General features: G+C 40.6%; 13 protein-coding genes across 18 annotated transcripts; 8 read left to right on the forward strand and 5 right to left on the reverse strand.

The window, feature by feature from the left end:
• The first annotated feature begins 354 nt into the window (after positions 1 to 354).
• Positions 355 to 27,064, forward strand: LOC121596755 (insulin gene enhancer protein isl-1). Of its 2 annotated transcripts, XM_041921959.1 has the most exons (9): positions 355 to 441; positions 615 to 1,186; positions 19,479 to 19,668; positions 19,753 to 19,883; positions 19,956 to 20,174; positions 23,192 to 23,312; positions 24,473 to 24,635; positions 24,738 to 24,950; positions 25,787 to 27,063. In XM_041921959.1, exons 2-9 carry the CDS (start codon positions 1,042 to 1,044, stop codon positions 25,985 to 25,987), a joined length of 1,383 nt encoding a protein of 460 aa, XP_041777893.1. In that variant the 5' UTR covers positions 355 to 441; positions 615 to 1,041; the 3' UTR covers positions 25,988 to 27,063. The 2 variants fall into 2 exon arrangements, with proteins under 2 accessions (XP_041777893.1, XP_041777894.1); XM_041921960.1 differs by lacking the exons at positions 355 to 441; positions 615 to 1,186 and adding an exon at positions 19,070 to 19,150 and having other exon boundaries at positions 25,787 to 27,064.
• Positions 27,065 to 29,884: 2,820 nt separating this feature from the next.
• On the forward strand, positions 29,885 to 31,069 carry LOC121597299 (mitochondrial import inner membrane translocase subunit Tim23). The gene is made up of 3 exons (XM_041922947.1): positions 29,885 to 30,074; positions 30,154 to 30,403; positions 30,487 to 31,069. Exons 1-3 carry the CDS (start codon positions 30,020 to 30,022, stop codon positions 30,779 to 30,781), a joined length of 600 nt encoding a protein of 199 aa, XP_041778881.1. The 5' UTR covers positions 29,885 to 30,019; the 3' UTR covers positions 30,782 to 31,069.
• Positions 31,070 to 31,147: 78 nt separating this feature from the next.
• Positions 31,148 to 33,206, forward strand: LOC121597298. Its single transcript, XM_041922946.1, has 3 exons — positions 31,148 to 31,448; positions 31,692 to 32,034; positions 32,435 to 33,206. The coding sequence occupies exons 2-3, from the start codon at positions 31,706 to 31,708 to the stop codon at positions 32,862 to 32,864; spliced, it is 759 nt and encodes a 252-aa protein (XP_041778880.1). The 5' UTR covers positions 31,148 to 31,448; positions 31,692 to 31,705; the 3' UTR covers positions 32,865 to 33,206.
• Positions 33,207 to 33,627: 421 nt separating this feature from the next.
• Positions 33,628 to 34,244, forward strand: LOC121596770 (prefoldin subunit 1). The gene is made up of 2 exons (XM_041921988.1): positions 33,628 to 33,663; positions 33,741 to 34,244. Exons 1-2 carry the CDS (start codon positions 33,643 to 33,645, stop codon positions 34,104 to 34,106), a joined length of 387 nt encoding a protein of 128 aa, XP_041777922.1. The 5' UTR covers positions 33,628 to 33,642; the 3' UTR covers positions 34,107 to 34,244.
• On the reverse strand, positions 34,148 to 35,677 carry LOC121596769 (protein-lysine N-methyltransferase CG9154). 2 transcript variants are annotated; one of them, XM_041921987.1, is made up of 4 exons: positions 35,586 to 35,677; positions 34,832 to 35,054; positions 34,602 to 34,755; positions 34,148 to 34,520 (listed from the first exon to the last, which is right to left on the reverse strand). In XM_041921987.1, exons 2-4 carry the CDS (start codon positions 35,027 to 35,029, stop codon positions 34,156 to 34,158), a joined length of 717 nt encoding a protein of 238 aa, XP_041777921.1. In that variant the 5' UTR covers positions 35,030 to 35,054; positions 35,586 to 35,677; the 3' UTR covers positions 34,148 to 34,155. The 2 variants fall into 2 exon arrangements, with proteins under 2 accessions (XP_041777921.1, XP_041777920.1); XM_041921986.1 differs by lacking the exon at positions 35,586 to 35,677 and adding an exon at positions 35,194 to 35,351.
• On the forward strand, positions 35,388 to 39,477 carry LOC121596768 (Krueppel homolog 2). Of its 2 annotated transcripts, none has more exons than XM_041921984.1 (5): positions 35,388 to 35,501; positions 36,866 to 37,027; positions 38,201 to 38,450; positions 38,530 to 38,663; positions 38,734 to 39,477. In XM_041921984.1, exons 2-5 carry the CDS (start codon positions 36,867 to 36,869, stop codon positions 38,969 to 38,971), a joined length of 783 nt encoding a protein of 260 aa, XP_041777918.1. In that variant the 5' UTR covers positions 35,388 to 35,501; position 36,866; the 3' UTR covers positions 38,972 to 39,477. The 2 variants fall into 2 exon arrangements, with proteins under 2 accessions (XP_041777918.1, XP_041777919.1); XM_041921985.1 differs by lacking the exon at positions 35,388 to 35,501 and adding an exon at positions 35,524 to 35,648.
• A 982-nt stretch (positions 39,478 to 40,459) lies between these two features.
• Positions 40,460 to 41,642, reverse strand: LOC121596193 (transmembrane protein 138). Its single transcript, XM_041920916.1, has 3 exons — positions 41,449 to 41,642; positions 41,120 to 41,367; positions 40,460 to 41,052 (listed from the first exon to the last, which is right to left on the reverse strand). The coding sequence occupies exons 1-3, from the start codon at positions 41,580 to 41,582 to the stop codon at positions 40,946 to 40,948; spliced, it is 489 nt and encodes a 162-aa protein (XP_041776850.1). The 5' UTR covers positions 41,583 to 41,642; the 3' UTR covers positions 40,460 to 40,945.
• A 279-nt stretch (positions 41,643 to 41,921) lies between these two features.
• LOC121595878 (60S ribosomal protein L24) lies at positions 41,922 to 42,992 on the forward strand. The gene is made up of 4 exons (XM_041920216.1): positions 41,922 to 42,037; positions 42,114 to 42,189; positions 42,290 to 42,537; positions 42,683 to 42,992. Exons 1-4 carry the CDS (start codon positions 42,033 to 42,035, stop codon positions 42,816 to 42,818), a joined length of 465 nt encoding a protein of 154 aa, XP_041776150.1. The 5' UTR covers positions 41,922 to 42,032; the 3' UTR covers positions 42,819 to 42,992.
• A 127-nt stretch (positions 42,993 to 43,119) lies between these two features.
• On the reverse strand, positions 43,120 to 45,915 carry LOC121595877 (protein disulfide-isomerase A5). The gene is made up of 6 exons (XM_041920215.1): positions 45,763 to 45,915; positions 45,210 to 45,644; positions 44,923 to 45,143; positions 44,416 to 44,854; positions 44,203 to 44,344; positions 43,120 to 44,064 (listed from the first exon to the last, which is right to left on the reverse strand). Exons 1-6 carry the CDS (start codon positions 45,793 to 45,795, stop codon positions 43,424 to 43,426), a joined length of 1,911 nt encoding a protein of 636 aa, XP_041776149.1. The 5' UTR covers positions 45,796 to 45,915; the 3' UTR covers positions 43,120 to 43,423.
• A 117-nt stretch (positions 45,916 to 46,032) lies between these two features.
• On the forward strand, positions 46,033 to 52,510 carry LOC121595876. Of its 3 annotated transcripts, none has more exons than XM_041920213.1 (13): positions 46,033 to 46,427; positions 46,495 to 46,722; positions 46,852 to 47,913; positions 47,982 to 48,119; positions 48,206 to 48,694; positions 48,767 to 48,881; positions 48,977 to 49,242; positions 49,308 to 49,535; positions 49,936 to 49,977; positions 50,450 to 50,645; positions 50,708 to 51,556; positions 51,623 to 51,798; positions 51,873 to 52,510. In XM_041920213.1, exons 2-13 carry the CDS (start codon positions 46,593 to 46,595, stop codon positions 52,412 to 52,414), a joined length of 4,233 nt encoding a protein of 1,410 aa, XP_041776147.1. In that variant the 5' UTR covers positions 46,033 to 46,427; positions 46,495 to 46,592; the 3' UTR covers positions 52,415 to 52,510. The 3 variants fall into 3 exon arrangements, with proteins under 3 accessions (XP_041776147.1, XP_041776145.1, XP_041776148.1); XM_041920211.1 differs by having other exon boundaries at positions 46,033 to 46,302; XM_041920214.1 differs by lacking the exon at positions 49,936 to 49,977 and having other exon boundaries at positions 46,033 to 46,302.
• Positions 52,511 to 60,950: 8,440 nt separating this feature from the next.
• On the reverse strand, positions 60,951 to 78,973 carry LOC121597278 (short neuropeptide F). The gene is made up of 6 exons (XM_041922914.1): positions 78,686 to 78,973; positions 64,595 to 64,685; positions 63,323 to 63,480; positions 63,061 to 63,246; positions 62,738 to 62,956; positions 60,951 to 62,194 (listed from the first exon to the last, which is right to left on the reverse strand). The coding sequence occupies exons 2-6, from the start codon at positions 64,680 to 64,682 to the stop codon at positions 62,141 to 62,143; spliced, it is 705 nt and encodes a 234-aa protein (XP_041778848.1). The 5' UTR covers positions 64,683 to 64,685; positions 78,686 to 78,973; the 3' UTR covers positions 60,951 to 62,140.
• Positions 78,974 to 108,987: 30,014 nt separating this feature from the next.
• On the forward strand, positions 108,988 to 111,978 carry LOC121597377 (DNA replication licensing factor Mcm6). The gene is made up of 4 exons (XM_041923102.1): positions 108,988 to 109,200; positions 109,266 to 110,299; positions 110,382 to 111,586; positions 111,678 to 111,978. The coding sequence occupies exons 1-4, from the start codon at positions 109,109 to 109,111 to the stop codon at positions 111,789 to 111,791; spliced, it is 2,445 nt and encodes an 814-aa protein (XP_041779036.1). The 5' UTR covers positions 108,988 to 109,108; the 3' UTR covers positions 111,792 to 111,978.
• Positions 111,979 to 112,966: 988 nt separating this feature from the next.
• LOC121596175 (proliferating cell nuclear antigen) lies at positions 112,967 to 114,109 on the reverse strand. The gene is made up of 3 exons (XM_041920886.1): positions 113,953 to 114,109; positions 113,360 to 113,862; positions 112,967 to 113,292 (listed from the first exon to the last, which is right to left on the reverse strand). Exons 2-3 carry the CDS (start codon positions 113,853 to 113,855, stop codon positions 113,006 to 113,008), a joined length of 783 nt encoding a protein of 260 aa, XP_041776820.1. The 5' UTR covers positions 113,856 to 113,862; positions 113,953 to 114,109; the 3' UTR covers positions 112,967 to 113,005.
• Positions 114,110 to 142,033: the final 27,924 nt, after the last annotated feature.

Below are 142,033 nucleotides of genomic sequence, written 5' to 3' on the forward strand. Positions count from 1 at the left end.
ATACGCGTTAAGTTTTATAATTATAAAAAATATGTTTATTTATTAATCAACAACTTCGGTCAAACAAAGAATGTACGCATAATTACGCTCATATTTTTTTATGTTTTTTTTTCGTTTTGTATTATGGAAATCTCTGTTACAAGTTGTAATAATATATGCAGAGTTATTTTTTAAATCATTTATTATACGATCCACTAAATTATCTAATCGGTCGGAATGATTGAAACTATTAATACTCGAATAAGATCTCAATTTCTGATTTGTGTCCTTTTTCGCCTAGTGTGCGTACATAAGCTGCGTACATATAGGTGCGTAGATACATGCTTTGTAAATATCGTTTCAGTTCTAGTTCAGCTCTCGTGCGTGCGTGTTCTCCGCGTACGTACCGCAGTTTTTTTCGGCATCGTAGTTTTTCCGAATTTTCGACCTCCGAGGATTTATGTGCGTTAAGCATTGTCGGAAAACTAATACGTCAAACAAAATCGTCGAAAAGCATTAAGCTTTTCGCAATCCGAAACCAGTGCTGTGACCTTAGTGACAATTAATTATAATAAGTTAATTTATTTGAGTTTCTTTGTTTTGTATTTGTTTTGCATGTCGCGCGTGTTCCACAGTGGAAGTGTTATCAAAAGCAATCCGAAATTATTTTTTAAGTAATACGGGAGCAAATCTTCGCAATCCTCATCCTCATACTGAAATGCTGTGCGACTAACGGGCAATTATGCTGGATTGTGTAGTTTTCTGTGCTAGTGCTCTGGAATAAATTGTTGTAAGCAGTTGGCGAATAGTAAACAGTGTATCCGATAGTAGTGCTGCAATTCGTAGAAAATGCAACAGCCTCAAAAGCATCAAGCAGGCGTCCAATAGAAACCATCGCACATTTCCAAACATCGGAAACCCTCCTCAAAAAAGCATTCAGTGTGTGCCTTAGAGAAAAATAGTGCTGATATCCAGCGATCGGAGCAGAAACCAGCGGTTCCTTTATAGGCATCGCAGTACTACAAGTCCTGATCAACATCTTTCCCACCAAAATCATCCTATATGGTAATGGCAGAGATCGGTGGCCCATTGGCACACCAACTACCCTTACACAATCATAGAGGTGGACTGGTGCAACCGTCGCTGGTAATGAACCATCATCTGGATTCTTTGGACAGCAGTTGCCATGGACCAAACATTCATCCAAGTAAGTGACAGTTCTAGATTGGACAATCTTACGTCTAATACGTTTGCAATACTGTAGTGGGACTAGAGTTGTATATTTTTCGTTGATAACGATACCTTTGTAATAAATAAACAACGTGCACAGAGGCTGGCATAAGCGTGTTAGGCATTATAAAGCATAAATAATGGTCTAAGCAAGAAACAAAAGTGCATTAACTCTGTTAATTGATCAGTTTTTAGACTTGCTTGAACTATTTTAACTTTTGGTGCCAAGCTAAACTCAAATAAGAAAATAAAACCTGGTTTCAAATAAGTCTGGTCGGTACATCATCCAGTGTCCCATTGTTTGCATATGTTTTTGTTGTAAAATTACGCACGCAAATGGCTTGTAAAATATTTCCCAACAATGACACCTTAAAGTGGGAAAATCCAACACATGCCGGTTTACAGTTTTCATAACCAGTTGTTCCTTAACCGGTAGCACGGAATTCCCACACTTTCTACATAATTTTCAAGCCTGCTTTGAACAATACCATAACTGCTTCAAACCAGTTACTTGTTTAGCATTGCAATCATCGTTTTCGTTGCAGATGTAAATTTGCCCAATATGCTTACAGCAATGCATAGAGAATTATTACTTTAGAGGTAGCTTTAGCTGATCCGAATCACATTTCCACTCATCTGCTTTTCACTATGGCTTTTAAGATAACATCCTTACCTCTAATTCAGATGGCTCAGATGGCTTTAAATAGCTTTAGCTGATCCGAATCACATTTCCACTCATCTGCTTTTCACTATGGCTTTTAAGATAACATCCTTACCTCTAATTCAGATGGCTCAGATGGCTAGCAGAGAACAAATTTAGTGTATAATTCAAACCTACTGCTATGTGCGTGATTAGTAGGAGCCGAAAGCCATGTTTCGATGTTTATGCTTTAATGTTTCCATTGATCGACCACCAACGAGCTATTTTTCAGTATGTGAGAAACTGTCACTAAATAGCTTTAGCTGATCCGAATCACATTTCCACTCATCTGCTTTTCACTATGGCTTTTAAGATAACATCCTTACCTCTCGTTACCACTGCCATTGCCAACTTCCTGATCCCCGTCGATGGAACAGCTGGTGTGGATCTTCAATAAACACATTACGCATTAGGCGCACAAAAGTGTCAATCTTTGCTGCATCGTAGACGACTCGTCAAAACATCGCTCGAGAGCAAAGGTTTCACACTCCTCCCCCAGAGGTCTGTTATACAATTCCACGCGTCATCCATCATCGAGCAAGAAGCAAGTGTTTTATTGACGATCGAAGCGATTTTGGGTTCACCCGTCTCCATTAGCCGGCATGGCACTGCTTGCGTGGTAATGGAATAGTTTGGTGGCGACGGGGAGAGCCAACTTGGAATAGTTCACTTCCCAGTTTAATGTCTCTGGGTGCAGACTCGGCGGGATAGCCCGATTCGATCTCAATCCAAAGCAGCGCTGCACGGTGACTACAACAGCATGCACTTCAGTTTCAAAACGCCCGAATGGTGGAAACATCATTTTTTCCAGCAGTTATTTTTCAAAGCGAAGTAAAAAGGAACAAAAACTAACCTCTTGAAGGAAAATTATGTTTTTGTTGTTGTTGGTGTTGTTGTATGCTGCACGCTTTATTCTGTGAAGCCGTCGGAAAATGGGTATGAGGGAATGCTGCGACTCGATGCAGTTGAAAAGTAAAACATGTGTATTTGCGTGTGCAGGAGTCGAACCTTTTTGCCTTTATAAATATACACCACGAGCCGGCACTGACTGAAAATGGAATATTGGCCATTTACTCCATCTGTCTGTCTAGATTGTTTGTGCATGTCAATCACGCGGATCGGGTGTATATTTTTTTTATATCGCGGCAGTTGCACAGCCGAGTGCACATAGAAAATCGATTGGCAAAGCATGCATTTAGAGTTGAAAGCATTGTCATTCGGACGTGGTGTGAAGTAATAACGCATTAAACTCCCTCGACCGACGGTGTTTGAGGTGTATGCTGTTTTTTTAATTGTTTCCAAAAGGACTATCTGTTTGGAGCATTTTGCTGGTTAATACATAACTAAACGTACTTCATGCATATACAAGTAGGGAAAAATATAAGCTCTCGTTATAGTATTTTTTACTCTAATTAATTTGTGTTACAGCCTTCGCTCTGGTGAGTGCTTACAACAGTGCTTCCCTTTTGGTTTTGTTAGTACCACCATCCAACATGTTACATCATAATTGGACTGACGAAGACATTGGAAATGGAAGGTTCATCAAGGTCCAACAGCTTTATGCTCGAGTGCCCACTGGCGCAGTGAAAAAAGTCATACCCAAACGCTACTCCCAGGTCCCCCAAACAGTTTTGGAGAGTCCAATCTGGCCAATCTTACCTGACCATACGGTGAAACAAACACTGAAAATAAAAACACACAGCTGACCTCGCACTACAGCTGAGGTGACCACAAAGTAAAGGTATTTGCCGTACGGTTTGTCTGTCGGCATTGCGGCGTCATAGAAGAAATGGACACCTTAAACAGGAACCTCCATAAAACCGATAAACGACCAGATAATTTAAGGAGAATATAAAGTTCACACTATTTTACGATCGACCACGGACCACAACCATCTTTCTCTCTCTTTCTCAATTCTTGTGTTCCGTGCTATCTGTTGCTTGGCTTTCATGGCAGCCTCCAGCGAGATGTCGTTTCGGGATAGTTCTCTGATGACCGTTACAAGAGAAGGAAAAAAGGAACTGACTCTAGGAAAATCCGACTGAACCTTGTGTAACCAGGCCAGAATCTGCCAAACGTTGTCTGATCCTGATGTGCGCGATGTTGAACGCTTGGGTTTTAACGCTTTTTGCGCGTCATCACATCGTGGTAAAGCCATTAAAAGGCACGATTTGCTGTTTGTGGCGATAGGATAGTGAAAATTATTTAATTACCGAGAAGATGCCTTCTCGTTGCCCCACCATCGGAACCATTGCAAGAGTAACCTCAATCCCACCTACAGCAAAAATACTGTAGTCGAAATGGCAGATCACGTAATGTGCAGTTTGGTTTTTTGTTTGCATTTTGCTCAACCTAAACCGACTACAGGCATCAGGTTGTCTTGCCTTGAGGGAATCAGATAAAGGTTTCTGAGGAATGTAATAAAACTGTAGCACACCTTGAAAGCAGCTTTTGCGCCTCATATTACTGTCATGTTCACGGTTTCTTCCTGCGAACCATATGCATACGGACACCCTACGTAAAAGAGATGAATTTCCGCAGAATTCTTTTGGAAATTTGTTCGTTCTGTACGATCTACTGTTTGTCGTAACGGTGCCCTATCTAGCTCTTTACTTGCCACCACGAAATATTGGTCAAGAAACTTGAACGTTGCTATGAACCGGCTCCGGCAACGGCATAAAGGGCGAAGGATAATGGGCAACGGCACAAAACGTGTACGAATTATTCATACGCATGATTAATAAACAGTAAAATGTAGAATTAGCTAGCGATATGAATATGGATTATCATAAATAATGCTTATAGTTCCTTTGCATAGCTAAGCGATTATGACGATTAGTTTGCTTGAAGAGAAAAAAAAACATCCATTTTCAACGAAATGACGAAGACCATTTTCCAGAACCACAACCATTTGCTGAGCCTCCGAAGATGGAGGTTTTATGCTTAGTGCACCCACGTCGTGGATGTTGGACATTCATTCACTGTATCTATTTTCCACTCAAATGCACCTCACACTCATCCTCATTATGTGTTTCATTACCAACAGTAGCAACAGTTGCTCAGATGATGATGATCGTCTTCGTAAACTTCCATGTTTCAATTCACTGGACTTTTGTTTTACCTTTATCTAGATCAGCACCCTGGCCCTGGTGAATGTGGTTGCCGGTTGGACTCTCTGAGGACAGACCAAGACTTGCTACAAATCTGTTAAGATATTATGTGAATTTTGCAGCCACGACACCATCCTTTATTTTGTATAATTGGAAGAATGGATTAAAACTGGAACAATGATGAAGCGTGATCCGCTCGGAATTGAATCGTTTTCTTGCACATCGTTTTCACATACTCTCAGTTCGGCTAATTGAATTCAATAATTGCTACATTCCATAAACATTCCTCCACGTTCCCACACGCACAGTAATGCGACGGATCCGTTTCGTTTGGTCTCGTTTTGCACTTGCTTCAGTATTGCATGTTACAATACGCATCACAAGTATTGCAGCTGGCACAGAAACCTTCCAAGCCACACAATGTTCCAGCCCAATCATATTCCAATTATTTCCAACATCTGTTTCACCACTCCGATGTTCACCACCGGCCGGCAACACTTTGAACCAGCGTTTAGCAGTCGATCGCAAGCAAGTCTCTCGGTTGTTTATTCAATTACAATTCGTGTAGAAATTATTCATCTAAGCACAGCCAAGCCAAACCACCCAAGCCGGTCTGCGGCCTGGTGTTGTCCCAAACTGACCCATAGCAAAAATTGAAAGAAAGTTCCCAACGGTGGTCGAATGGTTGAATCGATCGCGCAGCATTCCCATTCGGGGTGGGTCCCGCGGGACCTCGCATGATAAACATCATGTTGACGGATGCCCCGCACGATCGACAAAACGGTCGTTTTGGTGTTTTCCACCGACGAAGTGTAAACAAACAAAATTGCCCGTATTGGGTGCGGGAGATGCTGGTGGGTTTGTTTCTGAATGTGGGAACATATCATTGTCCCTTACTAATTGAACTCATTTCAATACTGCAAACAGTGGATGGCATCAGGATGGACTACATCCGCACAAAATTGGAAATAATCTGAATCAAATTGATTACATTTTCCATTCCGATTTTCCAACATCGAATGAATGCAACGAATATTGATTATTTTTCAGGATTACCTCCAGCAGTCTCATCGGTCTCGAGAGTTCTTCCTTCCTGGTCGAGGAAGTTGTTCCGGTAAAATTCCCCAAGTTTACACGCCGGACATCGAAATGATGAAATGCTGCAGGTGTATTCAATGGACCAATTCACTAATGGACGGATGAGCGGGTATTTTATTTACAACACGAGAATCAAACTAAGAACGAAAATGGAATTTGATATTCATATCGGAAAATGTGCATTGGATACTTGAGAACCGGAACAAATAGCATTTTTGTTTCAGGGCTGTTGTTTACTCTACTGCATCCAGAGGCTGTCAGATTTTATGTGGCTTGGGAACTCGTTATAGATTGCCTTTCCACAGCCGCTTCCGTTTCCTATTTGCTTTTTAATGCAAGCTGTAGGGTATTCAAGGTGGAAATAAAACACGGTTCAAAAATTTTACTACAACTGTTGAAAAAAATTAAATAACAAAACTGTCGTGAAATGCTACTTTTCTTTCGTGTACCAGCGGTATGAAAGATGCGACATGCAACCCGACAGCACATGGACTTCGGTAATTGGATAGCATTAAATGTTTGCTACCGGTTGCGTGAATCTTTCCAAATCTCCGGCCCGGCGCAAAACAGAGATCAAGCTCAACATCTCGATCGCCAGTGACAGATCCCATCAACTAACCGTCAAACATGCTGTGCTTGCCGGTCGACACGGCAACACGTGATTCAAGAAATGAACACTCATATAAAATCTGTCCCACAACCGTCGGACTATGAAACATTGGGCATTAGTAGCGATTTTAGAAGAATTAATCAGCTGGTCAATCTGACGTGACGTGAATCCGATCGACGTTGGGTTCCGATCCGATTCTCTATCCTGTAGCCGACACGGCAGCACTTGCGGGTGAGCTTTCGGATTTATCTCATTTGCCCGCGCGATGACGGACTGCCCATATTAGTGGCCACGTTGGCGTTGTTGTGTAACAGTAGCCTTAATCTCGATCGATTCACTTTCCATAATTATACACACACACACACACACACACACACACACACACACACACACACACACACACACACACACACACACACACACACACACACACACACACACACACACACACACACACACACACACACACACACACACACACACACACACACACACACACACACACACACACACACACACACACACACACACACACACACACACACACACACACACACGCACACACACACACACACACACACACACACACACACATACAACCGAAACCTACCCCAGTGCTAGATCGGGAAGATCGATCGAAAAGTCAAAATAAAGCACACACAAAAAATGCTCTCAACCTTCCCCTCTCAGAAAGAATGCCAGCCAAACTAAAAGGCACCTTCGCGCCGTAGGATCAACGGCGGTCAACCTTTGCTAACAAGTGAGATGTGAGAAGCCGAAGCCGGTCGGCACTTTTCCTCTGGCGGCGAGCTTAGTTCTTTATCCATTTGCCAGCTTATGGCACTGCAAAAATCAACACCACACGCCGCCTCACTACACCGTAGAATAATAAAACAAAATAAATTTACAAAATTCCTCTATTAACTTCAAAATAAATTTGCTAAATAATTTATTAAAAACCAATACACTCTGCGTGCGAGCAGCTTTCAAATGCCAGCGCAGGAACAGCAGCGGGTTAGCGTAGAGGAGAATCCGTACTTCATGACGACACCACCACGATTTTATGCAAATTTGATTACCATTTCGTTCGGTTCCGTTCTTTCGGTTATGCGGTCTCTACCTTGACCACGCTGGTCTGCCAGTCTCTCGGCACTTATAAGTCACAGCAAAGATTGGCTTGGCCTCGCGTATTGGGTTATTTTATTAAGGCAAAAAATATAAACGAACCTGCCTGGAGGGCTGGCACAGTCGTGCAGCATGCGGTGTGGCCAGTTTAGTTGCGCGGGATTGTTTGTCGGGCGGTATTCCTGTGCAAAAGAAAGAGAATGTAACAACATCACGAAACGATATCAACAGGCAGACGATGGCGAATACCTTGTATCCTTTACCAGCCCTTTTACAGCACATAAGGGCAAAAAAAAAACATAACAAAAAGTTCCATGCTTTAGCGCGGTGAGGCAGCATCACATCCGAGCCGAATTTTTGACACCATTTTATTTATATTAGTTTTTTTCAAATGCATCTACCATATTTTTCATATTGCATTTCCTGTCAAATTACTGGTAAAAATACAGAAAAACTAAGGTTTTTACTTAAAGTACTGTCCTGCGTCACACAATCCAAACAGATTGGTGCTCCAAAACGACAAGATTCCCCGACCTCAAGGCTCTGTTGTATATGATTTTTTCTTATACCCATGTGTAACCTTTCCACAGCGAATGTACACCATATGTGTCTGGTGTGTTTTGTTTTTTACTGTTCCTGTGCAACGCTGTTTTTTGCTTCAGATCATTGCCGACAACTTTAGCCATCACGAAAACCACAATCATTCGCGATCCTACCGCGCAAAGGAATTGCCGCCATGTTAATGCAAATTAAGCACCACCAAACGGCGGCGACGGAAAGCAGAAAATCTTAGCAGGAGCAAAGAAAAATTGACGATGAAAAGAACAACGCGGATTGGGCTCCACGAGTTACCTTCGAGATAAGAGCCCATGCCAGAATCGATTGCAGAATCGTTTGTTCTGTGCGTTTGTCTGATATTACCGCCGAACGGTGGAGATGATTTTTTCGAAGGGCACGCAAATGAATTGGAATCGGAAATCTGTCAATCGGAAATGCGATAAGCAGTTTGCGATAACACATTTTTGGCGGTCCCTACTTAGCTGCGGTTTTTTTTTCACTACATTACTACCCAGACCGTTGGAAGTGTATGAGTACTTTCGCATATTATACAATTCCGGTCCAAATGTGTCACTATTCGTTTAACCGCATATCCTCCTGTATATGTAAGAATGACAAAGGTAATAATTTACAATAGGTACGTTTAGAAATCATGATTCCTTGATGACTAAAGTTTCCCGTAATAAACTGTCTAAAAAGGATGTTAAATTATTTACAACTGTGGATACAGAATTCGTAACTCATTTGTATATACAGATGTTTTTTTCTGTTTTGTAAACATAATTATCTTACAAAATAATATTACCGTACAAGCAGGGATTCCAACATAAATACATATAATTTCGTTGCATTTGCACCGTTGCACCAAAAGTTTATTTGCAACGATTCGTGCCATTCACCAACCGGTTGATTCCTTGAGCTGTCCGATAAATATTCGCCAAATTCTCTCTCGTTATTTCTTTCCTAAACATACCTATTCGTAACTTTTTATGCCACCTTCCGAATTTAGTGCAATAAATCTTTGCTAGATAGGTTCTTCGTTTCAATACCATGCAACCGCCGCACGATCGCATATGCGTGTGACTTTTTGACGCCTTGATCTCAGCTTCCGACCGAATGTCAAGTCAGAGTCCACAACGTTTGCCCAGTGTTGATGAAGAAGTCGTTGAACGGAACGATTCAGAAGACGTTGACGACGACCACGACGACGATGACGATGACCACAACGACGACGATGGTAACGAACATCAAAAGTGATGACCATAAGATCTCGTATCTTCAAACGACACGAGAGGAAATTCAACAAGTGCCACACCACGCCACGTTGTGTGTGGTCGGTTTTATAGATTTATAAACAAATTATGTATGTTTTTCTTATTAGAGTCACATTTTTCATAAATTAGCATGTCCAAGTGTGAAAGCAGTATAAAGCGCAGTGAGCAAACGATGAAACAAAACCTTCCATATCCAATGCACGACCTTTCGGAACACGAATAGGTTTTCTGCGATGTGCTATGTGTTGTTAAGGCTGCTGCTAAAGATCGTTTGTAATCTACGACCAAACGATATCAACATCGTCTTGGATGGCAGCTTGTGCTCAACTCTATTCGAAATTTCCAGCCAAAAGCACAGATCACGTGCTTTGCTAACAAGACATCGTATGTACACTCTACTTTCACACTTCCGTTAAAATAATATTGATCGACTCAAACAAATGCTACTGTAGTTACGTCAGACGATTTGGAAGCAATTGAAGATTGGAAGCTTACCGATGATTGAAAGTAGAAACCTTTGACTTAACCCTGCATATAAACAGGAGTTACGGCGAATTTTGTTGTTACTGTTCAAGGATTGAGAAGCTGTGAAATGGTTACATACTGTGCTAATGTTTAATATGTAGATCGTACTTGCTCATGACAAAAAATAGTGCTAGAAATGTTTGTTTTTCCCAATAACTCTTTGACTATCTAAAATATCCGCCTGTCAATCCCGTTGTTGTATGATGTTGTTGATGTATCACCAAACTGTCCCTGTTCTCTGTTTTCTGATCTGTCCAGTACCGAAACGAGAAGATTTATTTCCACGCGGTAACCGGGCCTTTACTATATACAGTTTCAAACCAAATGATGTTTTTGTCACCGTTTCCAAACATCATTCCTCCAGCAAGGAAAATCGACAACCCCGCTACATTCCCCCGCAACAGCGATCCGTGGCCGGGTGTGTCGGTCGGTTTTGGTAAGGTTGTTGGTACTTCATCAGTTTCCTCCCGCGTGCTTGCAGCTTACAGCTCGCGCCGGTACTAGAATGATGGAAGACATTATTCATGCCGTTCTTTACTCCGCTTTTCATCATCGCCGTTTTCTTTTTGTCGAATTCGTTCGATTTCTTTTTATACGCGCTTCCAACGAATCCGCCCAGCTATCCCGAATGCCGCAAAATCCTCTGAGGAAACATCAAAGACGCTTTTCGGTTTAGTTCGTCCTGTTATATGCCTGCTTATCAGTCGTGGTTGTTCGGTTGCCCTTCCTCCACAGTTTGCTACCTGTTTCTTCCCCACAAACACGAGTTCTTCGCTGCTTTGCATTTCGAGCTCTGTGATGGGCCCACAAACGCGATAAATAAAACTAGTCAGCAGCTCCGAGCCTGGGATGTAGCGTGCAGCATGCCAGCAACCTTCGAGCAGCGATACCGCGCGGCAAGAACGTAACACCAAAACGAAACCAAAAAATAAACGCTCCAGTCTTACGGTGAGCAAAAGCTGTTGAAGTTTGGCTGCCGTTGCCGCTTCTGCTCTTAAATAAGCCCGGGGCTGGTGCCGACTTATGGCTTTGGGCACGACATAGCAGAGCAAAGAACTGCGGCTCGCACTGGTGACGAAAGAGCTTGCGCGGGAAGACCGCGACACGATCACCCGACACGGCGATATTCGCTAATTTATCTTCGCTACCTATGCCCCGTCAGTGACCGATCAAGACTGCTGGCCTGGGTTGGAACACTTGGTCCTACTTGCCACGACCGAACGTAAGGGCTCACAGGTGCATGGCGGTAGATAGTTTGGATTCGGTAATGATCGCACGTGCTAATTGGCCCTCCACACATGGCTAATACCTGCTAATCGCAAAAGCAAACATTAATCGGCACTTCGGCCGGAGAGGAAGGGTCTTAGTGACATACTTGCGAGTGTCTGGATGCTGCCATTCGGGAGTGTCATGGGATCCCAAGGCCACTACAGCCTTGCGCATCAAGTTAGGCGACGGTGGTGGTAATTTAAATAAAACGCATCTCGAACCGGTGTAAAGAAACATTGACGAGTAGCGGATTTTTCGATTGTCTGAAACCGAGCAAACCAAATACAATCGAATTCATTCATCATTCACCAACGATGAACTTTTGGTCAACATGAGGTGAAACGTTCACACTAACAGTTCTTGAGCAAAACTCCGTCGGACTCGCTAGGTAGAATCGTCTAATAGGAAATGGACACGGCTGTTATAAATCTTAAAATTTTACAACATAGCAAGGTGTGAAGAAATAAAACAACTCCAACACAAACAAAGGTCAGATCTCTCGTAGTAAGATTCTTGTTGATACCGAACCAGACAAAAGATTGATCCAACGCCCATGCTAAACATTGCTTCATCGCCGCGCTCGGTGCATTGTCCTGCCTCGTGGACGGATAAGTTGATTGGCGGTTGAACAAAGAACGTTAAGAAAAACAACAACCTATTTGTTCTTCGATACAGCACAAAATCTCTATCTCGTTGGTCGTATAAAAAAAAACATGGCAAAGATCGATCCATGATCGGTAACGACACTCCCTTGCGAGAAAATGAATCCACCATCTCGCCAAACTCGCTTTAATAACTAAGCCAGATATGTACGCGGTGCACTCTTACTACTTGTATCGGGCCACAACACTTCAGCCCCTGTTTCATATGATGTGCCCCTCTCGAAGTTGAACAATATTTTAACGCCAACTTACGATCGATTCTCATTGCCACTCGGCGATGCGCTTTGATGATCGTTGAAGTGTACCACGGCTGGAAATATACATTTGTCTCGGTTCATTCAAGAGGCCAGAAGAGACGGCGGTTGATTACGACAAGAACGCACTTTTTCACTATAAATGTTGCAAATGAATTGCACTGAAAAATGGCCGACTTCAAGGGCATTCTAACATGGTCACGCTAAGGTCAGTTTGCCACCCGATTGCATCTTGCAAATTGTACATCTGCCTTTTTTATCTTGTAACAGTGCTCGTACACGATGTATGGGGAATGTTTCGTATACTTTATAAAATACTGATATTGTTATTAATCTGTATATTCAACTAACGCGTGTATCGACGAATTGTTTATGGAACAACAATTTCAAGAGAAAAACATCAAAATAATGCTTTTACGAGAAAGAATTCTTATACGCAAAAAAAAACAATAAATCATACCTAATAAGCTACCCATGCCCAACACACACTAGATTTGTTGATTCTTGTTTTCGTAGAATGTATACTACTATCCGTCTCATACCCCGAAGTGCTTCCGAAAATTCGCTGAGCGTTTATACTATTTCAACTCGAAAGCTTTACGAGATGACTCTTATGATTTATGGATGGTCATAAAACTGAACCATGGGTCCGGCAAATCAGCATAATTTATAACAAATTATTAATCCATTAAACGAGAATTATTACCAGCCCGGTCGCGTAGTTCAGTGGTCGAATAGACGTTCTCGTTTCTAAAATCGACGGATGTTTAGCTTTCTCCTTCGAGAAGCATTTTACCCCCTTAAGCTTGTTTAAATCTTTCGATTGTTTTGCTAGCCTTACCAACGATCCCAACCTCACCTTACCCTGTTCTTTCCAAGTAGATATTTTTACTCACAGAAGGACTATCTTCTCACTTTAGGACCGATGGCGCCGTTCGGATTGTTGGGATGATTGTTTACAACTTTAATCATTTACCTTTGGGTTGGTTAATTTTTCCTCCATTCAACACTGGTGGAGTGTTCTCGGAGTGCTAGGAATGAGGATAATTGATTGAACGATGGGAAGGAAACAAGCACAGTGCTTTCGTCATTCCACCCCATCCACTTGCTGACAGACATTCATTTTCAATGTGTCACCATTCTTGTGGTTGATTGGATCATTAAGTTCGATTACTCATTCGTTTCGAGAATTTGCTAGCATCCTAACGCATGCTCTGCTTTGACTGGTGGAGTAAACACGCTATGTGGTGATCATGCTTCATGTTGCTCTTAGTTGTTTTTTTGTGTGCCACATAGTTTCGGAAAAAACAAGGCAAGTTATCTTTCCAATTTTCCAATTTTCAAACAAATCTTGCGACTAAATGATTTTCAACGGAATGGAAAGTGTAATAAATGTCTCACGACTTATAATTTCACGACATATTAAGATCGTTAGGCGATTTTTTTTCTGTTTCGTCAACCCTTTATCCGTTTCGTCATAACGCGGTTATGTGTAATAGCTAATAACGATTTGTTCCGATGCGCATAATTGTACGCACTTTTGCGTCGATAGTATTATTATCAATGAAATCGCTATCATCAAACCATACTCGTATCCTAGACATCAAACGCGGCTGGCAGCTTTAAGATTCACAATACTTTGAACAACACCGAATCAACACGAACAAACCAAAGATGGGAATGAAAGATAACCATATTCAAATCAATTCCAACCCATAAGCGACCCTCTAAGGTGACACATTTTGTAGGTATTCGGTGTCATTAATGTAATCGATCGTCTTCATCATCATCATTAGCATCTAAACGCAGCATAGCAACGGTCCTGCTGTAGTTTCGTGAAGAATAGGGTCCTCGAAAGGGGGTATAGAAACAGTGAATGAACAAAACCAAAAAAACACACACAACCACACATACCAGCATAGAAAATAAAGGCACCGATGCATAGCCAACTGGGAGGTGCAGTCACAGCTAGTTATCGATGACCATGACGGCGCCTGGGCTGGAAGCCAAACCAAACAACATATTTATGGTAGCTTGGGCACCAACGATCATCCAGACCGGCAGCACCTTCTCGTTGACCCTTGGTGCAGAGCGGTCGGGATGCTGTGTTCGGTTTTATCGTTACAAGAGAGAGAGAGATTTTGTTTTGGGTTCTTGCTTCAGCCAAGGACAAAACCGCGTGATTACTTAGCGCGATCCGTCGACGGACAGGCGTCCGTAATAAACTAGGTAAACACTACTGTCTCACCGGAATCGTCGGTCTTGGGCCCGGCAGAAAGACAGACTCTGATCAGGACAGTGACTCTGTCGTCTGTAACGGTTTCCAGTCGGTGAACTGCGATCCGTTTATCTCGTACCAATCCATCGCATTACTGCTTGACTTGGTTATCGTGCCGCAGCTCTCTCGTTTTGTTTTGTTTTTTAATTATTTTGTCCCACACACGTCCGTGCCCCGGTTCCAACATGCCAGTTTTACATCATCACTTGACGTTTGGACGTCAGTCTGACGAGACGATGATGATCTGTCTGGCTGTCTGGCTGTCAGGCCGGCAAAAAGCCAACAGCTGGATGGTATTGGCTTGCGAGTTACTAGCAGTTAAACTACAAAATACCCCGGCTAGTGCGCTCCGTAAACTCGGCATATATGAAAGGAAAGAGTTTTGGAGGTGATAGAAGATACAACAACTAGAGAGAGAAAAAAAAATCCCGCACACGCGCGATCATCACACCGAGACTCTCATTTGCAGCAACACGCATCTAAACCTATAAAAAAGTGATCATAAAGGTGTAATAAAAACGAGACAACCACGACGACGACGATGACGGCGGCGACGATGGTTACGGCAAGAGAAAAAGATCAACGAGACCTTTTGGAAACGATGCAAACGATTCATCAAGGATCAAGGTATACGGCACGAATGTTGCTTAGGCAGTTTTTGGGTGGAACAGCAAAGCACGGCGAAATTAAAAACAATAAAACAATACACCAAACCAACAACACCGACCGAGAGTAACAAAACACTCTCAAATTAACCTAACAAGATACCTGTTTTGGAGTTTATCTTCCTGCCTGTGGATGCTTTTCTGTTTATCTCCCTTGGCAACCGATAGAGCAGGCATTTCCGTGTGGTGCAACACAAAAGAGCTTTCCAGTGAAGCCATTTGCGACGGACTAGTGCCACGGACTAGTCGATCGCGTGCAAGTTCTTGACCCACGTTCCGCTTGCCATTTGGTGTTTCGTTCTTTGTTCGGAATGTGTATATGTGTAAGCTTTATAAATCGTTTAGTCGAAATTTGTACATTATTTTATTTGTTTAGAATTTAATTTACATTTCACTATTTATAAAATGTTCTCGCTTTCTTATTCCTATTATAAGTGACACACGCTTTGGCATTGTTGATACACACTCGCTCAGATTGCTTTTCCTGGCTTGCTTGAAAACTGAGGGGAGCCGAACATAAAATTAATCACCATAAAACCTTTCTGCCATGAAAATCGGGCGCGTGCGGTAACTGTACGATTAGAAGCGAAACAAACTAGAGTAAAAGGAATGGAAAACAAAACTGACTGATTTTTTTTATCAGTCGTTAGGCTGTCTCATTTTGTAAACGTTCATGATATGACTTTTTGGTTTTGATGTATTTTATTTGATAGTTTTAGTAGCACGATGTGCAACGATTAGTAAAAATTCAGTTGCAGTTGCAAATTGCCTTTTCACTGGATGGAAGTGAAAACCCCATTTGGATTATAAATTAGGCCAAAATGTATCACTTCTGAAAAATACAGCACAATTTTACATGATACCACGATATAAACTTGAAAAAGCAAAAAAAAGCAAACGAAATATGCTGGACTTTACAGACGCACACGCCCCGCGAGTACAAGAGCCAATTGAAGAATGCTTATTTAAAATGTATGTTTTCGGTGGACGTGTTTATACTGAGTCCACAGGCCTACAACAGGTTCCCGTTGTCGGCAAACTTTGAAGTCAACAAAAGCGGATTGCAAAGTACGCTAGGTCGGAATTGAGGTTGATGCAGAAACCGGTATAAAGATGGCTGTTGATGCTTTCCCGGATGAGTCCTGGGTGCTGTCAGCACTCAAAGCACTCCCCATCGTTCGGTAGCGAACTGGAGATCGTTAACACCGGAATCCTGTTTTGCTCGTTCTATCTATATGCGTGGTTCTTCCGTTTTCGTTCGTTCGTCACACCAATTGTAGGACTTTGTTTGATTGAATAATTTATTTGTGTAAAGTCGTGGAAATTCATTTGAATTTTTTGTTTGTTTTTTTCCTTTTTTATGAAATTATCCCCCGGACAGCCCGTGATCATTTCATGCTCAATTTCAATAGAATCTTGCGTTTGTAAAATTTGCATCCAATACAAAAAAATGGAACTCAATGTCAATTGCTAAGAATGTAGGTAATTTAATTCTAGCAAATGCCAAACAAAACTCAAAAAACGAAAACTCAGCAACACATATAAAAGCATTCGTTTATCCTTCGTACGATAGTACATGTGTTCAGAAGGCACTTTTTGTGGTGTCAGTTTAACGCTGCCACTAATTGAACGAATAATTTGAACGTATTAAGTTGTTAATGTGACCGAGTGTCATGATAATTAAAATGTTTGTAGCTGTAGATAGGTGCTTCAATTTCACCAGACATTTTTTGTTTAATTTTTCAACTATGTGCCACACTCGAATAGAACTTCTAATGTGCAGACCTAACTGCTGATTAATTTAACTGAGAGGACATTCTTATGAAAATTATGTTTGTTGCTGTTTATGTTTAAACTTGAACTAATCAAGAACGAACGACTTTGAAAGAAGGATAAAAAATTATAATTGATAAAAAAGGTTGTGTTTGTTGTAGATCACTATGTACTTAAAGTGTTGAGTAATATGTTAAACTTTGCAGCTTTAATTGAAATTGAACAAGATGAGAAAAAACATCCATTCCCTGCAAGGTTTGGCCGCAGTGCTATATCTTTTTTGTTGAGTCAGATACACGTTACGGGAGTTTTCAAGAAATTGTCAACATAAAATTTGCTCGAAACAGCCTTTAGTTGAATAATCCATTTTAATTAGAATACTATCCTTGATTCGGATTCTGACCGCCAAGAACTTGCTACGAAATTTAATAAAATTATATAAATTTAACAACCTCGGGGCTACTTAAACATTACTGCAACGCTCAAAGTTCATCTTTTACTTGCACTTTTTATAAATTTATTTTTATATATATTTTTTTTTGAAAATTATCCACTGTTTTGTGTTTCACATTTTAACTATACATGAGCTATTTTTTATGTCGTATCACATTTCACACCGTTTTATATACCTTACAATTTTGCTAAACTAATCATACATATTTTTTTCAAAAAGTTTAAAATGAACCTTCATTGCCGCTCAAACAAAGCCGCTTAGAAGAGCTCTTCGATTATGTCGCTTTGGGTACCTTAGGTTGGGGAACAATCGAATGGTTCTACAAAGAATATGAAAAAAAAACTTCCCTTTCCACTTGAAAAACCGCAGCAATAAATGGAACCCAGTGGTTCGGAGACTGATGGAAAGATTTGCTTTTCCACTAGTATGTGTTTAAGGTAGTAGGGGAAAACAATCTCCCAGCGGATTGAAGACTCAGAGCGTATTGAATGTACATGGAATGGCGGATGGCTGACGAGTGAGTTTGAGTTTTGAGCGCAGGCCCCTCAGTTAGTCCTTGCTGGCTTAAGTGTTTTCCGCCATAAAGATAAAAGGGAAAAACGACTAAGGGAGTTATCGTTCGAACCTTGGAAAATTTTGGAAATGTACATCGAACGATGCAAACGTCCATAATCATACACTCCAGAACCAGTATTTTACTGTCGTAGCCGAGAAAACAGCTCCGAGGAGTACACTTTCGTCGATTATTAGCAGTAGTCGCGTATATTTGTGATTTCGTGAAATCACAAATGCTGTTATACCGTATGCTATCGTAGCGTTCCGTCAACAGCAAGCTTTAACGCTCGCAAGGTTTCGTGCATTCGCATCGCATGACAGAAATTAGCATGTTTTCTGTACGGTGTACGAAGTGGTGTATGAAGAAAATGTGCAATTGAGTTTTCTCTTTTCGCGTGACAATGGCAGACGGAATCTCAAATAGTAGCGTCGATAATGCGTCCTGTAAATGGTATGCTTCAGCGCAATTGCTATCATATTTCGTTTTTGAAGCATTGCGTGGCAGGAACCAACCATATCGTGTTCATATTCTCGGACTAAAAAAATGGAAAATTTTAAGCTAAAAGAACGGTATTTTTCATATTTTTGAGGATTTGTTTTCTTTTAATAAATATCGAGAAAATATGAATTGTTAAAAAAACTGAAGCTTTACAATTTACAATAGTTTCAAATCACGAAGTACTCGATTGTATATAGTAGAATGTACATAGAACGACGTGGTTAGTGTGTGTGACTTCGCGTGTATAAGACGTATTTGTGTGCGTGATATGTACCGCGCAAGCTCCGCCTACAAAGTAAGCACGTCGTATCCAAGCGCGCTATATATCACAACATAGGGTGAAGAATCTTTAACGCTAGAATTCGTTCAAAACCTTCGCTTGGAATTGATTTGATACTAGCCCAGTGTTCGTAGTAACTAATCTATTGTGCTATTCACCATTAAATTTTGACATTTTAATCAATGTGAAAATAAAGATAAAGTTTTAAAACTAAGACATACATTTGTTCAGCTTTTATGCTTACATTTGTTGGTTTGTTTTAATAGTTCGACGTGAAATCTGCAATCGAATCACATTTTGGTGAATTGATTGGGATTTTTTGTGTTTTAATCAAATTTAATTAATTTAATTATTTGGGTACATGTGTTTGGAGTTCTCTATCACAAACAATCAGAAAGTTAACATTGACATATAATGACAATTACAAATAAAATGTTACATGTTGGAAAAAGTGTAGTTTTACTGCTATCATTTACTATCATTCGATTTTTTTTCAATATTTTTTGTATTTTTTTTTCCTTTATTCTAAAAAAACTATGGACCACTAAACAAAAATATAATTTTAACTTTTGTTTTACAGAAAAAGAACGCTTATCCCTGTGCGTTGGGTGCGGCGGTCAAATACATGACCAATACATCCTGCGTGTCGCACCAGACCTCGAGTGGCATGCGGCCTGCCTAAAGTGCCAGGAATGTCGTCAATTTCTGGACGAGAGCTGTACCTGTTTCGTGCGTGACGGCAAAACCTATTGCAAGCGAGATTATGTGAGGTTAGTGTCTTACTGTCTTCAATGCATCCGAATTGAATTGAGAATGCTTAAAAAATACCCCCTCCCCCCCTAACTCCCAAACAGATTATTCGGTACCAAATGTGATAAGTGCGGGAGCTCTTTTAGCAAAAACGACTTCGTGATGCGGGCCAAAACGAAAATCTACCACATAGAATGCTTCCGATGTTCGGCCTGCGCTCGGCAACTAATACCAGGTAAATGTTCATTAAATGTTAAAAGTTTTTCGTAGCTTTTTTTTAAAATTGAACATTTAAACAACCCTATAGGTGACGAGTTTGCGCTCCGGGATGGTGGTTCGCTGTACTGTAAGGAGGACCATGATCATTTGGAGAAATCGTCCCAAAATGGCCTCATACAGGGTGTAGAGCCCAACAACAACATCAGCGGCAATGCCAACAACAACAACAACAACAACAACAGTACCAATAACAACAATAATAGTTTAAGCAATAATAATCACTCGAGTGAACTTGGCTCCATGTCAGGTAAGTCTGAATATCTGTTTGACTAGGTCTGATGTCTCATCTTCCATAAATTATTGTACGACATTGTGTGTCGTAAATAAGAATGTTTATTGAAACATTTTTTTCGTGCCAGTCAGCAACAACGTTGTACTATGCCTCATTGACAGTTTAATCTTCCATTTCGAACAATCTTAATTCACTCATCTTTTCGTATGTTGTCAATCGATCGATTGAATAGCTAATCAGTTCTTATCGACGCCATCGCTTATCAAATATACATTCACACCTGCCCCGCTCGCGCATAACTATTCCGTCCACGGCAGATGGTAGCGGTGATAGAAAAGTATAAGCAAAAACACACACCCGACACATCAACCTGCGCCAACGAGGCGGCATAAGTCACTCATGAGTCCAGTCGGCTTTAAAGTACCTCAAACGCGTAACAATGATCGGCATCGCTTTAGGCTTATGGTCAAGTGCTTCATGGACAAATATTGTCTGATAGCTGGTTCCCTCTTCTGCCGCCACCCCTATCGATGATATTGTCGTATGGCAACTTACGTCCGGGTTGATGACGGCGATCTAGTGACGATCCACTTGAGGCCGTTGATGATGCTCATTCCTTCCCATTTTACCAGAATGATGGTGATGGTACTGATGATGGTAATGACGATGAGTAGTTGTGCCGTTCCTTCACACTCCACCAGCCTGCGTATGTCCTTCGTGTCCCTGAGTTACCCCCACTCCCACATGCTACACCACAAAATGTCCGGTTTCGGTATTTATTTTGTTCCTTCACGTTTGCCCTGCCGCCTTGAATCTCGATCAGCTTGTACCCACTTATGTTCGGTTGTGTAAATACTCCAGGCACACGGTCTACATCGGCCGAACTTGTCACACTGCAGCCCCCCGTTGCACGACGGTGTTCCGGCACGTTTGGTCGAACATGCGAAAAAGGGTAACGAGGCGGAGGCGAGCTCGATCGGAATCTTTTTCGGGTTTGTCTTCTGTTGATAGTGGCGGGAAAACTTCAAAAGACACTTTTTTGTTGTTTTGTTCTCTAGCATCTGCCCGAATGCATTTATATGGTGTTTCTTTTTGTTCCTTTATATTTTGATTTTGTTCGTTTGCTTGTTTGTCTGTTTATTTGTTTAATGTTTCCCATTTCTACAGAATTTATGCCAAATACATATGATGCAGGCAGGCAACGTACATATATTGCATAAACTGCATAGCATTTCATCCACTCAACAAATATCGTATTTGACATACATGCTATACTGTGGCTATATGTGGCTTTTACAACCGCTTAGGCTCGGGTCTATGAAAATGTTGGGGGAACATTTGTTGCCAAATCGTCAAATTCATGTTGCGGGAACATTTTTGTTTCAAATCGATTTGTTTCATATTTATTTGTAATAGAAAGATTGTCGAACAGTTTGCATACCAAATCAGATACTAAAATTTCAACTTAATTTTTAAGCCATTTTTATCGTCAAAACGTGCACAGTTTTTGAAATGAATAGGAAAATTTTGAAATATTGCCTTCGAACAAATGTTGCCTCAACATTTTCATAGGACACGGGCCTTAGTCCAACTCTTTTAAACATCGTTAATAGCGCTATTTTTGAGCTTCTGCGCTTGCTAATAATTACCATGGAGACGGCAATCGTCAAACGACAATCGCGTACATCACATGCCTCGAAGAGTGCTGTACAAGTGGTAGAAGCGGAGCAACAACACCAAACATACAGCATAAGGTCGAAGCATAAAGCAGTCCTACATACAGTACAAATGTTCCAATTTTAGGCCAACAAGTTTACTTCTCCCCGATCCCCTCCGAACCCACACCCTGCCACTGACCCTGCCAAACTGCTCACCCACACCACTGATTCGACAGCATCGCGTCTTGTATGTATGTCCCGCGATGCCTTTGCTCTTTCTCCTACGCCGGGCATGTTTTTGTACCGCGGCCGGCACCTCATAGGTATCGCAGTACCGATAATTGCAATCGCGATCACTGTACCGTAGTACTTAATATCGTTGAAAATGTTGCAGAGAAAATGCGTTCCCTCGACCGCACGTTTCCTGCGCTGTCTTTTCCTGCCTTTAAGCCTGCCGCCCTGGCAGCCAAGCCTGGGCAAGCATTCGTGGCTCGGGTTTCCGATTTCGGTAACGATTTTCCCGCCCGTAATTAGACGTGTATTGATAATTATCGGTACTGATCGCGGATCTCTACTATTCTGCCGAATTTGGCGGTACCGTGTTTGTACCTGTGTTTTTCTTTGCTCTTGCCTGGGTTTGCTTGCTTGTGTATTGACGTGGTACAGCCCGGCACCGTAGCATACTGTTGTGTTGTGCGAGCTTCTTTTTTTGTCTTATACCTCCTATCTTGTTTAACCCTACACCTTCACCCCTTTTTACCGTGTGCCGTGGCCTTTTCCCGAGTACCAGACCTTCTAGCCGTCTAGTACAGTCTTACAACCAAATAATTGACTCACTTCGGGAGTCGATAGTGTGCTCCTTCCTTTTCGTTCCCAGTTGCCTTTCGGTACAATTCAATACCGGACTTTGTGGTGCGGCGGCAAATCAACAAAACACGAGAAATAATAATAATAGATGTAATCGCGGCTGGCCGCACGGTTGATATACAGATACCAGACCGCGAAACCGCGGTCGGTAGACTGGCAAGAAAGAAAGAAAGAAGAATACAAAAAAATAAACAAACAAAAGGCAATCTTCACCGTGCAACGCAAATGTAGTTCATGTGAACCAAAGTTTGACATGAATTTTATCATTGCGGATACTCTTCTTTTCCCGTGCACGATGCGTTCTTGCAATTTTGGTGCCGTTCGGTGCCGTTTGCCTGACAAAATGTACCTAAAAGAAGCGGCTGAAAAGTTTTCCTTAATAAGATCATTCAGGATTTTATCCTCGATCGATAATATTTAAGTGCAACTGATAATGCATGATCTAAGCTTAAGCATAGCTTTATAGACGACACAATTAACCGAACGTGTTTTTCTTTTCTTCCACAGATTCTGGCAGCGAATCGGGATCTCATAAAAGCTTGCGAGGCAAAGGACCCTCCGGACCTTCGGACGGTAAACCGACGCGAGTGCGGACGGTTTTAAACGAGAAGCAGCTGCACACACTACGGTAAGTATCTACTCTGTAGTTGCAACATTTGATGGGTCCCTTTGGATGATTGGGCAAATTATTTACCGAAGCGGTGTGATGTATATTCACGCATTTTGGCGCTTCAATGGGCAGCAACCTAAAATTACCTAAAATTTTGATTGGTAAAATTAGGAATGCTTATGCGTATACATTTCATCACATTTGATCGATACAATTTCTATAGATGATGATGATGATGATGATGATGATGATGATGATAGTAGCATTCAATCAATGATTTCTAAAACGTTATTAGCTACTGTGGTGCCAAATAATGTACTAGACTGAGATTAAAAATGTTTAATGGAATGTTCTCATGTATGCGTCTTTCATCGTCACAAGAAGCATATTTTGTTATTACATTATTTCCCGATTATTTTGCACGCAGCAGAGACACTACTTTCTCAGATACTTTCAGTGAACAAAAGCAAGACAATAAAATGTGGACTAAACAATTCATCTGCAAAACGCAATTTTATGCGAAAAATGGTGTTTGATCTCTCTTGTGTGCCAAACACAAACAGCAATTTCACACAATTGCACCGACATTTTTAAGGCGTTATCTTGCCGTTATCCAAATGCAGGTGAGGGGGTCAGGGAGCGAGAGAGTGAGGAACTGATTCTGATGAATATCTTCAGCCAACAGCAAACCGGTAGTCGGTCATGCTGCATGAGCGCCACCACGTCTTGACAGTCACTTGGAGACACACTTGCAGTCACTCAACTCCGTAACGCGCAAACCGTGTGCGACCTACCGAACTTCCAGTCGCCTGTGAATTATCTCTAATTAGAAGCGCATATATGCATGCGATCGCCCGGCGCACACATGCGTCGAATGGCGTTGCCCATCATTAATATTGATTGCTAAGCGAAATACAAATTGTGCAAATTATTACCATAATGCCGCGTCGCTCGGTTGCGGAATGGCAAAGCGTATGCGTCAGCCCCGCGCAAAGCACGCGTATGCCGCGGTAATCTGGGTAAACCGTGCAGGCACAGTGTTTGCACAGCGCTTCACAGCAAACCAACCCATAATGCACATGTGCAATTTGAGATGCGTCTACTATCGAGCTTGCAACACCGCCAAGCATGTTCTTTATGTTTGATTTTACCTTTCATTTCATTTCTCCACCCCGCAGTACGTGCTACAATGCAAACCCCCGCCCCGACGCACTGATGAAGGAGCAGCTAGTGGAGATGACCGGTCTGTCACCGCGAGTCATACGGGTTTGGTTCCAGAACAAGCGCTGCAAGGATAAGAAAAAAACCATCCAAATGAAACTGCAGATGCAGCAGGAGAAAGTAAGCATGGTAGCATTGCACTATCTATTCGCCGGCCGATGGGCAGGGAGGAGTGTCAGTGAGTAACGTTTGCCCTACCTTTTTAATTCGATTGCTCCACAGGAAGGTCGAAAGTTGGGCTACGGAATGCAGGGTATACCGATGGTGGCCAGCTCGCCCGTTAGACACGACTCGCCGCTCAATCTGCACGGCCTAGAGGTAACGGCGTATCAGCCACCGTGGAAGGCACTGTCCGATTTTGCACTCCACTCTGATCTCGATAGCAACGGGTCGATCAATACGCACACACCCGCGTTCCAGCATTTAGTCAATCAGGTAAGTTAAAGTAGCAATGATCGCTGGTATTATGATCGTAAAATGTCAACGAACGCAACTGGTTCTGTTCGCGTAGAACGCAACTGTTTTGTTGTTGGTTGAATGATTGTGCTTTTTCCCGTGCAAACTATTGCTGGTTTACGACAAGTATCATATACAGTGCAGTAGGTTGTAAAATTGTTAACACTTCATAAGGCCTGTCATGAAAATTGTCTCTATTGTATGGAATTTAAAACCTCTATACGAAGCCTACAAACTTGCAAACTCAACATTTGCGTTTTTTTTTTATTAACGTTAAACAACTGTGCAGCTGCTATGCAAAACGATGAACCTACAAAATGGCAGTTTTGTTAGCACAATGGTACGAACAAAAGAGGTAGATAGGAGATGAAAATTGCAAAAAAGCTAAAGGAAACAGAACGCAACACAAATCCCGTCTTGGAGGTTGCCGCCATTAATACGCTGATTAAGCCGGAAGACGACGGCAAAAAGGATTCGCCGCGATACAAAAAATGCAAACCTAAGCCAATCAAGTAAAACCAGCAAAACGATGCACCATCCTCTACCACTGCAACGTAGCTATAACAATCCATGAAATATGCGTTAAAGCTCTTTGCATTGGTTAGTTTTTGGATGTGTCTGTTTTTTTTCTCTCGTTTTCCGTTCGTCATGGCTGACGTTCGTTATGGATATTGGATATGTGCTGTTATTTGCTCTGCGTGTTCAGCTTTATTTTAAATAAGTTTATTGAAGCGCTCACATAAACACAAATGTCCGAAACCTGTTTAATGTGTGCTGTATGGTACTTAATTTTGTACTCTTTTGTCTATTTCTAGATGCATGGCTACGACGTCGGTAATGGTGGTGGTGGCGGTCCTGGAGGTGGCCCCGGCGGAATGCCACCCATGCCGGGCCAGGGAGGCCAGGTTCCTCCAATCGGTTCGCACATGGATCTTAGTGGGCACCATCATCCGGATAGTACGGACTCGTACGTAACGTATCTCGAAAGCGACGACAGCATGCAGGGCAGCCCGTAATTTGTTTGCTCACACAGAAAACACAAACCAGCATAATAGCCCGCCGAGGTACGGGAGTAAGCAATCGAAAGGCAATATTTGGCAGCATAGCTTTTATTGAAGCAACACAAAAATGCCCCTTCAACTGAAACGCACCAGAAAATGATATTTGAAAACAATGCCAGGAATGCTTTTCATAGCCTCGTCATTGTAGGAGTAGGACAATTTGTTACAATTTGTCGCTAAGTTATTCTTCAACAGTATGGTTTTCATGCAACGCCGTCGATCGTCGAATGCTCGCTTTAAGTAGCATTGCGGAGGTTGTCTGTTCATGTATTTTAAATTTGGTTAGCATTATTATTTTATTTAATAAAAAAAATAACAATAATGGAATAAACGGGGAAAGCCAAATGAACATGCAAGAGGGTTGACGTTCTCAAAGTTGATTTACAATAGATTGGTTAACACAATAGAAAACCTAACTCGGACGTAATAGCGTAAAGTAAGCAGGTAGGGCAATCATACGGCCCGTTGTAAAAATTGTAAAATAATATCCTTTAGCAAACGTCCACTAGAACACTTCTACCTACCGAATCATCCACTCAAACGCAAAAACACACTTGCCTCTGGTTCTAGAAATGGTAAGCGGGATGGTAGTTATTGGAAGGCATTTTAAAACCGGGAACAGTATAATCCGAGTTCGAATCAAACACGGAAATTGATACGATTAGCAAAACTATTGTTTAGATGTAAAACTAAAATGGCAACTGTGACAACACGCAAAGGAAACCGCTAAAAAAACTAGCAGACCGAACTAGCATTGGGCGAAAGATGTTCAGAGTAATGGAAGAATGAGTAAAATATGTTTCTCGTCTCACTTGTAGCCGGCTGGCCGCATCATTTAAGATCAATTGACGGAGAAAACTAACCTGCTTTTTTGTGCGTAAATGAGGCCATCGAGTGAATCAAGTTCAGGAAGATAGATAGTGGTCTGATGAAGAAGATGTAGGTTTAAATAATCTAATCATACAAACAATATCGGTATTTAAAGAAAACTTTGAAAAAATAAGCATAAAAAAAAAAAACAGAAAATAAAAGTAAAATTCAAACATAGCTTTTGGGGTGTTTGTTCAAATTTCTTTGGAAGGTTGTGTATGAAGGAACCAGTAAATCGAGCAGGTTCGCTTGTTGTTCTGTCACATTGGAGTAAATGGTCAAAAGGAGCTTTGTTGTAAGTATTGAAAACTAATGCATCTACATCAGTGGCCAGTGGGTGGATTCAGGAGCACAGAAATTAAGCGGCTCCAGGGGGGTTCCGACGAGGGAGCCCTGAGAAAAGGAACCTACCACCCGCTCACAAGTAAATTTACTTCTCAGCCTTTCCCGGGTTCCGAATTTACACTTACAACTTCTCACTCGACTCTTCAGGAAGACCTACATTCGTGTGTCTGATTAGGGCCTCCGCTCGTGTTATTCCGCCAGTGACAATGGCAGCTTTAACAATACGTTGATTAAACAGATATGGGAGGCTTCGTCGATGCGAGAGCTCCAAAGATTGTAAGAGTGTCATATCAGTCCCATATATTTTAGTAACAGAGAGGCCATGTCTTTGCTACCGCTTAGAGCCTAGAGCATCCTATATCTGCTACTGATTACGCCAAGGATATTTTGTCTGTCTACTGTATTTATTTGATTTTTTTCATTTTTCCTTACTTTCCTCAGAATACATTAAACGTGCATTTTTTACAAAACTTTAAACCATGTGCTTTTAAAAATCATTTAAAAAAATCTGAAAGTCTAGGATGATTCTGGTATGCAAAGCGCCACAAATTGGTATTCAAAGCGCCACAAATTGATATTAAACGACTGGGAAATTTAAAAATGATACTTCCGTCCATCTCAAACCATAACTTACCCGTGTTGGGGTAAGGCATGGTGCTTATCATCATCATCATCATATCATCATGGGTACATTCCACAAAACCCCGGTTAGAAAAGACTCCGCCCGAATCGTTTCGTCGCTTCGAAAGGTAGGTACAAAACTCAAATCGGAACCATCCGGAACCGTTCCGAACTGCTAGTCAGCAACCAGAGCTGTCGGAACGTTCCGGAGTCGTATGAGGCCGTCCGCAGTCAGAATCGTCGGATCCTTCAGAGTCATCCGGAGTCGTCCGGAGCCGTCCGGCACCGTCGGAAGCGTCGGAATGGTTGGAATAGTCAGAGCCGTCGCAGCCGTTCAAAGTCGGCTCCGTCTACCGACTGGTGGTTCCGGACGGCTCCGGACGGCTACGACGTTTCCGAACGGCTCCGGACGGCTCCGATCGGAACAATCTGTTTGATATAGCCGGAATTGTTTGAGAGCGTTTGAGAGCCGATGGTGCTTTTCCGGGAGTCCATCACTAGTTTAAACGATACAAATCTCAGTCTAAATGGAAGAGAGAGGATTTAAACTCTATGAGAATTGTTTGGTGGCGTTGGGAGATAGACAGCCAGTAAAGCTTTCCTCGCTTTGATCCTTTTTGCATTCCGTCTGCATTGTTGCAGAGTTTCGCATTAAAGTTAAGTATAGCTAGAGCTAGAACGGCGGTGCTATTTATCTAAATATTTAACTCTAATTACAAATCTACTTCATATCAGTACAAGCGGTCCCCGAGATACACGGTACCTCTTATACGCGGATTCGGAGATACGCGGTTTTCCAATTTGACAGTTCTTTGAGCAAATTTTACTGATTTGACACATCCATTGTGAAATACCTAATAATTTCCGTATTGATCGAATGTGAAATACCATTTCAAAAGGTTAAAAACTGTTCAATTCAGTAGAAACATATCAAATAATTAATTTGGTAGCTAAAACAACCCCCTACTTGCAAAATTGCACGAAAATTAGTGATATTTTGGCTGGAAATCACGAAAGTGATCAAATCAGATTCGACTTACGCGGAAATTCGAGATACGCGGTATTTTGCGGCCGTTTTCGGTCCCCATTAACCGTGTATCTCGGGGACCGCCTGTACAGTCTGTTTTCGAGTTAGGCTGGAAATAGACGAACCGAGATCGTCGCGGTACCGCGAAAATCGCGTATGACTTGAGCTGTCAATTCTGTTATAAAATGTGACAGATAGGCGAGATAATCGCGGTTCGTGTATGGAACCATTCGAGGTCTGGTGACGATTGAATGTGCCAGGAAGCAATATTATTTATCAATTTGCGAATCAAATTATTTATTTTACATAATTCATGCAAAATAAAGAACAAAATTCGTTTCTCGACACGAGTATTCACACAAATCCACCAGAAAAAGTAAAAATAATCTGTTCGCGCTACCGCGAAAATCTCAGCAATACCGAAGTTGGGTATCCCTGCGAAACAGCAGGCGCGATTGGAGGCGCGGAAGATTTGACAGCTCAACTGTTCTACAACTGTTATAAACAAGGCGCGAATTTCGCGGTACCGCGACGATCTCGGTTCGTCTATTTCCAGCCTTACATAGTTCTCGACTTAGGCGGATTCGGAGATACGCGGTTTTCTAAATTTTACAGATTAAATGTCAAATGGGTACAATTTGCTTCAAGTTCGTTATAAATTGCATTTTGGCTAACAAATTGAAACCGCTTAAAAGCCAGAAATATTAGAATTTTCTGTACGAATCATATCAAATAAATGATAAAGTGTATAATAGTGCTAAATAAAATAAAAAATCCGAGTAATCAATAGTATTTTAGTCAAAAAACGTGAAATTCGACTTACGCTGATATTCGAGTTACGCGGATTCGTCGGGAGCGTAAAAACCGCGTAACTCGGGAGCAGACTGTATTGATAATGTATTCTTGCTCCAAATTGTAAAGAGGTGGTGTGAATGTTACTGTAAATATAATTATTTCGCTTAAATGCCAATGTGAGTGACCGTGTGGCTTTCACAGTGATTAATCGGCTGTCATAACTGTCAGTTGAAAAAATTATCATAACAACACCTCCTCCGTGTTGCGCACATTTTCATCGTACTTTTACTGATTGATATTTGGAAAATTATACCATTCCTCAGCACAAAATGAGCGACGACTTCTTAAGTAAACCTCTATCCTTTGGAGCTCCACAATCTTCCGGTATGTATTTGGTTCGCAGACTCGAAAACTCAATTACGCAACATTCGACTAAGCATCGTGGTGCTCCTTCTGTCAACAGGAATCGCCGCAAGTCCCCAACTGCAGCCTTTGTCGCCGTACTTGAACTACGATACTCGGTACCTGCAAACGCAACCCGAGTTTATTTTTCCCGAAGGAGCATCCAAACAGCGAGGGCGGTTCGAACTCGCTTTCTCACAGATTGGTTCCTCAGCTATGATTGGTGCGTGCATTGGTGGCGCTGGTGGACTGTACAATGGAATGAATGCAACGAGACTTGCAAACCAAACAGGAAAACTGCGTCGAACACAGTACGTATCGTAGAATGTATTGCAAATGACTGCGATGAAAATGACTCATGGAAATTTATCCATATTAATTCATTAATTCATAGATTGCTAAACCATGTAATGAAACAAGGCGCAGCGACCGCCAACACGTTCGGTACGATAGCGGTCATGTATTCGGCGTTTGGTGTCCTACTACAGTATGCTAGAGGCGAAGACGATGAGATTAATACAATTGCAGCTGGTGGTGCTACTGGTCTACTGTACAAATCCACAGCAGGGCTTCGGAAATGTGCCATCGGTGGTGGCATTGGATTAGCGCTAACATCAATGTATGTGCTATGGAGTGTGGCTGGTGGAGGCACAAAAAAACTGAGTGATCTCAAGTCACAATTCTTGTAAATGAAAGTAACTGGTTTGGGTATAGAATCTACTGTTAATTTGTTAATTTAAAAAACAAAATCCTTAATGTGAACAATTCACCATGAACTGCATGAAACCGAGTTCATGATCACGTTCAAAACAATCGCGAGAAGATGTGATTTAACTATGAGCATTCAACTAAGTGTTAATTACTATAGGCTCATTTACGTTTAAATCTTTCTCTCGAAATGTAGGAACATCGCGTGAAGCTGGTGCAACTACTTGAAACCATACCATAATCGGGCAATAAACTCGTAATCGACAGAACAGTCCAGTCTAAAATTGTAAACAGTTTCTTACTGTTTGTTCTTGGTTCACCAAAACATCTATGTGGTTTGTCTTCTCTCCGAGTCATCTTTGATTAATTGTTCATTGTTCTTTATCGAAATTGTTTTTAGTTCTGTAAACTTTCAGCGGAGTGATTTGAAAAATGCATAATTTGTGGAGCAATTATTCACACTGAGCTTCTTGACCATTTGAACGCTTTGACAACAAAACATCGTTTGACAACCTTTGAGTGTAACCACTACGTATCCACGCATGTAAACGTCAAATTAATGGCTTGCTGTTTACATTGAATTGTGTGTTTGTTTGCAGTCGCTACGGTTCATTTGGAAAAAATATTCGTAAATTTGGAAATAATCTGGTGAGTAGCATTAGTCACTTAAACATTATCATAAAGATGATATGCATGTGGTGTGCTTTACATTTGAAAATCTTCAAGCAAATTAACTTCATACCGAGGACACAAAAGGAAAGTGACAAGATGGAACGCTAAGTTCATTGGCACGATTCCCACGCCCAGTTTTCACTTTTGTCGGTAGTCACCACTATGCATTGAACCAATTAAGTATTTTAATATTACCCGACTAAATCTTTTCTTTTGCAGTGTGAAACCTAAACATGAATCAGTATCGAAGCGAGAAGCAGCTCGCTTATCTGTATCCGATTATTGCAACCTTATCTTTCGTGTGCTGCATATCGACAACCGTAGCATGGCAGCACTGGCGATATGTGTTAGATACTTGTGTTGAAACTAACTGCGGATGTATTTTGCATGGCCGGTCTACTGCTACGTTTTTCACCGGAGGCCATGTCGCCTACTGTCACTGGGCAGCGTACGGATTGGTGTTACCCATAATATTCTGCTTTATCTTTGGAATATTCCATGTCTTCCGGGTATGCTTCGGACGCCGTCGTCGCTATCCGGGCACAGCCACCGTTAGGCAAAGGTAATTGTTCCGGGAAAGAAATCTATGGACAATATTAGTTGCCTAAGGATTAGTCTGCTGTAAAACTGTAAAATGAAACACAGTCTGAACTCACTGGTTGAACTCTGATTCCCTGCCAACTATTGAATATTTGCTTTTTAGTTGACACATTTTCATACAAAAAAAATCTGAATTTTTTCGCGGTAGGCCATGAGATTTTTGTAAATTTTTCAAAACCCAACTTTTTCATACCCTTTTTAATTGAACTGTTAGCCAAGTATCGAGCGACAAACTAAAAGCGTTCAACTATTGAATTCTGACTGTAATTGCAAATCTTTTACAATTAGACAAATTCAAGCAAAACTAATTGTGCTATGTGAACACCATTTTTACATGAATGTGTGTGATTATTGTTCCACAGATCTGGAGATGTAATTTTAATGACGACCAAAACTGATGTGGAAGAGGACGACATAAGTCCTTACTACTGGATACCGGCTAGCGTCATTGGAAGTTTGATGGCGGTTCTTACGCTTGTACATGCTGCGATGTATTTGGACGGATTCTTGACTACTTGCAAGCAGCAACGCAATGAACTTATCAAGTATATGCAGGCAAACGGCAGCTTAGTACCCATCATTCAGAGCCGCATTTCATGTTCATCGGTATTTGATTTTATGGATTATTTACATTTAGACGTTTCGTTCGACAGACACCGAGAGGGAAGAATTAATACAGCAGCTGCATTGATCATAGGTTTAGTTTGTTCGTGGATTTGTGTTGGTTTGTGGATTTGGACGGTGGTAATCAATGCTAAACGAGCACGCGCCAGTAAAGACTTGCGCATTTAATGCTGTTACGAGGGCATTCACGATCGTTTAAACTGATAGTATTAGGCAGCTTTTAAGATGCATTCCTTACATGCCATGCATACCGATTGTGCCTTCATTTTAAAGAATGTAAGATCTACACATTTTTACAAATTTTCATATTTTATCAAGCACACGAGTAGACTAGACATTCCGAAGAAAAGAGAAAAAACTACGATTTGCACGAATCGGTGTTTTACCACCGTATTTTTTTAAATAAAACTTAAATGAATGGTACTAAATCTTACATACCATATGTACAACTTAAAACAGTTTTATTGTGATACGGGAATCAATTTCGCAATTGCTCGCGTGATCAGCTGTGGCCGAAACACGAGTTTCATTTAAATGATACATATCTAGCTGAATTTACGATCAATATTTTTTCACATACAGTCGAAATCTTTTTGGAAACGTCCGAAAAATCATTTCTGTATGAACTTTTTTTTTACAGTTTAATACAGCGTAATAGCAATAAAAATGCTGATGTCTTGTAATTTTCTGTTCAGATTTACGAAGAGTTGAAATTTAAACCCACAGTATGCACACAAGGGTTCTTGTGATGACCGAGGGCATTCCACTGTTCATCGAGAAAGGACGGCATATTTGACAGCAAAGATTGCTTGTCAGTCAAATTGGTTTCCCAAATTTCGCTCAATCGTGTTCGTCTTGCACATGCAAAAACAAATTGTGAAAAAGCGGTAAATAATCCTTTCCACCTACGAAAACCACTAACTGCCGCTATTACCAACTCGTAAATATGGATCTGGAGCTCAAAAAGGTAGCATATAATCAAATTATGCCGTGAACGCAGCCATTTCTATTCATAGGTTTGTCGGCTTTCGCATCCATTTTTAGGCATTTACTGAAATGCAGGTGAACAAGATCGAGTCAACAAAGAAGATCCGGCTGCTTGATATGAAAATGGACAGTCTGAAGCTTTCGAAGCAACGCATTGAAGTAACGAATCGACACATCTCCAACCTTGATCCAGAAACTAGAGTGTACGCGTCGGTGGGGCGTATGTACGTGCTGAACGATGTTCCGACACTAACCGAACAGCTGAAAACGACCCATGCTTCCTACGAAGAAATAATTACTCAGTGTGAAAAGAACAAAGACTTCTTGATAAAAAATCTCAAGGAGCAGGAAGAGAGCCTTCGTGAGCTGGTGCAGCAGAAAAAGTCAGAGACAACCGAAACGAATGGAAAACCGGCGGAATAAACGCAATGCGTTGTGATTTACGTTAACAAGAACTACACTGCTTGCAAAATCACTGTTCTTTATTCAAGATGCTGTCCAAATCGAAATTAGCGTACGATCGAAACTCATTGCCTAAGTTACGTTCATGCTCTGGCCGAAATTCGCACATGCTAACACCGAAATGTTTCTTTGCCCAATAGTGCACTACGGCCCCAGAGCAAAGAACAATTTTGCCCTCCTGCTTGGTAATCTTTTTCACTATCACCCCCATCTTTTCAATACACTCTTCAGACAGGAACGGTGGGTCGGCGATTACCAGGTTGAATTGATGGGCATATGCGTCCATGTAGCCCGCATCAAATGCTTTATTATAGTCATATTGCTGAAAGTTCTCTCCATAAGAAGCAAATCGTTCGTCAAATTCAAATAGCATTGCTGAAATCGAAATAGAAAGTCTGTGCATCAAGTGGTCATAATACTCCTACGCGAGCTGAACATGAACCGACAAAAGTTTACCGTTCTTATTTTCCTTCACCACGTGCTTAAACGCAGAAGGTGCAGATAAAAGCGCTACTTGAAACGTATCGGAATCATTATTTTCTTGCAAATGTTTCACGATTAGTGCAAGTTTCTGTTTCGTTTCTTCGTTGTACCAAAATTGGCTTAGTTGCTGTAGGGAAAGAGAATATGCGCGTTTTTTATGATGGTGGCTCACCCTGTTGTTTCCTTATGGATTGTTTTCTTACCCAATTTTCTTCAAAGCATCCTGCCGGCTCAGTTCCGGCTTCTTCAGAGCGCTCTTTTAAAGCCTTCTCTTGTAGGAACTGTTGCAAGATGAGCATCGTGTCTGCTGGTAAAACGCAGCCCTCATCATCACTGGTATCTTCCGCAGGAGCAGATATTTTCGATTCAGGCAGAGCCATGTGAGGATCGATTGTAAACATAAATAATTATGAACAGGCCCGCATCCTGTGAAGAGTTATTCAAACACACAGGCGATAACACAATGCCATCTGTATCACTATACTTTTCCACCAAAGGAACCACACATCGACCACGATAAATGAGGCTTAATTTGAAATTATTTAGCTCAATGATTTTAACTTACATTTAATGAACAAAAAACATGAGAAGATAGATAAAAATATGTTTTCTTGGAAAAACTAAAAATTATTCAATTGGTATGGCGAGTGAAAAGCATGTTTGGCTCAACCTTGCAGCGCTAGATGTTACGATGACATTACGCTGCTTACTCTTCGCTCAAACGTCAAACATAGATAAAGTCAAAGGAAAGTGCGTGGAATCTAATCGGATCTCACTTTGATAAATCAGTCGCACTTTAATTTAGCTGTAAACCTGACCAAACTAGCATAGCATCTTGTGTTGAGATTCATTTGCTATTATTCTATAGAACAGGTAACGTAAGATTTACATTAAAAAGCGTGTTTTTGATACATGTGTGCGTGCTTGTGTATGTGTTGTGGCTGAAACAATAATTACCTGTCTCGGATCGATTGAGTGACCAGGGTGTGCGCTCACACAGGTGAAATCGTGCGTAGATAGGTGTGTGTAATGCGATAAAAATGGGGACAGCAACGAGCGCTACGCGGCTCGGCCAAAGTGGATTCCCTATTAACACATTTCACATGATCTTGAAAAACAAGTTTATCAGATGCATCCTAATTGTAGAATACTTTTACCTCCGTCTATTGCCAGCAAAACTTCCGAAACAATGGTTTGGCTCATGTGTCGTGTATAGGACGTTAATTTTACTAGTTTTGTTTCGTACATAATTGTCTATTATTCAAATCAACACAATGCAATCGTGCTGTGTCATTGTTAACGGTTTGATATAGAATCTCTACTTTCTTTGCCACCCGATATAGTTTATTTTTAGCCAACCTATAGTGCTGCGTTTTGCTAGCGTGTTTGCAAGAATATTATATTATTTCAAAGCGGTAGGGAGAATCGTGTATCAAAATGACGATGACGGTTAAAACGCGCCCTCTCTAGTCTCTAGGAGCATCTGGAGCTGGATCTCTGTAGCTGGCGTATTGATGTGTACAACCCATCATGACTCCCATTAGTTTATCAGTTTATCTCTCATTTTATCTCTAATCGCATACTACTGGTAGGCGGAGGAAATAAACGTGATCCATGTTTCATAGCGTTCATGGTACCGAAGCTCCGTTTTCGAGTAGTGTGCTGCCACACTTCGTGCGGTAAAACTACGGATGCTTACCCAATTGCAACACCCGTTACGGCAACTTTCTTTTCTCCCTTTTGCTTTTGCTTCATTTTCTGCATCGGGGTATTAACATTATTTGCTAGCATTTTAGGCAAAGTAAGATGCACGGTAAATTCGATTTCTACTCTGGTTGATAGCATCGATGTAGCAGCGATTGCCGTCTTGTTGGCGGTTATCGCAGTTTGAGTCTCTTGTAGATAAATCTCAGTGTATTGAGGTTTGCCTCTGATTAAACTCAAGACCATTTTCTTACGGGACGGGGAGGGCCAGTACTCTTACACTGCACGTACCATGATTCGAACGCACATAGACACCCAATAAGCTTTGGAATAGCTAACTGATAATAGTGATAAAAGCTGGAATTCTACACCCTGTCAATATCAAAAGAGTTAACGCTTATCAGCCCTCGTTTCGCGCATGTGAAACAGCCAGCTTAGCTGTTTGAATGTACATTTTATGGACGCGTTTGTGAACCTTAAGCCATTTGTTAAATAAACACATCTCTTCTTGCCTTAACCCACATACCTTGCAGGATGAGCGATCAACAGCGAGATCAACAATCGCAACAGAGGCAAACTGGTTTTGCCGCACTGAAGGAGCATGTTTTGGCAAACAAACTGGAAACGACGCAATGGGTGTCCCGCGTGTTAACCATCTACTTTGCGCTAGGATATGTCTTACCGTTCCTGTACGGGTAAGTAAGCACTAGGCGGATATCATTACACCTCGTCAAATAGCTTACGAGCGCGTCTGACCTCATCGCTCACCACGATGACCGCCATAGATGGTGCAAGCTAAGAAAAACCAAATAATGTATGAAAGAGAGGGAGAACGGAGTACAAAAAATCAACCACAGCACGCTTTGTGCCTTCGCGGTAAAAGTGCTCATGTAATGAAGAGATATCTTTGCGAGCGGAGCGGTCAGTAAGCGGCAAGTAAGATGCATGCAACTGTACAAAAAAGTTCAGCACTAGCGGCAGACACAGTGTTAGCCCAGGATCGTTTAAACGATTTGCGCGTTTTCACATCACACATCGAATGCTCGCAACATTTACACCCGCAAAACCCACACTTACATGCCAAGCTTGCGATGACGGCTCCACTTTTCTTACGTAATGTAACGTTCAAGACGGGAGGGGGGGGGGGGGGGGTGTTGGCGTTACGAGTTCCAGCCTTTGCCCCTTTCGGATTTCCCCTTGGCCCCCACCAACCCCATCTGTCGTTGAAATATGCTGCGCGGGGAAAGCGAGCCGTTCAAGCTTTTGCGAACGCTGAATCGCCAAACGGATCAATTGTTTTGAATACACGAAACACAATTGTTACAATAATGCGTGTTACGACGATTATCAGCTCTATAGGTGCATGTTAACATGAGCAGTACAACACCTACATCCTAATTGTAAGAATAATACACAGAATAGAAGATAGATCGATTGCTTTCTCTGTCAAGTTTAATGATAGTCCGTAACGTAAAACTTTGAGTTAGAATAACTTTTCGAATAATGATACAGTCCATAACTTCCTATGACGGTGTTCAACCTGGGAAGCAAAGTACGGCTTGCGAAATCAACTTTCACCTATTGCATCCTAACTATTATGTTTACCTGTGTATGAAATTTTGCTTAAATTTTACACTTTTTTATCAACATAAAATACCGAAAAATATGTTTCGATTGCACAACACAAACAATATCCAAATATAAGGACTATAGAGCAATTGATATGTGAATCTCTTTCAAAAGCGAAATTTGAATTGCTTCCTTTTTTTAGGTTAACTGTAAATGAATCACAACCAAAGCTAGACATTTAAAGTAATACCACCATAGTGCTAAATATTTTAATTCCAATTAAACTAATCCTATTTCAGTAACTCCGTTAATGCCTACTACAAAGTGCTGATGGCAAATGCAGCTACCAGTGCGATACGGTTACACCAACGTTTACCTCCATTTACGCTGTCCCGTGCCTATCTGCAGCAAACGATGCTAGAGGACTCGTTTCACTATCTGCTGTTTTCTTTGATATTCCTCTACGTATACCCGTTATTAGTGATCATCCTGCCCGTCATCCTTTTCTCGCTGCTTCATTCCACGAGCTATTCCTTGACTCTACTCGACGTAAGTGTGCATGCGTAAAATGGTTCGCCCACTGGGTCCTTCATTATCGCACTAATTCCGTTGATTTGTTGTTTTACAGACACTGGGGCAAAATTCTTGGTGGGGAGCCCGTTTGTTGATTTCAGTGGTTGAGTTCCAGACGCGCAACATTCTTAGGCTTGCCGCCTGCAGTGAGATTTTGATTATGCCAATAACTGTGCTGCTGGTGTTTTTGTAAGTATATAGAGAACGACTGCAATGACTGTAAGCGTGAGCTAATTATTGCATACAATATACATTTTAGTGGCAAAGCCGGCATCATGACACCGCTGGTGTACTATCAATTTTTGGTAATGCGCTATTCGTCCCGGCGCAATCCCTACACGCGAAACATGTTCTACGAGTTCCGATTGGTGGCGGAGAATTTTGCCAATGGCGCAAGCACACCACCGGTTTTACGTAAAGGCCTGCACGCTGCGATCGGTTTCATCAGCCGGTTAGCACCACCTACGGTAGTGCAGCCGCAACAACAGGGACAGTAATCGTAGGAACAAAGCATGATTATTCATTTTTTGTATGTTGTTTTGCACGTACCACCACCACCACCCACCCATACACCCCGCCACCCGTCGTATAGATACATTTGCACGCACGCATACCGAACAATCGTACCGTTACGCTCATGGATGGATTTATGTTCTTTTCAGGGAAAGCTGCCACTCTATGCTTTCCCCTTTGGGCAACAAATAGTGTGTACTGGGGTTGTTTTGCTGCCCTAACATGATTCCAGGGTTTTTACATTCACGTGTACCACCTTCAGGACTACGCGTTAGTTATTAATGGTGTTAAAGCGTCTATAAAATCAGTCATCTACATCCCTACGTGTTGCGCTTTGGTTCATTTTATTTTATGTCCCCCTCCCCCCACACATTTTACTATATGTTTGTATACTATCAGATTGCCGTTTGTTAATTAATATGTTGAGGGTGAATGAATGCGTAAATGCTGCGGAAATGGAAATAAAATTCGTCTCAAAATGAGGGTAAAAGCTTCGTTTTCCTAATTGTCTTACGAGAACATGAACTTTAAGAGAAAATTTGATCTGGTGTGTACAGTCTGTTCCCGAGTTACACGATTCTCGACTTACGCGGATTCGGAGATACGCGGTTTTCTAAATTTGACAGATTAAATGTCAAATCAGTACAATTTGCTTCAAGTTAGGAATAAATGGCATTTTTGCTAACAAATTGAAACCGCTTAAAAGCCAGAAATATTAGAATTTTCTGCACGAATTATCTCAAATAAATGATAAAGTGTATAAAAGTACTAAATTAAATCAAAAACTCCGAGTAATCAATAGTATTTTAGTCAAAAAACGTGAAATTCGACATACGCGGATATTCGAGTTACGCGAATTCGTCGGGAACGCAGAAACCGCGTAACTCGGGAACAGACTGTAATTCGCTTAAGCAAATTTAAGCAGCTGAAAGAAAAAAATGGTGAGCTTTTGAGTAATTTTACAAACAGAGTAATGCTTTTTGCTCTAATTTATTGCATGTCATATCTCTACCATGGCCAAACGTTTTTTTTTCTTCATCTTTACACTCTGCGTTAGTCAATAAACGGAAGATCAAGCGTTGAGTTTTTATTCAGAAAGAATGGCCAGAGCGTATTACTTAGGATGTCGGGTTCATTATAAAAGAGAAAGACAAACATCTAATGGCCAAGTTTGCACTGGAGGGAAGTCATTAAGCTTAATGCATTATTTTAATTAATTTGGAATTTACACTTTTAGAGCTCGTATAATAGCTGTAGATGATGTAATAACGCGGCCTGATGTAATAACGCGAAGGCATACATGGAACATGGTTTTAAATACATACACATGTTTCGGTGCTTATGGTTAGCATGCTCTTGGAAATGACACTTTTTAAATTGAATTTATCGCATGGTTGCCTCAACGATTTGCTCTATTACAGCACTCTTCATCAGAATGAACTATCGAGATTTAAAACATTCAAACACTTTTATAACGTTTTCAGCTGTTTATTGATTGAACTGTTTGATATGTGTAATAAATTAGACATTCATATATTTATACACTACATTGATGGTTAAATTATCTGAACGAAGAAGTTATATGACTAGTAATCTGAACTATAGACTAGGAATGTAAATCGATAAAATTAAGTTGTCACTGTTGTAGCCTCGAATTAAGTCTACGCTGTTCCCCCTTTAAAAGAGTAGAACAAGTATTGAGATACTGAAGTTCTTTCATTTGTGCTTTGATAAGCTTGTTTACGAATAGGTAAAACGGTGTGAAAATTAGCGTACTTATTCGTGGAAACTCAGTCTTATAAGAGTAGCAACAAAAGAATTGTTACAGTCTATGTCATATAAACGAATCGTCAGAAGAATTCTAGCTACGCTTTCTTACGCAGTTAGTGTACATACACGGTTTAACATAGCATATGCAGTGCAACTCTTCGTAGAATGGTTTCATGCACTTTGACGACTTACTTAATCGACAGCTGCGAAGCAATCCAATCCAGATTTTCATAGAATCGAGGATCACTCATCTTTAGCGCTGATTTCTTGTAGAGATAGTAATAGATGGGCGAAACTGAAGCGAGTGATAAATGTTATCAATTACAGCAGAATTCACATTTTCCTTCCTACGTTCCACTTACACAGTCGGTGTATTATAAATAAAGCGGTCAATGCTTTGGGCCATTGGAATTGATACGGTTCATTGGAGTGGCCTAATACCTGCCAGAGGTGAAGGGCGATGCTGAGGAAAAAGTACGTCATGCTTATGAGGAGCGGCGTACGGAACTTCTCGTACAGCAGGTTGGCCATTCCTGCTTGGTACACGTAAGTGGAGTACAGACTGAACACGAACGCCGTGAACGATAACATTAAGCAGACATCCTGCGCGCTGTAATGATACACAATGAGATTGAACACATATATCGGGTGCACCAACAATACCGCTGCATTTAGACGAGGTGTAACGTACATGAACAGAAAAATCACTGCAGAATGATGACCACGGGCAAGATATGAAAAACTGTTTATTCCCAAATCCACCACGAGAAAGAGCATTTGGAAGAATAAAACTGAGGCAAATCGTTTTAGCGATAGCTTCAGCATTGTGCAATGTTTTGATGTGTACAACTTTTGCGTTCGATTTTTTTCAAATAAAAACACTGAAATGACGTTTCTGTAGAATGACAATCGGTCAACCAATCATTTCCGGTACGGACAGATTATGGCAACAGAGGAACGCGCCACTTCCGATTATTCGGGGATATTTAATTTTTACGGCATTCGAATAAAGATTCATTTAACTCTTTGTGCTTCATGCAAATTATCATATAATTTATTTATTTTTTTCCCAACAAAAGATCTGTATTGAGATAAATATTTTCAGTAATCTAGAAATGATTCAAAACGGGAAGCGTTTCTGAAGCGTTTCGCAGAGTTTACGTTTGCTATGTTGGCAGCATTTTGACAGCACTGTCAAGCGCAAGTTCTTTTCTGCACACGTTTTCCAAGGGAAACAAGCAGCTTGTGAAACTGAGTTAGTTTTCGGCTTTTAAAATGAAGTAATTATTGTCCTTTAGCGAATTGTGTTGCTGGGCCGTGTTCGCTGTTGTATTAATTTGCGTTTTTGTTCCACAGGATCGGACTGTGTGCATTCAGCGGGTTCAAAATCTACCCGGCCAGCGGCAAGACCCTTGTCAAAGCCGATGGAAAGGTGAGTGTGATGACCGCCTCAAGAAGAAGGAGGATGTATAGTCGCATGTTTGTTGCGGATATGGATGTGGCGTTGAATACTGATTGTTCTTTGGTTTCAGACGTTCACTTTCCTGAACAAAAAATGTGAGCGTTCGTTCCTGATGAAGCGCAACCCGCGCAAGGTGAAATGGACGGTGCTGTACCGCCGCAAGCACAAGAAGGGTATTGTGGAGGAAGCCGCCAAGAAGCGTACACGCCGCACGCAGAAATTCCAGCGTGCCATCGTCGGAGCATCGCTCTCGGACATCATGGCTAAGCGCAACATGAAGCCCGAAGTCCGCAAGGCCCAGCGCGAGCAGGCAATCAAGTAAGTATCGTAGAGTCTCTGAAGAATCGGAATTCGGGATTATTGAGCACCGAGCACTTTATCCGAACCGGACCGGTGCAGGGATAATAGTAGCTGATTATGATAGGAATAGGGTAATTGATGCACTTCTTTAATGTTCTCGCAGGGCTGCCAAGGAAGCCAAGAAGGCTAAGCAGACCGACAAGAAGCCGAAAGCTGCCCAGCCCAACCCGAAGCAGCAGAAAACGAAGGCCGCCAAGGTCGCCCAGAAGGCTGCACCGCGCGTAGGAGGCAAGCGATAAGAAGCTTGAATCACTTTTACATTCATACTTGTTTCTTACCACAAGCCGCCAATGTGTTTGGTGTTTTCGTGTCGGTTATAAGCTGGTACCATCTGGGCTTTGTCAGGCCGAAAATGTAATATTGGAGAGTATAAAATAAGAAAACAACCACACTACCAGTGGATGTAAAATTTTCGTGTTGCATGTAGTTGATATTTAGTTCGCAAGTATATAGAACTGAAGAAAGAACTCGCATAGCCAGTACGTTTCGCCACCAGTACCCAGGATTGGTTTCTTTCAACCAAGAGAGAACAAATCTGTATAGAAAGTGATGAAGTTAGTCTTTATTTTGTTTACAAAGTAACGGTTGTACAGCAATACGGACGAATTCCGCTATACGTGACACAAAGACGACATAATATTTACATCTAGTAAACAGAGGACATTGAGAATTTTACGATAAGAGGTAGACATATGTTGCCCATCATTCAATAATAGACAAAACTGAGTGAGTACATGCACACAATGGCGTCTAGCGCTTTGGCGCTGCTACCTGGACGTGAGTAAAGAAAATTTGATCGTTCAAAGTGGCATAAAGAGTACCGATATAGAAAGAAGCATTCATTTTACAGCTCATCTTTGGCCACTGCACCATCAGTCCGCAGGAACTGAAGCATATCTTGCGCAGTGCGCTTGCCTTCGTAGTTTCGCCGGAATTGCCCGTTGGCGAAGAGCTTCAGCGTCGGATAGCCCCGTATTTGGAACTTTTCGGCCGTTTTCATATGTACCGTGCAATCGAGGGCAGCCACCTTGGCCGAGACTTTCTCGGTTGCCAAAAGCTGAGCTACCTTGGCAAAGTCGGGCTTCATGTGCTTGCAATGGCCACACCACGGAGCGTAGAACATAACTAGCAGATTCGGTTCCCGTTTGGACACCTCTTCGAAGTTGACGTCAGTTAAAATAAGTATCTTATCAGAACCGGGAAAATCTCCAAACGGCTCGGCTACTTTGTCAGTCTTCAAGGGTGTTGCGCTGGGATCCTTCAGGTAGGCAATAAAATCAGTCTCAGTCCGTCCACCATTGTAGTCGCGTACGGTTTTTAGGTAGCTGAAATACTTAATTGTAGGATATCCGCGTACTTCGTAAGACGAACAAACGGCACTGTGACGGGTACAGTCGACCGCTGCCAGCTCCGTTTTTGGATCCTCTTTGAAATGTTCGGCCGCTCGTGCGAATTCCGGCTTTGCTCGCTTACAATGCCCGCACCCTGTTTGTTTGCGAGATAGAAAGAGAGAGAGAGAAAGAGAGAGAGAGAGAGAGAGAGAGAGAGAGAGAGAGAGAGAGAGAGAGAGGGATAACATTAATTTTCATTTGTTTTAACCCACCGATACCTTTTCATACATACATGGCGCATAAAACATCACTAGTACGTGCTTCTTTTTCTTCAGGAATGGTTTAAACGTTTCCTCATTCAAATGTACCACCTCCGACGGTTCGTCTTCCCATGGCGTTTCTGGCGCAGGAGGAGGTGGCGGCTCTGTTGGATTCTGAAACAAGACAAAGGCTCATGGGAAAAATGTAAAAACATTCAAATTCGAAAACAAGGAGTGAGCCGTACCTCCATAAACTTTACGATCTTATCCGCCTCTCGAACATTCACATCGAATTTAAATTCACCATTGCTAAAATACTTGACCGTCGGATAGCCTTTCACGCCATACTGCTGGCCTACAGATGCTTCCTTTGTTGCATCGAGCGCTGCAAGAACTCCGGGAATGTTTTTGGCTTTCATAATTTCGGCCGCTTTTTCGTACTCAGGTTTCATCTTTTTGCAGTGACCACACCACGGTGCGTAAAACATTACTAGCACCGATTTTTCGTCCTTCAAGGCAGGTTCAAAGCTTCCCGCCGTCAAATGCACAATTTCGGATGAGCTTTCTGAAGCCCAATCCGCTTCCTTTGGCTTGGTCGGTGTTGGGGCGGCCGGATTTTTCATAAATGCCACAATTCCTGCTTTGTTATTTTCTCCCTCGAATGTGTACTTCATCCGACCGTTCCTGAAAGGAAAGTAACGAAAGCAATTGATCGAATTCTGCCTTCCATTTATGCTCGCGAGCATATTTACTCGTAATATAGTAATGTAGGAAACCCGGTAATGTTGTATTGCTTGCGAATGATCGAGTTTTCGGGACGATTTACGTCAATTGCTGCCAGCACATATCGTCCTTTCAGTTCCGTTGCAGCAGCAGAAAATTCGGGCTTGAGCGTCTTACAGAAACCACACCACGGAGCGTAAAACATCACCAGTGTTGGCTTCACTTCTTTTTTCAAAAATTTACCCAATGTCTTAAACAAAAAGGAAAAGAGGTTTAACCGAAATGCTTGAGCTGCACGAAACGATAGCAAACATACCACGGCATCGGGAACGTGTACCACGTCGGCACCGATTGGATCCTCTTCCCAAGGCAGATCTCCGGTTGGATCGCGCATAAAATTAACCATGCTGGTTGTCGTTAGCTGCCGATCGTAATCCTTATGGAAGTCGCCGTCTTTGAAATGCTTCAGTGCAAAGGGTGCTGGTGTGGCCTTGAGCTTTTTGCAAATTTTCTTCACCTCAGAATTGTTGCAATCGAACAGCACCATCGTGCCCTGGCCTTTTACAGCATGCGCTGCATCTCTGAAGGACGCCAGCAGTGCATTGTTTTCCTTCATTCCTGCCACGAACAGTATCAGAACATTTGTTTTTGTGCGAAACAGTTTCTTCAGTTCTTTCATGTCCGTTATATTGTCGATAACGGGACTTTTTTGCGTTTTCGCGTAGGCTGAAGCAATGCCAAGAGCGGCAATCTGAAAAAGATAGCAATAATTTGATGAGCTTTGGCAACTGTGGACAGCGATATCGTAGGCGTCAGCTTTTATCGACAGTAAACACTTTCCCTTGGAGGGTGGAATATTTGCCACTTACAATAAATAATACAACAGAGAGCTTCATTTTCATGCCGCTTTCCCACCGAACTAAACAAAGAAGCTGCCACCTGTGTTTTTCCAGCCAATCTTAACCTAGAGAAACAATTACCCTGATAAAACTACACAGCCGGTTTTGCTGTTGTTGCTCGACGACAAACGTCAGAGTCGGCCATCTTTCGTCGCTAACGTCAAACCTGGCGGAATTATTTGACACGGAGGTTTCCTTCCAAAGCGACAGCTGACCGCAATCGTGAAACGAATGTGAATGTGTGTGTGTAGTTTTGTTTTGGAATCATCGTCCATATTTTCTCTCGTTGTCTATTTTTAATGTAGCATAAACATCTAATTACTACTAGTCCTTGCACATTTTTCTTCAACTTTTTGCTGTGCTAGGACGAATCTATAGAACTCGAGACAACATTAGTGTGTGAAATAGCGTTTGTTGTTTGTATTACTGTTGTGTGTGTTGCACTTAGTGGCGTTCTTTGTTTTGCAACACGATCGAAGGTTGAATTTGCGAAGTGAAAATATTCAGAGAGTGAGTTTTGGTTTCTGTTCGTCAATTGAAGGCGCAGTTTTCTTCTATAGAATTTGTATACCAATTGCTAGGCATATAATTTGTTTCATTGTGAGAAATTTACTTTGGCAGCAGCAATAACATACGTATGAATTATATAAAAGCCATAATGAATGATTCATCTACAAAACGTATCTCTCTTCTCTTCAACAGTTTACATATTTATTCGTGCACTTAGGAGTCATATAAAACATTGATGTGGTGAATGAATCATACCGCAACAAAGTTGAACTACCGTACTACGTCTATGAATGAACAACTTCAGGAGGGTCCGAGATCAGAAGTCAAAAATGGATCCTACGCAAATCACGGCGCTGGCAAAGCTTTTAAAGGAAAGCGGTGATAAAGTGTTGAACTCTCAGTTCAAACTAACTCTATCAGGTAGGCAGGGCTGTGCGAACGATTTGAATCAGATTGATAAGAAGATCGACTGATTGATCATTGTGGAATGTGTGTGTGGGTGTGTGTGTTTTTTTAAATTTTCCGCTTCATTTCACATTCTCTTTGCAGGATCGCTGCTTAGGGCGTTGAATGACTCATTTAGCTTGATAGTGGACAAAAATGAGATGCTCCCGCCCCAAAGTTTTCAAGTAGTGAAACCAAATAATGCGAAATCGGACGTGTTTCGTGATTTGCAGTTCGTTTATGATTTCGTCCAGAAAACGGTCATACTAAGCCTTAACCAATTTGTCAACGACGACCCGTACGAATTTGCCGTAGACATTAGCAAGTTTCGTAGTCTACGCACGCTCGAAGTGCAAAAAATTCCCATCAATCAAATCGTAGGATTGCTCTATCTAAGGGATCAGCTACACGATTTAACCTGCATGAGGAGCATCTCCGAAGTAACAGATGTGCTGTTCGGTTGCGGCGGCGACAAGGTGGCAGATGGAAAGTCGTGGCGCTCGCTCAAAAGCCTAAACATTTCTTACAACATGCTTGATTATTTAGATAGTTCGATGGAGTATACGCCTTGGCTTGAGGAGTTAAACTTGAGCCACAATCAGCTTGTCAATGTGTCCGCGTTACGAAGTCTTCCAAACTTGCGGGTGCTCAATATTAGCTACAATCGACTCAACAAAATCCCTACCTTCCACGTTGATGCAATGCGTAAGATGAAAGTTTTACTCCTATCGAACAACTTTCTGGAGGATCTTGAAGGATTGGCCTGCTTATCTTGTTGTTTGAATGAGCTAGACCTGTCTGGAAACTTCATCGTAGATCACGGCACATTATTACCATTGAGTACGCTGGTCGCCCTACGTAGCGTCAATCTGCTGGATAATCCTCTTGCCTGTCATCCAAAGCACCGACACGCTACAGCACGATATCTAAACAAAACTACTTCGGAGACAAAATTTGTACTAGATAACGAACCACTCTCACGGTATGAAAAAACGCTCACCGGTAATTACGATAGCTACAAAGCAATATTGGTACCGAATGCAATAGCGGGCTCTACTTTGAATCTGAGCGGTCGCAATACACCAGCGTCTAACGCTACTACCATAGCCCTTGACGGAGACTATGATCCTCCAGGCGGCAGTTATAAGAGCGCTTATGATGAGAAAGGTAAGATATTAACAGAAAAAACAAATGCAAATCAGAATACTTTATAATTAAACATATTTTTCAATTAGATCAAATGAACGAGTCCGTTGTTAGTCAAAAGAAACTGCGAGTTCGGCGAGCTGTTATATCGGAAAGCGATAATGTGGATACAACGACAAGACAATTTTCGGTAGATGCTAGTAAAGCGATAAACTCTTTGAAGATAGGTTAGTTATTATATTGATATAAGTCGAGCGATCTCATTGGTTTGTCTGGACATGAGTGTGACAGCGAATTTTATACACATTTTTAGAGAGTAGCCGTGAACATCTGGAGACGAAGAAAACGCTAGAAGAGCTTCGAAACCAATACGGAAGCGAATGGCTTCAAAGTCAAGCTGGTCACATGGTGAAAAACGTTATCGGGTATGATCCTGGACTGGACAAGGAGTATGAGAGTGTTGTACATTATCAACGAACGAATATAACATCCAACAAGCAACAGACAACTCCAATAGCACATACTGCTGAAGTGCATATAGAAAATCAACACGTTGAGGAAGTTCAACGCACCAGCACGCCGATTGGAGACGAACGAAGCATGGTGCAAATGCAACCCTTAAGAGAATCGCCCGTGGGAAAGGATTTCATGTCAGAAAGTAGAACTACCAGCTCTGAATATAAAAGCGTTGCTAGTAACATCGGTGATACAAAATACGAATCAGCGGATCAGGAAACAATCAGCACAAAAGGATCGTTGAATTTAACCGATATTTATAGAAATCAAGAGGAGGCAGATGAAGGTAAGAAACAAAAGGAATACATATATTTGTGATTGTATTTTGTAGCTTATAATATGTTTTCTATTGTCCCAGAGTCTGAAGTTGAAGACAATGAAGTACTATACCAGGTATCTTCACATGACAATGGATCGGATTTTTCAATCGTTGTCTCTGACAAAAGCATCAAAGAGAAGGACGTCGTTGGAAAGTAAGCAAGACAAAACAGAGCAGAGATGTGACTGTACTCATTTGATGTTATATTTTTCGTTGAATACTTGTTTTTTTCTTACTATTTTTTTGTAGAACTAAAACTCGCTGGGGTATCAAAACATTAGAAGCGTGCGAAAGATCCACTTCGTCGCGGATAACTTTAACGTTTGATACGATGAAGCGCGACAAAAGGGAACGCGTGTATCAGATGGATGCGCACGATTGCCAATTATTAGAGAATCGATTGCGTGATATGCTGTCTCAAAGACCGCTGTCTGAAATGAATCAGCGCTTGTACAAATGCGTAGTGTGCAATGCCAAGTTCTCGCGAGAAGTCAATACTAAACGTCTGTTTGATGGTATGCTATCGATGTGAGTTTATATCTTTGCCATAGATTTGCTAATTTGTTTTACTGTATTATAGATTTGCAATGCCCGGAATGTTTCGGGGGTTATTGTATTGAAATAAAAGAGACGCAGCTGGAGAAGGAAACAGTTCCTGCAGTATCGGGCACTGGTGATAGCAGCAAAATACCAGTCAAACAAAGGGTAGGGTCTAATAGTGACGTTTCAAATACTGTACCCGGTCCTTCTGGTACACATATCATGGATTCTGATATGATTCATAACAGTTCATCTAAAAATAGCTTGGGTATGTATGGATTTATTATTGTAAACAATAATTATTAGCATTTGGTTACCTTTTATGTCACTAAATTGATTGTTGAAAATAATAGGTTAAGTATGAACTTGATTAGTTATATTTTATTTCCCTTAAATTAAGTTTAACTCCGGATCTTTAAACATGGTTTTTGATTTGAGATGGTATAATTATTGTTAATGTACAAATTAGCAATCGAGGTGAAAAAGGTATCTAATGTATGATTTGTATTGTTTTTATTTTTTAATCGCACGACTTGATCAACAACTTTCAACACTAAAACATACGGAACTTGGTTGAAATTAACAACAATAACACCATTGTTATGTGCTGTTCAATAATACATACTGAACATGGTATGCGATGCTTGTGCTTGTGTATGCAAATTTAGTGCACCCGGAAGTATGGAAATCGCCGGTGAAAAATGACCAAAGTAAGCACACTATTCATAAATGATATCATTTCACTATTGAACGATTTGCTGTGGCTCTGGAATGTGATTATTGTTGCTGTAACATGCTAAAAATGGATAAACAGTATTTTGTTTCATTTGTCGTATCATAGTTACAAATCATGCATAAAAAAACAACATTTGAATAAATGATTATAATATTTCCAATATTTTATACAAAACTACCTAATATCTCAACTTTTTTATTGCATTACTTTTGTCTGCGGAACTAAATATATACATCATCGATGGTATTCTAATACATTGATCTAGTACAGTTTTGTAACAGTATGTAAAGACAATAGATAATTTTTTAATGAACTATGTAGATGTAGATTTGCCAAACAATTGAACAGATCGAATAATCGTATCATTCTACTAGTTGGGTAATACTCAGACCTGTAAGGAGTTGTGAATAACCTTTATCTATTTGACCGTGTCTTTTTCTGTCTAGAATCCAGCGAATCTTTTAATGATTCTTCGTCTGTTTCGCGAATATCTCAGCCGGGAAGCTCTTGTGATTCGAATCAAAGTGTTGCCGGAAGTACAAACTCAGAACGAGACCGTGATACCGATTTACTGGGTAACGAGAGCGACATAGAAGTGTTGAGTAATCCCAGCCAAAGCAGTATTGAGGTGCTTGACCGAGGGTAATACAAAATTTAACATGTTTCGTCGTAATGGTTTTCTAAATGAGTTTTGCAATTTACAGGTATCATCCCAGCCGAAAGGCCTCGGAAGAGCGGCGAAGTTCTGGTCTCGAACCTATTACCGACAGTAGTGTGGATTCCGTCAAAAAAGATCCATTGCTGAGTGTAAATTTGCAACAGGAAGATCTGAGTGTCACTAAACAAAGTATGTTGAATGACAGTATAGATGAAACGCTTAAACACACTCTGGAAAGCTCGGTTCAAGAAAGTGCCAAGGATCATGCGTTGGCAGCAGCAAGTTCTAGTGCTGCAAAGCAGCATACGACACATTCACATAAAAAAGCGTTTCTTACAAATGTTAATTTGACCGAAAGCTCTAGCTCCGGCTCCGTCACAGATAGTGTTTGCACCGCATACGAATCCATCCAAGGAGTATCGACGGAAGGATCGGCTCTGAAACATGCTGCCAAAGGATCAGCGATCGTAACGGTAGAACAAAACGCATCGCATGATGTGACTGGAGAAGAACGCAAAGAACAAAATGAAAGTATGACTGCAAATATAGCATCCAAGGCAGATAGTTCTGTGCTCACCAGTGTGCTGGGAGGATTGTTTCAGTCCACCAATATGCTGATGGCAAAGAATCCAAAAGGAAAATCGGATGGAAGTTTACTGAAAAAATTTTACGAGCCGATTCGATACAGTTACAACGATTTCGCGAACGTCGATCATCGCTTGAAGCTATACCTGTATCAGAATTTGTTCGAAGATGCTCAAGAATCATTGAAATGGCTGGTGTCTTGTGTAATATTTGACGATAATCGCGTCGAAGAGTGGCCATCTGGTTTCGATGGATTATTCATCATGTCTACTACGAAGTTCTACATAATGAAGAAAGTGGCTGCTGAAAAGTAAACGCACGTTGCTGTAAAGTTTGTAAATTGCATGTGCTTAATGTTTATTTAATTCTTCCACAGCGACGATCCCTCCACTTGGCTGAAGAAACACCTGTCCGGGACCATCGATCGCGTAGGAATAGCTCAATCACTGCCGTGGAAGATAGGAATAAAATTCATTATAAGTGCGATTGGTGGAGTACACGTTATACTACAGGATATTTTGCGAACGGATAAATTAATGTTATTTTTCAATGGTGAGTAATAGTGACAAATAGCTAGTAATGTTATTTAGCATTTTAATAACTATCGTTGATCGTTTTTTGCTCAGAAAACCCACTACCGCTATATTGTACTGTGGATTATCAACCATCAGAAATTTTAAATGGAAAGTTGAAGAAAGCAGCAAAGTGTGAGCCGGTTAAAATGGTGATGATAATAAATTTTTGTGATGTGCTATTGAATGATGAATTGGAGAGTGTACAATTGTCAACGCTGGTGGTAACGGAAAGCAATTTGATGCTAACACCAGACATTAGATGGCTCAATGAAAGCTCGGCATATCCGGTTGAGCCCAAATATTCTCAACTTATGACGAACATTGTCGAGCTGGAGGATGTGAACGAGTTGTCATGCCGGTTGAACTATATGGACGAACAAGAGGACAAGTATGAAACGTGGCGACTCGATTTTGCTACAACAACCGCGAAAGATAGCACCGTTAGTACCATCTGCCACTTGTGGGAAAACATCTTTGGTGTGCCTTTGGTAAATGAATCTACGCCGGCAGGCAATAGTGCAGATAATAACAATGACAAAAACAATAGCAATATGAAAAACAACAGTGTCAAAAACAATAGTAATATTCGTTAGATATGCGTAACGATGGTATATTGAATGAGTGTATGATGTGTATAGTAAAATAAAAGTGATATTTACTTGGCCAACTAAAAGCTCTTTTACTGACATTATTTTTTCCAATTTTCCCTATTTCTTTCTATTTCATTGGTAATCATCATTACGACTGTCCCTAATGGAGCGGTGGTGGCGATCACATACCATTTATCGAATTTTTCAGCAAACTAGAATTCGAGCTCGATCTAAAAAACATAGACCAAACTAGAAATACTTTATTGCGACAAACTAAGGAAATTACATACATTTCGATATCTCACGTTTTCTGAGAGGTTGAATCCCAAACGAAAGACATCGAGAGTGTCACCTAAATAATAGTACCTAGACGGCAAACCTAGTAGCTTTCGTCTGACTTAATTCAATGCGTTTACTCCACTGATCAGTAGAAGGTTGTCACTTAAAATACTCAATTCAATCAATTGATTTAATCTTAATTGGGTATCAAAACCCTATCAAAGAATGAACATTCCAGCCTAGTAGTTGATGTTCCATTGATACATCGTTTTCAGAGTATCAATCTCGAAGCGTATCTATACTCTTGGTGTACATATTGTCTAGCTAATATTTGAAGCTGATGCGAGAGCGAGTTTTATGCGACGGACATAACACGGCACTTTGTATAGAAGCACCATTCCTTTAGCGTTGCACTATGGAGTAAACCAGTGCTCTCCAACCTTTTTTGTATCGCGGACCACTTGGCTTTGAAAATACATTTGCCGCGGCCCACATCCGTTGAGAGCTTACATTTTGTTACCTTTAAGTTAGTTAATATTTTTGATGAAAAGTATAATCTTATTCTAGACATGCATGTTGAAAATTAGTCTTGATTGTGAGGGAAAAATGTACCACATGTATAGTAATAAGCTTTTCTTTTTCAAAAATAAATCTTTCGCAGGCCACGTCTGTAAATGCCACGGACCACACGTTGGAAACCACTGGTGTCAACTAATTCAGTGCGTGTTGAAGATGTCTGCAGTCCTCAACAGTTTGTCGTAGTCATTTAACTTCTGAGTTTAATTAACTATAGGCCGATATGATTTCTGAAGAACACGAATAGAACAGGGTTCAGATTGCTACCTGTATTCCAGATTTAGACCTGTCCAGATTGCTACAGATTGCTACCTGTGTACACTCTCGAGGTGCCTTGAACGTGTCCAGAAATATTATCATTAGCCTTGATTTGGTATAAATGGCCAGGTAATAGTATAGCCATTGATAATAGTACAGCCGACGAAGTACGGCGTGTCTGGCTTGTTTGAGATAGTTGGTTAGTTGGTATCGGATGCTGGTGATTATTTCTGTTCTATTCTATTCTTTTCGAATCTATTCACTTACTCATTCGTTCTCTTCCACATTACCATCTACACACATCATTCCACATTACACATTTCCACTGAACATTACATCGTATTTCAAAACAGATTGAAAATATGGACAATATAGAGAGTTTATGGTCATTGGGTAACGAAATCCTCGAGTTGACCGAATGAGCCTAGCTAGAAGTTGATGCTCGCTGGATGCTCTATATTATCACTTTAATTTAAACTAATAAACTAATTAACTGACAAACTAAACAGAACAGGAGTTGTTGCAAACGCAACACCTTTATTTAGCGAATTTCATTTCATTCAATTTCTCTTTACGAGCAATCGTCACGAAGTTCATATTGTTTAAACTTAACGGATAGTATTTTCGAATTGAAAATGAGCGAACCGCTCAAAATGCGTGTGATCTTTTTCAAGCGTACAGCCCTGGCAAACAAACGTGCATGGGCGCGATGAACAGCATAAGTCTTGGAATATGACACGCATCCAGTAAGGTCATCTGGTTCTTTTTGACTTGCAGGTTTTTCCAGAAGTAAACTGTGTTATGTGAGCATTACGCCGATATCATTTATGCATATTACGAACAACTGCAGAGCCAAGTTATTAGATAGATGCTAGATAGATTTTATTTTATTCTCAGTAGCATGACCGGGTCGTTCCATCTAAATAAAAAAAAACAGTTAATTTCTGCATTTTGCCTTTGCCACACCCATGCGCGAAATATTGTGAAGGTATCCGCGAGGTCTTTTTCGTGAGCATCAATTTGCCCAAAATAGACAAATATGCCAACATTTTGTCGCTGTCAATGTGGCATTTACATATGAATATGTACGATTCAGATAAAAGTAGCAGCACCTTGGCCACCTGGCAGTCAGTTACCACCTTATGAAACGCGACTCGGCTTGCAACCGCTCCGCATCAGACGCCGTACTGCGCAACAACTGTTTGTGGCTGGTTTACTGAAAAGTAACATCGTCTGTCCATGCCTGCTCCAGCAGTTGATCTTTTACGCGCCCGCAGTTTAGCTTCGTTCTCGTCCGTTAATTGCCCTGAACCGTAGTCGAACTGGATATGGCTCTAGAGACCCCATCAACTCCATAATTCGGGTGTTTAATGAAGTTCGTCATTTGTTTGATTTTGGAACCTCAGTGCAATCCTTTAAAAACCTTTTTCGAATCGAGTTATTAAGTCGATCTATTTATTTATGTTAAACTAAGATTAGACTTAGGAACTTTCTCACGGATCACTGTTATCCATTATCTATTGAACGAGAAATAAACAATTAAACATTTACTGGCGACACAGTACTGCTGGGCTGTTATTGTTGCTGGCGGTAAAAAGTGGTGTAATCTAGATTACTAGGTCGTCATAGCCATTCGTTCGATCGAACGATCGAAACGGTTTGTCTGTGTTGCAAATTAATCACACACAATGCCGCGTGCTCGATCAGTGGATGATCGGAATGTTGACGACGCAGCGTTGTTAGCTACTAAGAACAACAAAACTATGTATGAATTACGTATAAAAGAATTAAACGTATGAGTATAAAATCAGTGTCAAAACAAAACACTTCAATCTACCTCTAGCTACTCCGAATAGCGCGATGATCGCGGGCTATGTCCGCAATGTCTGTGATGAAGTGTTGACACATAGTTGAGCTTCAAAAAGCTCGGTGATCGTTATTTTAGCTTCAAACGACTATTATGAAGCATCGTCGAGCCTAAAAAATTTCCAAAACAAATTATCACATGTAGTGTGTGCATATGTATATAGCTATTGTCGCTGAGAGAGGAAGAGATGCTTTCGATAGCTTTTAATCTGTGCACTCTTTCTCGTGCTCTGTGGATTGAATAGTGCCTTCTATTTTACACATATCATATCTTAATACAAAATGGGTATTCAGATAAATTGATTCTATTTATCACATTCATATCTATACCAGTATTTAATGGTTAATTCAATCTAAGGGTTTCATGATAAATATCTTCTGTTTGACCTTTTAAAATAACCGTTATGTTGGCTAACGATCGAACACTATCTTATCGATAACAATGCCAATTATCTTTCTATATCTCTCTCTCTATCTCTCTCTCTCTCTCTCTCTCTCTCTCTCTATCTCTATCTCTCTCTGTCTTTTCCACTGGATCTAGATCTTTCATAAAAATTATATACAGGCGGTCCCTGAGATACCCCGTCCCTTCTTAAACGCGAATTCGGAGACACACGGATTTCTAAATTTGACAACTCTGTGAGCAAATTGTACTGACTCATCAATTGTAAATTGCAAAATAATTTCCGTTTTGATTGAATATTAAAAACTGTTTCAAAAGCTTTGAAACTGTTACATTCAGTCAGAATTATATCAAATAAATCATAAAGTGACTAAAACTGCTTCCTACTTACAAAATTACACGAAAATTAGTGATATTTTAGCTGGAATTCGACTTCCGCGGAAATTCGAGATACGCGGTATTTTGCGACCGTTTTTGGTCCCCATTAACCGTGTATCTCGGGGACCGCTTGTATTTATTATCGTGTTAGCTAATACGTTAAAAGTGAAAACAAATAAATTAAACGTTATTATTTAGAATGAGTTATACCAAACACCAAGAAAAAGGTCACCTGAAAGACGAGAATAGTTAATGTGGAGTACCAGGCCCCTCCATGTAACTTTTATTCAACTACTGGGAGCCTCCATTAATCATCATGGAACATTGTTTCACACACATTCATGATGAATCAATTCAGCAGTTTTTAAAGATAATAAAAAGAGGCGTTCCACTACTGTAAGTGTATTTTCTTCTTCTTGATTATCATAGCAGGATAGTCAGTCCTACTTATGGAGGCAAGGTCCATTCGGGGCTTGAACCCATGACGGGCATGTTGTGAAGTCGTACGACCTTTGTACCTCGAGCCCGGCGTAAGAGTATCTAAATTTAAAAATTCGAATATTCGAAATGGTTTGAATGGTTTATCACCCAAATCAAATGTGAACCATTGGCCTGCCGGAAATTACAATCGCCAGTCTTCTGAATCGCTATGTATCGTGAGTGTAGCTGGTGGTGGTGCGTCTATACTACACGCAATGTTTCTACTGAAACGTGTGTAGTGATACCGTCCGGCGCTATTTAACTAACGTAAACGTGTCGTCCTTTCGGTGCACTACTTTCCTCAAAAAGCATGTTTCAGAAAACGTATCAGAAGTTCAAATTACCACTTGCAATAGCATGCTGACTGGTTTGATTGGCGATGCCATGTCCGATGAGAAATGGAACTCGTCTATCATGTACCATGCACCGGAAGTAGTGTGTTTCGATCCTGCAACCGATTGGAGTAGAAAGCGATTCTGCGAGGGTAATGAAGGTTGCTGTCAACATTTGAAATCAACAAGGAATGTTCAAACTGTCCTTGTGAGTCGCTTATCGAAAAATCAAATAATCTAACCGATAATAATCGATAAATAGTTGCGTACATAAGTTTTAGAAAAAAAGACATTTTCCTTGGTTTGCGAATAAGTTTAGGGTATTGTTTATAATCTTTTATTTGATTTGATACTAAATGCCAAAGATAATGATATTAAACACATGTATGTTACATGTATTTGAACTAAGTTTGATGGGATTTAATAGGTATAAATGCTGAGCTTATAGTGCTACGTGAAATAAGTTGTGCTAATAATTAGATTTTAAATAGCAATTAAAAGTGTACGGTGATAGCTGCGAGAAGTAGTGTGGTGGAATGCACCCACTTTCTGACCGTATGCTGCTAGGGATTATACTGCAAACGGTGTGGATTAATGTAGTTTCTGGCACAGTCACCTTTACTTCCGGTGCTGAAATGCCGAAGGGAAATGAGAAGATGTGTTATTTAGCCGCAGTTTCTCGGTGTAAACGAAAGACAGACCATCTGAGGCGAGTGTAAAACGATCGGCTCCAGAAAAAGTGGGGTTACACTACAACAAGGTAACTTACTATGCAAGGGGCATGTACAACACAGGCTGCATGCGTACGTTGCGTTTAGCTTAAGCACCGATGAAGATGAGGATACGGGCAACCACCAGTTATGGTACTGTAGTGTCACATTGGCCACATCATCGCAGGAAGCGCTCGGGCATAATAAAATAATAAACAGTATCGTTCACATGCAGGACGATTTGGTCCGTTTCAGCCCATGGCGAAAGGTACACGATTCCCTAAAGTGTAGTACACTAGACGACCGACCACATTCCGATGATAGCTGGTGGCAAATGGTCACTATTAATCCAGCAAGGATAGAGGTAGTCAGTGTGTCATTTGGTGAAGCAAAAAACTGTAAACTGAGTGGAGGCATTGTTTCAGACATACGGAGCAGAGGCAATTAAATATAAGATGAGTTTAGCAAAGCTGAAAAGCTAAGACAATTCATAGAAAGCGTTTTTCTGTCATCTGAGATGTATGTATATGTGATTGGATATCTTGCACGAATCGTTCATTGAGATAACTGTAGAAAGCTTTTTATTTATTAACTCCACTTTAAAGTGGTTACAGTTTCATAACAATTGAGTGCAAATTATATGAATAGTATAGGAATTGTTATCTCATTATTTGGTTCGATCATATTGGAAGCATAAATGTGAATGCCAAGTGTTTGAATGATTTTTTCTGCTTCCCATGCTATTTACTTCGAGGAATTGCTAGCGACTGGCCATGACAAGGTAATTATTTACTTCTTGAAGATAGGAATGGATAATTTACCTTTATTGTGAGAGTTGGTTCTGGTGATAGAAAAGATTGAAATGAAATATACATGGCACCCAGAGGGACAGTTCTATCTCATTTATAGAGTGCCGTGGGGTGTATGCTGCAACGAACTTGAGATTATATTTGGTGAACTTCGTTTGACTTTTCCGATTTGTAAAAGGACAATCACCAAAGGAATTGTATAAAAATAAAACATTTCCATTATAAGCAACATATTTTTAGTTCATTATTATGCAGTTGTGGGAGGGGGGGGGAGGAGGGGGAGTGCCGAATACAACAAGGCTGTTTGAGATTAATTTCAACTGCGATCGTCCTCTCGTAGCAAGCACTTATTGTGAGGTTGGGGGTGCCTACAAGTATATTCAGTCTGTACTGGCCAAAATAATATCCACGTGTTTAAATGAATAAGTATGAAGGAGTTTTATTAAGTTCAAATTGTATATATTAAGATAAAATTACAATAAATTAGGATATTACAATTCGTATATACGTTCTTCATATATTAATTTATTTTGATATTGAATGTTGTTATATGATGTGTTTTGAGTGGCATAAAATTACTTTGTTCATTCGCCAAACATGTTTTATAAAGATTTCTGATGATCTGCTGGAAGTAAATGGAAATATAAAAGAAAAAATGTTTTTGGCAACAGTAAAAAATCAATAAAATTTCCGTTACAACTTAACATTAGGCGCGCTTGAACGCCGAACATGCTTTCCTTTTTACGATAACAAAACTACATTGTATGGTATACGCTTGTAACAGAAGACATTTTACTGCTATATGTAATAAAAGGCAAGTGGGATGAAATACGTAATAAAGATGGGATGGTTAAACATGAAAAATGTATTTATTTTTCATAATAAATATGCTTAACACACAAATTACATTTTTTTCTAGAATCGAAATCTACAACTGCGGTTAAACTTTTGGGACTTTAGTATCTGAGTTTTTTAACGCATCTAAATAGCATAGCATAGAAATAGCATAGAAATGTAAAAGAAGCATAGCCTAATCTTATTATAATACTGCATGAATTATCTTACGAGTAAAGTTTGCTTTCGACCTTGCGCGAACGTGAACGTGAAATTTAACAACCTCCAGTTGTTAATTTAACTGCTCGTGTGATATTGAACTTGATTTTTTTTGTTTGTTCTGCAATATTTCATTAAATATTTATCAGAATATGACTTATTCCATACCCAAATAAAGGATATTAAATTCTCCAACTATCTAGATTATAAAACATATTCAAATCATAGTTTAGATGCATTTCCTTGAGGATTTCCTCCCAATGACCATCATTTTTTCACCGTGAACAAACGGGAAATTACAAGTAAAGCATTTAGTTTCTTATTTTAATATGTGTTATAGTCTAAATAGTTATGTAATTAAATATATTTTCTTTTGGTGTACAAAAGGCCATATTCCGAAAAATATTTAATGAATTATTGAAAAAACAAGCAAAATTTCATGTTCAATTTCACTGAAGCTGTATCCCGGGCTTAATTTGGTTTTTCGACTGCCACGTTTTCTGGTTTGTGTTTATGAGCACCAAACACGCGATTGATTCTATATAGAAATGTAATCATAGCTCGTATAACAATTAGGAAATTGCGACATTGTAACCTATAGTAATCTTCTGATACTGATATAGTAATCTTCTGATGAATATAGTAATAGTTCTGATCTCGGAAAATAAAGTAAAAAGTTCACATTTTTATCTAGAAATTGGTTAGTTTATGTATAACTACACCAATGGTGTCAAATGTCATCATACTACTAATGAAAAATAAACAACATCATCTACTAATAAGCGAGAAAATATTAGTAGTTTACTACACTTCTTTGCCACTCTTATTCATCCATTTTCTTAGAATAAACTACCTGATCATCGATAGTTTTGGTCTTTCTTTTAATAATATTCCGAAAATTATAATTTCCATTGTTTCGTAAAATGCATTTGCTCTTTCCAAGCTTATTTCTGATGATGCTTGCGGATATGTGAGGAAACAGTTTGAAACTATTTGAAGGATGATAAGTTTTTTTTACAAGTTTTGGTACAAAAAAGTTTGTATGCGCATTAATGTAAGATTAGTGCTTTTTCTGCATTTTGCTAGAGTAGATGCAAGAATGACTATCGTAGGAAGCATCCCAGAGGTTTAAAAATTACAATAAAGAGCAGAATAAAAATGAATCAGCAGCAACTTGCTAATGACATATTAGAATGTGATATCTAATAAAATTTAATAAAATGGATTTTTTTTTATTTAATGAATTGCTTAAAAAACTCTTTACCTGATTTATGATGACATGACATATGATATGACATACATGACTCTGAGCTTAAAATTTACGGGGCATTGTAATGGTAAAATGGTTATCTTAAATGTCATCATTTGAAAGGACTCGTTCCACCGCCGAACAGGTTGTTATTTGTATCCGCTAGGTAATATTTTATTTGTTTATAAATATATTTACATACACATCATTATTGTAAGTTTTGTCTTTTCACGGTCGGTTGGAGATGCATTAAAAATATGTAGTACACTGCTTTATTAATATGCTCAGCTAAGTTTTCACAGAATGCATTCATGAATGCTACCATTAATTTTATGTGTAAATACTGCTAAAATATCGCATTGTATACGATTAGGATTGGCTTGTGGATGAATCGTAACAGCAGCGCATGGTTTAGAGTGCAGAATATTTGTTTCCATCGCTTCTAACGCGTCTTTCCGTAACGAGTGTACGTGTATGATAACGCACGCATGTTCATTCAACTTTTGCATTAACGATTAACCACAATTTCATGAAGCAAAATAGCTTGCAAAAACTGAAGTTCACTCTTTGTTGCTTTATGTCCTGTTGCTGTGGGATGTTTATATGTGCGATTATCTAACGTTTTCTTGAACGTAACCTGTTACTTGTATCTCGGTGTTATAGACAGGCGCTCTCGAACAAACTTTTACCGTAAGAGCCGTAAGGTAATCATCCGTTAAAGGTGGTTGTTTTATGCAGTTTTGTTTGTGTATGCTCTGCTGTGTTTCTTTTTTCTATGTTGGCTGGGTAGGATAATGAAATCTGTTGGAACTCTGTTGCATTTTCGCTGAGAAAAGAATAAAGTTCCAACAGATTAGCATTTTCAATGGTTCGCAAATGGAAAGAGGAGTAAAGACAATCGTCTGTGTGCAACAATCTTTGCCAGAACGATTTAACAGCGCTAGCTATTTGTCCGCTGTAGCCAACGACATTGTTAAGGTATATTTGCTATTAGTAATATGTAATTGTTCGATGAAAATGTGCTATTCTGTTCTGATGTGTTGTGCGACGATCGCGGCGCAAGGATCGTCCGGGTCGTCTCGATCGAAATAAATGCTTTAGATCATGATAAAACAAACAACAACCGTCCAGACACATTCTTGGTGTATTGCAGACAACAGTGTATTCTTTTAATAAGGAGTCTGGCATAAACAGTCCATAACAGTAGTAAAAGGTTTCGTGTCGCATACGTCGCTTCTTTTTTTTCATGCTGAAGTACGTTTATTAGGAGAGTTCCGGTACGAGCGTGTGCAAATGACGACGACTGGATGGGGTTTCAGGTAGTTACCGTGCATGTTTACTTGTCATCAGCGTTGGTGTTTTCACTTTCCTCCACATCTAGCGCTTTGTCCTGGGAAGGATGTGGCATTTACAGTGATTTCATTAGTTTTGGGTGCCGTAAAGCGATGTCCGAGGAAGCATAAATGAAGTTTGGAAAGAAAATCATGAATTACGTACACAAATGTACACACATGCATGACCAATACAACGTTGGTATAAAGAAAATAGCTCCTGCTCTTTTTACTTCATATGATGTATTTATGAGATGTTACATATATCATGTTTACTTAAACTTTGGTTTTAGGTTGAGCACGATGAATTTGAATCGTTGTATTTATGTCAGCACGTTTGCATATAAATCAAATCTTCTTCCCTTTAGCACCATAACACAATCGGAAAAAGTGTGTATTTTTTTTTATAAAATCAAAGCTAGAATAATACAGACAGCTGGGTATAAGATATTCCTCACAATGCGCACAAGAAACATGTGACTTTTAGGTGGTATTCGTTTTGAATTAGAAATCTATCTTTACACCCGTCGCTTTTGAATTCGATTGTTAAATGAGAAAACGAGCTAGAACTTCTAACGAAATGGTCAACATGCGGGACATACCTCCGAGGAGTCTTTCGCTAGTGCTGGATCGGAACGGCCCCATCGAAGCCTCTGCGTTGGCGCACGTTTTTCACTTGCCTCATTGACCGGCTGTGCTTGCTGACCAGTAGTAAGCTGATGTTCATTGTACATGGCCCAGGATGGATCGGTTCTGCCGAAGCGTAGTCTTAGCTGCGGTGCCCGTATCGCCTTTTGCTGCATAACGTCGTCCTGCTGGAACTGGGGGATGAAATGGACACGAAATGGATATGGTTTTGTGTGTTATAAATGTTGATAGTGGCCGTTTCTATCCTATTATTCGATTGGTTGAATTTAAATCGCACCTGATTGACCAGATTTCCGAACAGGTTCGAACGGCCCCATCGCAGTCTTTGGGATGGCGCTCGCTTTTCAAAGTTTTCTTCGAGCAAAGCATTTTCGTTAAATGATGTCCAGAGCGGGTCATTTCTACCGAACCTCAAGCGTAGCTGCGGTGCACGGATTGCTTTTTGGTCGATCAGCTCATCCTCCTAGGCGTTGGTGGTGCAAATCGTTGTTAGTGAGTAATAAAGAAACTAATAACGATGATGGGCCCCGTTTGCTTACCTCTGGGCGTAACGGTACGCTCGGGTCACTTCGCCTTCCAAACCGTAGCCTCAGCGAAGGAGATCGAACTGCTTTTCTTTTAATTTGGTGATCGGCATATGATACCGGTGCTGCGTATTCCCTTTGCAAAAGATATTCGTACAAATCTTTGATGGCCCCTGCAATGAAACGGTTTGTGTAATGTGGATGTAACGTCAGAAAGCCAATTTGAATGGCAGTTTCTTATCATGCAAGATGAAATTATCATCCTAATACGAAATGGTTCCTACCATTGTTTGTCGAATCAACAAAACAATTCCCAACAATTGGAAATGCTATCTGTATCGCTAGCAAACGGCAATTTGGTCACAGTTCACCTGTACTGAGAAAAGTTTGCAAAGGTGACAACAATATCGTTCAGATTATGCTCTTTTTGTTTCTCTTTCTCTCTCGCGCTCTCTCTTTCTCTACACTTGTTAAAAAGCGTGTGTATGACTTTGGAGCGGACGAAATCCATTTGGTGTTTATTTGCAAATCTAACCGTATTTCCCACCCAATAGCTTCACTATTTGACGCCAGCTTGAGGGTAGCATCGCTCAAGGGTGGACAGAAGTGTGCGGCAAAGATGTAAATACTTAACTTGGGTGACACCGTAAAGTTTGGGGTTAAATTCGCGCAACATTTGTAATTCAAAGACGGTGCAAAAGTCAAACAAAAAGATCCTTTCTTCCGCCCTTGGCTCAGGATCCGGCCTGATTCCATTTCACTCGCGGCAACCTGAGACAACGTTCCGCCCGTACGCGGGATATCATGGCAGTGAGTGGTGGATCGTAGCCACCTTGCCGCTTCTTTCCGGCTCTCACGTGCTCCATCATTTCATGCGGTCACTGTTGGGTATGGGGTTGTGATGCTGTTCCATCCCTTGCGGCATCGTAAACGATGCAAGGAAGGAGTTAAAATCTGGAAGCAACAAACTCCAACCCTGGTAGCTGGTACCAAAGGTAGCATGAAAGTAGCAGATGGTGAAATGAGGTGGGAGGGGGAGACCTTAAAGACCTAATCTGCTTTTCGCCTTCTCGAGTTTGAAGTTGCCGTTAGAAAATGGTTTCGACACCGTTGTCCGTGCGAATGAGAAAGGGGTGTTTGACGTGTTTGCTTCGATGATTGGCAGTATTTTTTTACGGTTTATGACTCATAAATGGCGGGTACAAGGAAATGTTCCCCCTTGGTGTTGTCCGGTTACCAAAAAATGCTTTAATCTTGATGAAATAAAAATTGTCATTGTTTTCTTACCGTCTGACGGATGCAGTGACTCCGACATCATGCTTCCTACCGCGAGGACTAACAGCAATGTGAACGTGGTCAGATTTATTCGATACATGGTCTGTGAATGAAGAGAGACAGAAAACAAAACAAAAATTATAAAAATAAAATGCCTTATTGTGTGCTTTCCAAGCGCTTTAATATGAGTTAAAAATTGCTCAATTTGCAAGCTGGGAAGCACTAAAAAAAATATAGAAGCAAAAATATAAGGCACCAATGCCCTGGAATGTGGATTAATGTCGATCTCCAGAGGTGAACCATTATATTGTCACCTTGCTGTAACGGTTGCCGTTTGTTTTAGACGAAACCCATTTCAACCTCCACTTAAGCTGTAAAGCAGGAGCAAAACGTCTTTCGGAATAAATCGTCCAGGTATAAAGAATGGAAAAAAACTGCATTGCATTCGTGTTTCTTGTCATAAGACGTAGAATCGTTTGCCATTAAACGTTTAGGAGAGCTGAATTGTTTTGTCGATGTTTTTACGCAGGTTGCAACGATCTACTTGTAAAGATGGTGCAATATCCGGCACATCCTACACAGTAACGGTGGGCTGAGATGGGCGAGAGGGCTGAGTTACGATGCGGAACCGGCAAAGTTATGTACACCGGGTTGAGGATTTGTTTTCCTTTCCAGCTGTGATGCTGGTGCAATCATCATTTGTAGCATTTTTCGCGGACGGCACGTATCCGTCGTTAACAAAAGGCATTCGTCGCGCGAATGATAGTGGAAGTGCAGTAGATTACACGGTATTTTGTACTTTTTAGAATTGCTCCGCAAGCAAGTGCTTTAGACACTGTTTGTGCCATTGTTTAGTGTTTGTGTTGCGGATGTTGCTGTGTATATGTGTATTTTTATTAGTAACATTTTGCGCCAATCTGGTCGATCAATTGTTTCTTTCGGGCTTCTTCGCGTTTTAGCGATCTAGCCGACACTATACATGCTGAACACGAACCAATCGCTCTGATATGGCAAAATATACGCACACCCACACACAGTAATACACACTTGGCCAATTGAAAGCAGTGCAAGAACGGACCAGGGGGAAAAGGAAAACAGTTAAACATGCTTTTAGGTCGATCCGGGTGGATATAAAATCAACAGGTATCTTTCTTCTGTCATCGTTTTCCGGAGAGCTCCCGGGAAAGTTGGCCATCTCCTTTCGTACGGTGTACCTTGCCTACGATGTACCTGCTCTCGCCTATCACCTGAATGCAGCAGAGCGTCACATTCTTTGCCATTGGGCTGGCTGGATCAGGCGCGCATATGGACATCAGGCGCAACCTTAGTCCCCGATAACATCAGTATCAGGAATGTGGAAATGATGTAAAATCAATAAAATATTAATAACCCCTAGCGTGCATTAAATGCTATGGCAAACAACCTGAACTGTTTTGGCGACTGGTATAGACGATTTTTGTAATCGTTTCTAATTTATGTCTTCAAAACTGTTGCAGTTCAGTTTTTAAGTGATAATGTTTTTATCAGACAGCACTTAAATTTTGGTTTGTATGAGGATTGTCTCAATCGTTTATAAACTATTTGAAATGTTTGGTACATTGTAAAATTCAACTGAATTTCGAAATAAATTTTCGAAAAAATATATTACAAACAATGTGGCCATACAAGAGACCAGCTAAACACATTTTCAATTTGAGTATTACATATTCTTCTTCTACTATTTGGCGGAACATACGGGGCTTTAATCTACGATGGGCCTGTTGTTAGCAAATGTTACTGGACGACTGCACCACAGGACCGGTACCAATATTGTGTACTTTTGGTAATTTAAAATAAATACTTTATGTACTTACTGCTTGTGCAAAAAAGCCTTCTTTTTAAAAGATGTATACAAGTTACATGATTTGATTATCTTGATGATTATGGAGCTCGTTAAAGTGAAATAAAATCAATTCAAAAACAATATCGGCTACCACCACCGTGGATGCAATCGTGCAAGCAAATTGTTAAATTATCGTTCACACCGTCGATGATTCATTCGTTTGGACTCTAGCTAGATGTATATTGGCAATGTAGAGCTGTAGCAAGCCAAGGGAGCTGATGTTATTTCATAAACTTTGATCAAGCTCCCGCAGCGTCCGGGTTGAGCTAACGAAGATGAAAGAAAAAGTTATGTGCAAAATGTGTGTCTGTCTGCCCGTGCCGAAGAAGGCAAAGGTAGCATGACTACAATGCATGCGGCGAAAATTGAATTGATCATAACTAGCTTTGCCCGCGCTCTCCCGCCATGCATGACTCGCTTATATTTCAAACACATTGTTGTGGATAAGTTGTTAAGCGCAAATTTTCATTTAAGCAAGCGAATCTGTCATGTGATATTGCTAAAGCACAATGTTCCCATGCGGGGAAAGAGTACATTGCACTGAACAAACCACATAGTCAAATACACTTGGTTGGTTCGGTGCAACATAGCGTTTGAGCTATCATTAGTCAGTTTTCCATTAGAAAGAAAAACTCCGCTAAACACTGAGCTAAATGGTGCTACTCATCATGGTAATGAAGATACGCAGAGGAATGCACAATTATGAACAGTGTATAAGGTTATTTATTGTATGCTCACGTTACATTACGGTAAATGCTGACTATGTTTCTTACCGAAACTCTATCTAGGGGCGAACCACAGTTAGCATTTACTTAAAACGCTAGTATTTTTTTTTAAAGAAATTTTAAACACGCAATGGGCTAATTGTTGACCTGTGATTTTTTTTTTTTATGCAAGAATTGCAAATCGAAGAATGAGTGCCAATAAAATAGTTCAAAAAGTGCATTTGCATAAGTTTGTATTCTGCGAAGAATCCGAAATAAAAATCTGACTCTGCGAAACTCAATAGCATTTGCAGGTAATAATTACAGTCTTTCCCCTAGTTACGAAAATAATTTGTGTAGCTCAGATTTTCGAGTAAGTCGAATATTGAGTCCTTTTCAAACCAAAATATGGATTTTAATAAATTATATTTAATTACACCAAGTACTGTTATGCACATTATTACTTATTTTATACTATTTGTGTAGACAATTTGGTTATTTTTGTGCAATATAACTTTAATAATGAGTAATTTAAAACTTTGAACAAAATTTCAATTTATTTTGCACCTGACATTCATTGGAGAAAATTGTATGGATTCGAACTATGAACAGTCAAAATTAAAAATTCATGTAGCTCGACAAAAACATGTATAAAAAATTTTTAATTCAAAAGAAACTATGTGGTTTTGTACAGTCGAAATGTTTTTTATTGTTTTTTTCTTTACTGTGCGATGAACGTTTAAGCAACGCTTTGTAATTAAAAATTATCATAATTTAGCTTATAAAAGCATTTTATAGAAACTATCGACAATGTGCCGGATCAAAGAATCTCGATAAATTGTAGTCGTCGATTTGATTTAAAAAGAGCGATGGATAAAAATGAGTTGATTTGACTATAGATTTTTTTGTTAGAAAATTTAACCAGTTTTTTACAACATTAAGAAAAGGGAAAAGTATATTTCGAATGTTTGTTACCTTAACTCTGATTATTCTCTTAGAATAATATATCACCTATTTAGACATTCATATGAATACATATATTAGTGAGTATGTTATCCTAAAATGTGTTAAAGCATGATCCTAATGAATCCATCCAATGAACTAGAATCTGGATATAAAGGCACAGATTACTTATAAAAAATATAAAATGTAAATGACGTGCGTTTTACGCATTTCCTGAAAGATTAACGTTTGAGCTATCAATATTGTTTTTTACTCACATAAGGTAAAATTGTTATGATTTTATTATGTTACAGTGTGTTATCTATACAATGCACGTGCTACGTGCAATAAAGCTCTTGAAAGTGAGGTAAAGTGTTATACAATGATGAGCAGCAATAAAAATGCTAACCGCATACCGTGAGATGTAACTACATCATTATAACTGTATAACTAAGGGTAGATAAGCATATGTTATATCCATTATCGATTTAACCGGTATTGTATAGATTAGATACATGTGAAGTAGAAAATAATGTATCAAACTAAAATAAGTAGAGCATTCAAAATGTTTGACTAAAATATAGTACGTGTAGTACATGAGTAATGCTTATTTTTTAAACCAATTAAAGATAAAAGACTATTTAGAGGATTTATTGTTGAGATAAATCGTTTAAGGTCACACAATGCGTAGATTATAATAACTTAACGATGAGGGCAGTTTAATTGAATACACTTTTATGTTTATTCAATGTGCGTAATATAAATCATTGCAAATCGTACGACGAGTGTGTTGCATGGGACTAATTTCAGTTAGATGCTGATATATTGAGAAAAATACCCATCAATAAACAGGATGTAAGATCAATCAATCTTCTCAACAATTATTACGTGTGACAGGATACTAATCAGAGGATATGTGAAACAACAACACTCACATTATCCTTCGCATCTAGCACGTTGCGATATCAATAAGAGAGCATAGAAAAACTTACACAAAACCAACCGCATTGCATGGAACTCTGTTTATGTATGCATAATTTGTAACTTCTAGTTTTTTCTATCTATAATCTAGTTTTTTTGGCTAGCTTATTCCACATAACAATTATAAGCGTTATTTTTGTAAAGATTATACAATGAACTACTATTTTTTTTATAAATAATCATCAACAACCATCAGTGTCTACGCAAAGTTATATAAATTTGAAAATGTTCATAATACATCTCATTCGTACCTTCGCCGTATTTCATTCACTCAATACCCTCCATATAATCGACATGCAAATAGAACACATCAATTGAAAACGAGAAGTAATCCTTTCCTTTCAGAGTTATTTTACTCTCCTCCAGTAAGAATAACAGCGTTCGTGTAATCAGTGAAAAAGTCTATCGAAAAGCAAAGGAAGATTTGTTAATACGACACATACATAGACACATGCACACACACACTTATGTACGGTATTATTCAATTCATGGCTAAAGTTCGGAGGAGATAAGTTGTTCTTTTCTTGGCGTGACTCGGCACCCTCGGGTAAAGCATAAAATCCTAGTAAGCAATCATCCGAGTTAAGCGGATCGGTTTGAAAGAAAGTCTATCAACTTACAAAGTGATTATCACTTAGCGCTTGTACTAGATATCAATTTAAATGTAAAATTAGCGAGGTGTGGCTTCTCGATTAAATGGGTAAAAGGACGCATCTACAGATCAGATGCGATGTATGCTCTGTGTTGGTATTCGGTGTTTGAAAGTTGAAGCGAAGGCTTAGCGTAACAATACGAATGAGTTGTTTTGCAAGAGAAAACTAATATAAAGTTGAAGTACTCCGCGTAAAATGTAATGCAACTGTACGTGTAAAACTTGCGTTCAAATGTGCTAGTATAACATACTTGATAGTCCTATGTATAATCTTGTTCACTTGGGAGAAGTTGTTGCCGAAGCGTGCTTTATCAGGTGGTGTGTGTGTTAGGAGGCTTACCGTTAGGTGATAAATATCCACTGAAAGTCGTTCAGAAAGCACATCGAGTATGTTGGCTGCTTAAAAATCATACTTGTGGATGTTGACCCAACTACATGTGTATGGTGGTTGCCTTGCTAATGCAAAGAATAATGTGGCCTATAAAAGTAGGCAAAAGCTAAAAGGTAGCATGTGCAGTTCACCAATAAAATGGCTATCAAAGCATAGGAAGCTGCCACTGTGGTGGTTTCTCATTATGCAATTAGTCTAAAACAAACGAACAATGCTACGCTTAATGGATGCAATGGTAGTCTCATATGTTTAGTAAGCATGACCATCGGCAAAGCAGTGAGATAGTGAATGGTTCTATTTGGAAAGTAGAAATCATGATTTATAAAAGAATAAGAGTTTATTAACACGTCCGTTTTTGTTTATTTTATTATACAATTACAGAAAATTGTTTTGTAAAATTCATGAGTTTGTACTCATGTCTATTTATAATATAAATAAATTTATTGAGATGACCATAATTATAGTAATTCTAATTCTACCAACATAGTCAAATATTCTCATCGTTAACTTACCTCACAGTTCAGTAAAACACAAAGCTAAAATAGCATGTAAATAGCATGACTAGTATGGAAACAGGAAATGCGATGTGTATCACACATCCGTATTTTATGTCGACTTTAATTTATCCGATTTATATTAAATTGAATAAACATTCTGCTTGCTAAAACACGGAAGCAGCTTTTATTTTTTTATTTAGTAACACACATGAAAAGATAAAAAATATAATGTAAGCTTGCTCTGTGACAAGTACTCTGGCCTTACGTACTGGCTCTAAGCAACATTTTCATACCGTGGTTGTTTTTAATGCGTACGTAACGCATACTATACAGTGGAATACAAAAAAGCGAAAAAAGAAGAAAATTAATGGACTGCAAAATTCAATGAAACTAAACAAACAGCAAACCAAACTGGCCATATGTGGCTGGGTAGTCGTCTCAATTTGTTTCACCACTTCGCACCTGTTTCCGTTCTGCGGGGAGAGGGGCAGCACAGCTTAAACTAAGGCCGTAGCAAAATGGAGCCCAGTGTACGTAGCCATAGCACTTGTTGACTAGCGACCTGTGGCTATCTAGAACGTAGCCGTGCGCCCATTCATTTAAGTCCCACAGCGAATACCGCGGTCCGTGGTGTAAAACGCGAAAAAATCGATTTTGGAACGAGTTGGCTCTAAAGTTATCATTTGCTATCCGTTTTACGATACAACCCCCGATGGTGCGTGAGGAAACAAACCTTACCTTGCTTTAGAAGGCTATCATTGACCTTTCAGTGGTTGTCGTGGCATAGTACAATGGCAAAAGGCTGCCGTTTAAACGGAAACGGAACAGTAGACAGTCTTGCAGTAGGTTTGTAAAAATCAACAATTTCGGAAAAATAAGCTTACCGACTCCATAAATTATGAATCGTTGTTCAAACAAAACAAATGTTTGAATTTGGTATCATCGTGAGAGTAATCGCATCGCGTGTTGTTTCCCGTCGTCGGCGTCGGCGTTTTTACTGGTACAGGCTTTTAGAAGCGGCACCAGACTGGTGGTAGAGTTCGGTGGGAAGCAGAATGTTCGCCCTAGATGTTTCACTGGTAAAGGGACATCGGGTACTAACCGGGACACATTTGCAACGCACTACGACAAATACGCCTCGGGCAACAAAAAGCAAAGGTACAACGGCAAACAACCATGTTACTACACATGTTTAGCAAAAAGGATTATTTTTTCTCCTTTTCACACTGTAAAGGGGTTTAGTCACCCACGAGAATAATATTGGGGGTACAGTATTTTTGGGGAAAACAGGAGTCTGTTGCGATAAATTACACTTGCTACAATATACACTTAAACTATGGTTTAGCGAGTAAGCCATATGCGATAATGAAGAACGTTCAATAGTTCATCGTCTGTCGAAAGTGAAATGAATTATTGAATTGCATTATTTTAATTATCAATAAAATATTGTATGTTCTAATAAAAGTAACACACGATGAAACTCTTTAAAAACTAACTACATCTTTTATACTACAGCAAACTGCATTGAATCGCATACAACAAAACATATGAACATGCTAGCTATATTTTAACTAAAAAGATTTTCCAATAAAATTGTACGAAATTCGGCTATTGAAAATCATATAGATATTTAAAATGAAATTTGCAAATTAAAATTATTGGGCCCAGAATTAAATGCTTTATTGCTTAGAAACTAACATGCATAAATATGGATTACCAATTGGCTTCGAAAATGTTGAACGAAAGCGTTTGCATGCAGTGCTTTCTCTAGAATATGTATAGAAGCGGGTGAAACAGCTAACTCGTAGAACTTTACATATGTAGAATTTGACCGACGGGCATTGTATGTTAGGCAATATTGTAGCAGATTAATAATCCAAATACAGTGAGACATTCAGCTGTTCAGTGATATCTAATGTTGAGCACATGCTCTAAAGGCAAGAATGTGGTATGCTACTTTATGCAATGCATTTTGACGTTCCATATCTCGTCGTGAGATGTTTAACTTCAGCAGATTTGCGCGCTTTTCGGTGTAAGGTTTGCACCACGCAAGAGGTAATGCAATTCACACCTTCCGCAGCTGGTTGCACAAGGTTACATCTTATTTCGGATCTCCATTTGTGGGAGAAGGGATGTGTTGCATCTCATCTTATCTCTCCATCAAACAGTCAGTCACTCTAGTCAGACACGGTAGCATTTGCTACATCAACACTTGAGCGCCTGTCAACATTCCGCCGCTGTACCGTACACCGAGTCCTCGGCACAGGACAATGAACATTCTTTTACTGCAATTGTGTCTCCCCATTGTTAAGAAATAGACCCTTTTTACAACAATAGTCGTGCTGCAAAACTGTGCAGGGCACGGTGAGGTAGGTTTCATAATAAGCAGAAACCGTGCACTATAAGCGTATAATTTTATCTTTACGCTCGCCCTGTAAGAGAACACCCTCTTCGTGTATTGCCAAGTGAGGCAACATCTCATGTTTCTTCAAAGTTGGCTAAACCTTGGTCGGGGGTTGCTTTGAAATGCTTATATTATTGACTGTGCTTTGTAAAGTTAAGATGTCATGGAGATAGCGAGTTAGATTTGTGAGGAATCAACCATCAACTGCTCAATTACTAATTTTCTTATGTACTACGAACTATATCCGAAATCAGGAGAGCGAGAATCAATGTAACACATAGAAAAACTCGACTAGATGTGATTTGATGTTCCAAAGAATGGAAACTTTGTTTCATTTATTTTGCTTGTAAAACACTGCATCCATTAAAATTTAGCTGGTAATTCCTCTTATTATGGGTAATAAATATTCAAATAATTGTGATAGCATCCTCAACGGATGGGCTATTGTGCCGTACTGGGTCGATCACGACCAGCACTCAAGGGACAAATGAATGATAGAAAAATTGTATGTTTTTTTGTTGTTGGTATTGCTTTGCAACATTACATTCCAACTCTACCGGCCAGAAAGTATCCGGCAACACTCAACAATTTCCCCCAGTTTACACGAATCATTCGACAGTTTTGCTTGCGCAGGTGTTGGTTTCTCTTTCCTTCCTTCCAGCCGCGTTATGCTGCTGGTAACGTTAAACACATTCCATGGTGCAAGATATAGTCACCTGCAGCAAAAGGAAATAGCGCTGCCGTCGTTAGCGAGTGAAAAGGGAAACAATTTAATTATTTAAATAATTTATTCAACAAACTCCTCCATCCGACCAGCCGAAGCTGGACAGGTGGATGTGTGTTTTTGTGCGGGATAGATGGAGAATACACCGTGAATGAAATATAACCATTCCTCATCGGTGCATTGGATTTTGGATTTTATGTACACTCTGGATGGGCAACAGTGTTGGGGTTGGGTTGGATTGTGCATGAAAGTTTATTTTTGTAAATAAAATAAATTCCCACGCTTCCAACCGTGGTAGTGCACTTTGTCCGGATGGAGTAGATATCGCAAGCAAGCAGCATACTGACAAGGCAAAAGTCCAAATGCGATTGCATTGATGTATCCTTGCCTAAGGCCCGAAGAAGCTAATTTGCGAGGACAGAGCACAACAGCCTGACAATGTAAGAAGTTTTCGTTATGAAATAGGTACCACTTGCGAACTTATTTTTCCGTAATCCACTGAATCATGGTCGCTAGATATATCAATTTAAAGCGGTTAATGTTGCGAAGTATTGTGTAAAAGAATGTGGCTTACATAAAAAAACACTAGCACATCATGAACTCGTTATCCCGTTTTGGATACATAGAGGTAAGAATAAGATTAGTTATTTTTGCTAGTTGCTTTCTCCGTGGTCTGTTTTTTTTTTGGTTGCAAAACACAAGAAGAGCGATAGGCAGGTACTTTTTTATTCTTCTCGATGTTGTAATCGGATGGTGTATTGCGAAGGCAGCAAAAACACTGTACCCACACAATCTGCTGGAAAAAACGTTATGGTTTAATGGTTTACAAAATGGTGTATCATTGCACGTTTTCACAATTCATTATCACTTCATTATACGATAAGGGAATAGGAAACTGTTATTGTACAGCAAAAAAAACACCGAGTGAGCAGACAGTGTGGAGCATGTGAATGTGATGAAAAATCATGAAACATAAATCATGAATAGTCAGTAACGTACCCGCGAGGCGGAAATAAAGTTCGGCTGACGCACATGAAACACACACACACACACCAAAGGAGGGTGCATTTTGTACAGGAAAATAAAAACATCTCTCACTTTTTAGCAGGCGTGAAGCTTAAACGCGGGCAATTAAGGGAGAATTGAAAGGAAACCAAAACTGATGCAACGTAACGTCTGATAAATGGCGTGAATAAGAGCAGTAGAAAGTTGTGGGTGTTGGATAGCAATGAATTAAGCGTGCTAATCGCTGCCATCCAACTCGTTAAATTGTAAACTGATACTCATCACGATTCCCGGCGCTGTTCAGTGCGTTTGATAAGCGATCCGATATGCACACTAGCATTAATGAAGTCAGTTAGCTGTTTTAGCCATTTACACTATTATTGAATATAGTGGCATGGGTATTGCAATCTGTAGTAAATTTAGATCCAAGCAGCACTATCCGTTCGCCACCTTTAGTTTTAAGGGTTGCTCGTGCAAGGCCTTAACACACGGGTCATTCTAATATTCTCAGATAATTTAGCATCAAAGCCAAAAGGGCAATCGCCATCAGGTGTAACCTTTGAATGATATTATAATAATTAATGAAGCAACCGTACAGGCAGCTCAATACCGTCACACGAAATGTATAAAATATTTGTAAGGCTCATTTGCTATACATGTTGATCCATTGATTTATACACCGGTCACCAGACCCCACAAAACTTAACACATACATCGAACAGTCCCATTTGTTCGATGTGTTCGGAGAAAGTAGATGGGATGAAAGGGCTACGAGTTCGACAATGACGTCCATTGAGGATTTCCTGGAGAGTAATGTTAATAAAACTTTAAACTTGTTCCATCATAACTTACTGCCGAACGGCCATAGTCAATGCCGAAAGATTTCGATTGTCAACAATTGACGCGATCGATGGTGGTGGAATAAATTATAACTGTAACACGTGGAGAATAGTTACCAGTAGCAAATGAAACGATTACTGAATTTGAATACAGAAGGCAGAAGGGTGTCGATAAATTTCAGTGTCATTAAATAATGACAGTGAATAAATGATTTCGGTAGGAAAACATGCAAGTGCATGGTAGAGTTAATTGTATGCTCATCGTTATTGTAGACGAGAATAAAAAGTTTGAACATATAATTTGTTTCATCAAATCAGTGCTAGTTTGCTAACAAAAGTTCATGAAAAGCTAAAAAAAATGTATTTTTTAGTAAATTTATAGTCTTCTACACTTATCTTAATAAATAAACTGAAGTATGGTAAGCAGAGTTAGTGACTTAAAGTATCTTTTATAATTGTATCAACAACGACTCATGCCTAACGATAAGTGTATATTTTTCCTCTAAAGTATAATATATGCCATTGAATTAAAAGATGTTGTTTTAGATTAAAACAATCAAGAACTGTTTAAAATATTGCTGTTATAAATATCAAAAATGCACATTTATGTGATTAAGTTCTAGGGTTGTATTTTTTCTCAGAAGGATCGTATTGTACATTTGTGGACAGTGTACAATTATTTGGAATTAGCGTTGAAGCAAAATTAATTAATAAATATTTCAAGACTAGGAATATTTTTTTAAATTATTTTGTTCAAAATTATTATTTTATGAAAACATTTTATGTTTTATTGTATTGTGTGCAATTTCTTATGAATTTTTGATTCAAGATTTAAGAGCAAACTAGCTCTGTTTCGTAACAGCCGCGTGTACCATCCGTGGAAAACTATTGAATGTAAATAAGTTACCAAACTATTGAAATTCTGATAAATTAAATGAGTGTCTGTTGAAGTTGTTTGTTATTTAATATGATATTCTAATTCAATTATTGATTAAACTATTGATGAAGGGCACGAGAATACATCTAGTGAGATAGTTATACTATAATCATGCTCTGTAAAAATAGGTAAGGTTTATTAGTAAAAGAAAACATTTTGAAATGCTTGTGAAGTTAATTAGAACCTTTGAAGTATGCTTTCATTACGATGAGTAATGGTAAACGATCATTTTTAAGTAGGGATTTAGTTTAAGATTCCCAGTCTCAAGCGGTTAACCAGCCATACACAAATTTATAGTGTATAAGCCAAAATTAATTGGTTCATTGAAACACCTTAAGTCTACTTTTTGGTTAGATAGCAGTGAAACGATGAATGCTTCCGATACTTCATCAACAAAAGTACGGTGCGTATCATTGTTTAGGTGATGTGTATCACCGTATGTTAAGTGAAAACTAGCATTTTCCCAAAACCGGCAAACCCACTTCAGTTCAAAAACCCTTAGCAGCGGTACAGCGGCACGTTTCCAGTCGCGAGTATAATGAATTCCTGTCAGATTTGATTTAAAGCAATTATCGTTCATGTCAACGGATTGATGGGACATGTTTTATCTCGCCCCAGTTTTTCCCTATTTGTGCGGGCCTATAGGTGAGTGCGTTTCTGTGTCACCATAGAGAAGCCAGAAATGGTTTTTGGGGTAAAATCAAATACACTATGGTATTTATTTAAAAAAAAAAACCACAAACACACACATACACTTCTGAATGCTTACAGTTCACATCAATACAACAGGATAATGTGAATGTTTCGTGTTCTATCTTCAACTAGCATCGTGAGTGTGGGATGCCATCAAAAAATCATTATTTTTTATGAAGTTCAGCAAAAATGTGTGTCAACCAAGCAATCTAGCACCTGTTACACCAATTAAACTCAACACCTCAGTTGTTCAATACACTTCTGCGTATCCGTGGATGGAGAGACTTTGGAGGCAGTCATTCCTTTCGTTTTTGTTACACAGTTTGTTATAATGTGATTCACCGTGGTGGGTGAAAATTGATAAAAGGTATTTCTTTAGAAGCTGAAAACTTTTTTGAATCGAATTTGATGATTGTGATACATTTATTTTCACAAGGAAAGTCAGATTTTCAAATGAACGATATATGCTTCTTCTTTGACGTAATGATCCACTCGGTCATACTGCCTTATACAAGTTTTCTTATATCTAAATATAATGTACCACGTAATCTGAAAGACAGTCCTAAAGATGCAGTTTGGATGGGAATCCATCCCAGGTGGGCCTATATCAGCCGACAATTATATTGAATAGACCATCGATCCATTTTCAATAATTCACTAAAAATATTTAATTTTGGAAAGATAGGATCGTATGAACCAAAAGTCAACAAAAAAAAATATTGAATATAGATATAAAAGCCAATCGTTTTCATTGAATATTTGTGTTAAAAATAACGAAAGAAAAAGGAGGTTGCTCAAAAATCCTCTCACTTATCCTACGCAATATTAAATAGTTCAACTTTAAGAAACAAATACCATCGAAGATGTGTATAGAATATTAAAAAAAGGCGTTCAAGGGATGAATTGATGTCAACGTAATTTAACAGTTCCAGCCACGTGTACAAATTATGCTGGAACCGAATAGTGTGAGGAATGATCGACAGTTGATTTTGAAATCATGCCTTGCAGACGTTTCATGTAAGAACAGCTACACGAGTAAAAACTGTACTGCTTCTCTGCAGCTGCTTTATTTTGCTTTTCTATTTTATTGCGAGAACTATTGCTACCATTGTGTATGGTGCTGTTCTGATGATTTAGCATCGTAGCCCGTAGGGTTGTGATGAAGTTCTTTTTCATCGAAAGACGTGGTGTAAATTTTTAATAAAATTGATTACGTGATATTTGAAAACTTGGTTGGTTAAGTACAATGGTTTTGAAGTATTATTTGCACTTTGTAAACTCCACCAAATATTTTACATATCGAGTCAACCAAAATAGTATGACATTATTGTTGAATTAAAAACTACGAAAAAAAAGTACACAAATGTATACTAGTTTATAGTACACAGTTTATATCACACTCCATAATATAGTATTTGCATATGTAAAATTTGATGCATCAAATTAGCTCACCAGTAAGCACTGTTGCTTGAAAATCGCTCTAAATATTAGTAACTTATCTATATCAACAAGAATGCGAGATAAACAAAGTTTTGCACAGGTTGAGTCACTACCACATGCCGCACTTTATATGCAACTAAACGTATTGAAGAACACCGAGTTGAAGATCACTAGCAGCAACTGTTGTTAACACTTTCATGCACCACAGGTATTTCCCGCACAACAGGTCAGCAGAATCAACAGTTGATCCGTGTTGTTCCGCCGCACTTCGGGAACTTTATGTCCTTACAAGCAGTGGTACACACGTATTTATAAACCGAACGCATCCGCAGATCCTTGCTACAGGACGCATTCCTTGATACAGTTCTACACATTTGCTTACTGTACCGTCAGGATGTACCGTTCAAATGATGCGAATGGTGTGCTTTCCATCGCTGATACTGTTTACCGTGCTACATGATGACTCTAAGTGTGACATCCACAATGTGGTTGATAAAAAAAACTATGACGTCACTCGAACCCCGTTTCAGTAACAGTAGGAAAACAATTTTTTTTCTGATAAAGAGTGGAGTGAATAATATAGCAAAACTTGTCGGTGCAATGAATTGTTAATCATTTCAAAACATAAATGTATACATAGCTATATCAACGATTTTTTTTAATCAACTTTAATAAAAATATAAACTGGCTTGCTAAATAAAAACATCATAAAAAATGAAAATGTAGTAAAACAAGATATTCTATATATTTGTTACAAAAATTTTAGAAATCGTCCATAACAAAGGTACCACCCTGTTTTTGTTTGGAATTGTACGAATTCTACTGTTATAAATTCATAGTGATTAAAAACCACGTGGGTTTGCACGTTGGATGTAGCATTAATGATGTATTATTCACTTGTTGCTGTGGAAGATGTATCACGCAACATTCTAACGTTTCATCGTCTACGCCAGATATGTCAAACCTATGTGCAAGACAAAAAACACGCTCAAGTTAAATTTAAGTTCTCTTCCATTCCCCGCTTTAGTATTCACCATGTGCTAATAAATTGTAATACATGAGCGGTATATATTTTCGTAAAACGATTAATACAATATTACTTTTTATCGTTGATAGGAAGTATTAGAATTCATTTAATTTCTTTCATCACATCAGTTGGACAAGCCTGTTATGTACAGTTTTGAATGAGAACGGCTTTGGTGTATAAGTTGTTTTTTTTTTTTTACTTTTATAAACTAAAAATTATAATGCTAAATACACTGCTAGCATGCACTAGTATTTTCGTATTTTTCTATTGTATCGTATTTTCTAATGATATAGAGTAACCTAGAGTGTACTGTGTGAGCAATATGCAAGGGTCAACATTTCGTTTATCATGCAAAACTCATTAAAATGATATCCAATACCTCGTATGATGCAAGCAGCTAATAGATTCATTGAGGAAATGATTGGTAGGAGTTGGTAAACCTAACAAACAGTCGATAATTTATGTTACCATGGGTTTGTGGAAACGTATTGTAGAGTAAGAATATTGATTTGATTGTTTAGGTTTAGCTCTATGGTGTTTGATTCGTTTATTGGTATTGAATTAAAAATTTACACAATTTTGTACAGGTCTGAAAGGATTAATGAAAGCTTTCCGCAGATCATATCTGTTATATTTTATGTCTGTAGCTATGTCTGTTGATTTTGAGCATATCACACGCCACATGATGAATGTTTATAATCTGAGTATTTGAATTTTGACACTTATCTTTTATCATGCAGATCAAAATGAAAGTTTTTTTAATTGCTTACCGATGATTGTTATATTTATATTCATTAAAAATTTCTTATCGTTCTTTTACTTGAAAGTATATCTCGTAAGCATAATATTAATACAATCTTTTAATATGTTCTAGTTTACATACACTTTAATCTCTTTTAGACTCCTCAATTACTGTAAAGTTGTATCGGCGGTCATTTATTTGTAGAACAATTTTTGCATACAACGGTATCCTTTGTAAAATATTTACTATAATTGAATCCATTCAATAAATCCAATATAGCTTCTACGACTGATTCATACTTCAGTGGTTCAAAATTATTACTGAGGAAGTGGTTAGATTTAACAAAACATGTTCTTTTACCTATTTTAGGCTATAAAAAATCTGAACATTTACCTCTACAAAACTATTTGTTTGTTTGTAATAGTCCATTGGGCCAGTCTAGTGGTATAGTCCTCAACTCGTACGACGTAACAACATGCCCGTCATGGGTTCAAGCCCCAAATTGACCGTGCTGCCGTACCCGAGCAAAATTTGTCGGGGATAATGAACGAAGAGGATTTGCACTCTTGTAAACATCTCTTAGCTCATTGTGATATATTTGAAGAGTTTAAAACTGAAAGATAACGATTCATGTTCCTACTTCATGGTGTTATGGTGGAATGGTAATGATGTTATGTTTATACCATGGTTCCTAAGTTCAATTCATTTTTTATTGTTTTCATTGATGATGTGAAAGTTTTATTTTATTTTTAAAACATCCAGCTCCAGTAACGTCAGACCTCTTTACTCATTGTTAGAAATGCATGTGTTATATTCAATATTTTCTTTTAATTATTTTATTTGTTTATTTTAAATAATTTAGTATCAGTACCCCTTCATACGACAAAACCAGTAAATAGCACGATCATGAATAATAATATGATGGCGCAACTGGCAAAGTATTTCGAAGTAGAATTAGCGATGTGGTTGGTAGCATCAAGCATGAAGGATGAGCATGAATTGGATCATGGGGGGAGGGAGTGAATCCGAATGTTCATTTATATTATTAGTTTTTTTTTGCATGGGTTCATCCTTCATCCTATCCCCGAAAATGGTATGTATATCGTAGATGTTTTCGGGGATAATTCGTTAACGAATCATCCCGGAAAAGTCCAGCGAAAACCAGCGTGGTCGGGAGCTTGGGTACGTAGGATTGACTATCCTGCTATGGAAGGTAATCTATAAGACACTGAAAGCCTCCACAAGCGGTACAAGGCAGTCCCTTGACCGACAACGGTTGTTGAGCCAAAGAAGAAGAAGTCTATATATACCAGCGTTGCTAGTGTCACTGTCTTTACGACTATTATTTTACTTTACAATCAAACTGTGGCACTGGTATGGAATGCAGGTTTATTCGTCTTCGTTGCATCAGAAATTGACCTAATTTCAGGTATCACGCTTAGAAACTTTGTAGGCTGTACGGCTTGGAAATGAGCAATTCAAAATAGGATATTTGTTCCTTGACAGTGTTTGAAAACTATGCAGTCGACTAACAAGAGTGCTCGGGATCGTAATAAACTTTCGATGCAGCGATTACTTCTGGTATCAATGACTATGCGATTAATGTTAATAACTCCACTCAAAACTGCGGGACACTTTTTCGGTTCATCGTCAATGAATACCATTATTGTGGCACGATGCTTGAATTAGATGACAATATTCGATACTGCGGATTTTGAGCAATTCTATAATTAAATTAAAAAAAAAATCCATTCCTATCGTTCTCAAAATGCACTTAACAAGGTGCCGCATAGAAGCATCTTCTTATGATGATTAAAAATCATTTAAAAAATTACTTATAAACATACCATACATATATTGGTTAGACATTGCTTCCCGGTGTAGCGACCTTGGCCGCTACGATATAGACCGTCGATGACAGCTGATAACGGCGGCCGTATCCATACAGGCGGCTAATGAACACGAACCGTAAAATAGGAGAGGATGTGAGAGAAAGATCATCGTGAGAATGGAGAGAGGACAAGGTTGACGATCGAAGGAGCAAACGGGCGATGGCGGTAAAAGATGAAGGAGATTCTGGTGTCGGTGCTTGGCTAGATCGGAAGTGTAGTTAATTGAAATAAAAGTTCTGGTGTTGGGGAGCATAAAATTTAGCATTTTATTTATAACAAATAGTTCTAACCGTTTCATCTGGTGACAGCGGTAAAGCGCAAAATTTAGCGCATATAAAGTCATTTCTGGCTGGTGTTCTTAACCCGGGTAATTTGGTAACGGTAAATATTTTAGTGATAAATGGTGCAGGGAAAACGCAGCGTCATAGTGGTAATTATAGCTAGTGAATTAATTTTAATATACATATAGTTAGTGGCCTAATAGTAAAGTGCATAGTTATTAAAATATTTTGAATAAGTTATAGTGTACAAAAAAAAACAAAAAAACCTTTATTTAGTGATTTTTTTATTAATCATAGTCACATATTTTTTCGTACATATAACATATAAGGTAATGAACAACAAAGTTCTGGCTCTTAGGAACAGAACTGTTCAAATTAACACCGAAAATATAACAAATATTCGTATCACCCAGACTGCAAATCATTTAAATTCAACAACAATTAGTGAAGCGTGTTTAACTAAAAATTATAGCTTCAAAGAACGCCTTCAAATACTTAAAGCAGAGCTTCTTAATCAAAGCGCGGAACTTGATAGAGCAATAAACGGATCGCATAATAGCATGGCTTACGAGTTTCCCATTAAACAGGCAATGCTTTGCATTCCTGAATTTTACGGAGATGCAAGAGATCTGGATGGTTTTTTGTATCAGATCGAATATTTTGCAAATCAGATTCCGGAGGGAGAGGCTGAAGAGGATTTGATTCGTACAGTTATGTTTAAGTTAAAAGGAAAAGCAGCTGGTTTTTTTAATCGTATTTTGGACGATACGTGGGAAAAGGTGAAGATGAAATTGATTAGACAATTTGGAGAAAAATTTGACATCGAAGCCATTTTTCAACAAGTTGAGACGCTTCATCAAGGGGTCAATGAACCTGTCTCCGAATACAAAGAAAGGGTGTTAACACTAAAAGAGCAAATCATCAACAATGACATAAATAACACGGAAGATTCATACGCGATGAAAAATTTAAAAATTCACTTTTTGGCCGGTTTAAGGAAGCCAGAATTGCAAACACTCGCGAGAACAAACAAACATTTACATTTTAATGAACTGTTAGAATATCTCCAGGAAGAGGTAGTTCAAATAGAACACATCCGAAAAATAGAAGAACGATTAAATCGTACAATGATTTCCGAAACAAACGACACCATAAACAATGCTCTTTTCACCAATTCAATCCACAATAGTGTTGATAACGGAAGCTCATCCAGCCCACATGTCCAAAATCGCGGTATTACTAGAAACCAGCAGTATGTAGATTTTCGGAATGATAGTAGAACACGCTGCGATAATTATATTAACAGCACTCAATTGTCAGACCCGAATCATTTTGGGCTACCACAACATAACAGCACTACATACAATCCTAACATTACTAACAACACCAACAATTTTTCACGGCCAAAAAGATTTCCAACACCGTATAGAAGCTATGGTGCACAACATATTCCAACACAAAACAATTATTCACAATATAATCCAACACAAAACAATCATCCACAAGGGCCTTCTCAATACAACCATTTTAGAAATACATATAATCAACCCCAATCACATAACAGTACAAATAAAAAAAACTACAACACGGAACACTAGTCGGTCTAAATAAAAATTCTAGTGTTCCCATCGTTAAAACTGATTTGTTGTGCCTTAGGGCAGAAGAAGCACAAACAATCGAAAGGGATCCGATAACAAATAGTGAATACATACACAACTATGAATCACTAGATATAGCATTCACTACGGAAGGTAAACTGATGGTTCAAATTTTATCAGAGAGTGAAAAGAAAAAAAGAATAATTATCTAATTGATTCGGGAGCATGTTCGAATGCATTGAGTTGGGAATTAGCAAAAGAGCTTGGGTGTTCTACAATAGATTATCAGGATAAAGTAACGTTTTCAAGTTTTAACGGAACATTATCCGACACTGTGGGTTCAATTTTTATAAATTTATACGTTGGAAAATCGTTGTATCGCACAAAATTTTATGTTATAAGAACACTTGGTGTTCCTGGAATACTTGGGGCAGAATTTTTAATAAAATATACTGTTAATGTTGGGGAAAACTTTCGAACAATAAATTTAAAGAAACCATCAGGTGAAAATACAGAGGAAACAGAAAAAAAATGGGAACACAATACAAATACTGTTATCGAAGATAATAATACTATACCACAAGATAATTTTGAACTTCTCCCAAATATTGAGAAGCAACTTACAGATTGTGATTTAATAGAAACAAGCAAAAGCACTCCATTGGTGGGCCTAGAACGATTTGGGGAATTAATAAAACAAATCAATATCGATCATTTGGATAGTTCAATAGCAACGGATATGAAAAAAATTCTCATTGAGTATAAGGATATATTTTACTTGCCGGGAGATAAACTTACATATACCCAAGCGGCAACGCATGAAATTGAAACAAGCTCTAACGTCCCCATTTATAAAAGGCAGTACAGATTCCCTGCATTATTAAATAATATCATGGAAGAGCATGTAGAGGAAATGCTGAAACAAAAAATTATAACCCCAAGCAAAAGCCCATGGAATGCACCCGTGATGTGCATACCAAAGAAATCTGATAGTGAAGGGGCACGAAAATATCGTATTGTTGTTGACTTTCGTGCGTTAAATTTAATAACCAAACCATTTATATACCCTATTCCGAGGATAGATGATATTATGGACAATATTGGAAACAGTAAATTGTTTTCAACAATTGATTTGAAATCGGGTTTTTTTTTCAAATTCCCATAGCATGCAAAGACGCTGCAAAGACTGCATTTTCAACGTCTAAGGGACACTATGAATTTTTACGAATGCCAATGGGTCTCAAAAATAGCCCATCAACATTCCAAAAGCTAATGAACACAGTCCTATACTCAATTCAGCCTGTCAAAGCGTTTGTCTATCTAGATGATATTGTGGTGTTTGGCGAAACGGTAGAGGAGCATAATTTCAATTTAATTAAAGTTCTTAAAGCACTAATGCAATACAATCTTAAAATTGAACCATTAAAATGCAAACTCCTTCATACAGAAATTAATTATTTGGGCCATACTATAAATGAACAAGGAATTAAGCCAACACAAGGAAATGTGAAAGTTATATTAGATATGCCAACACCAAAAAGTATAAAAGAATTACGATCGTTTATGGGGACAATTAACTTTTATGGTAAATTTATCCCTAACGTCTCTGAAATCAGGAAACCATTACACGAGCTACTGAAGAAAAATAAAAATTTCGTTTGGGATGAGCACTGTGAAAAGGCATTTGAAAAATTAAAACAATTTCTAGTTTCAGAGCCTTTGCTGGTACGACCAAATTATAAAGATACCTTTGTCATTACAACCGATGCTAGTGATTATGCTCTTGGGGCAGTATTATCCAATGAAACAACGGTAGACAGACCAATTGCATACGCTAGTAAATCCCTTGTAGGTGCGGAAAAACGGTACCATCCTATTGAAAAGGAACTTTTGGCTATTGTATGGGCCGTTGAATATTTTAAACATTACATTTATGGGCAAAAATTCCTAATTTATTCTGATCATCGACCGTTAGTATCGATTTGGAGGCTCAAAGAAAACTCTCCGATACTATCAAGGTTAAGATTACGACTCCAAGGGGTGGAATGCGAAATTCGCTACAAAAAGGGAAAGGAAAATGTAGTCGCTGATTTTTTATCAAGGCTACCAGAACTTAATCGGAACGAAATACAAGAAAAACAAGCAAACAAGACAGTAGCCGTAGTTACACGCCAACAAAGTAAACACATATTAGAGTCACAAAATAACAAAAAAGAGAATAATGTACAAGAAGATGTTGTGAAAGACGAACAAGAAGATCACTGGGGAAATTTGTTAAAAATGCATTGGGATGGGGATCTAAATGACAAGGAAATGCAGAGAAAAGAACAATAAGATTAAACAAACAATTAAAACCAAATTTAAAAATTACAGCTCAGATCTGAACAGGATTGAAATCGAAAGAAGCGAAGTCAATACCGTGCTTCAAGAATTTCATGATGCCCCTTTAGGAGGACATGTAGGGGTAAGAAGAATGAAGAAAAGGATCAAGGAGTTGTTCTTTTGGAGAGGAATGGATAGTGACATTGAAGGTTATGTCAGATGTTGCAAGTCATGTCAACTCAATAAGATTGGAAAATTTAACAAAATCCCTATGCAAATTACCACTACCTCGAAATACGCATTTGAAAAACTATATATGGATATCGTTGTCCTACCAGAATCAGAGGGGGGTAACAAGTATGGGCTTGTCATTCAAGATGATCTTACAAGATATCTTATAGTTATTCCCTTAGAAAACCAAGAGGCAACAACGGTTGCAAAAGCGTTTGTTGAAGGGGTAATCTGTCTTGTAGGTACCCCATCCGAACTAGTAACAGATCAGGGCACAAACTTCATGAGCCAAGTCATGAAAGACACTTTTTTTTTTTTTTAATTCAGAAAGAACGGCTTCGGCCGTATTGCTTAATGTTAGGGTATAATCATACAATTCAAATGATTGCGAGACATTTCCTTCTCGCAATTATGGAAGGACACCTTATTCCGGGTGTGCTCGGACAGTGCAGATATTATACAATCCAAGTCCTTCTCGAATGGCCTATTTTTTCGTAGCAGGGGTCGAGATCATGCGATCCATCGTCGTCCAATCCAGTTTGTTTTGTGAAGACCTGTTCTAGATGCAGCCAGATTGGGCATTCCGAGCCTTACTGTACCAACTCTGTTAGGTGCGGTAAGTGCAAAGGACCGCATTCTACGGCAGAATGCAAGGCTGACAACCAAAAGTGCGTCCATTGCAAACAGGAATGGCACGAAGTTTCTACTTGCTCAGTGTACCGCAAAAAGCAGGCCGAGCATAAAAAAGCCGTCCTTTATAACTCAAAGAGGTCATTCGCCGATGTTCTGAAGAAAACCTCAGAAGTGAATCCGTTCGATACACTCTCACTCCTTGAGGGTAATGAACCGTTGCCCAATCTGGCCCCTCTAACAGGAGTAAAAAGATCGATTACACCGAGAGTGTCAATTAAAGGTATCCGAAAAAACAAAATTGTTCCCCCTAAAAAGGCACTTCGACGTCACGTTGATGCGACCCAACGCCAATCCAAGGGTCCCATGCCCCCCCGTGATGCTCGATCTCGTCCACCTTCCCGTAACCTACCCAATCCTAGCAATCTGGCTTTCCCTAGTGAACCCAGATCCTTCTCCAGGCAATCCCTCCCAAGCCTGACAGAGGTTTTGCAATCCCTCCTAGACTCCCTTTCCCTCCCGGAACCTCTTTCCGGGCTGATCCCTTTGGCATTTCCTTTCCTAAGAGGAATGGTCAGGCAATGGTTATCAAAATGGCCATGTCTAAGTATGATGGTCCGCTTGGATGATTAATGCCTCCAATGACTACTATACTACAATGGAACTGCAGAAGTTTTTTGGGAAAAATAGATTCTTTTAAAGTATTACTAGGGCAATATAATTGTAATGCATTTGCCCTAAGCGAAACTTGGCTCTCACCCGATAAAAATATTACCTTCCCGGGATATAATATTATTCGTCAAGACCGACATGATCCATCTAGTGATAGGCGAGGTGGGGGAGTGTTAATTGGTATTCGAAGTAGTCACAGCTTCAACAGAATACCCCTCCCCACACCCGAGGGAATCGAATACGTCGCAATCCAGGCAAAGCTAGGGGATCTTGACGTTTCTATTGCTTCAATTTATATCCCACCGGGAGCCAATCTGGACCCAAAGAAAATCAACAAGGATCTTGAAACCTTAGTAACGGTACTACCAAAACCGTTTTTCATCCTGGGCGACTTTAACGCCCATGGATCAGATTGGGGTTGTACGCATGACGATAATCGTGCACCAATCATTAGGGATATCTGCGACACATACAGTTTGACGATTTTAAACTCTGGCGAAGCAACTAGGGTGCCCTCACCTATGGCACGACCCAGCGCAATAGACCTATCTCTTTGTTCATCGTCTTTAGGGCTGGATTCTATGTGGAAGGTAATCCAAGACCCGCTTGGCAGCGACCATCTGCCAATAAAGATCTCGATTATCAAGAGGAGTCGCACAGTCGATCAAGTCCCCGTTAATTGTGACTTAACGAGGAACATCGACTGGACGAAATACGGCGACCAAATGACCGCTTTGCTAAACCGCGTAGAACCCAGTTTCTCCGTGAATGAGGAGTATACAAATCTCGTTATGGCGATAAACGAGTGCGCCCTCGGTGCCCAAACGAGGCCGCCCCCCCAGGCAAGGATTTTTAAAAGACCTCCCACTCCTTGGTGGGACGCGGATTGTAAAGCGGCATTCTCAGCGAAGCGGAAGGCTTTTGCCAGGTATAGAGACACCGGTTCCATGGATCTATACATCCATTATAGAGGCCTGGAGCGTAGGTGCAAAAACTTGCTTAAAGCAAAAAAAAGGTCATACTGGCCGAGGTATGTCAAAAACCTCAAGCCTTCCACTTCGCTAACGGAGCTTCAGAGTATGGCGAAGAGGATGCGCAACAGCAAAGCAACAAACGAGAGCGAAAGGGTTTCTGGGACATGGCTAGAGCCATTTGCACAAAAAGTCTGTCCTGATTTCGCTCAAGCACACCCTTTTAAACAATGTGCACATGGGAGTGATCCACACATGGATTCACCGTTCACAATGGTAGAGCTATCGCTTGCTCTGTACTCCAGCAATAATTCGTCTCCAGGACTGGATCTGATTCGGAACAAATTGCTCCATAATCTGCCAGATCTGGCGAGGAAACGGCTGTTGAGATTATTCAACATTATGTTGGAGCTTAACACCGTCCCGTTGGAGTGGAGAGAAGTGAAAGTAGCCATCTTGTTGAAACCTGGCAAACCGGCATCAGACTATAATTCTTACCGACCGATAGCAATGCTATCTTGCTTGCGAAAACTATTTGAGAAAATGATTCTTTTTAGACTGGACAATTGGCTCGAATCCAAAGACCTTTTGTCAAGTACCCAATTTGGCTTTCGCAAAGGCAAGGGTACCAACGATTGCTTGGCGCTGCTTGTATCCGAAATCGAGATAGCTCATTCTCGCAAAGAAATGATGGCATCTGTATTTCTTGACATCAAGGGGGCTTTTGACTCAGTATCAGTCAATGTTCTGTGTCAAAAGTTAGAATCTGCGGGCTTAACCCCAAGACTGAATAACTTCTTATTCAACCTCCTTTCGGAAAAGGCAATGAATTTTGACAATGGCCACATGAAAATTCGGAGAGTCAGTTACTATGGACTACCACAAGGGTCCTGTTTGAGCCCCTTGTTGTATAATTTTTATGTGAATGATATTGATACATGCCTTGCACCTGGCTGCAGCCTTAGGCAATTGGCGGACGACGGTGTTGTTTCAGTCGCCAGCAACAGCATCACCGACCTTCAAATTCCTTTGCAAACCACACTAAACAATTTAGAAGTGTGGGCCACAAACCTGGGTATCGAGTTTTCTCCAGAGAAAACGGAAATGCTGATATTCTCTTTCTTTTACAACACTGAGAGTAATAGACGCTTGAATTTGGTTGACCCAAAGGTCGATATCTTTTTATATGGTAAAAAGATATCCATTGCCAGATCTTTTCGATACCTAGGGGTTTGGTTTGATAGCAAAAATGTATGGAGGAAACATATTGACTATCTGGTACAGAAATGTACAAGAAGAATCAACTTTCTCAGAACGATTACCGGACTCTGGTGGGGTGCCCATCCCAAAGACGTCCTTAACCTATATAAGACAACGATACTGTCCGTCTTGGAGTATGGTTGCATATGCTTCCACTGGGCAGCCAAGTCGCATTTAATCCGACTTGAGAGGATTCAGTATCGCTGTCTTAGAATCGCACTAGGTAGCATGAAGTCGACTCACAACATGTCACTCGAAGTGATGTCCGGAGTGATGCCGCTAAAGCTGCGTTTTGAGCTACTATCGCTTCGCCTCTTCGTCCGCTCTACAGTATCAAATCCATTGATAATCGAGAACTTTGAAACACTGCAAGAGATAGGGTCTAAATGCAAAATCATGGAGGTCTATCGTGATTTTGTTTCTCTACAGGTGCACCCTAGTACATCTCAAAATACAATATGTGCCAGCTTATCAGAGTCCTACAGTTCCATTTTAAGTGTAGATACCTCGTTGAAGGAGGCAATTAAAACTATCCCTGAAAATCTTCGCTGGATGACAATTCCCAACATCTTTGTGGAAAGACATGGCCAACCAAATGTAAACCATTTTTACACTGACGGATCCTCATCAGAGCAGGGCATTGGTTTTGGTGTATACAACACGTGTACCCAAGCATATTTTAAATTACGCCAACCATGCTCAGTTTATGTAGCGGAGCTCGCCGCAATCTTTTATGCCTTACTATTGATAAGTGCATGCCCTCCGGATCAGTATGTAATTTTTTCAGACAGCCTAAGTGCTCTTGAAGCTTTAAAATCCGTGAAGGCTATTAAGAGCCCAGACTATTTTGTAAAAGAAATTCTAAAAGTCCTAAGCTCCCTGTTTGAAAAATCGTTTCGAATATCCCTGGTATGGTTGCCTGCTCATTGCGGCATCTTAGGAAACGAGAAAGCAGACCATTTGGCCAAGAAGGGTGTTTCGGAAGGGCCCTTTTACGATAGACCCATCCTCCCTCACGAGTTCTTACGGGCCCCACAAGCTTTCTGCATTGCACGCTGGCAGAGCTTGTGGGACACGGATGAACTCGGGAGGTACCTGTACTCGATCTCTCCTAGAGTTTCTTTGAAACCTTGGTTCCGCGACATCTCTGGAGAGCGTGCATTCATTCGAATGATGTCTAGACTTAGGTCTAATCATTTCGCATTGGGCGCACATCTCCAGCGTATAGGACTGGTCGACTCGAAAGCATGTGGCTGCGGCCTTGGATTTCACGACATAGACCATCTTCTATGGTCTTGCGAGGAATACGAGGCTGCACGACCCACTTTGTTGGATGCAGTCGAGAAACTGGGAAGATCTCCTGGTATCCCCATCCGGGATATACTAGCTGGGTCAGACTGGAGCCTCTTAGGGATTATCTTTGGGTTCTGCAGAGCTAACGGTTTAACTGTGTGACATCCCTATGGCAAGACTCTTGTGGCTGGCTGTGCGGTGGTCGGTCGTCTGTGTTGGCATGCGTTTGTGCCGTCGGGGTGCGAACGTTTGTCATCGTCGGACGGCTTGCTATCGGTTGGTTGGCCGGAAGAGTAATGTTTCCCATTCATACTCCATTTGTTTGTTCTTGTGCTACATGTTGTAAATCGCTAGTTTGCTTGTGATGAATGACTGTATGTGTGAATGTATAAATGAATGTGCGTGATATGTATGGCTGGAGGTTCAGGCACGGCTTGAGACAGAAGATCTTTGCATGGATGAGGTCCTTGCAAAGATTTTAACCCTCGATCCCGGCATATAGATCCTCGCCAAGGGCTAGGACAAGGTCCTTCGTAAAAAAAAGGTTCCTAAAAACACGCTAGATGCATACCGTCACTCGAAAGCGTTGGAAGCTAAATTTCATAAAGACCCCTGCTACGCTTACTGGACTATTCAAAACGGACTGGATCGAACCTGCAATGGATATTTCGAAAACTCCAAAACTTCATGAAAGACACTTGTAGGTTATTGAAAATTAAAAAAATTAATACTTCGGCATACCATCCACAAGCGAACGTAGTAGAGAGAGCAAACAGAGAGCTAAAAATTTATCTGAGACAATTTGTGGGAAAAAATTATCAGACGTGGGACAGAGTATTGCCATATTTTGCGATGGAGTACAATACTAGTGTAAACTCCTCTACTGGGTTTACGCCTTACGAATTGGTATTCGGTAAGAAAGCTAGATTGCCAACATCAATATTCCATAAAACAGATCGTAAAAAGTTATATACGGATTTTTGTGAGGAATTAAGAACAAAACTAAGGGAAATACACGCTATTGCTAGAGAAAATTTAATTAATTCAAAAACAAAGAGAAAAGCAAAGTATGACCAAAGTGCAAATGAATGGCAGCCCATGTGGGGAGAAATGGTTTTGGTGAGGAATAACCAAACAGGTGTAGGGCAAAAACTACAAGGCATTTGGAGAGGGCCATATGAGGTAGTGGAGATACCCAGCAATCAAACTTGCGTGGTAAGAAATGGAAAAAAGTTGGAAAAAATTCACAACAATAGGCTAAAAAAGTTTTACGATTAAACAAAAAAAAATAATAATAAGGTTGATACCAATACGTCAATAGATTAGGCATAGATTTAGAGATAGGGAATAACGGAAGTATGGGATATAGATAGCCAGATAGATAGGAGTTATCATATAAAGGATATAGCTAGTTAGGTAAATAGGATTAGTAGTAGGATTAGGATTAGGAAAGGTAAATAGGATATGAAAGATTTAATTGTGAATAGATATATATTTAGCGTTTTGTTCAATTTTCTTTATTTTTACTTTTCCAAATCGGTCTGCTCTCAAAATGGGCGCCAAACAGAATGGTCGTTCACGCCACGGAATTCTGACAGCTCTTGATGACAGCTCGTACTCTGCGTACGAGCCACGCGAACTGCACAGTGGGCTGCTACAGTACTCCCCTTCCAGACTAGGATACGTACTGTTGAAGATGGGTAGGAAACACCACTCTTCGGCCTGAACGAGTGGTTCTAGTCGGTGGTAACTCAGAAGAACTGGTAGGTGGAGCAGGAACACTTGCAGAAGATTCTTGTAGGATGTGGGCTGGTTTGAGGCGGTCTATTGATATAGATACTGTACGACCTTTCACGTTGACCTTGAAGATTTTTTCTGTTCGATCCATAACCTCATAAGGCCCTTCGTACGGTGGTGAAAGTGTTGGTCGTATGGAATCATTGCGAATAAAGACGAATTTACATGATTTTAGTTCGGTGGGAATAAAAATATTCCGAGAACCATGCCATGAGGTTTGTCTGGGGCGTAATGATCGCATGGCATTTCGTAAATTAGCTACAAACTCAGCTTCATTTGTTGTTTCGCCAATATCGTTGAAAAATTCGGAGGGAATACGAAGTGTGGTACCATAAACCATCTCAGCTGGTGATGCTTTAATATCTTCTTTGTATGTTGTTCTTAAGCCAAGTAGTATCACTGCGAGATTTTCACACCAGTGTTCATTATCGTGGCAGAGAAGAGCTGCTTTAAATGTTCTATGGAATCTTTCGATGATTCCATTGCTTTGAGGATGGTATGCAGTTGTACGCAGGTGAGTTGAACCTAACAGGCGGTTTAATTCCAAGAAGAGTGATGACTCAAATTGTCTACCTTGATCAGAAGTAATATATTTCGGTACACCAAAACGCGCAATCCATCCCGAAACTAGAGCATCAGCTATTGTAGAAGCAGTCATGTCCGGAATAGGTAAAGCCTCTGGCCATCGAGTAAATCTATCGATTATAGTCAAGCAGTACCTATTTCCTCTGCTGATTGGAAAAGGACCAACTATGTCGATGTTAATATGGGAAAATCGATCGTCTGGAGAAGGGTATTGGGATAATGGTGATTGAGTATGCCTTGATATTTTTGAACGTTGGCATTGTATACAACTTCTCGCAAAGGCAATGCTATCTTTTCGAATATTTGGCCAAACGAATCTTTCGGTCATCAATTTGGCTGTGCTTCGTGTCCCAGGATGCGATAAATTATGTACCGCTCGCAGCGCAATATTTCGAAATGATGGTGTGACATACGGCCGAATACGATTAGTAGAGCAATCACAATATAATTGTGTGTTACTGCCTGGAATCTCAATTAATTTTAATTGCAGCGACGATTCAGTTGTACCTTGCAATATCTTGCGGAGTTCCTCGTCATTTTTTTGATCATTTGCCAGCGCAACAAAATCCATCGAAGGCAATGTGTGTATAGCTGATATGCGAGACAGCAGATCGGCGACGATATTTTCTGTACCATTTATGTGGCGTATGTCAGTAGTTATTTGGCCTATGAAATCTAGTTGACGGGCTTGCCGATCAGAAGCTTTGTCGAGTTTTTGGCGAAATGCATATATAATGGGTTTATGATCAGTGTAAATATGACAGCTGCGCCCTTCCAGCATATACTTAAAGTGACGCACTGCCAAATATATTGCTGATAATTCTCGATCGTAAGTACTATACCGCAGCTGCGCTTTATCAAATTTTTGGAAAAGAATCCCAGGGGTTGAACGTTTCCCTCCACAATTTGATGTAATACAGCACCAGCGGCAATGTCTGAGGCATCAACCCAAAGAGAAAGCTCAGCAGATTTAGCAGGATGAGATAATAAGGTGGCTTGTGCGAGTTGTTGTTTACATTGATCGAAAGCTGCAAGAGTGTTGTCAGTCCAGGACAAAGGAGAGCAGTCGTTTCGTTTATTTCCCGGGATCATGTTCAATAATGGAATTTGAGCTTCAATGGCATGAGGAATGAACCTTCGATAAAAATTGATTATTGCCAGGAATCGTTTAAGTTCCTTTACTGTCGACGGAAGGTTAAAGTTTTGGATGGCTAGTACACGATCAGGTAATGGGCGAATTCCTTCAGCAGATACAGCGTGACCCAAAAAATTGAGCTTATCGCGACCAAATTCACATTTAGCTACATTAATGGTCAGATTGTGATCATTTAGTCTCTCAAACAACTGTCTCAGATGTTGTTTATGTTCATCGAGAGAATTGGACGCTACAAAAAGGTCGTCGACATAAGGGAACACAAACTCTAAGCCACGCACAACTTCATGTATCAATCGCTGAAAGGTTTGAGCCGCGTTGCGCAAACCGAACGTCATGAATAAAAATTCGTACATTCCGAACGGCGTCGTAATAGCTGTTTTCGGAATATCATCCGGATGTATAGGAACTTGATGAAATGCTTTTTGTAGATCAATTTTAGAAAATATGCATTTACCTTGTAACATTGATGTAAAATCCTGGAGATACGGCAACGGATATCGGTCCGGAACAGTTTGAGCATTAAGAGCACGATAGTCTCCACATGGTCGCCATGTTCCATCTGCTTTCTTGACCATGTGGAGAGGGCTAGCCCAATTGCTGCTTGATGGACGACATATTCCCAATTTCATCAAAAGTTCGAATTCGTTACGGGCTGCTTCGAATTTTTCTGGTGAAAGTCTTCGAGGTCTAGCATATACAGGCTGGCCAGTCGTTTCAATTCTATGCATAACAGAAGACTTAGTTGTTGTACCCATAGGGGCGAGGTGTGTTATTTGTGGAAATTCAGTTAGTAAATCTACAAATGGCGACGCCGCGGAAAAAGTTTTCACCGAAATGTCAATATCTCTGGTAAGAAAACCACGTGACTCTAAATTGGTAGTGTTGTCTATGAGGCGGCCACGTTTTAAGTCAATAAGAAGATCAAACTTCCGTAAAAAATCTGCTCCGATGATACCCGTTGAGACATCAGCAATGAGAAACGACCACACAAATTCACGACGGAGGCCGAGGTTTACTTTCAGTAACACTTCACCGTATACTTCAATAGCAGTTCCATTAGCGGCGAACAATTGGATAGACGAAGGCTTTACTCTGGCTGATTTTAATCCTTTTGGAACGACGGAAACATCCGCTCCAGTATCGATAAGAAATTGCATATTAGTAGAACAATCTGCAATTTTCAGTCGACAGATTGTGGCTGCCGAGGAAAGTTCGCCATTTTCCTCCACAGCATCAGCAGAGTGGCGTCATTGCTGGCTGGAAGAAGGCCAATTACCTACAGAGCAAGGTGCGCGACATACTCTAGCATTACTTCCGTAAGTACGATGATACCAGCATGGCCCATTTGATGTGTCTCTAGCGCGATCAGCATCCGTACTACGTGCGCGAGAACGGGATCGACCTTGGGGGTTATTAGGATGGATCTTGTCAAATCGTTTCGATAATGCGTCGATTGCCAATTTAAGATCCTGAATCTGTTGATCACTCGATGTTACATTGAGAGCAGTTGTAGTTGTTTCCTGACCGATAGAGCTAATATTTCGTAAGCTCATAGATTCGACAATAGCATCAGCTATAGTCGTCTTGTCAGCGGCATCACCACGCGAAGCAATTACTGCTGCTTGGGCATGAGCAGGAAGTCGAGCTGCCCATAAGTCTAGCAGCAAGGTGTCCCCTAGAGAATCGCCGGCAACTCGCTTCATCTCGTTAAAAAGATGGCTAGGCTTTAAATCTCCAAGGGGCATTTCAGACAACACACGATGCAAACGCCGCTGCTGGCTGTCAGCGAAATGTTCCGTCAACTTTGATTTGATATATGGGTATTTTCCACTAGTTGGAGTATTCTCGACAATTGTGCGAAGTTCACCAAGTTTCTGCGGGGGAACCTGGGCCATGACGATATTGTACCGTTGAGAGTCATGTTGAGCGGTGATTCCAGATGCAGCAAACCAAAACTCGAGGGACATAAAATATGCGTCAATGTTGGTGTCGGCCATAACTGGTGGGTTAAGACGCGGGGTAGCAATTGCTGCAACAGCCGCGGATGATGATGATGATGATGCTACACTTTCACCAGCATAAACATGCTGAGCACACGGTACAGTTGCGTTCTCGTTCTCCATTGTTTGAATTCGTTCGTAATTGTGAAAAATATTGACGGATCACGTCGGGGTCACCACTTTAGCGTTTTGTTCAATTTTCTTTATTTTTACTTTTCCAAATCGGTCTGCTCTCAAAATGGGCGCCAAACAGAATGGTCGTTCACGCCACGGAATTCTGACAGCTCTTGATGACAGCTCGTACTCTGCGTACGAGCCACGCGAACTGCACAGTGGGCTGCTACATATATAAACACAAGTATAATAATGCATTAAAAGAAGAATCGAATTATGAAATCGCGCAGAACTTTGGCAATTATACGGTTTTTATATAAATCTATGGAAAAAGTTGTAAATTAGGAATAAGGATTACTTAAAAAAAAAAAAAAAGAACTAGAAGAACTAGCACCTCATAACTTTTACGCGACACTTTTAGCCTACACACACGCACACATCAGCAAAATTGTATACGTTACACTATACACACATGGAACAGCAGCGAGTGGAACAATAGAAACACGGGTTCAGGGAGGTCGGCACAACGCCAAATGTAACACCAACAATGTTACGAGTTGCTTTTCGTCTTCACACATGACGGCACCGATGAAGATGAATTTTATGATAGAGGTTGAGCTGGTGAGGTTGAGCTGTAGATTGAGCGGCGCAATTGAATGATGAGGCATCAAACTAATATGCAAATAGCTCCCCCAGCAAGTGTTCGACTCACGGTTAGCAGCATTGAATTTATAACGAGCGGTCAGAACAATACACCCTATCAAATAAGAGAGAAAGCAATTACACGAAACCGAAGCATTATCAAATTAAATAGATATACTTATTTAGCGAGGTACACCAGCACCATCACACGTCTATTGAAAGCACGAGGAAGGTTTGCCGGATGCGATAAAAAAGGGCAAAGTTCGGCGATAACAATATCGATATGCATGAAAAAAACAATCCACGTCGGAATTTTCTTGCTAAAGCTTCGTTAAAAAAAAAAGTGTAATGACATGTAGCGACCTTGGCCGCTACGATATAGACCGTCGATGACTAGTGTTGGGTAAAGTGCTGCTGTGCGCACTGTGCGCACAGCACACCATACTGTGCGCACAGCACAGCACAGTGCCTTAAGTGCTACCACAGTGCTAGCACTTTCGCACAGTGCTAGCACAGTGCTAGCACTTCCGCACAGTGCTAGCACTTTCGCACAGTACGCTCTCTGAGCACAGTGCGAAAGTGCTAGCATAGTGCTAGCACTTTCGCACAGTGCGCTCTCTGAGCACAGTGCGAAATGCTAGCACAGTGCTAGCATTTTCGCACAGTGCGCTCTCTGAGCACAGTGCGAAAGTGCTAGCACAGTGCTAGCACTTCCGCACTGTGCTCAGAGAGCGCACTGTGCGAAAGTGCTAACACTGTGCTACCACTTCCGCACTGTGCTCAGAGAGCGCACTGTGCGAAAGTGCTAGCACTGTGCTAGCACTTCCGCACTGTGCTCAGAGAGCGCACTGTGCGAAAGTGCTAACACTGTGCTACCACTTCCGCACTGTGCTCAGAGAGCGCACTGTGCGAAAGTGCTAGCACTGTGCTAGCACTGTGCGAAAGTGCTAGCACTGTGCTAGCACTTCCGCACTGGTTCCAAGTGCGCACTGTGCGCACAGTGCGCACAGCACACTAAAGGCAATGTGCGTGTGCGCACAGCACACTTAATTGTGCTACTTTACCCAACACTATCGATGACAGCTGATAACGGCGGCCGTATCCATACAGGCGGCTAATGAACACGAACCGTGAAATAGGAGAGGATGTGAGAGAAAGATCATCGTGAGAATGGAGAGAGGACAAGGTTGACGATCGAAGGAGCAAACGGGCGATGGCGGTAAAAGATGAAGGAGATTCTGGTGTCGGTGCTTGGCTAGATCGGAAGTGTAGTTAATTGAAATAAAAGTTCTGGTGTTGGGGAGCATAAAATTTAGCATTTTATTTATAACAAATAGTTCTAACCGTTTCACCGGGATTGAATATTGTTCTGTATTTTGCTGTGTCCTGTATTTAGCTTCACGTTTAATATTTTAGAATTCAATACAAAAAGCTAACAAAAGATGTGAAATGTAGCTTCAAGTGCAAAATGTGTGATATGCTGGCCGTGGATCTCTCTCTCTCTCTTGTTGGCCTGCTCACGATAGAGCACGTCGATGTGACATGGCCCGGTCAACAGTAATTCTCCAGGATGCTCGGTCCCTGGCTGCCGCCTCCCACCATGCAGACACCCGATCTCCATTACGTCTCTCTTCACCTGGTCCAGTTATCAAGTTCGCTGTGCTCCCCTGCGCCTTATGCCGAACTGGGAATCATTGTCGAACACCTTCTTGGTGGGGCATGAGTCCGGCATCCTCATGACATGCCCCAGCCATCGTATCCTGCCAGCCTTCGCCACCGTCAGGATGCTTGGTTAGCCGTACAGCTCAGCAAGCTCGTGGTTCATCCTTCTCCTCCACGCTCCATGCTCGAACACACCACCAAAGTTGGTTCGGAGGATGCGTCGCTCAAACACGCCCAGAGCGTTTGCATCCTCCGCTCGGATGGTTCAGGATTCGTGTCCATAGAGGACCACCGGGCAAATCAATGTGCGATATATCTCACATTTCGTGCGGGTTCGAAGTCTTCTGGATCTCAGCAGTCGGTGAAGCCCATAATATGCACGATTCCCCTGCACAATGCGTCTCCGGATTTTGCTGCTGATGTCGTTGTCCGAAGTAACGACCGTCTCGAGATAGCAAAACCCCTTTACTACCTCGAGACTGTCGCCGTCAACTAATATATTGCTTCCCAGATGGTCTGAGCCACCGGCAAGCAGGTACTTCGTCTTCGTCGCATTGATTCTCAATCTAATTCTTGCTGCTTCGCGTTTGAGTCGGGTGTACGCCTCACACACCTTCGCTGTTGTCCTGCCGATGATGTCGATGTCATCCGCGAAGCCAAGAAATTGGAGAGACCGGTAGAGGATCGTGCCACGGATGTCGTTGTCTAGCCCCGCGCCTCGAATGACACCTTCCAGGGTGATGTTGAAGAGCGGACAGGAGAGTCCGTCACCTTGCCTCAGACCCCTGTGAGATTCGAACGATTCCGACGTCAAGTTCGAAACTCTCATCTTGCACTGCACCCCGTTCATGGTGGCCTCTAACAGCCGGATCAACTTCCCAGCGAAGTGGTACCGCTGCATGATGCTCCATAGCTCCTTCCGGTCTATGGTGTCGTAGGCCGCCTTGAAGTCGATGAACAGGTGGTACGTTGGGATCTGGCGCTCTTGGAACTTCTGGAGGATCTGCTGCAGAGTGAAAATTTGATTGGTGGTGGATTTGCCTCCAACAAACCCAGCTTGGTAGCTGCCGACAAAATTTGTAGCAAGGGGCGCAAGTCTGCAGAACAGGATCTGGGACAAGATCTTGTAGGCGACATTCAGGACTGAGTTGGCTCGGAAATTCGAACAATCCAGCCTGTCGCCCTTTTTGTAGAGTGGGTGAGTAACACCCAGCTTCCATTACTCCGGTAGTTCCTCCTGTTCCCAGACTTTCACGATCAGCTGATGCATTTCGACGGTAAGCCTCTTCGACCCCATTTTGAAGAGCGTGGCCGCCAGACCAATGCTGCTAGTAGACTTATTGCTCTTAAGCTGCTTGATGGCGCTGGCAATCTCATCCAGAGATGGCGGGGGCACCTCGTCGTCTGGACCGATGCTGTCGCTGTTGTTACTGCTGTGCTGCTGCTGTAGTGGTTGCCTTTTTATGCCACTTGCGCCAGCCTCTCCTGCCTCTGCTCCATTCAGATGTCCTTCGTAGTAGCACTTCCACCTTTCGATCACCTCCCGCTCGTCCGTCAGGAAATTTCCTTTCGCATCCCGGCACATTGCGGTTTTAGGAGCAAACCCGCTCCGAAGGAGGCCTTCAATCTCCTGTAGAACAAGCGGGTGTCCCCCGACTATGAAAGCTGCTCGAGCAGCTGTTCGTCTGACTCTTCAAAACGGCGCTGCTTGGCCTGGAAGAGCAGGGTTTTCTGTTTCCTCAGTCGTCTGTAGATCTCCACGTTCTGACGGGTTTCATGCCCTAGCATGCGGGCGCGCGCTGCATTCTTCTCGGATAGTGCTCGTCTGCACTCTTCGTCGAACCATTCCTTTTTCTCTCCACGTGGTAAGGCCCGTGGCAGCGCTCATTCGATGCGATTTTATCGGACGAGATTTATATGGGATTTGATAGACGTGCGATTTCGTTATACGACGGAATCAAATAAATTTGATTCGTATCGTCGCATCCGATTTTATCTGTCAATGTAATCATGCAGGTTATTTATTAATTGTTTATTACTCGTTCAATGGATAACAATGGATCCGTGTGAATGTTCTTAAGTCTAATATTAGTTTATAATAAGTAGAAAGATCATCTTAATAATTCGTTTCTAAGGCTATTTTTAAAGGATTGCACTGAGGTTCCAAAATCAATCAAATGACGAACTTCATTAAACACCCTAATCATGGAGTTCTCTAGATCCATGGGGGTCTCTAGATCCATATCCAGTTCTGTTGTGGGCAGCCGTGCCGACCCCTGGACTTGCCGTGGCAGTTGCGCTGCCACCGGTCAACGTCCAGGAGGACGACAGTGTGTCACACACACTGTCGCACACACTAAGCAGCGCAAGGCTTAGTGTGTGCCGAGCGCACAGTTAGAGTGTGTTAGCGAGCCGATCGAGCAGGAGCTCTCGGCAGGGGCGCTCGGTGCGGCTGGTGCGCGGCCACCGTACTATTATATTTTAAAGTGTATTGGTTGTTTCGTTTATGTTTTATTTATTATGTACGTTGTATAAGTGTCTAAATAAATACAAAAGCGCAGAACACAACAGTGGCGACGAGGATGGGATCCTCCTGCGTAAGGGGGATCCAACAAGAACCCGCGGAACGCCATCGCGATCGGGCCCATCTCGTTTTTGCTGCATCATCGCAGCGGCCATCGCGTTGGCACCGGTCCCCGTGCTTGCGGGACACCGCGAACGGTTTGGGTCGCCACCGCCGCCAACACCGAGGCCCCCGGCTGCCGTCCCATCATTGGCGACCACATGGGCAGCCGAGCACACACTCTCGGCGACAAGGAAGGTCGTCGGGCTGCAGCCCCAGCAACGCCAGCAGCACCAGAGGTGAGGCACCTTTCCGCCTTGCTGCTGGAACATCGGATGGGCGTCACATTCGCCCATGCTGCAGCCCCAGCTTCATCGGGCGAGGACGCATTCCGCCCAGCTGCAGCAGCAGCAGTGCAAGGATCCATCGGCGACGAGCAATACCGCCCCGGCTCGAGCTCAGCACATCATCGGCGAGGCAGCAATTCCGCCGCGGCTCGAGCCCTGCCTCTCACCACGGCGACGTACCATTCCGCCTCGGCAGCACAACAAGGATCGGCAACGCACAAGTTGCATCGGCTGCAACACAGCAGCACACATCGGCGCGAACGCTTTCACCCTGGCTGTAGTTGAACAGGCGTCGCCAATTGCGCCTCGGCTACAGCCACAATGTCCAGATGGGACGAGGTTGCATGCCGTCCCGGCTGCAGTCGAACGGGCGTCGTCAATTGCGCCCCGACTGCAGCCACAGCAAAAAGAAGGGCGATGAGCCAACGCATCGTAGGAGGGCGAGGAACAATGCCGCCCGAGTATTTTCATCTCTGCCGCCCGTCATCGAAAAAAAAAAAATACATCGCTGCTGCCCTGGGGCAAGGATCATCATCATCATCGTCATCATTATCGCGGCATCATCATCATCGCGGCACCTTCATCATCGCGGCATCATCATCATCATCGTTATCATCATCGTCATCATCATCGCCGTCACACCATCGCCGCCGTCCCAGGGAGCGGCACAGCAGCAGCATCACCGCCGCGTCATCGCCATCGCGGTGTGGCCCGAGAGCAGCAGCCAGCGCTGCTCAGCGCACCAACATCGGGGTCCCCACATCTTGGCAGCATCGGTCGGAAGGGTTCACCACGCCGGTATTCCCTTAGTGGAATACCCCCGCGTCGGTTCGAGCCCTTCGGTATTAAAAGGGGGAGATGTTGTGGGCAGCCGTGCCGACCCCTGGACTTGCCGTGGCAGTTGCGCTGCCACCGGTCAACGTCCAGGAGGACGACAGTGTGTCACACACACTGTCGCACACACTAAGCAGCGCAAGGCTTAGTGTGTGCCGAGCGCACAGTTAGAGTGTGTTAGCGAGCCGATCGAGCAGGAGCTCTCGGCAGGGGCGCTCGGTGCGGCTGGTGCGCGGCCACCGTACTATTATATTTTAAAGTGTATTGGTTGTTTCGTTTATGTTTTATTTATTATGTACGTTGTATAAGTGTCTAAATAAATACAAAAGTGCAGAACACAACAAGTTCGACTACGGTTCAGGGCAAGTAACGGACGAGAACGAAGCTGAACAGCAGACGCGTAAAAGTTTAACTGCTGGAGCAGGGATGAACAGTCGATGTTATTTTGCAGTAAACCAGCCACAAACAGTTGTTGCACAGTACGATGTCTGATGTGGAGCGGTTGCAGTCCGAGAAGCTGAAGTCGCGTTTCATAAGGTGGTAACTGACTGCCAGGTGGCCAAGGTAACAAGCGTGTTGCGTATCGGGATAAGCGACGCTGTATCGATTTCATTCTCTCAGAAAGTCTTTGGGTTGAGGGCTTCCAGACAATACAGGCGTATTCGAGTACCGGGCGGATAATACCGCAGTATAATGTTTTGATGCAGACTGGGTCTTTGAAATCTCGTGTTATCCGAAACAACATGCCAAGCAATTGATTACCTCGGGTAATCACCTCCTCCGTTTGCTGGTCAAATGACAGCTTTGAATCAAGTATGACTCCGAGATCCTTCATAGCATTAGTGCGTTCTATTGGTAAACCGTTAACTGTGTAGCTGGTGTTCCTAATTTCTCGGGCTCGTGTGAATGAAATGACTCGGCATTTTTAAATGCAGAGGCTCAGGCAGTTTCGATTGCACCATTGGTGAAAATCGAATAGGTATTGTTGTAGCTCGGAGTGGTCTGTGTCATTCTTTATAGTCATGTACATTTTAATATCATCTGCATACATTAAATGATTCGCTGCTGGTACGACATACGATAGGTCGTTGATGAACAGTACGAACAGTAGTGGACCCAGGTTGCTACCTTGTGGCACACCAGATGATGCAATGAAAGACCTTGAATGGCACCGTTGGAAAGATACAGCATACGATCGATTGACAAGGTACGATTATAACCAGCATATTAAATTTCGCCCAAGTCGCAACTTATTCATCTTGGCTAAAAGGATGTTGTGATCGATGCTATCAAAAGCAGCCTTTAAATCCATATAAACTGCATCTGTTTGCATCCTGCTATCCATTGTGATGTAAAGTCAACAAGGTTAGTTATCGTCGACCGCTTTGGAACGAAACCGTGTTGTTGAGGGCTAATATAGTGATATGAAGCCGTGAGTAAACTTGTTTGGGTAACTTTCTCAAAAACTTTGGCCCCAGCACTGAGTGATGTTATGCCTCTATAGTTGGCTGCATCTTCCTTGTCACCTTTTTTGAATATGAGGACATTCCATGAACTCTTCCAAATAGAGGGGAATTCTCCTTGTTTCAGTGAAAAATTAAAAATTTTGGTGAAGATCGGCGCTATGGACTCACAGCATCGGCTGAGAATGATGGCAGGAATATCATCTGGGCCAGGACTAGCTTTGGGCTTGACTGCTTTGAGCACATTTAGAACAGATTCTTGCGATATATTAGTTAAATTAAGGTCGATGACATCATTAGGAGTATTAATTAAAGCGTTGGTGATAATATTGTCATCAGTAGTTGAGATTGTGTATGCCTCTTCGAATCTACACGCAAATATGTCACAAATATCTGAAGCAGTTGAACCAGCTCGGTCATTGTGGTAAATCGATTTAGGTGTCACATTCGTATTGTTGTGTTTCTTACGAAAACTCCAGAGAGCTTTGGGCCTTTTGATGAAATTATTCTCCAACCGAGACAAGTAGCCACCGTAGCGTATTTTATTGTAACTATGGTACAAGCGAGTTGTTTCATTTAATATGCATTTGTTAACAGGTGATCGGTTTTTCGTATATTTTTTTAATGCAGCTGCCTTAGCTCATTTAAGTTTTTTAAGGTGGCGGTCAGACCAAGCAGGGCCGCTCTTTGGTGTGATGATTGGTACACACGAATCAAACGAGGATAAAAGAAAGCGTATAAATATCGATAAAGCTTCATCAACATTTTGCAGAATTAAACTGGCTAATTCTGAACTGGCTATTAAAATTGGTTATGACCTCATCAAGCCGAGTAATATTGGTTTTATAAAACTTCATCCCAGGTCTACTTGCCTGAGTCAGTGTAGGATTAGGCATTGTGCTTGGGATTCGAACCGTTAAATCGATGGCTGGATGGTACAGGTCAGGAGAGACTAGTGGTGTTGGGCAGGAGTGCAAATCGATGCAGTAAGTTGCGGCAATAAAATTTGCGAATACTAAGTCGAGCTGCCGGTTAAGCGAGTTTTTGATACCGCTTATTTGATAAAGATCGCTAGCGGTAATTTCATCAAAAAACCGGGATCTGACCGATGATGATGAATTTGCCACATAGTGCGCATACGATGATGAGTGACCAAATGTTTGTTGTGATGGTGACCATGATACTGCCAAAAAATTAAAATCTCCAAACAAAAATATTAGATCATTAGATTTTGCATGGTTTACTATTGCACTTACACTTTCAAACACAGATATAAGAGTATCTGTGTCGTTAGCTCGATTAGGAGGTATGTAAATAGTCCCGATGAATATCGTGCAACATGATAGGCGAACGGTAACCCACACTTGCTCAAGTGAGTTACTAGGTAGAGTGAGTTCACGGGTGTTCAATAAGGATGAGCATGCGATCAGTGCGCCACCACCACGAGTATGCATACTGTTAGACAAGCTACGATCACATCTATACACCGAAGAGCTCGGATCAAATAGTAGCGATGATGGAATTGAATTGTCAACCCAGGTTTCGGTGACTATTATTATCTGATATTTGGCGTCCAATGTGTTTAATCCGAATTCTGTGAGTTTGGTACGTAGTCCTCTAACATTTTGGTAGTGAAAATGTATATCACATGGTTTCAAGGCAGTGTCAGTCGGTTTGGCATGTGCAATGTTTTTAATACTGCGAACTGAAAACATTTTCAAGTGAGTTGCTGTGTTAGTGTGTACGTGATCATTACATGAAGTGTTAGTGTGCGAATAGCAACTGGCTGATGCTTCTTGTGTGCGTAGCTTCATGAGCTGTGTTCGTGATGAACGTCATTGTTTTGAGCCGTACGATCAGCTGGGATAGGTGAATGCTCCATACCATGCACCATTGGTTGCACATTACCAGGTGACGAATTATTTGACTTTTCATTGATGGTTTGCTCTGCCGGTTTCGGAATATTATCAATAGGCACTGCATTGATGCTTTGAAGTGGGGTTTCATGTGCATTCATCGGTGTGAGACAAGCCAAAGGATGGGATGAGGCTGGACGGTTATCACGTAGTATAAATTCAAATACACGTAGATTCGAAGGCCAAACCGAAAACGATAACGCAGTTTCACGAAGATGAGCCGGAATGCGAACCTTAAACGACATCGGTCTGGCCAAAGTGGTGTCGAAATTTTTGCTCATCAAGCTAAATGCAATGACGTCGATTGTGGCCTGCCGACGTTTCACAGATTCCACGACTTGTTCACAGGAAGTGCCAGGAGCAATGTTAGCTAAATGAAGCCACATTTTGGGCACAAAGCGGTTTTGAACGGTTGGAAGGTTTGGAGAATCGTTATCCGTGCCATAAATAGCAATTGGCTGGCGAGAAGTGATGTTATTTGTGATGTTAATATTGTTGTGCTCAGCAAGTGACGGTACGGCTATGTTTTTGTTGATATTGTTATTATTGATGTTTGTTGTTCTTTTGGCGACAAGCGAGATAGCAGGTGAAGTGTTTGTAGCACTGACCAACTCGGAGAATAATCTCTTCGCTGGTAAAACTCGGCGCAATTTGACAGGAGGGTGACTGCTTAGTGGTGTTCTCTTCTGCGATTCATTAAGCTGCGATAGACCAGTGCGAATTTCTTTTGCTAGAGGTTCAAGTGCAGATTTGAGACTTTTGTCGACGGCATCCATTGTTGTTTGTATACTCGACTGCAAATATAACAGCTAATCAGGTCTTCGGTGATCTCGGTTGCGCAAGAATTGCAAGTATGCTCCATTTTGAAAAGGAATCCACAGGTCGATGCCTTGACCGGTTAATAGACGCACTACGCGGGTGATGCGACCGACGAGCAACTGAAGAAGAACCAGCACAAATGCTAAAAGTATAATACGTTGTGGGCAAGCTCACTACACAACTTTTGTACTTAGAGAAGACTGATTGTTTGTTAAAATAACCGAAATACGGAAAATAATCACGGAGCTATACGTAAACACGTCTGACTATGCCGATTTGACAGCTGGGATATGTAGGAACAATAAAAAAAATTTATATAATGGTTAAACCATTTAGCGCGTGGCCACGGAGGGGAAAAATGTTGAATTTTTTTTCAACTTTATCAAAATTGCTTATCAACTGCAAAAAAGAGCATTTCTCGTGGCCGCACCAAAAACATACACAAGAATGACAAAAAGCTCCAACATCTGAATATCATCGATATTTTGTTTAAGAAACACGAAATAGGTACATAAATCAATTAGAATCATGCATTTTAGCATTATTCTCATAGGAATTGGTCACAACTGCGCCAAATAGCTGTTTGTTTACGCATTTTCGCGAACGTCAAATTTTGTCACTTTTTGTCAACTTTTGTCAACTTTATTTCCTGGCTGCTCCAGGTTACAAAATTTTGACAAAAGCTCAAAAAAGTGACAAAAGCTCACGTTTTGAAAAATTTGTCAGCATTTTGTCACTCTCATGGCCTTTCGCCTATTCAAATCATTCAAATTTTCGCAATATGAGCCGAAATAGCGTTTGACAGAAGCGTCCGATAAAATTGCATCGGATGAGCGTTGCCACCGCCCTAAGCGTCCGATCTTGTGTTCGGCTGCAGTGCTGATTGCTCGTTCCACCAATACGCCAGTGGTCTGCGAGGGGCATCGCGGCGATGTTGTTCTCGGCCGGTAGCGCTACTCTGAGCGCTGTCGCATACCCCTCCGTCACATCAGCACACTTCAACCGGTCGAGTTGATGTGCTGGCCGTGGATATGAAGGTTTAATTTTAAACTTTGAATATGAATTATTATCATAATCAATTGAAAGTAATTTTCAATTTAACCTTTTGACAGTCTAATGATTTTTAGGAAATGCACAAATCCTTAATGCAATAACGGCAAAAAGTAAAAAAAAAGAAATAATGTTGGCTCATTCTGCAAACAGTTGCTTCACACATAAGATGTTGTGCAAAATGTGTCATTATCATTGTTTTATCTCAATCTCTTTCCTTGCACACGACGGTTAAATCGAAACGAGGAATAAAAATACAGCCAGAGTCTTACTCGGGCAAATCGCTAAATGAAATAAAAAATATTTTACAAAATTTTCGTTAACGGTTTTGAAGAATTATTTGAAAGCGCTGAAACGCTGAATGTCAATTTCAATGTCAAATCCAGTTCCCACAAAAACAAAAAAGTCACCAGAGGGCGCTGCAAGAAACAGATGTCATGAGAAATTGGCGCGCAGCAAATGCTTGTGTCTTGTGTTTGTGGGTTCGCTAGAGTGAAGGCAGCTTGTTGTTATAACATTTGTGTTTTAATCCAATCCCTGTGTCTCTATTCGCACGCTCGAATTTAACATGGATGTTGCTGATGCACATGTTGGACAGCTTCGTGTCCGCGATGAAGTGGGAGTTCGGTGCCAAAAATTGTTCCTGGATTTCCTCGAAGAGTAAGTACGGCGCCTCCGGTTGCCTGTGTACATGTTGTTTATGCATACCCTCAATTATACCGCAGGTTTAAGGAGGATGGTGAAATCAAGTACCTGAAAACGGTGGAGAATCTTGTCAATCCGGACAGATCGACACTGGAGGTCAGTTTTGAGGATGTGGAAAATTACAACCAAACATTGGCCACCGCCATCATCGAGGAGTACTATCGAATTTTTCCGTATTTGTGTCAATCGGTGTCGAACTTCGTTCGCGACAGAACCAGCTTGAAAAAGCCCAAAGAATGTTACGTATCATTTGTTGACGTACCGACGCGCCACAAGGTTCGCGAATTAAGTACGTCGAAGATAGGAACGCTGATCCGCATTTCGGGACAGGTGGTACGCACGCATCCAGTGCATCCTGAGCTGGTGTTAGGAACGTTCGTCTGCCTTGATTGTCAGACGGAAATCCGAGACGTCGAGCAACAGTTTAAGTTTACAAATCCGACCATCTGCCGGAATCCAGTTTGCGCTAATCGCCGACGCTTCATGTTGGAGGTGGATAAATCGTTGTTTATTGACTTCCAAAAGGTGCGCATTCAAGAGACGCAAGCGGAACTTCCACGCGGATGCATCCCTCGTTCGGTTGAGGTGATTTTACGTGCGGAAATGGTAGAAACAGTACAGGCGGGAGATCGATATGATTTCACTGGTACGCTGATTGTGATTCCGGATGTTGGAGCACTGCAGTTGCCGGGTGCAAAAGCAGAAATAGGATCCCGCCACAAGCAGGGCGATAATGCTGCCGAAGGAGTGCGTGGATTGAAAGCACTGGGTATGCGAGATCTCAACTACAAGATGGCTTTTCTAGCCTGTTCAGTGCAGGTGACATCGTCTCGATTCGGGGGTACCGACATGCCAATGAGTGAAGTAACATCACAAATCATGAAGGACCAAATGACGCCAGCTGAATGGAACAAAGTGTATGAAATGTCGCGCGATCCTCGACTGTACCAGAACTTGATCAACAGTCTTTTTCCATCGATTTACGGCAACGACGAGGTGAAGCGTGGGATTTTATTGATGTTATTCGGTGGAGTAGCTAAAACTACGCAAGAAAGTGAGTTCAGGAATCATAGAGTCACCATTTAGTTAACCTCTTTCTAATCCTTCTCGTTCGATGGTATATTATCTCTTTCCAGAAACTACTCTTCGTGGTGACATCAACGTGTGCATTGTGGGCGATCCTAGTACGGCCAAGTCTCAATTCTTGAAACAAGTTTCGGACTTTTCCCCTCGTGCAGTGTACACATCGGGAAAAGCTTCGTCTGCTGCCGGTCTGACGGCGGCGGTAGTACGAGATGAGGAAAGCTTCGACTTTGTAATCGAAGCTGGAGCGCTTATGCTGGCCGACAATGGCATTTGTTGTATTGACGAGTTTGACAAGATGGATCCACATGATCAAGTCGCGATTCACGAAGCAATGGAGCAGCAGACAATCTCTATTGCTAAAGCAGGCGTCCGTGCTACATTGAATGCGCGTACATCCATCCTAGCCGCTGCCAACCCGATTGGTGGCAGGTACGACCGATCGAAATCGTTGCAGCAAAACATTCAACTGACTGCTCCGATTATGTCGCGTTTTGATCTGTTTTTCATTTTGGTAGACGAATGCAATGAGGTGGTAGATTATGCGATCGCAAGAAAGATTGTGGATCTGCATTCGCATATAGAACACTCGTTGGATCAAGTGTACTCGCGTGAGGACGTTCTGCGTTACATCATGTTTGCCCGTCAATTTAAACCAGTTATTCAGCCAGAGGCAATGGCACTGTTGGTCGAGAATTATGGCCATTTGCGGCAGCGAGATACCGGCACGACTGGCAAAAGCACTTGGCGAATTACTGTTCGCCAGCTTGAAAGTATGATTCGACTCAGCGAAGCAATGGCCAAAATGGAGTGCAGTGAAGAGGTAACTGAACGGCACGTAAAGGAAGCGTATCGGCTATTGAACAAATCGATCATTCGAGTTGAGCAACCGGACATTCATCTGGATGAAGAAGAAGGCGAGGAAAATGAGAACGTAATGGACATCGGTGAGGAAACGCCAGAAGATACTCCCAGAACGAACGAAACCGAAGAAAACGATCAGGATACGCAGGCAGTAGCCAAGAAGAAGCTGACCCTTTCCTTCGAAGAATACAAAAATCTGTCCAACATGCTGGTCATTCACATGCGCAACGAAGAGAGCCGCATGGAGTCGGAAGAGCTTGACCGGGAAGGAATTAGTAAGACCGAATTGATCAACTGGTACCTTAGTCAGGTTGAGGATCAATTGGAATCGGTTGAAGAGTTGATGGAGAGAAAGGTTTTGATTGAGAAGGTGATCGATCGACTAATTTATCACGTAAGTAAATGCGTAGAGTTATGATAGATAGCATGTCAATGTATGATGCTTACATTGCTCGTATGCTTTGTTTTTCTTACCTTTTTTGCAGGATCAAGTAATCATTCCTCTAAAACAGGCCAAACTGGGCGAAGCGGACCAAGACGATGCTGGGGATCAAGATGTATTGTTAGTGGTTCATCCTAATTACATTGTGGAAAGTTAATTAACTAAGCGATCGTTTTTCAGAACATAATTGCGTTCACATTTTCAGCTTAGATTAAGTGGTTTTGTATTCCATTTGTGCGTATCTCTTTTTAATAAATTGAACAATAAACTTATTGATAATTTATAATTAACGAATGTTCTAAGGCGTACATGTTCAGTAAAAAAATTCACATATTACACCGTTTCAACACAAACAGCATGACAATCATGTTAGCGAAAATCGCATAGGAAACTAGATATACAAAAAGCTTAGGGTTCTTGTTTAATAGTACTATCTGGAATTTGGAATACTATTCTCGTCATCACGAGATGACGCGTTTTTGTGTAAAAGTAATCTTATTCTGGCAATACATTCTTCTTCTACTTGGCGTAACGTGCGATACAGACAGGCCGGCCTATACATGCTTCCGGGACTTCTTGGTACCATGCCACCGGATAGTCAGTTCTTGCTACGGGAGGACGATCCATTCTAGACTTAAACCCCACGACGGGCATCTCGTTAAGTCTTGCAAGCTAACGACTGTAACACGGGAACACCACTTTATGGCGAAACATTTATATAACATTTAGGCTGAGTAACGGCTATGTGACCTTTTTTTCTTTTTAACCGAGGGAGAAACCTTCATTACCATCGTAGCTGGCAATAAAGCTTGCAGTGTGTGCAAATTAATCCGATGAAAACTCCCCCGTACTCAAAGGAATTACCAGTCGGATCACCCGCGAGGGTATTACTTCAACTGGAAATCTATATGACCGGTTGTCGTTGTCGACACCAACGACCATTACTCAAATCTCACTTGCTTCAGTGCTCGGCTATGTTACCTTGGCTGCGTTCCATATGCAATCACTGATTTGAATACGTACTTCATAACAGCGGACCGTTATCGGAGGATCCAGGAAGCTGGACCCCATTGTTGAAAAGATAATTGCCCTCGAAAAAAATAAATAAAAATAAAAATAAAAAATAATACAAGTAGTTCATCAATAAAATTGGATGTTTTCTCAAATGTGTCAAATAACGGTTAAAAATCTTTCATTTCTTTAAGGTACATGAAAAGGTAGTTGAGTAATTTAATGAGACTGAACATTTTTCATTAAGAAGTTAATCGAAATGATTGCTCTTACAATCACTTGCGATCAATGTTGTGACAGCGTAACTAGCGGTTGTGTGTATAAAAGAGAAAGATGGTCTTATTTGTATTTATATTTAGCTTAATTTTCATCATCTTCTATCTTAGGCGCTAAATAGTAGCGGATGTGGCCCAGGTCTGGGATACGGTATTCAACAACCAATGGTACGTCAGCCGACATAGACAGCTGCACTTGGTTGCACAGTGGCGTTGCTTTTGTAAAGGAGTTCAGGTACCGGCAGGCAAAGGTGAGTGTTACAGGCTCCTGCATTTCGATAATGACCGATTCATCCTCTTTATCCACGGTTGAGGTTTGCGCCAGCTTTATGTTAGCCGATCCCGCATCACCGGATGCCGAGAATTTCACACCTATACGAAAAAGAAGACTCATTACTGTAGCATAGAGATAGAATCGCACAAGCATAAAACGTATTACCTTCTTTGGTGCAGGAGATGACAACGGACTCGCCGAACTGCGACAGATCACGACAGATGCGTGCAAACTCCATCGCTGGCATGCGAACAACGCACGCATAATCCGTTTCTGGAATGCCCAAGTGTTCCTGGTCCAGATTCATTAGCTTCATTTCGTAATCGGACACCTTTTCTTGGTTCTGTGATTCGAACATAAAAGTTACAGTGTCGGCATTATCCTGAGCTTTCATCGTCAACGTATCATCGTTGTTGGCACACTTCATAATTTTGGCCATGTTGGCCAAGTTCATTCCCATAGACAAGTTCCGGTCACACCGGTACTTGTCGAATCCGTCGGACCGTAGCGAGAGCGATACAAGGGAAACGTGGGAATTGTCCATCGCTTGCAATTGAATGCCAGAATCGCTACAATCGAATGTGGCTTCGTTCAGAAGATCCTTGATGGCATCCAGGACCTTCTTTAGAACGTGGCTAGCATTCAGTCGCGCTTCGAACATGTTGATGCTAGAATGAAATTAAAAATATGCACGCGTTACAACATGTATTTACAGGTAAAGCTAGTGTAGCAACAGGAAATGATGTGCAAATACTTGCCTTTACAACACAATTAAATGACACAAAAAGCTCTCAAGCAACGAGATGCAAGCGTACGTACACAAACGAGGTAGGAAGATGAATGAGAAAATATTCCTGTAATTTGGCGGTACACCTTGGATGCTTCCAAAAAGGCGCGAAATAACAACACAAAGCTGTCATTCAATTTGGCATTGTTGACAGCATAGGAAAGCATAGTGGTTGATGACTGTTTTTGTTGAGGATGAATTTATTTTTTAACCTTTAACCTTTAAGTTGGCAACCGGATACCCGGGTATTTTTTTCAGCTTCGAACTGCAATAACTTTTGATTCATTGCTTTTATTGACCTGAAATTTTCCGTAGCCTCCCAACTTTTAATTTATGATTTTTTGTTGCATAAGTTGTAATTTTAAACAGCCTGTAAGTATTTTATTTTGATTTTTTTTAACTTTACCACGTAAGTTGGCAACCAGCAAACCCGGGTATTCCATACATTTTGTATGGAGAATGACGTTTCTCTTCTTCCTCTTTTCGTATTGTGCTTATTTTCGGGTCAAAATCAAGCGATTCCAAATTTCAATTTGACCGTTATTTTTATCAAAAAAATGAAAAAAAAACCTAATGAATAAATGAAATAGAAGAGAATATATGGTCGGCATTACTTGCTTACAGCATTAAAATATAGAAAGCATTGTTTACCTATGAAAATCGTGAATTTTTTAGATCAAAACGTGTGGAATATCCGGCCCAAATAGCCAGCTCGTACTTTATAGCTGATTTAGGGCTGTTTAACGAAAAATCGTTCCGATGTCGTACTTTGTGGCTGATTAAGAGACAGACGGTACTTTGCGGAACTATGGAGCTTTTTAACAGGCACATGGTACTTTTTGGAACTTTGCGGCTGATTAGCACTTTGTGTAGGGTTCATGGTGGAACTTGAAGGCTTGTTAAGAAAGGGTACTGAACTTGGTGGAACTTCATAGCTTTTTAATGCATGACATCGGTACAAGGTGGCTCTTGTCAAAGTGTCAAAGACGGACGCCGGCAATAATCTCATTGCTGCTGCACAAGTTAGATTCGTTAAATGAAGAATGAATATTGAGTGAAGTGATTGTGAATTATCAGTAAATTGTGTAAAATTTTGTATAAAGGATTTAAAAATATACACATGTGTTTAAACGAAACAAATCTTGTTGTTTATTTCATCGATGACGCTTGCTTGAAAATAAAACACAAAGAAAAATAATCCCTGGCATCGTGGCATAAGGAAGCTGCTTAGGCGCTGTTTGAAAGACCCACATAGAACTTTGATGCTGTTTATCTACTGCAAAAGGCGAATTAGAGCAGCGATCTTTAGCGTGCCAAAATGAGCTGTTTAAGCAATTCTGGCTATTTGAGGGGTATGCCGGTTGTCAACTTATGTGTGTAAATCTGGTTGCCAACTCTACGGTTAAATGACCTTCTTTACAGGGTTTCACACTTTATCTCAAGACCGCGGGACCCCTTCCCGAATCTGTCTTAGCCAATGCTAAGACTGCGGCATGATGCTTGAAAACATTGATGATACCTGAAAACGTTGATGATACCTGAATTCATCGGATGCAATGCTGAATCTGCGGCACATTTCTCGAACACACTGTTCCGCGCCGAGGAAATGTGGTCGTATTTTTTTTCACGTATAACCTTTGTGTACATCAGAGTATTTGAAACACCCAATTATCCTTTTTGTGTTTTTACCAAAAAAATACAATTTAATAGTATGAGTGAATGCATATTTGTTTAATTAAAATATTTAAAAGTGTTAAGAAAATATTTTGAACTGTTTAAATAATCTTTTTTGGTAAAAACACGAAAAAAAATTGGCTGTTTTCAGTGCACTGATGTACACAGAGGTTATACGTGTAAAAAAATATTCGACCGCATGTCCTCAGCGCGGAACAGTATGTTCGAGAAATGTGCCGCAGATTCAGCATTGCATCCGATGAACTCAGGTATCATCAACGTTTTCAAGCTTCATACCGCAGTCTTGGCATTGGCTAAGACAGATTCGGGAAGGGGTCCCGCGGTCTTGAGATAAAGTGTGAAACCCTGTAAATCTACTGTTAACCTTTGTGTCTGTTACGAAAAGAACTTAGGCGAGCCCTGCAACTATCTACCAAACCGGGCGAAATGTGCAGCGAGAGTAGAAATGATCGGGCGAACCCGATCGTGGCCGGAACGCGATGAACACCCACACGTGTGTGTGGGTGAGTGCTCGAGAGGCCAAAAGGGAAGAGGTTCGGGTTCGGGACATGCCAGAGCATTCGGCAAGTGTGCGACCCAAGTAGCAACCGAAGCTTTTTTCTCCCAGTTTCAACCCCCTCATGTCCACAAACTGCCTTCGCTTACTATTCCTATCCCGTTTCTACATTCCACAACGTTTGTTGCGTTCTCACTCATCAGGGTGTTAGTCAATTCTCTCTTGCCACACGAAGAGAATTCTCCTGCACACTTCGTGTGTTTGATTCTACCCATCCCTGTTGAACTCACGTCATTTTCTTCCATCGCACTCATCAGGGTGTTTGCTCTTTTCCATCCAAGCCAAAGAGCGACTTCAGTGTGCTCTGAACCGTGGACGTGAGAGTGTGTGTTTGTGTGCTGCGTGAACTATTTTTCCTGCGTGAAACACTTTCCATACTGCGCCATCCGCGGTGTTCTTTCTGTTTTATCGGAGGACAAATTGTTATCATCTAATTGTTTCGGTAAGTGTCCTTTTCTAAGTGTCTAGTGTTATGTGACATTTATTCTAATTAAAACATTGCACTTTACATGTTTCAGATGTGTGCTGCTACCGCTAGCTGTTCTCCAAACCTCTTCAAATTGCGACACTGTGTGCACAGGCGTTCAAGGTTCAATTGATCCTCGAGCACAAAGGTAAGTTTGTCACATCTTTAAATCAAGTGTAATTTTTTTAACAAAGTGTGTCTATTAATTGTGTACTTTCATCAACAGCCTTCATACAACACCGCGGTTGAGGCGCGTCAAATCTGATGACATCTTTCCTGAACCAAGCAGGCTGAACACGCGCACCACCACGGGCTCCAGCGCGGTGTGAAGAGGAAAGAATAAAAGACAGAATTGAAAACAGCCGCGCCAGGCTTCCAACCACCGTGTGTGTGTATGTAAGTATGTGAGAACACATGTGTGAATCCTCTTGTGGGAACTGCAAAAAGAAAATAATAAAGAGTGTGAAGCAGCTAGACTGCCGCAACCAAATCAAGAGAGTAAATTCTCATTTCAATCCGAAAAACTGGGAGAGAGTGCCCAAGTAGCAACCGAAGCTTTTTTCTCCCAGTTTCAACCCCCTCATGTCCACAAACTGCCTTCGCTTACTATTCCTATCCCGTTTCTACATTCCACAACGTTTGTTGCGTTCTCACTCATCAGGGTGTTAGTCAATTCTCTCTTGCCACACGAAGAGAATTCTCCTGCACACTTCGTGTGTTTGATTCTACCCATCCCTGTTGAACACACGTCATTTTCTTCCATCGCACTCATCAGGGTGTTTGCTCTTTTCCATCCAAGCCAAAGAGCGACTTCAGTGTGCTCTGAACCGTGGACGTGAGAGTGTGTGTTTGTGTGCTGCGTGAACTATTTTTCCTGCGTGAAACACTTTCCATACTGCGCCATCCGCGGTGTTCTTTCTGCTTTATCGGAGGACAAATTGTTATCATCTAATTGTTTCGGTAAGTGTCCTTTTCTAAGTGTCTAGTGTTATGTGACATTTATTCTAATTAAAACATTGCACTTTACATGTTTCAGATGTGTGCTGCTACCGCTAGCTGTTCTCCAAACCTCTTCAAATTGCGACACTGTGTGCACAGGCGTTCAAGGTTCAATTGATCCTCGAGCACAAAGGTAAGTTTGTCACATCTTTAAATCAAGTGTATTTTTTTTAACAAAGTGTGTCTATTAATTGTGTACTTTCATCAACAGCCTTCATACAACACCGCGGTTGAGGCGCGTCAAATCTGATGACATCTTTCCTGAACCAAGCAGGCTGAACACGCGCACCACCACGGGCTCCAGCGCGGTGTGAAGAGGAAAGAAGAAAAGATAGAATTGGAAACAGCCGCGCCAGGCTTCCAACCACCGTGTGTGTGTATGTAAGTATGTGAGAACACATGTGTGAATCCTCTTGTGGGAACTGCAAAAGAAGAGAATAAAGAGTGTGAAGCAGCTAGACTGCCGCAACCAAATCAAGAGAGTGAATTCTCATTTCAATCCGACAAACTGGGAGAGAGTGATGACATGCGAGAGAGAATAAAACTAGAAACACGAGAGAGGGCCACACGAAGCGCTTTCGGGTTTTTTCGCCTTCGCGCACATTTTGCTTTATGCGCGCGACTAAGTGAGCCTTGATGAGCGCGATGGCTCCCATACAAAGGCCTTCGGCTTTGCTAGCTGGGGAGCAGGGAACGAGTTGGCAGAGAGCGATAGGCGAACCTTTTTTGTAGTTTTATCTTTTTTTCTTACTTTAGTTGACTGAATAGATTTGCTTACGTACATGAACTTCAACATTCGTTAATCTTTGGGTGAAAATAAAGACATTGTAAAAGCTAAACTCACAAACGCCTACTACGCGCCTCTTTGTGCTTACAGTGTCAATAGGCGCATAGCCATGGAGGTGAAAAAATGTTGAAAAAAATCAACTTCAAAAACTGTTAAAACTGCTTGTCAACTGCAAAAAAGAGTTTTTCTCGTGGCCGCATCAAAAATCTACATCGATCGATATATTGTTTATAAAGCACTAAATAGGTAACTCTCCGCGGAACGATTGTTCGATGGCGAATCTTTCCCTACCCGCAAATTTCCGTTAAATGTCTTCTAATCGTTTTGTAATCGCCGGCGACTTGAAGGCGATTAACAGTGCAATTAGCACTAATTAAATGCCTTAGAAATATTTCCTTGAAAATATTCCTTTTAAATTTGAATTTACAATTGCTAAAAGACAACCTTTCGAGCGTATTCAACACTGTACTGTTGTAGTGATTCTCTGATATCAGCGTAAGATTCGATAGCACGATTTACAGTCAGTCCAAAAAGTATTCGTCTAGCTGAATATTTTGTAGAAAAAGGCGAATTATAGCTGCAATACGTATGGGGCGATAAAAGTAATGATGAGGTTTGATAAAGGGACCATCAATACACACGTTTTGCTAAAAAGAAGCATTTAAATAGTGCAATATCAACCAAAATAAAAAAAAAAACAAAAAAAGTCGTTTGATGGGCGCGTAAAAAGTATTCGTCTATCAGAATTTTGGCATAAAATGAGTATGAAAACAAAGGTTATGGAATTAAAAAATTTAATGATCTTGTTTCTTATTGCATTTATGACTATTGGTGACTACTTGCACAACGCAAGAACTCATTTGAACCTTTAAAAAGGCGTATTTTTTATCCACTCATCCAACAAGACTTGTTCCAATTATTCTCTGGTAGAAATGTTGCATTTCCGGAATACGTGGCCAAGTTCCATTGAAAAAATAGCAACTGATATCATATTAAGAGTCTACTAAATCATTTTCATCAGTTTGATTTCAACTGGTTTGGTGTTCCGGGCAAAAGACAATGCGCTGTATGTTCTCCAGCGCGACTGTTCTTGGAACATTTGATACATTTTAAGTACAATTTCTCAGAACTGGCACTCAAAGTACTTAAAAAATTGCATTAATATGTTTCCCCACCTCGTCTCCTATCATTTTGAATTATTTTTTAGCTCAGCTTACCTCACTGAGTCCTAGTATCATAACATCATGGTGCAACCGTTACACGAGATTTTGCTGCTGCATGTTAGTAGACTGTTTTCGCTATGGTAGACGTCGGCCGTATGACCTTGGCGATTTAAACTTGTTTTAATATGTTAGTAGAGCCTAATTTGAAATAAATTCCTGAATTATTTGATGCTCCTTACCAGATTTGGCCACATTCTGTGTATCGTATTATTCAAACAAAACATGTTTGTAACAACTCACTCATTCAAGCTATTACATGATCAGCTACGATGAAATGTAGCATGACCCATCAACCAAATGTGACCCATCTGTTTTCCTGATCTTGTTGGCTATCATAAAATGCACTGAATCCTGGGTTATATTGGATTTTTTGGACAATAAAAAGCGCTTCTTTCGTTAGATTAACGGTCAAGAATTGCTGCTTACACGGCAGTTAGTCACTCAATTAGTGTCAGAAAAATGGCCAAACTCTGATCAAATAAAGGAATGAGGCCCCCACACATTTTGTAACCTTCAAAAATGGGTAGGATAGGTTATGCATAAGTTAAAGATACGATTATCGCCATCATGCTCCAATCATTTAACTCCCCCACCTTTAGTGCCTCTCTGACCGCTTGAAGTGCAATTGAAACAACAGAAATGCATTAATTTAGAAGGAAGTCACCAGTATATTGATAATAATACATTTAATTCACGTGTACGTAGTGTTTGTCCAGCGTAAATAATTAAAAAGCTAGATGGACGAATACTTTTTGCGCGCCCATCAAACAACTTTTTTTAGTTTTTTATGTATTTTGGGTGCTATTGCACTATTTAAATGCTTATGTTTCAGCAAAACGTGTGTATTGATAGTCCCTTTACCAAACCTCATCATTACTTTTATTGCCCCATACGTATTGCGGCCATAATTCGCCTTTTTCTGAAAAATATTCAGCTAGACGAATACTTTTTGGACTGACTGTACGTGTTATGTTCTCTGGCGTTAAGCCCTGAGCTATTACACTTTATTGAAAATGATCTGCATTATTTAGTTCTTAAATACAAACCCGTTGAAATGTGTTAATATATCAAACTAATTTCAAAAGGTTTCATGAAAGGTGAAATGAAATACATATTTCACCCATCCTCATAACCCAAATAGCCAAAATTGCTCAAGCAGTCAATTTTGGCAAGCTTAAGATCGCTGTTTGAATTCGCCTTTTGCAGTAGATAAACAGCAAAAAAGTTCCAGGTCCCAATGAGACATTTTGAACCTAGCTTGAACAAAAACTCGGCCGCTAGCTTTATCTTCTATACCGCACCTGCTTGCACTCATTCGCCAGCGTTGAAATATACTCTCCCAATTTCATGTTCTCGCGAATAGCCTAATGCTGTAAGAATGTATGAGTGAATGTGCAGCGTTATTCTTTGTGCTTCCTCTTCTCCCCCCTCGTTCGTACTCCCTTCTTCTATCGATTCGATGCGCGGTTCCTGATTCGACCGCACAATAACATTTGTAAGGTTCCGTCGCAATAAGATACTTTACGAAAATATATACGACATTTTCAAATAGGATCCGTGGTCCACACGTAACGCCGATACCCCCAAACATCACCGGCAAATATCAAATACTCGATATTGGCGTGATGGTGAATGTGAATGTGTCTTCTCTCTTTCATCATTTATTTATATTTAAACCATTTGCTACATCTGCTCCCCATTCCCCCTCTCCTAAATCTCGTACAAATGAAATCCGTGAGAGAAGGGGGAGAGTGAGGGACCCAAACGAACAAAACGCGATGAATGGGTAAAACTATGGACCTGAGATGGGGCCCTATCTCCTCAGTACCCAAACTGGTACCCAAAGGCAGACAAATTTAGACTTATTTTTTGAGAGAGAGCAAAAAAGCTGATGCTCCTCCCTCTCTCCCTATTCTCTCACTAATATTGTTTAAATGAGTTCTAGGAGAGGGGGAAAGGGGAGATGTTGCAAGTGGTTTGCATATAGTTTACTGTGATGAGAGACACCGTCACGCCAATATCGAGAATTTGATATAGGGCGGCGGTGGTGTTTGGTATATCGGCGTTCCGTGTGGACCACGGATGCTTAATGGAAATGCTCTGTATATTTCCGTTCAGTATCTCATTGCGGCGGAACCTTACAAATGTTATTGCGCGGTCGAATCAGGAATCGCGCATCGGATCGATGGAAGAAGGGAGCGGAACCTTACAAATGTTTCTGCGTGGTCGAATCAGGAATCGCGCATCTGATCGATGGAAGAAGGGAGTACGAACGAGGGGGGAGAAGAGAAAGCACAGAGAAAAACGCTGCACATTCACTCATACATTCTTACAGCAGCAGGCAATTCGCGAGAACATGAAATCGGGAGAGTATATTTTAACGCTCGCGAATGAGTGCAAGCAGGTGCGGTATAGAAGATAGAGCAAGACAGCTCAATTTTTGTTCAAGCTAGGTCCAAAATGTTTCCTTGAGAGCTTTTTACTCTCTCTCAAAAAATAAGTCCAAAATTATCTGCCTTTGGGTACGAGTATGGGTACTGAGATAGGGCCCCATCTCAGGTCCATAGTTTTACCCATTCATCGCGTTTTGGTCGTTTGAGGTGGTCCTCTAAATAGCGCCTAAGCAGCTTCCTTCTCAAGTTTCACAAATCCAGTAAACGACTATTAAACGGATTCTAAACGACTCAATCTCTCAACCTATACGGAATATAGAAAGACTTCGATTAGCAGACGGTGAACGACTGATGCATTCTAAAAATAGTAAAAAGCTGGTGGTACCATCTATTGGTGGGATACCCAACCAGTGGAGCGCTTTCTTTGCTTTGTCGCGACAGGTTCTTTGAGGTGAACTGATTTTCAGGCTGTAAAATGACCGGTTGGCAGCCAGCATCCTTGCGCGCAACTCAGCTTCCATGCTATTGTCGTTGCAGACCTTTGACCCAAGATAGGTGAATTCTGGGACGACTTCAAAAGTGCGTTCACCTATCTGCTCGTCACGCCTGTGGTATCCTGGGGTACAGCTATGAGAGTGTGAGTGATGAATGAGCGTGAGATAGTCAGTCAGTGAGCGACAACGAATAAACCTGGATGTGCGTCTTTGTACCAGAGGAGAAAGCTTGTTGTTGGATTAGAAGATATCATAACACCTACGTAGATTCTGATTATTTATTGGTAGGCCCGCTGATGTTGCCACCATCAGTTTGGTCTTTGTCTCGTTTATCTGCAATCCGAGGCTCTCTGCCGCAGACCAATGATGTATATATCATCAGCGTATGTCAGGATCTGGGTTGACTTATAGAAGATGGTTCCCGTAGTTTCTTATGTGATATGAGTTTCAAACGCTGTGGAACACCAGTTTCGTTTCGGTTAAGGAGTTCAATATATTTAATGTATCTCTTTGGGAGTTCCGGAAGTGACTAGCGCTGTACATTTATACATGAGTTCAATGAGAGGTACGCTCACCTCGCGTGAATTGATAGCAACGTCAGGTTGCGTCATGAGTAATAATGACGGACATCGTATATCCCAACACCCCCGCTCAATGTTCGGAACTTACTAACCCCAAATTCGTTCGGTGTTTTTGAAAAACAGATAGAGGCAAACCTTTCGTCATTATATCAGCGATCTGATCATCAGTAGGAATATACTTTAACAATACTTGCCCCCGCTGAATTTCTTCATGTACGAACCGATGCCTTACGTCGACATGCTTTAGACGACCACTGTCTCGCTCATCTTCGACCACTTGAATGGTTGATTGATTGTCCTCGTGGTAAACAACCGGTAGCTCCGGTTCTTTCTCCAGATCCTGCAACAGCCGCACGAGCCATTTTCCATGACAAACAGCCACACTTAATGCCACTAGTTCCGCCTCGGTTGACGATAACGCAATCGTCGACTGTTTCCCTGTCAACCAGCTTACAGCTGCACTGCTCGGAACAGATATCCCGTCAACGAGCGTCGATCCGTCGGATCATTCGCTCAATTCGCATCAGCAAACGCCTCGATGACTGGCGCAGAATCTTTCGCACGAAAAACGAGCCCATACTCAAGCGTACCCTTGATGTATCGGAGTACTCTCTTTGCATGCTTCCAGTGCACCTCCGTAGGACAACTCTGGAACTGGCTGAGATAGCTAACGGAAGCACACAAATCTGGCCTCGATGTCAACATTACGTACATAAGAAAACCAATCAGCTGTCTGTATGGCTTGTCTGTACGCTCAGCATCTTCACCTTTCTTCAGCCGAAGATGACACTCCATCGGTGTTGAGACTGCCTTGCACTCATGCATATTGAAACGCAGAAGTAAATTCTCTAGAAAATTTCGCTGACTTATCCGGAGACATGTTCCTTCCACATCGCGTTCAATCTTCATGCCAAGGAATGTTTTAGCCTCTCCAATGTCTGACATTTAAAACTCTTTCGAGAGAGATTGCTTCACTGCCTTGACCGCATTAAACTGATGACCAACAACGAGCAGATCATCCACATAAAGCACTAAGATCACTTTATTGTTCCCAGATCCCTTTATATATAGGCACATGTCACTCACACTTCTACGAAATCCTAGTTTCTCGACATAACTGTGAAACCTTGCATTCCAAGCTCTCGAAGCTTGTTTCAACCCATACAATGATCGGTTCAACCGACACACAAGATTACAATCAATGTCACCTCCTTCTGGTGGTGTCATGTAAATCTCTTCCTCCAAATGTCCATTCAGGAAAGCAGTTTTAACGTCCATTTGATGAACCACCATTCTTAAATCATTTGCGATGGCTAGAACTACGCTCACGGTATCCAAACGCCCTACTGGAGTATAAGTTTCAGCGTAATCGAAACCATGTTTCTGGCTGAAACCACGCGCTACTAATCGAGCTTTGTATCGATCTTCATTTTTAGATTCCCCGCGCTTTACTTTGAACATCCACTTGCAAGTGATTGGTGTTCTACCATGTGGTAGCTTCTCAAGGGTCCACGTTTGATTTCTTGTAAGAGAATCCATTTCCTCGAGGATTGCAGCTTTCCATTTTTTCCAATCTGCGGACGGTTTCGCTTCCGTAAGCGAAGTCGGTACATGATCCACAAAGCTTGACGCATTGAATGCAAAGCCTGTGTAGTTCATGTTGTAGTCTTTATGCCATGCAGGTGGCTTCCGTGTTCGTTTATTTAGAACTTTAGGCGATTTCACTTCGACATTATCTTCACCATCACCAATACAACTACTGAAACTTTCTTCGTAAACGTTTTCAGCCAGGGTTTTATCAGAATCGTCGGCATTTTCGATCGGTTGTTGGGAAACAACATCATCTTCAACATCACTATCACTGATAGGTCCGTCCCAAACCGTACGGATAAGAAATTCGTCACTGTTGCCGTTTGACCGCGAGGATGTTAACAATTTACTCAAATTCGAATTTTCCACAAAATCGACGTCCCGCGCAACAAAGATTTTCTTCTCCTCCAAATTCCATACACGATATCGACAAGAGGTATACCCGATAAAAACACCTTTCCACGATTTTGTATCGAGCTTCCTTCTTTGCTCTTTTGGTACATGCACAAACACAACACTGCCGAAGGTACGCAAATTACTTACATTTGGTTTACGATTTTCCCAAACCTCGAATGGTGTCTTTAGATTACCCAGTGCACTAGCCGGACTGCGATTTACCAAATATGTTGCTGTTTGAACCGCAGGAGCCCAAAACTCTTTACCAACGCAACTGTTACTTATCATAGAACGAACCTTCTATACTAATGTACGGTTCATTCTTTCACTCACACCATTCTGTTCTGGAGAATACGGAACAATCCATTCGATTTGAATTCCCTTCACCTTACAAAAGTTCTTGAATTCACGTCCAACGTATTCCCCGCCGTTATCACAACGTAATCGCGAAATACACTGACCGAACTTAGCTGTAACAAAGGCTTCGTATTCCATGAATCGATCCAACACTTCAACCTTTGTGATCATGGGTTAAACAACCGTAAAACATCTAAAATCGTCAACAAAACTAACAAAATATCGTTCACCATGAATTCCCACCTGTGGAACTGGTCCACACACATCTGAGTGTATCAGCTCGAGAACACGTTTTGATCTTCTGATTTCACTATTAGAAAACGGTTTCCGCGTCTGTTTTCCTTGGGGACACGCTTCACACACAAACTCATTTCCCGGATTCTTCACATTTATTTCCATACCATCCACCATTCCTCTGGAGATGATATTTCTCAAATTCTTAGCACTCAAATGGCCATAGCGTCGATGCCATAGCTCTAATTCTTTAGGCACACGACCACGGGTTTCTATTCAACCCGCACTATTGTTATCAAATTCTCTATAAAGCACTAGTTCGTACAATTTACCGCGGCGTTCACCTTTGACAACGATGCCAGAATTGTTTTCTATTGTAGCAATTCCATGTGCAAACAACATTTTCAATCCAGCAGTTTCCACTTTTCCACAGACAATAAGTTCACTCGCGCTTCGGGAATGTGAAGAACGTCTTTCAATGTTATTCCTGTTGATTCTCCGTTATCCAAAAAAGCAAACAACCTCACATCGCCACACTCCTTTGCAACAATAGTTTCGCCTTCTTTTGCTACTGATATGTGCATAGGTTGCTTCATGGATACAAGCCTTTTGAAAAGCGACCGATCATTCGACATGTGTTCAGATGATCCGGAGTCGACAATCCAACTTGCTTCCATGAATTCCACGGCGTCGCCACCAAAGAAACACTCATCACTCTTCACCAAGTGCGCATTGTTTCCTTTCAGCACTTTTTGTTTGTCTTTTTCTGCACAATCGGCAATCTTGTGCCCCTCGCGATGATAACCGAACCACTTGAACAGTGCTGCAAAATGTCATGAGTTTCACGAGATTTTCACCAACGAAAACAATGAACATATCCGTGGTAGCATGATGCTCATTGCTGATAGTCAATAAAAGTGCGTCATGACATGCTGAACGCGACATGTGAATTCTTGAGACCAACGCGATACTCTGACTGACAAGCTTAGCTTAAATCAGATCACGTACACAACTGAGATGATCAGTGACTATACTCAAACAGTAGGTGGATCAATCACATGCTTGGTGACATTAAGTTTAGCACCCAACTTTTGATCACTCACTTGGTCACGGCATTGTTGTCGGCGATAATCGCGACATTCTTGAAGTACACTTGGCGCGTGGGCTCTAACAACAAATTGAGCATGCTTTCTCCCTCTATCTGTTTTGATTATCTGTCGGGTCAAACAAAGCGAGAAAACATGCTCATTTTGTTTCTCGGAACCACTCGCACGCAATGCATATCACCCGTGACCATCGCGATGATCACCGACTGAAAATGTCGCGACCAAGTGATTGAACACGAGTTGGTTGCACACAATGTCACCAAGCATGCGATGGTCGCACCAACTGTTTGAGGCTCGCCTCTGATCTTCGCAGTAGAGCTTGTGACGCTGAGATGATTTAGTTTCAGCCAGAATTTGTCATGACTATGTCAGTGACATTTTGCAAAATTGATCACAGCAAAAAAAAAAGTCGTGATATAGTGACTGACCAAGCGATGGTCGCAAACATGTCATGAGCATGTATTAGTCACAGCAGTAGTTCTGAGTATCACCTCTAATTATCACAATTGAGTACGTGACGCTGATATGGTTTTTGTTTCAGTCATATTTTTTTATAACATTGATGATGACATTTTGCAGCACTGCACTTGAACTTTGTGATTTTCTTCTTATTGTTCTTTTGCTGTTTCTTTGTACTGGTCCCTGCAAATGCGGCTCTATTCTTGTTTCACGTGTTGTACCACTTTCCTTTGAACTTTGCTTGATTTCTTCTTCAAGAAGTCTGCACTTTACAAAATCCATGATCAAATTTCCTCTGGCATAGTTTCTATTGCAGTAACTACCGTCGAAAACTTTGATCCGAGCGTTAGAAGCAAATAGCATACCGTATCTATTTCTTCTAACTTTGCACCGGTGGATTTGTATTCCCTAATCAAGCGATCAAACACAAGGAAATGATCTTGTAGACCACCACTGGTGTGTCGCAACGTCAAAAGCCTTTTCTGTAAGTGGAGCCGGCTTGCAATGCTTTTACGTTCAAACACACGTTGTAACGCATTCCAAATATCTTTCGGAGTCGCCTTGTCCTGGATATACTCCAACATGTCATCACTGATTCTCGAAATCAGCAGGGATTTGCAACGACGATCTTTCTTCACGCGCGATTTGCCTTTCCCTTTCTTTGACACTGTTTCATTTGCGGCATCTTCCGTTATTTCGTCGAAATCCACATCCGCTTCCAGTTCGAAGCAGCATCGTAGCTCTTGCTTTTCCAAAAGCATTAGCATTCGAAACTTCGACGCGTTCAACAAAGGAACACGTGCCGTTTCACTTTCACGATCCATTGTCTATATTAATCACTCAACTTAACTAGTCAGGTGCTCTGGGCCCATAACCTAATGTGATATGAGTTTCAAACGCTGTGGAACACCAGTTTTGTTTCGGTTAAGGAGTTCAATATATTTAATGTATCTCTTTGGGAGTTCAGGAAGCGACTAGCGCTGTACATTTATACATGAGTTCAATGAGAGGTACGCTCACCTCGCGTGAATTGATAGCAACGTCAGGTTGCGTCATGAGTACTAATGACGGACATTGTATATCCCAACAGTCTCCAACCTCGAGTTGCGGATGGCCCTCTCTAGCCCCAGGTTGAGTAGGAGACAGGCAAGCCCGTCCTCCTGGTGCAGACCCTTGGTGGTAGCAAAAGATCCTGAGAGTTTTCTATCCACCCTTACCTGGAAAGTGACGTTGGTTATAGTCATTCTAACCAGCCTTATCAGTTTGGGCGGGATTCCAAAAGAGCTCATAGCGTCATACAGTTTTACCCTGGCTATGCTATCATATGCCGCTTTCTCCTTCTCTTTCCTTCTGTACTGTTATATGGTTTCGCATTGAAGTCATGCATCGCTAGAACTAGAACGACGATACGATTGTTTAAATACTAAACTTTACTGTGAACTATTTGTACAGAAGCAAGTGAGAATTGAGTAATGGTTGTTGGTGTTGATACCCATGTATCTGACCACACGACCGGACCAATATTAGGCCTTTCATGGAGCTTCCATTTGTTTCTATGGATATTTGATTTTCCAGTCGTTTAAGCTTAATATGTGGCGCTTGGTTTATGCCAGGGTGCCGGGGATTATTTTTCTTTGCGATTTATTTTCAAGCAAGGCGTCATCAATGAAATTTTAGGGGTGCCACAAATGTGGTCCCTACTTTTTCAAATAATGAATACGCAACACGCTTTGCGAACTACGTTTCACAAGAGTTCGGTTTATTCGTAAATTTTACTAGCACCAAGCCGCGGAACGGTGAATTCGGGAGAGACGCGAAATTAGATGTTACTCGATCGAGAGTTGCAGGAGAAGAGAATCTGTTAGTTAAGCCGGACGGATATCCGCGTGTCGGTGTTGAAACGTTTAGGACGAGAGAGAACGTGTATGGAGCAAGTCACCGTTTTTTATAGCTGCGGTAAGGCCGGTGGCAACGCTCATCCGATGCGATTTTATCGGACGCTTCTGTGAAACGCTATTTCGGCTCATATTGCGAAAATTCAAATGATTTGAGTGGTTTATCCATTATAAAAAAACTAATTTCATATTGTTCTTACATAAACTGCATGATTACACTGACAGATAAAATCGGATGCGACGATCCGACGGAATCAAAAAATTTTCCCTGCCTAACTAGCTCGTTAAACATGTTTGGTCGGTAGTTCTAGATGTACGCACCAGATGGCGCTCTGGTCGCTACAAAATAAACAACACGATGTGTGTTTTTTATGTGCATGTTTATTTGAAAAACTTTAAAAGCTCTTGAATTTAATATAATTTTACATAGTATACTAAAAACTCACAATCACTACTCTCAATACTCCTTCTTCAATTAACTTATCTAACTTGTGCAGCAGCAGCGTTTGCTACTTTGAAAAGAACCACCTCGTACCGATGTCATGCATTAAAAAGCTATGAAGTTCCACCAAGTTCGGCACATCTTCGTAACAAGCCTTCAATTTCCATCTTGAACCATACACATCAGGCTAACCAGCTGCAAGGTTTCAGTACCAAGTGCTTGTTAAAAAGCTCCACAGTTCCACATAGTACTGTCTATCTCTTAATCACATAACTACGACCTTAATCTGTCGTACACAAAGTACGACATCCGAACGATTTTTCGTTAAACAGCCCCAAATCAGCTGTAAAGTACAAGCTGGCTATTTGGGGCGGGAGGCTCTTTTTCATAAAATTTGTATGAAAAGTGAAGAAAGGCATAGTTCTTTTTAGAATTATTTGATAGCCCTGAAAAGAGCTGTTTAAGTGGTGGTTGGGAGGTGGTGTTGCGATGTTCCACAGAGCGAAAACACATTCTAACGGTCAATGTGTTGACCATTATTATCTTTCACTGCCTGGCAGCGAGTAGCCATATCCTTGATGAGATTCTGGCAGGTTTCTGAAGGTATGCGTTTCCACATTTCCTCGCAGCGTGCCCATAGCTCATCGGGTGAGGATGCATGCTGGTTCTTGAGCTTGTCCTTAAGATTCGACCACAAATTTTCAATCGGGTTGAGGTCAGGACTCAACGCAGGCCACGGTAGAACTTGCACATCCTGGTTTGCCAAATAACATCTAACATCATCTAGACGTATTTAATGCCGTCCGAACCATCCAGATTGATTCTGGACTCATCCGAAAAAAATATTTTCATCCACCAAGTGATGGATGCAGCCAGATGTTATTCGGCAAACCGAATGCGCGCTTCTACATGGTGCAGCAGCAGCTTCCGAACCTTCCGCGGTCTCCGGGCACAGAACCCAGCCGCGTGTAAACGGTGAGACACCGTCTTGGACGAAACTTGCAATCCAAGCTCCTGCTTGATACGAGTGCAAGTTTTGAAAGGGTCCGCCCTGACCTTTTCAACAATCTGCGCGTCAACGTTAGCCGTTGTTTTTCGCGGACGACCGATTGACTTACCCGTAGCCTCGCTATGAATAGCGTTATCCACAAACGTCCGCGAACGCCCGAACGCCTTGCAGATTGTCTTTATTGGGACGTTCTCACGAAACAGTCCCTGAATGTGTTTTCGCTCCTCTACGGTGTATATAGGGATTCCATGTATCAAAACCATACGGAACATCTCCAAGAGGCAACAGTAATCCATTGATCAATTCTTAATATCAAACATTTTGCCTTCATGAGCATGTAAATCAAGAATCAAGAACTTCAAGAAAGAACACCTCACACTTGTGAAACACACGCTTCTTAGGGAGGTTCACCAATCACTAAAATCCACGTCCTGCCCATTTCCCCGGCCGAAGCTGCAGAGAGCCTCTAATATTTTCAAATAATAAGGAAAGAAATGGAGCAGTTAAACTGAAGACACTACCTCACTTGCTTCATCTGTCAATAAGCGCTGCAAAACTCTCAGCTCCGTTATCTGATCTGAAAAGAGTTATCTGGACGTAGAGTGGACGAAACCACGGCCAGCCCCGGCTTTTTTCGATTGTTGTATGACTTCGTGAGTTTTCGACTGACAGTGGGCGTTAATGTGTCACCTACTTTACACTTTTCATCCATACTCATACATTACCCCTTTTGAAAATAGCTTGATATTTAACGATTCTTATGATTGAAACTCTCAAAATGATCACAATTTCTTATCGGGAACAAACATGAAACTGCTTGTTATGCCAGATTTTACTCGTTAAGAGAGGTATTTGTAGAGCACTAGTTAAAATGGCCCGGTTACAGGGCTACGCAACGTATATTGGGGGGTGTATAGGAATTGCTCTTCAATCAAACATTTTGTTTTTGGATCGTTTGTAAAAGTTTTTCTTGTGTGCTTTTATTACTTATTACTTACATTGCAGTATATAAGGTTAGGATTTATTTATTTTCTTTTATTTAATATTCTATAAATTAAATTGTGGATAGTGTACCGCTTGGAACAAATGGTTTATTTATCAAAGTTCACACTGTTTGATATAAATTTGCTTTACCTTTAAGATTAGATGTTCCAGGTAATATCAAATCCCGTGGTATCTTGGCATACACCTTATCGAAACCCGAAAATGTCGTATACCGTATGTCGTATGACTCTCGCCGATGCGGAGCATAAATTCTGTTAATTCTTTCAGCATTAATTTAGCATTTAGTATAATTCTTCAGCATCTTGAACAGTCTGGGCTGTTTGCACATGCATGTTTTCCCGCAAACGCGGGAATACATCGACATCGATACATACCAATACATCGATATCATAAGAGTGCTCCACGTCCGCCAAGGAAAATATTTCGGCTATGGATAAGGCGCATTGAAGCAGGTCTGGCAGTATCTGCACAAAGTCGGCTTAAAGCGGTATACTTGAAAACATCGTCAGCGCCTTCCGCGGTGTCTTTTCGCACAGGTACTAATCATTAAGTCTCAGCGCTTCACAAAAGTGGTTCACATTTGAGTCCTACAATAAGAGAGAATTCTGGGACATTCTCTCAGACAATGTAAGGGCAAATAGGTCACGCAGATGATTGGGCATTTGAAATGAGACTGCTTCCTGTAGTGTCCTTGTTGATGTCGTCCTGCAGCAATCCGGACATGAACAGTACATCATGCGGCCAAAAAAGATATCAGTCTGGCGGCGGCGCGCGATCGACTGGTTAACCGTACCAACATACCACGAAAGCTGCTGCAATTAATTTTAAGATTACCTTTAAATATTACACAACTTCACACACGCATGGATGATATTCGTCTGTTCGTTTGACGCAAACATCCTTGCCGTCTTTCGTCCAACGCCAACGATGAATCACTTTGTCGGTGCAAAGTGTGCAAGAAAACCAACACGGTACAACAATCATCCAAGTTATCCGCACCTAACATCAACTCACTAACCAACATCGTCTCACTATAGGAGTGAAAAAGTAACGCTCTATAGTGAGAGATTGAAAATGGGAACCTTTTTGTAAAATTTGTTATAGGATTTAGATTTGATCGTTATGCAAAAAATTCGATAAAAAGGGTACTAGTTATGAGGGGCCCACTGTATTTTAATGATTTAAGTAAATGATGACTCAAATGCATAACAACGAGAAGCCCGATTTGTTCACTTGTGAGCTATGCACTACGACCAAAATGACAGTAGTAAACAAAGCTTTTACGATGTTATGCGATAATTGATATATTGATGTTTACTTCAACAAATTATAGATGAACGAGAAAAAGGTAAATTTTCGATTTTTTATTCAGGAGGAACGGTCCGAAAAGGTAGTATTGTATAAATTTGTGGTTAAAGGATGGGACATTTTGATTTGAAATTATTAAATAATAAACAATTTGCTCCAAAATGATGATTTTAAGAAAATATTGTCGTTATGCATGACGTGAAGAAGCTCTGTTGAAATTTATGTCCATGCTAATTATATGTGAGACTGACGCGCTCAAACTGATATTAACATAATTAACATAAATGTACCCTCTAGAACAGCTGTGTCAAACTCATTTCATTATAGGGCCGCATATACAGATTTTCAATAATTCGCGGGCCGCAAATTTAAGAATAAAAAATATACCTAAATATTTTTATAAAATATTGTTTAAAAACATTATTGTTAAACAAATTGACTTTTTGGACTCCTCGCTTCAAATCTGGAATCGTTTCTCATTTACAAATTTTGCGATGTTATTTTTCATTGTGCTCTTTTATCTTAAAAAAAGTTTAATATACTTTTAAAATCACATGCAATTTCTTTTATCCTTATTATTAAAATAGGATTTTTTTTATTAGTCGCGTTCTCACGCGGCAGTTCTCTTAGAAAATATCGCTCAACCCCACTGTTTCACTGAGGTAGGGGGAATCTAGCAGCCTGTTGCGAATCTTTTTCAACCAATCCGAGCTATCCATCGCTGGATGAATAACAAAAATATTTTCCCGCAATGTTTTGACAGATCAAGAGAAAAATTGTAATAAAACGAGTTTAAACATTATTCCAAGTTCCAAGTGTTCTGGTGGTATATGCATTTTTTATAACAAGAACCCGTATTTTACGAATATTTTTGTTTAAATTACGATAATTTTGTCTGACGAAGATTCGTGGTGTGATCGGCAAACCTTTTATTGACACTTGAAGGGAGATGATTCGCGAATTGAAGCATGGACCGTGTGAGCTAATCTATTAATATGTTTTGTATTGCAAGGCTTCGGCATTTCGGTTATTTTAATCCTTAATCTAAATCCTTTAGGCTTAAGTGTAATCATATCATTTTGGTTTTAATTTTCGGGGAGGTTGGAAAGTACAATTAATTACAACTTGGCTACAATAATTTTTATTAACATTTATGGTGGTATGATTATGAAAAAAACAGATGTGGCTCCAATCGAACATCAAAGATGTAACATTCTAAGGTCGGAGCCGTGCAAATCCGTTCAGAGAAATTCGGAGCCGAATGAATCGATTTCTCACTGCAGATTAGCCGCTCTGTGCGACAACCGAAGACTCCAACGGTTCCGAATGGATTTAAACGGCTCTATAGGCTTCGGACGGCACCGAACAGAACTGTTGGTTTGATTTGGCCGGAGTCGGAATAGCTAAGATCGGAAACGGTTTTTAGCCGTGGATGAATTCTGACAATCCATCACTAGTTGTTGCAAAGTTTGGTAGTGTGTGTATCAAGTTATTTTCATTCCTTTTTCGTTTGTAGACAGTTGACACAAATCTATTTTTTGCATTCGATTCAATGTTTGTTAAGGGTCTCGATTGTTCTGTGCAATTGTATAGAATAAGTTTATGAGATGTTATGGGTACATTTATGTTAGTTTCGAAAAATATACCAACAAAAGGATTGTTCTTCTCTGGAAAATGTAATACACTTCGACAAATAGTAATAACAGATTTTTGGTTTGCAGTGCTTTTAGTAATTCTCAAAATATTCTCGCGGGCCACATTCAGAATCGACGAGGGCCGCATGCGGACATACCTGCTCTAGAACTTTTTGCAATTATAGACTTCTTAGAACTCAACTGGCTAGACGAATTTATAGTGAAAATGATCCTATAACTGTGATGGCTCTCAAAATTTAACGCTCATTACGATAGTTTTGATTGGCATCACGCGATTCATTATTAACCACGCTGCTAACTGTAATGTCCTTAATGATATGTATTTGTTCGGTTGTTTATGAGCTATTTATTGCTAGATTTAAGTTAAGGCTAGATTTAAGGGTAATATTAAGTAATAAGGCCACTTCGCTCGGCCAATCACTTCCACAATAAACAATACAATATGGTTAGTTCCTAGAAAATCCTAGAAATTAAACAACTGTGTTAAAATGGTCATATTTAAAATAAAAATCCATCCGCGGTTTCAAAACGCATATTGACTGTTTTAGAGCAAAATTATTAATCATTTTAGCCACAATTGATACATTTGCCTTGTTTCTTATTTTTCTTAGAAGAAGATTTGCGGTATCGTCATATGCGGGTATGTCGGCCTAAAAAGGCTTTCGTGTTCGATAAACGTACTTAACAAGCCTTCATGTTCTACAGTGAACCATACACATCAGACTAAACAGCTTCAAAGTTCCAATGAGTATCGTGTGCTTGTTATAACCGCCATAGTTCCACAAAGTACAGTCTCATCTCTTAATCAGCTACATCGGAAAGATCTTTTGTTAAACAGCCCAAACCAGCTAGAAGAGTTCGTGCTGCGAATATAGCTTAGGTTCTTCCCACTACATTAATCGTTTGATACAAGTCAATATGAGGCATGGACCCATAACGGGTATTTTATTAGATTTTACGAGTTGACGGCTGTATTACGAGGTTCCCATACGTAGGATTGACTATCCCGATATGGGGTAACTAAAACACTGTTTTCCCGGACAGTTTCTAATGTGAACTGCAATATTCAACAGCCGTACTAGGGTTTTTTAACGAAGCAGCTGTTACAAATAATGACTATTCCATTGACAATTTCCATTGAATCGGCTTAATTGCTTAATTTTCCGTTATTAAAAAATTGAAAGCAATGTTTTCAAAGAAACGTAGCCCAAGCCGTTCCGATAAAAAAGATGTTTATTAAAAGTTCGTGCCGTTCATAGAGCTGCTGGAAGGTATTAACCAGAATATATATTGCAACAATATAAAAATAGGATCAAATTGACGACCATAATAGATTTCTACATCGTGCAAGCCCCGGACGGTATCGATTCCCATCCGTACCATCTCTTTCGTAGCTATAGCGTGTAGGCTGGCACAATCGAGTAGATTGTTATGCAAAAGAAGGGAGAATCATTTTCAAATGCTGAAATCTACCGATAATAAATAAACGGATAACGATAAGTTATTCAAAATGAAGAAACTAGAACTGTGATTAAAGCGATAGGTATATGTACTATTTTAAAACGATTTTTTTTATTGAAGCAAGAATATCGTCCACACGATGTGAATTAGTGATTGATTTTCGGACCACGGTTTTTTATACCAGCAGCCTATCTTTGCTTTACATACTTGTTCGCCATATTTTCAAGACAGCGTGTACAGTAGCCATGTATGTTATCGTGTTGGCGGAACTGGTATTCTTTAGACGACCGATACCTTTGTACGTAGCGATGGTTAGGGATAAGCAGCACGGATTTGCAGAGTGGATAAGGACGTTTCTAACAGTAAGGGCTCAAACCGCGGCATGTACCACGGTGAAAGGGGTTAAAATTTAGCAAGAAATTAATTACAAAGCTAGCAGCAGCGTACGTGTCTGATGTATGTAAATTTGATTGGTGTTATCTCATTTGCATATAATTGAGCGTATTACGTATGTATAAACCTTTTGTTCAGTGGTGTTGATGGCTTGCTTGGAGGTGCTTGAATCTTGTTCACACACCAGCGATGCAGAAAATGGTAAGGCGTTTTTGCATTGAAAGATGGATACGCGTCAAGCATGGTGCATCAAGGTGTACGCGTAGCTGTTATTTGGACCTTTGGCTCGATGACGGATGGTACTAGAGCAATTTGAAAGTATTCAAATTTAATACGAAACGGATACAACTATATATTGCGAGTTACTATTAACTGAGGGCCCATTAAAATTGATATATCGATAGTTTGCAGGATCTGGGCAATCATAAGCCTTTCTGCATAAGAATTTGTATTATGGTGTGAGTTAAATGCGTTGAAAATAGTGATGAGTGGATCAGCTTTGAATGGTGCATTATATCTATATTACGAGGTAAAAAAAATCTAAATATAAGTAGATAAGCAAATAAGAAGAAGAGAAGCGCATGCAAAATGCAACCAACAAATAAAAAAAAATAAGTAAAAAAGCTCCCTATCAATAATATTTAAAGAAATAATTGCGTTCCCTTATGTTATTCGTCGAACTTGTATGATGAATTTACTAGATTTGTTTTAAAATATGAAAAAATATCAAAACTACTACCATCTGGTAAGCATTCGAATTGAAAGATACACCCACTTTGCTTTAGGCATTATTTTCTTATAGTCGTACGATTCTTGCACGGCCGGTTCCATCGCCTTTGGCCAGTTTGGGAGCAAAATAATCGTTGCAACAAAGGCTTCGGATGGAGCCGTAACGTATGCCAAGCAATTGCTTGGAGTGTGTTATGAAAATATCGAACTAAATCATCCACACCGTCACCGCAACGCACAGGTCTTGAAATGGATATCATGGCACTATACGGGGCTGGATTGGAAATCAAGACGAGGGGGTAGTAGAGTTGATGTCGGTCACATTTTGCACCATTAGAGTAATACCTCTACTTGACGCTGGGTTATGCGTTCATTCATTTTTGCGGCACCTTGCAGCATAACGTTAAGGTGAGTTTTGGTTTATGTTTTACTTGCCGGTCGTAATAAAAACATGAACAAACGCCGGAGAGAGTCACTCGCTGGAAACACGTGTTTTTCTTGCTGGTAGGCATGCGTTGGAAGTAGATGAGTGCTTGAAGGGGAAACCCGTTTTACAGTCACTCAACAGATTGAGTGCATTTAAAACAAACTATTCTAAGAGTGCAAGAAGAGGTTTCTTCATTTGCGTAGGATATATTTAGATGTGCATAAGAACAACACAACTGTCGCAATGTTGAAAGAGCGCCGATACTGGAGTGATTAATGTATCACTACAAAACGGTAAAAAATGATAGTTAATAAGTAAATATCTGTTACGAAGAAGAGAGAGAGTGAAAAGTTTCTCGAAGATTGCGAAAAATATCGAAGGATATTGTAGAATGCGAAAATATGGCTGCACGCTATAGATAGTGGCATTAACCATACGATTGAGTAGGGCTTTGGATAGAGCACTGTAAATGAAGCTGAAGTAATTAAAACAGTGCATAATAGAATATTGTATTGTTACATATAATGTCATCAAACAATTCGTGTAATCTAAATGATCAAGACCGCAGAACATATATTGTCCAATTAATCTAAGTTTCAGATTAATAAGAATTTTTAAAATGAATTAGTGTTGTAAGTGGTGTTGAAAGTGGGATAGAACTTGTTTTTAACGATTTACAAAAAAAAAACATTCAGAATGATCATCATCTGTTAATCTGGCCACTGTCAACCTGTAAATTCATGGCACTTCATCAGACCAGCGGGAATCAAGTGAGCGTTTCGGTTTACTGAATGGTGAAGGAGAGGTTCTAGGATGTGTGTTTGCTGGTTTTACCAGAAAACCACCAGACACAACAGAAAATACTTGCACTATCATCGCTACCGACGTGCAAGTATGGTCATCGTGGGTGTTGCAGTATGTTGCCGAACGTGCGGCATATTACAAACGATCTCAACTAGCCCGATTGTTTCTTTTGGGAGCAATACATCACTTTGGAAAGTTTACTGAAAGAAGCATGCTATCACCTTAAGAAACAGATGAATCGTTTGATTTATAGGGTATTTCTGAGGAAGCATATTTTGTAGAAAGCGGCGCTTTGTGAGGTTTGCGATTTTCTAACAATTTCTTCCACTTTGTTCTATTTTTAAATTGTTTTTGTGGTTATTTTGTTATGCCCATTTATATGTTCGTCTTTTACCTTTCCTTTCATATTTATATCTAAACCGTTCATTTCTGTGTGCCTTTTTGCAGATGGCAGGGAAGAATTTTGTAACTCCAGGAAAATAGCTGAATTGAGCAGATGCTTTGATTTAGTCAGTACATTATATTTTTGTGTTGAAATGGTCAGCTAGTCACATGCAATGGAAGGCATACATACATTGAATATACGTTAGTCCGTTTGGTAAGATTCACGCACCGTTAGTGGAGCAAAAACACTAGCTGCAATGTTTCTTTGATTTCTTTGCCCTATTTGGTGTCTCATCGTCCTTTCGTCGTTGTAGCAGATATAAAACATGATACCATCAATGCATTAGCGCAGCACAACGTGATGTGCATGGCATATGGTTGGTAGGATCTTAGCCTCTACGCGTTCTATATCTCCAATCGAGTTGACCTGCTATTAGGGTTGATTGAAATCAAGTATCGAGAATCATAAACTAGAGATACAACCTTGGCGTTCTATCAGATAACCAATATTGACAATAACTCACATGCATTTGTACGCCAGTCATACAGGAAAATGTATTGCTGAATTAAGCAAGTAATTGAAATGTCATAATAAAAATATTGTCAGGCATGATCGGTTTTTGGTAATGTTCAAGCTTAATTTATTAAATAAAAATTTTCATTCATTGAGTGGACTATATTTTACGAATAGATTAGCCTAGTATCTAAACGTATTAGGTAAAAATAAGCTTCTGACTGATGGTATTTAAATTTTACTTAGTAGAATGCTCTTTATATTTTAAACAATTATTGTAAAGTTCATTACAAAACTTTCTTTTTATTATCGAAAAAAAAAAATTATTAAAATAGTATTCATATTTTTTATTATATTATTTTCAGAATCATATTATTTATTTTCAGAACAATTTAAAAAAATATATCAGCAATACGGTCGTTTTGGTTAATTTATTCTGAATGAAAAAAGTTTCAGTAACGAAAATATGTAATAATTTAGGTTAAAAAAATATATTCATGAAAATATTGTAAAAAGTAAGCAAAGAGAATGAAGAATGAATGAACCAATTTAATATTTTGCTTTTATTATGTTCTTTGCATAAGCATGTTAATAAGTATCATTGCCATTTGATGAATGCATTGGTTAGAAAATAGAAAACTTTTGAAAAGAACATTGATTTGTGTATATGTGTTTCTAATGTCAGCAAAGCAATAACCTTGCATTCGTTTTTTTTGTTAGCTCAACACTATAAAAGCAAATCACAAACACCTAGTTCGATGCAGTCATCTCAATAATGTAGCCATATTCCATGTTATAACCCGACCAAAGTAGTCAAGTTACAGCATGGGACAGCCTTCATTCTCCCATGTGTAGACATTGATCGGTTTCAATGCGAAAGGTGTTTCATAGGCTTTTACGGTTCAACGATTCTAAGTAGCTATCGAGCGATGGATTTTTTACCATTGCCTTTTGCCCTTGGTCAACACCACTGTGGATGACTTGTAGTAGCAAATGTAAGTTATATGGAAAACCGCACGATGGGTTGAGATGAAATCGAGGTACGTTTGCAGCAAAGCGTTATATTTAGAACGTGGTGATGAAGAGAATTGAAAATGACGTATGCTTTAGAGATTTTTTTCTACAGGAACTTTGAGTTGAAGTTGAGCACTAAACGAAAGACATCAACACCAAAGCACAGGAACACCCAAGAACCGTTCAAGGTTCGAGAGAAGTTAAACCGGAGGTAAACATTTAAGGTTACCAACCCTTTCAAAGGCCAAAAAATGCAAGGAACTTAGAATGGCATCGATACAATCGTCTAAAAATAGATAATTTGATTAGCGAAGTCACGTTAGGTAACAGAATTGTTTTACGAATAGTAATATTATAGCATACCATTTTATAAATAAATCCTCTACAATAAACTGAAACTAAAGCGGAAAACTATTTGATGTTGAATATTCCTGATTCTGATAATGATTGTAACAAAATGACTTCATTAATATCGAAATAATTTAATTCCTAAATCATAGTAATACATAAACATGTTTTGAACATAAACTAATTGAAAGAAATAATTATTAAATGAAAATCAGTATCAAAGATTACCTGTATAAAGTATCAACAGAAAATAATAGGTCCCTTTCCGTTTTAAGTTCGTACGCTGAAATTTCTGCCTGTCAGCTGTTTGCATTGTATAGCAGGTTTCGTGCAGCTATCTATGTGGGTATAATATACAGGTGGGCTTGTCCCAATGTGTAAGAATTTAGAAAGCTGATTTTTATCGCTTCTGTTTCTGAATGAAGATTTTAATAGTGTTTTGTGTATTCGTCAAGCCTTCAGAAATCTTGTTTGAGCAAAAGTTTTCACCCGTCCTGTCAAAAATGATATTAAAATTTGGTTATAAAAAACATGCTATGAGATCACCTGCACTACATACACTTTGATTCTAGATTCCACCATCTGATCTCTTTAATGAACCTTGGGATAAAGGAAAACACTATCTTGTTTTGCCATTTGCCACTCGAATCTAATTCTAGCTTTGAGGCTAGAATAATCTAGACTGAAAATTACAGGCTAGTTTTCTGTGCGGTTTGTATGGCGTGTTTACATGATTTCCCACAGCCTCCAACTGTCAAACTCCATAAAAAACTGACTAGAATCGCGAAGGATTCAAACTTGGAATCCCAAACTTGGAAAACCACATGCTAGTTTTGCAGTTATAGTGTTATGGCGGTTGGTCGGTCTTGTCGGTTAATCTAAACGTGTTTGAAGTGTAGTGCCATGACCACATTACAACTCTTTTACTTGCAATCATACCAAGCAACAACGAACGACGTTATGATGAAAATGACCATCCTTCTGGCTATTCATCTCTGTTCTGGGTTACCCATTGATGGTTCAAATGGAGTTGATTTGATGCTCTGCTTTCTTTGAACGACAAAGATGAGTATGCTCTCCGTTTAGCACAGCATAATTACGTTGCACGATAAACCGTGCTTTTGGTAAGACAAAAAATAGTTATGAATGAATGAAAAAAAATCTCAGATAAGGATTAAGAGGAAAATAAATGAAAAATAAAAGCCACTGGATCATCATCATATTCCGGAAGTCCTGGTAACGGTTTTTTTCCCTCATTTCATTAGTTGCCAGTTTTAAAGCATTTTGTTCCATTTGAAGGGAATTTGTATGTTTGCTTAGTGATAGAA

The sequence above is a fragment of the Anopheles merus genome, chromosome 3R (genome assembly GCF_017562075.2).
Source record: "Anopheles merus strain MAF chromosome 3R, AmerM5.1, whole genome shotgun sequence".
Classification (NCBI taxonomy): domain Eukaryota; kingdom Metazoa; phylum Arthropoda; class Insecta; order Diptera; family Culicidae; genus Anopheles; species Anopheles merus.

Bases quoted from the DNA above. Each gene is read 5' to 3' on its own strand.
- LOC121596175 (XM_041920886.1), bottom strand. From the start codon at position 113,855: ATGTTCGAAGCGCGACTGAATGCTAGCCACGTTCTAAAGAAGGTCCTG. The intron at 113,293-113,359 runs GTAATACGTTTT...TTTTTCGTATAG, and splicing joins CATCTCCTGCACCAAAGAAG to GTGTGAAATTCTCGGCATCC.
- LOC121595876 (XM_041920213.1), top strand. From the start codon at position 46,593: ATGAACAACTTCAGGAGGGTCCGAGATCAGAAGTCAAAAATGGATCCT. The intron at 46,723-46,851 runs GTAGGCAGGGCT...TTCTCTTTGCAG, and splicing joins GTTCAAACTAACTCTATCAG to GATCGCTGCTTAGGGCGTTG. The intron at 47,914-47,981 runs GTAAGATATTAA...TTTTTCAATTAG, and splicing joins GAGCGCTTATGATGAGAAAG to ATCAAATGAACGAGTCCGTT.
- LOC121597298 (XM_041922946.1), top strand. From the start codon at position 31,706: ATGAATCAGTATCGAAGCGAGAAGCAGCTCGCTTATCTGTATCCGATT. The intron at 32,035-32,434 runs GTAATTGTTCCG...ATTGTTCCACAG, and splicing joins ACAGCCACCGTTAGGCAAAG to ATCTGGAGATGTAATTTTAA.
- LOC121596768 (XM_041921984.1), top strand. From the start codon at position 36,867: ATGAGCGATCAACAGCGAGATCAACAATCGCAACAGAGGCAAACTGGT. The intron at 38,451-38,529 runs GTAAGTGTGCAT...GTTGTTTTACAG, and splicing joins ATTCCTTGACTCTACTCGAC to ACACTGGGGCAAAATTCTTG. The intron at 38,664-38,733 runs GTAAGTATATAG...TATACATTTTAG, and splicing joins ACTGTGCTGCTGGTGTTTTT to TGGCAAAGCCGGCATCATGA.
- LOC121596193 (XM_041920916.1), bottom strand. From the start codon at position 41,582: ATGCTGAAGCTATCGCTAAAACGATTTGCCTCAGTTTTATTCTTCCAA. The intron at 41,368-41,448 runs GTACGTTACACC...GTATCATTACAG, and splicing joins GCAGTGATTTTTCTGTTCAT to CGCGCAGGATGTCTGCTTAA. The intron at 41,053-41,119 runs GTAAGTGGAACG...CACTCGCTTCAG, and splicing joins ATTTATAATACACCGACTGT to TTTCGCCCATCTATTACTAT.
- LOC121595877 (XM_041920215.1), bottom strand. From the start codon at position 45,795: ATGAAAATGAAGCTCTCTGTTGTATTATTTATT. The intron at 45,645-45,762 runs GTAAGTGGCAAA...TATCTTTTTCAG, and splicing joins TCTCTGTTGTATTATTTATT to ATTGCCGCTCTTGGCATTGC. The intron at 44,855-44,922 runs GTAAATATGCTC...CTTTCCTTTCAG, and splicing joins CCTACATTACTATATTACGA to GAACGGTCGGATGAAGTACA.
- LOC121596770 (XM_041921988.1), top strand. From the start codon at position 33,643: ATGGATCTGGAGCTCAAAAAG. The intron at 33,664-33,740 runs GTAGCATATAAT...ATCCATTTTTAG, and splicing joins TGGATCTGGAGCTCAAAAAG to GCATTTACTGAAATGCAGGT.
- LOC121597377 (XM_041923102.1), top strand. From the start codon at position 109,109: ATGGATGTTGCTGATGCACATGTTGGACAGCTTCGTGTCCGCGATGAA. The intron at 110,300-110,381 runs GTGAGTTCAGGA...ATCTCTTTCCAG, and splicing joins AGCTAAAACTACGCAAGAAA to AAACTACTCTTCGTGGTGAC. The intron at 111,587-111,677 runs GTAAGTAAATGC...CCTTTTTTGCAG, and splicing joins TCGATCGACTAATTTATCAC to GATCAAGTAATCATTCCTCT.
- LOC121596755 (XM_041921959.1), top strand. From the start codon at position 1,042: ATGGTAATGGCAGAGATCGGTGGCCCATTGGCACACCAACTACCCTTA. The intron at 19,669-19,752 runs GTTAGTGTCTTA...ACTCCCAAACAG, and splicing joins TGCAAGCGAGATTATGTGAG to ATTATTCGGTACCAAATGTG. The intron at 20,175-23,191 runs GTAAGTCTGAAT...TTTCTTCCACAG, and splicing joins TGAACTTGGCTCCATGTCAG to ATTCTGGCAGCGAATCGGGA.
- LOC121596769 (XM_041921987.1), bottom strand. From the start codon at position 35,029: ATGTTTACAATCGATCCTCACATGGCTCTGCCTGAATCGAAAATATCT. The intron at 34,756-34,831 runs GTAAGAAAACAA...CTTTCCCTACAG, and splicing joins GATGCTTTGAAGAAAATTGG to CAACTAAGCCAATTTTGGTA. The intron at 34,521-34,601 runs GTAAACTTTTGT...TTTCGATTTCAG, and splicing joins GGTGAAGGAAAATAAGAACG to CAATGCTATTTGAATTTGAC.
- LOC121597299 (XM_041922947.1), top strand. From the start codon at position 30,020: ATGAGCGACGACTTCTTAAGTAAACCTCTATCCTTTGGAGCTCCACAA. The intron at 30,075-30,153 runs GTATGTATTTGG...TTCTGTCAACAG, and splicing joins TGGAGCTCCACAATCTTCCG to GAATCGCCGCAAGTCCCCAA. The intron at 30,404-30,486 runs GTACGTATCGTA...ATTAATTCATAG, and splicing joins GGAAAACTGCGTCGAACACA to ATTGCTAAACCATGTAATGA.
- LOC121595878 (XM_041920216.1), top strand. The intron at 42,190-42,289 runs GTGAGTGTGATG...CTTTGGTTTCAG, and splicing joins TTGTCAAAGCCGATGGAAAG to ACGTTCACTTTCCTGAACAA. The intron at 42,538-42,682 runs GTAAGTATCGTA...ATGTTCTCGCAG, and splicing joins CAGCGCGAGCAGGCAATCAA to GGCTGCCAAGGAAGCCAAGA.
- LOC121597278 (XM_041922914.1), bottom strand. From the start codon at position 64,682: ATGTATCGAATAAATCTGACCACGTTCACATTGCTGTTAGTCCTCGCG. The intron at 63,481-64,594 runs GTAAGAAAACAA...GTTTCATTGCAG, and splicing joins GTCACTGCATCCGTCAGACG to GGGCCATCAAAGATTTGTAC. The intron at 62,195-62,737 runs GTATGTCCCGCA...CATCCTTCCCAG, and splicing joins TAGCGAAAGACTCCTCGGAG to GACAAAGCGCTAGATGTGGA.